The sequence below is a fragment of the Crocuta crocuta genome, unplaced genomic scaffold, assembly GCF_008692635.1.
Source record: "Crocuta crocuta isolate KB4526 unplaced genomic scaffold, BGI_CrCroc_1.0 scaffold115, whole genome shotgun sequence".
Lineage (NCBI taxonomy): Eukaryota > Metazoa > Chordata > Mammalia > Carnivora > Hyaenidae > Crocuta > Crocuta crocuta.
Genome location: NW_027530575.1, coordinates 7,246,993 through 7,357,332, shown reverse-complemented (window position 1 = coordinate 7,357,332; position 110,340 = coordinate 7,246,993). Strand labels below are relative to the sequence as shown.

Below are 110,340 nucleotides of genomic sequence, written 5' to 3'. Positions count from 1 at the left end.
CGCCTCCTCGGCGGGCCGGTCTCCCGGCCCCCAGTCGCCGTGTCCTCCGCGGCAGCAACAATAGCATGGCGTTTGGGGCTTCTCTGCCTACGTTTTAATGGGTTCGACCCGAATGTTGTCGTTTTGGGGAGTTGCCGCCGGGGCTCCGTAGGAAAAAGCCCCAGACGAGTCCAGGGTCGCCTGGAAACGAGCATAAGTAGCCTCTTTGGGTTAACCGACCTAAAATTTTATTTCAAGGAATTACGTACTCTAGATTTTCAAGGAAAAGTAAATAACTCCCCCAATCCCTTGCAAGGGGTGACTTCAAAAATGTTCGCCCTAAAGTGGGGCGTCTAGGCAAGTGGGGAGGACGGTTTGCTCTTGAACGCGTTGTTTTTGTTTTGCAGCCTTTCGCCTTCTTCCCCTTTGATTTTTCAGATTAAGGCTTTTATTTAAATTGTGGGCCTTTAGGAGAGTGTTCTGTGCTGGTCTTGAAGACAAGACACCAGCCCTGTGCCCCCCCTCCCCCTCCCCCATGAATCCTTGGGGGAAAGTAGGGAATACGTGCAAGAGCCACTTACTAGGAAATTGAACCAAGTTTTCAGTTGGAATTGACAGACCCGATTGGAGTTTGATTCCAGGCGCAGCCGGTCACTTAGCTGTGTGATCTTAGATAAATAGCTTAATCTCTCTGAGCCTCTGTTTGTGAAATGGGGATAATGCCACAAATGCAGTTGGTGGAAACCTGTAAAATGGTTCCTGACAAGTGGGAAGTACGGTTGTTACTGTCAGGCTCAATCTCCTCCTTTTTTTTTTTTTAATGTTTATTTATTTTAAGAGAGAAAAAACATGAGTGGGGGAGGGGCGGAGAGAAGGAAAGAGAATCCCAAGCAGGCTCCCGGAGCCTGAAGGGGTGGGGAGAGGGCGTTGATCTTGACCTGAGCCACCTGGGCGCCCCCTCCTCCTTCATGGGTGAGCAGATAGTTGTGGCGTCCCTACTGGGTGTTAGGTGGTTGGTGATTGGATGCCCCGAGGAGCTTCTCCAGTCTTGTGGGAGAAGAGATGGTGAAGGTGGGAACAAGACCCCGTGGCCTATCCTGTAATCCTCACTACCCTTCCTGTGAGAGGAACACAGGGGAGCAGTCGGAGCCAGAGATCAGGGAGGTTGTGTGGAAGGGCCGCCCCGGGGGTGGGGGGTGCGGGGTTTACTCAGAATCAGGGAGGATGCATTTGACCCCCTGGACCGGTCATTGCTTCTCGCTGCTACACTCACACATCACCTCGATCTTTCCTTGCGCCGCAGTTACCCCAGTTTGTAATCACACATTCATTCTTCTCTGAGGGCCATCGGAGCAGGGATCAGGTCCTTTGGGAACATTAGTGGAACGAACGAGGGGAGCCCCGGCGAGGAAGGAGTGAACTTAAGTGTGAAATGCTTGGCGCAGGACTGGGGGGTGGGTTGTAAGTGGTAAGCGTTCGTGGCTCTTCGTGGTTTTTTAACTTTCCAGGCCATTGTCCCCTGGAAATGAGGGTGTGGGGTGGCGGGTGAGGACCTCTGGTTCTGGAATCAGGCCTCCTGGGTTCACACCCAGCTTTCTAAATCCTAGCTTGACCTCGAGCAAGGCAGTTACCAGTAGGTCCCCCCCACTTGTGAAACAGGAATGGCAGCGATCACAACCTCAGACGGTTGTGAGGGTCGGGAACATACCGCGGGGAGCTGCTTCACCCACCGCGGTCGCTGTAGCGAGCACTCAGTTTATTGGAGGTAGTGTTCGTTATGTGTACGTTTTTATGTATATAGAAGTCAACTGAAAAATGAACCACGTAGATTAGAATCATCCTATATCCCAGGAAGCCCAGGTTTGATAAGCTGGTCATATATATATTGTAATGTCTTTAAAATGAATGCATGCATAATCATGACAGTGATAAATGCTCTTGTATGTGCCACACAGCTTTGTCACTCCTTATGGACCCTCAAACACTGACAGGTAGCCCTGGCCCCCCCCCCCCCGCCTTAGCTGTTTACGGCATGCGGGAGGGATGAGGTGTGTTGGGTGAGAACAGCATTCTGCCGGTGAAGGAACTGACCTTAGGGACATTTCTTCACCAAGGGCTCTAGTCAGCCTCCTGCGTTTGACTCCCGGCTTTGCCACTTACCCTCTTGGTGCCTCGGAGAAATGGAGGTGACAGTTCCCGGCACTTAGTGACTCCTCAGATGTGCCAGCCAGCTTTGGCCTCGGTTGTTAAGGCTGCCATCGCACAGAGGGACCCATTCACACTGGCCATAGACGGAACACGACAGGAACGGCGCCTCCTGGAGTTGTGCGAGAAGTGGCCCAACCTCACGTTCCCTATTCGAACAAGCGGGCATTGAGAGCCTGCTGCAAGCCGGGCCCCGCTGGGGGCTGGGGATTCAGCCAGGAGCAGGCAGACCAGGGCCCTGTTCTCATTCAGTCCTATCTGCCTCCTTATTTGCAAAGGGAGACAGTAATAGTAGCTGGCTACGCGGATGGGTGCAAGGACCAAACAGCAATGACAACTGTAAAGTGCTCAGAACAGTGCCTGGCACGTAGTGCTGAGTACTCGGTAGCTGTGGTCCCGTGTTAGGACCCTGGCAGGTTGAGACACAGAGTATATTTTTGCCTTGTTGTGGTAGTTTCTGTATGTTTTCAAAGTGAGTCAAAGGAATCAACTCTTCTGTTTTGTCTTTCATCATTTAAAAATTGTAAGTTTACGATTTCACCATAGTGCACTGGAAAGAGGGAAGTGTGTTCGGTGGCCTCGGTTTTGGAAACTATCAGGCGTTTGTTTCCCATCTCACATATTTCCTCATGACTTGTGACGTTTGATTGGAACACTAAGAGAACTGAAGTTAAAAAAAAAATCAAATCAAAGGGACGTACAAGACCTCCAATAAAGGGCGACAACAGCTGCTGGGGTATTGTGGGGAATGTCTGAGGGGGAACACCTCAGAATCAGGTCTGAGCTGTCGTTGCGGTCACCCTTACGGAGATCATCCCTAAGAAGTGTAAGGCTCGTTAATATGATCGGTAGTATCTTCATTGGAATTTTCTGTTAACTGCATGCCGATGATAGTAACTTCTCAGGACGAGGATTTGATGCGCATGAGAAATTGGACCTCAAATCATCTTCATGTAAGGGAAAGGGCCTCGAGGGCAGTGCCAGGTCCCCAGCGGGGTTGGCTGAGTGGTTGGATCGCACAGGGTGGAGAGAATGGAAGGGAAGCTTCCATTTCCTTACAGCTCCCTCAGAGAAGGGGCTTTCTTTAGAAAAGAGGTAGCTGTTAGCAGGACATAAACCAGCCCAGGCCCCTTCCAAGCCTTTGCTGCTAGATGGGCCTCCAGAGCTTTGCCTGGGGACTGTTACTGTGTTAAGTGAGGCAGGTCTTCATCTTTGCCTGTGGATACTTGTTACTGGCTGGGTTTTGCTCAGTGTGTGATGGACCCCATTTGTAGTAGCAGCGGGCTTTGAAATGGCTCCTCGGGATGGCTTAAGTTCGCTTTTCGCTGCTAAGTCACGCCCCACTGGCTCAGGAAGCAGGTGGCTGCATGGCAGTTTCTGCCTTACCTGTTACAGAGGGGATGTCATTTGATGTGCACCTTGATTTGCACCAAAAGTCCCAGTCGAGGGGCACGGTGGATGGTGTCATTGTCTTGAAGGTGATGATGAGGCACAGGGGTCTACTCGTTGGGCCCTGGGAGCTACATCTGGCCCTGAGGACTGCCGGGGGTGCTTCGGATCACAGCCTGGTCTGCTGTTGTGCCCCCCTCCTGGGAACACAGTGGATATTCAGAGTGCTTCCGTTGCTTGCACTTTGCACCCTTTCGGGCTGTCCCCTGCCTTTTTTTTTTTTTTTTAATGTTTTATTTATTTCTGAGAGAGTGAGAGAGAGAGAGTGTGAGCAGGGAAGGATCAGAGAGAGAGAGGGAGACACAGAATCTGAAACAGGCTCCAGGCTCTGAGCTGGCAGTCAGCTCAGAGCCTGACACAGGGCCCGAACCCATGAACCGTGAGATCATGACCTGAGCTGAAGTCGGATGCTCAACCAACTGAGCCACCCAGGCGCCCCTGTCCTCTGCCTTTTGATACTCAGCCTAAATTCATTACTCAGGCCTTGGAGTCAGATAGACTTGAGGCGGGACTCTCCTTCCTGTGTGATGTTGGACCAATGACTTAACCTCTCTGAGCAGAAAACCCCTTTTCCTCGCATAGTCTCCCTGTTGGCACCTCCAGTCACCAGTACTAAACCAAGGGATGTGAGCCAAACTCCAGCTTGGCTGGGCTTTGCCAAACCTGGCTCCGGAGCTGGTCAACCACAAGGAGGGTAGGGAGAAACACTTTTTATATTTCAAAAGACACCTGCTAGCTAAGGCCCTGTTGGTTACTTTGCTCACCATTGACTCCTTTCACCCATTTACTCTTATGTCTATTCACTGCATCCAGAGAAATCTTCTAAAACCATCAAGAGACCGTGGCCCTGCCCTGCCCAGATCATTCCAGAGGTTTCCCCTTGAACCTATAATAGACTCTTACCTCCTCACTGCTGCCCTTAAGGCCTGCGATCTCCTCTCCCACCCATCTCTGACTTCATCTACTGCCACATCCCCTCTCTGCTCTAATCATCCAGCACAGTCTCACCCCAGGACCTTTGTGCTTGCTGGTCCCTCTGCGCATCCACTGGACGGTTGGGCTTCCATTCCACTTCAGGTGTCTGCCTCGATCTAGCCCCTCACTGAGACCGTCCCTGGCCACTGTGACGGAAGGAGTGATGCCTGTCAGCTTGGTGGTTAACCCTGCTTCTTTTTTTCACGTGGAAGTTCATAGCACTTGCACCCCCTACGTAACATCACGTCATGTTTGTTTGTGTGCTTGCCTTTTGTACTCAGTTGTCAGTTCCACCAGGAACTGTCACTTCCAACCAGGCAGGGATTTTGTCGGCTGCTGGACAAAGTACCTGGTACCTGGTACCTTGCTCAGCACAGAGTTGGTTCTCAGTCAGCATTTGAGGTGCCTTGGCGGGCCTGTCACAGGTGAAACTCCGCGGGTACGGCCACCATGCCTCCCTGGCCAGTCTTGCGTTTTGTGCGCCACTGTTGTGGGGGACTTCTCTCCTGCCCTCTGCACGCATTATGTGTTGTGCTCAGTGTTGAGTATACAGCAGGTACCACAAGAGACCCAGCAGTAGCTCCTGACATCTGTGCAGTGTGGCTTAATCAGCCTTAAAAGGGGAAAAAGAAGAGTCTGTCCATGTTTCACGGGGAACATGGTCAGGACAGATTTGTAAAACTGATGGGATTTACTTGATGTATGTTTTATGTTTGCTGGGTCACGTCGTGACTGCAGATTGTGGTCAAAAGAGTTTGACAGTTACCCGTCTAGTGGATAGATGAGCTAGTGTTTGTTCTCTCCGTGGAGACACTGCATCTCCCTGCCAGATTAGAGCTTCAACTCCACAAGGGCAGAGAACTGGCCAGGGTGTCATCATGTCTTCAGATCTTCCGGTGTGTTTTATTTTTTTAATTTTTAATTTTTTAATAAAAAAATTTCTTTAATGTTTTATTTATTTCTGAGAGAGAGAGAGAGAGAGAGGCACTGTGAGCAGGGGAGGGTCAGGGAGAGAGGGAGACACAGAATCTGAAGCAAGCTCCAGGCTCTGAGCTGTCAGCACAGAGCCCGATGCGGGGCTCGAACCCACCAACCATGAGAACATGATCTGAGCCGAAATCAGACGCTTAACCGACTGAGCCCCCCAGGCACCCCTCTTCTGGTGTGTTTTAGATGAGGAGGTGCTCTTCAGTGGTTTTCAAGTGAATGAAAACCGTTTTTTTAGTGTTTATTTATTTGTGAGAGAGAGTATGTGCACAGGGGAGGTGCAGAGAGAATCCTAAGCAGGCTCCACACTCAGCACGGAGCCCAGCTAGAGGCTCAGTCTCAAGACCATGAGATCACGATGTGAGCCGAAATCAGGAGTCAGATGCTTAACCGACTGAGCTGCCCAGGTGCCCCCTGAGTGAAAATTTTTAAAGGGCAGGAGGTGTGGATTCCAGTGAATAAAATGATATATAATTCCTAGCGCTAAAAATAATACAGTAGACCCCCATATCCGGGGGGCATAGGTTCCAAGACCTCCGCTCCCAGTGGGTGCCTGAAACCGTGGATAGTACTCAGTCCTATCTGTACTGTCTCTCTTTATACATAGGTACCTATAGCAACGTTTAATTTACAGATAAAGCCCAGTAACTGATTAGCAATGTGAAAATTATTTTTTATGGTTTTTTTTTTTAAATTTTTTTAATGTTTTATTTATTTCTAGGAGACAGAGAGAGACAGCGTGAGCAGGGGAGGGTCAGAGAGAGAGGGAGTCACAGACTGAAACAGGCTCCAGGCTCTGAGCTGGCAGTCAGCACACAGCCCGACGCGGGGCTCGAACCCATGAACCGCGAGATCATGACCTAAGTGAAAGTCGGACGCTTAACCGACTAAGCCACCCAGGCGCCCCCTGGTTTTTTTTTTTTAATTTACTTCTGAGAGAGAGAGATCACAAGTGGGAGAAGGGCACAGAGAGAGAGAGAAAATCAGAAGGAGGCTTCTGGTTCTGAGCTGTCAGCACAGAGCCCGATATGGGGCTCGAACTCATGAACCGTGAGATCATGCCCTGAGCTGAAGTCAGACGCTTAACCAACTGAGCCACCCAGGCGCCCCCAACGTGAAAATTATTATACATACATACCTATGACAAAGTTTAATTTACAGGTGAGGCGCAGTAAGTGATTAGCAACATGAAAATTAGTATCAGAAAACCTCATTTAAACTGAATTGGGAGGACAGAAGGGGGAGCTCTCAAAACCTAACCCTTGTCATCAGGAGTGGCAGACCCACCAGGAACACACCTTCCTTGCAAGTCAAACCTTGCAGGTTCTAGAACTTTACTGCCCCAGCTGGGGAGGAAAGCTTCTCTTCTGCCCTAGCAACAGCCCAGCCAATGAGAGACTGTCACAACTCAGCCAATGAAACGCTACCTTGCTTCGACCTCCTCACTTAACTTGTTTATAACAGCCCTCCTGACTGCCCCCATTCCTTGCGTAAAAGAGCATTCTTCTTCTTTGTTCTCTGGACTTGCCTATGGTTTTGCCATAGTTTGCTTGTCCCGGATTGCAATTCTCTGCTGCTCCCGAATAAACCCATTTTTGCTGGGAAGTTAACCGACAGTTTTGTTTTTAAGGTAAACAACAACAACCGATAATTAAATGGAACATTTATGACAACGTGCTGTCAGAAAAGTGTGTGAATGTGCTCTTTCTATCTCAAAGCACCTTGTACTGTACTCCCCCTTTCTGGGACGATGTGAGGTGATAAAATGCCTGTGTGATGAGATGAAGCGAGGTGAGTAATGTGGGCGTTGTGATGCAGTGTTTAGCTACAGCTGATTTTCTGGCAAAGCCCTGTGCGGGGCGTGGGGGGGAGATCATCTGCTTGGGGACCACAGTTGGCCCTGGGTAACTGAAACTGGAAAGTGAAACCTGGATGGGGGAGTGTTGGGGACAGGAACTACTGTACCTAGTTACATACAGACTTGAATTGATAAGACATTGTAACTAATTATCACAACAGAGGTTTTGTTTGTTTCTGAAGTGTATTCCTTTTTTTTTTTAATTTTTAGTGTTTATTTTTGAGAGAGAGAGAAAGTGCTCACATGAGAGAGAGCATGAGCAGGGGAGGGGCAGAGAGAAAGGGAGGCACAGAATCCAAATCAGGCTCAGAGCTGTCAGCACAGAGCCTGACACCGGGCTCGATCATGACCTGAGCTGAAGTTGGACGCTTAACCAACTGAGCCACCCAGGTGCCCCTGTATTCTTTTAAAAAAAATTTTTTTTTAAATGTGTTATTTATTNCCCCCCCCTCCTCCCATATTCCTTTTTTAAGTGTAGGGCAAGGTTTTGCTGCTTAATTCTACTGCAAGGAAAGTGCCCAGTGCCGGCTATGGAACAGCCAGCGTTGGGGAAGCGCCGGCTCGGGAATGAGCTGTTTCCATAGGTTCCCTGGGAATGCAGATGCCTCATCCCATTTGTCACAGACCAGTGTGCCCCATACCACCAGGTCAGGTGTGGACAGTTTTCTTAGTAGAGCCTTGGGGGGAAAACCTCATTTTGTAGTTTTACTGTAACAAATAAAGCTGGGGTCGCCGAAGGCATCCTGCCGGGCATCCTCGATCCATCTGAGTGCCCTGCCATGGCCTGACCACAGTGTGTCTGCTGCTGACATGTGTACGGCAACATTGCCCTGTGCCCCCGAAGCAAAGTAGCAGCTTTCCTGGGGCCAAACTCACGTACAGTGCTGATTTTAAGGCAAGGTGTGGGGGGGGAACCCCACACGCCATAATCCCAGCAGGCAGAGTTTAGAGGGTCCTTATTGCCTGTTAGCAGCTCGTCCTGCTGTAGTGGCCGTCGACCGCCATTCTTTTTATTAATTTTATTTTTTCCATTTTAATTCCAGTATAGTTAACTTACAGTGTTACTTTAGTTTCTGGTGTATGATGTACTGACTGAAGTGGGGCGCCTGGGTGACTCAGTCGGTTAAGTGTCCGACTCTGACTCAGGTCATAATCTCAGTTCGTGGGTTCGAGCCCTACGTCGGGCTCTGCACTGGCAATGCGGGACCTGCTTGGGGTTCTCTCTGCTTCTCCCCAGCTCACGCGTTCTCTTTCTCTCTCAAAATAAATAATAATTTGAAAGAAAGAATTACGAATTACTCAGTGTTCATCAGGGCAAGTATATTAACCCCCTTCACCTATTCCACCCACCCCCTTCCCCCCGGTAACCACCAGTTTGTTTTTTATAGTGAATGAGCCTGTTTTTTGGTGTGTGTCTTTTTTTCTTTGTTCATTTGTTTTGTTTGTTACGTTTCATATACGAGTGCAATCCTATGGTATTTGTCTGTACCTGACTGATTTATTTCACTTAGCGTTATACCCTCCAGATCCGTCCCTGCCGCCGTAGCCATGATTCTTTTTTTATAAGAGGAAAGCAAAGGGCGGTATGAAAGAAGAAGATGTACTTCTCGAGCAGTCTGGTTCCGCATTTGAACGTCAATAGATGTTTCTATTTTAAATGATAGTTTTGATGAAGTTGAAAGTAGAAAGAAAATAATGCAATCCTCAGATCTTTTCATCTTTTTTATTTCCACAAAGGCACTGCCTGGCCATCTTTTCTGGGTTTTTATTTCCCAGGTATTTTGCCCATCGAAGTTGGTTGGTTGGTTTGTTTTGGTGTGTTTTTCGGTTTTGTTTTGTTTTTTAAATATATAGGATTGACAAAGTANAAAAAAAAAAAAAAAACACACACACAAAAAAAACACTCCAACACAAAAAACCCCAGAGATCTGTGATGTGGAAAGTGTCAGTTCCCCATCACACGCCTCCCGAGAGAGCTGCTGGCCGCTGCCACCACAGCTCGGCACGGTTTCTTTGGACCGGTTTCGGCGTGTAGATGAGCTTGCGTGTGTTCTCACTCTTGGCAAAGTGCGGCTCGGGGCAAGCACACCTTCCATTGGTGCCCCCCTTCTTTCCTCTGCTTCATCGTGGACCTTCCTCCACGTCCGCGTGCACGAAGCTCCCTCATTCATGCTGGACAGCGAGCGTCCTGCTTCCGGGGTGTGGATTGTGTGGGGCTTCGGCTTGTTCAGCGGGTGGGGTGCTCCGAGAAACCAAGGTGAAGAGACCACGTCACCCCCAGACCCGTTGGCCCTGGGAACCCACGTTTTCATCCTGCAGCCTGTTGTATGTGTCAGCCTTCAGGGCTTTGATTCTCGCCCCAGGGTGGTTTTGTTTGCCGTCACGTTCCTTTGGGCTCTGCCTGCCCGGACTCTCCGGTGCTGTTCCCTCCGTCCCCGTGGAGCCCTCCCCCCACACACTCGACCCACAGGCCACACGCGCACTTTCCGATTAGGCTCCCAGACACACGTGCTAGGGGTGGCGCTGTTCGTCCCCTCGTCCTTCACCTTCTCCACGGCTTAGGTGTGGCTGACCCGTCCGAGATGGATTTCAGTGTTTGTGTTTAATTGCCTTCTTTTCCCAGCCCAGACACCAAGGGACTCGTCACAGAGGCACTAGTAGGGGTCTGGTCTGAACGATGGAAGCCACCTGAAACCCCCAAGACCATGGGATGACCTTGGAGACCCAAGGAATTTGCTGGAAATACCAAATGCTGGGTTTACTGTATAGGCATTTGGTGATGAGGGAAGGGGGGCGGGTAGCTGTTCTTGCCTTGGGCTCCACCTCACTTCTGAAATTTCTGGCCAAGCTCTCAGGCCCATCTGAGTGGGCATCTCGCTGTATCACGGTAGTGCCCTGCCCTTGAAGGAGGCTTGGCTGGCCACAAGGGCTTTGATGGCGGGTTACAACACTGCGTTTGAGTCAGTGGGATCCAGGAGGGCAAGGGAGGATTCGCAGCAGCTCCCCGGTCCGGCCTGGTGATTGTGCGAGGGCGGGCCTCGTCACTTGGGCCCGGAGGTCCGTGCGCGCCTGGGCTGTGCGGCCCGCGGGCCTGGGTGCAGCCGCTGTTGCCTCTCCGGTCCCGCGGGGCCGCCTTGTGCAGCCCCTGCTTCCTGAGTTGGCTCCTGAGCACTTTGGGCAGGAACATCACTTGAGCTTTGTCCTGCGGGGGAGGGCTAAGTTTGGGAAGCAAATCCTCCGGAGCAGTTACTGCCTGGCTTGGTTGACTTGTGCCTTTGTGAGGAGGAGGATGCTGCTCCCGCATCAGCAGTGACCGGCCGGGAGCAGCCGGGAGCAGCCGCTCCGTGGGCGCCGAGGCTGCGGGTTGCCCCAGCCGTGCGGGGTTACTTCCCGCCTGTCTGCACCTGGCGTGCATTCGCCCATGTGATGGTGGCTGTGAGCCGGGGCGGGGGGAAGGGGGGGTGGTCTCCGCTCCAGCCTACAGAGGCAGAAACAGGCTGGAGAAGGGTAAGTCCCCCATCTAGTATCGTCCAGTCGGCAAGTGGAAAAGTCCACACTCCGAGTCCAGGCTGCACTGCAGTGAGTTACACTGTGGTCTTGGCCTTGTGACCCTAGCAGTTCCACTGGGTGGCCCGTGAGCCTCAGGGACCCCTCTGTCAGCGAGCCCTTGACAGTCCCTCTGGGAGGTGTAGTGGTGTACCCTCTGTCAGTACGCCTGGTCCTTGCCACCAAATGGGCCCGCAGCCCTGCTTCCCCTCTCTGGCTGGGTCATCTTCCCTGTGACTTCTTTGCGACTGATAACATCCTCGGCAGCCGTAAATCCCTAGGAGGCGGGAGCAAGTCACAGTCTCTCTGGATTTTAAAATACCCCTTTCCTTCCTCTATCTCCGTGACCTTGAGTTAGTAAAGGAAAACTGATTTCCTCTGCTCACAGCACTCTGACACCAAATGTGTGGGTTTTCCACACCGAGCAAGTTTCTGCAGACACCAGCCGAGTGTCGTACACTTCACCTCTGACACTGATTACGGAGAGTTAGTGCAGACCCTGGAGGTTAAGGGCTCAGCCCCACAAGACTCCCACTGCTGGCGCCAGTCACAAGGAGTGGGTCCCCAGGTTACCCGCACTTCTGTCCAACTTGGTTATAAATGGGGTTACCATGACGCCCTTCTTAGCTCAGTTATCTGATATAACAGCTGGCAAATCTTGAGAGTTTACGTGTGTCTACCAGTTTATTAAAAAATTTTTTGTAATGTTTTATTTATTTCTGATTGAGAGAGAGAGGCAGTGTGAGCAGGGGAGGATCAGAGAGAGAGGGAGACACAGAATCCGAAACAGGCTCCAGGCTCTGAGCTGTCAGCACAGAGCCCCAACACGCGGGACTCGAACCCGCAAACTGTGAGATCGTGACCTGAGCTGAAGTCAGACACTTAACTGACTGAGCCACCCAGGCGCCCTTCTGCCAGTTTATTTTGAAGGATATTGTAAAGGACAGGGATGAATAGCTGTATGAAGAAGAGGACTAGGAGGATCCTGATGCCAGGAACTTGGCTCCCATGGAGTAGGAACGTGCCACCCTGCTAACACACGGATGTGGGCATCAACCCAGAAAGCTCTTCTGCCCTCTTAGTTGAGAGTTTTTGTGGATGCTTTATGATGTAGACATGTATTCATTCACTTTCCAGTTCCTCTCCCCTCCTTGGAGGATGGGGCTGGAAGTTCCAAGCTTTTAATCACGGCTTGGTCTTTCTGACAACCACCCGCATCCTGAAGCTCTCCAGGAGCCCACCAAGAGTCCTTTCGTTAGAACTAAAGACCCTCCTATCACTGAGGAAATTTCAAGGGTTTTAGTCAAAAACTGAAGGCAGAGGGGCGCCTGGGTGGCTTAGTCGGTTAAGCGTCCGACTTTCGCTTAGGTCATGATCTCGCGGTTCGTGGGTTCGAGCACCGCGTCGGGCTCTGTGCTGACTGCCAGCTCAGAGCCTGGAGCCTGTTTCAGAGTCTGTGACTCCCTCTCTCTCTGACCCTCCCCTGCTCACGCTGTCTCTCTCTCTCTCTCCTGGAAATAGATAAAACATTAAAAAAAAAAAACAAAAAAAACCTGAAGGCAGAGACCAAATACACATTTCTCATGATCTCAGGGAGACACAATTTTCTTGAATAGGGCTCCGAAACCATTAACTACCTAAGGACAAATGTGATACATCAGACACCATTAAAATAAGAACAGCTCTGAGCACCGGGGGTCGTACGTAAGCGCTGAATCTCGGCATCTACCCCCGAAACCAAGAGCACGCTGTATACACTGTGTGTTAGCCAACTTGGCAATAAACTGTATTAAAATAAATAAATAAAAAGGCAATAAATAAAGAAGAACTTCTCTGCATCTTGAGACACCCTTGGAGAACGCAAGGGTGAGCCCCAGCCTGGAAGAGGAACCACGTATCCCCAAGCGAAACATCGTGAAGACAGGCCCTCTGCAGAAGCGAGTATCTCAGTGGCCAGTTAGCATACAGAGAGGCATCCATGCCATTGGTCGCAAGGGAAATACCAAAGAAAATAAGAGACAATTATACACTCACCGGAACGGTCACAAGTCAGAGGGACCGACAGCGCCGAGCGTCAGCGTCGACGGAGAGGAGCTGGACCGCGTCACCCGCTGCTGGGGGCCTGGCGGTGTGTGGGCGCGTAGTCCTGGTGTGGAAAGCTGGCGATACTTACCGGAGCCAGATTTATGCCTTCTTCTGACTAACATTTCCACTCCTGGATCCCCAAGGAAAATGAATGCCTGCGCCCGCCAGATGATATTGTTGGTAGTGGCTTTATTAGCCAGAGCCCAGACCTGCAGCCCCGAGCCCGCGGAGAGGAGGGGAGGCAAATGAAGAACGAGTGCCCACCGCCCCGGCAACGTGGATGCCCCTCGCAGAGGACACTACGCGCGTTTCCCCTAGATGCAGTTCAGTTAGTGAAACCAAGGAGTGATAGAGGCTGAGCCCCCTTTCCCCTGGGACGGTGGTCTTCACGGGACAGGCCAAGAGGCCTTCAGGATTGTTCGAAGTGTTAGGTCTGATCTGGGGCTCATCCAGTCGTACATGTACGATGAAGGCACGTTAGGGACGCTGACACTGAGTGTGTGTAAGTCACATGCCCCCTCTCCAGTCGCACGGCGAGGACCAGAGGGCTGCCCGCGCGTATCCCCGTAGGTACCAGTGCCCCGACAGGGCACGGCAGTGTTTGGGGAGCCAGCCCACTGGGCTGCTTAGGATGCTTTTGCATTGTGTCTGTACGTTCTGGGTCCCTTTTACTGTCACTCCCCCCGTGTGTCTGAGCTTTCAGTCCAGAAATGAGTTTGCTGCCGGCAGCCCCGTGCACCTACCTGTTTCATCGCCACCTAACCCCTTAGAGGTGACGGCTTCTGAAGCAGATGTCATTTTTATTATTTTTACTTATTTGTTTTAAAAGTTGATTGATTTATTTTGAGAGAGAGCATGCGTGCACACAAGCAGGGGAGAGGCAGAGAGAGAGGGAGACAGAATCCAAAGCAGGCTCCAGGCTCCGAGCTGTCAGCACAGAGCCTGATGCGGGGCTCAAACTCACGAACTAGAAGATCATGACCTGAGCCAAAGTTGGACACTTAACTGACTGAGTCACCCAGACGCCCCTATTTTTTTTTTAATTTTTTTTTTTAATTTATTTCTAGGAGAGAGAGAGAGAGACCACGTGATCAGGGGCGGGTCAGAGAGAGAGGGAGTCACAGACTCTGAAACAGGCTCCAGGCTCTGAGCTGGCAGTCAGCACAGAGCCCGACGCGGGGCTCGAACCCATGAACTGCGAGATCATGACCTAAGCGAAAGTCGGATGCTTAACCGACTAAGCCACCCAGGCGCCCCACCCCTATATTTTAAGAATGAAAAAATACAGGGGTATCTGGGTAAATGTCAGTTGAATGTCCGACTTCGGCTTAGGTCACGGTTCGTGGAATTGGCCCCGAGTCGGGCTCTGTGCTGTTAGTGTGGAGGCTGCTTAGGATTCTCACTCTTGCTCTCTCCCCCACTAGCGCGCACGTGCTCGCTCGCTCGCTGCCTCTATCTAATAAAGAAGTAAACTTAAAAAAAAAATACATGAAAAAAAAAGTCTGTTCTGAAACCCAGTAGTTCTCAAAGGTAGATGTTGCCATGTTTTGGCCCCAAATTATTACCTGCTGCTCTCTGGCACCTTCAGCAAGCTTCATGTGTCGTCGATGAAGTCAGTGCTGCCGTGGCTGGAGGTGATGGATTCCTAGAGGTGCCTGCATTTTGATAGGAAGAGGGTCTGACACTAAGTGTGAACTGCGTTTAGAAGGCCCATCATTCCACAGATACAGTGTTTGCTCTTCGGTGCGTGTGCCTTGAGACAAGGAGACGATGTTCCCTAGATGATGTGGATTTTATTTTGCTCTTGGTTTCAATTGGCCTGGCTTAGACTAGAGACCTTCGGCCGAGAAGGACCCGTGAGCCCCCAGATGCCACAGGGTGCCTTGAGTGTTTTCGGGGCCGCTGTCTCTCTGGCTGCCTCACTGCACTCTCTCCGGGCCTGAGCGGGCCTGTGGATGCAAGGGGGCCAGGGGCCGCCCCGAGGAGCCATCCTCCTCGACCCCAGCCACAGCTGTGTTCGTGTCACTCGTCGTCCACCTGTGAAGCGTGACTGCAGGTGTGTCTTGCCCTAGACAAACCCCGGGCCAGGGGTTTCAGACTTCAGAATCTCCATTTTCGAAAAAGATTGGGATACAGCTCGCTCTCCCGGGCAGCGACTGGAGCGGCGTCTGGAGGTAACAGGGTCCTGGTTCTGTAGCAGAAGGTAGAACTGTTTACACACGTCTGAGTCTGGTCCAATTTTGCTTCTAAATGAAGTTGTCTCTTTTTTAAAAGTTCATTCTCCCCGTCCCTGGGATCCTGGACTTTGGATTGGTGAGGAAGGGATCGTGAGCCGACACCAATGCTGCCGCCGTCGCGTGAGGTTTACGGTGCATCACTGAGGCCCCTTGTACTTTGGGGGAAACCCAGACGCCCAGAGGCTAGACGGGCACTTTCTCGAGAGATTGGGTGTGTCCTCGCCAGGCTGGTGCTCTTGTCACTGGCCCGTGCGCTGCCGAAGTCTTTGACCGTCCCTGCTCCGCATGTTTAGCCGTGAAATGGGGACAGAGAAGTTTTGGCTTTTGATCGATTATCCAGGACAATAGGCCCACTTTCAAATGAAAACTTTGCTTTGTTTCAGTTAAGAGAATTAAAAATGTTCTTACACTTCTTAACAAAACCTTTCCTTAGAACCAGAAGTGTCCCGTAAAGTTTGGGGACAAGAGTGTCACTCCCAACACCAACAAAGTCCACGGAGACAAAGCCCTCATTTGTGACCTGCCAAGGTCCTGGGTAGGATTCTATGAAGAAAAGCTTGCCTTGAACGTGCTGAGGAATACTGTTGAGTGTGTGCGCGCCTCTGTGTGTGGAACAGTCTAGAAGGGAGGCAGTGAGTGTGAAGGGAATCCCGGCGGCAACATCCCGAGAGGGCCCACCCTGCCTGGCTCAGCTCCATCCTGGCGGTGGTCTCTGAGGAAGCCTCCAGCCGCTTCCTCCCGCTCCGCCGTCGGCCTGCCTGGCTCGGCTCAAATAAGGACGGCTTGGTTGCTCATTGCTCCCCACAGGGCCGCTAAGCGTATCACCCGTGTCTGGTGGGACGCTGGGTGATTTTAAGTTCCCTCGATCTTCTTGTGTTTTCTACATTTCGGCCCTGAAGATGTATTCCTCCGCCATCACGAAAGAAGTTCTTAAATTGAAGAGAACTGTATTTAAGGCCATATATGACTACACAACAGATGGAGGGTTACCCGGGCCTTGAACCCTTACTGTGGAAAGCACCGATGACATTTATCAGCTTGTGGCCCTATCTTAGCAAGCATAATCCCCTTACCACCATTATTGGGTTTTTTTCTTTGCATCTTTTTGGGTTNATTTATCAGCTTGTGGCCCTATCTTAGCAAGCATAATCCCCTTACCACCATTATTAGGGGTTTTTTTCTTTGCATCTTTTTGGGTCTCATGGTGGCTCTGGGTCATCATAGTTCTGGGCACCAGTTTTCAGGTTTGGGCAACTTTCATTGAACTTTAGACATGTGAATATCACTGGGGAAGTATTTGAGATATCAGAGTGCCGTTATTTGTGTAATGCTTCTCTTTAAATGAACATACATATTAAACGTATATTCGTTTAACATAAAGGGAAGTTGGTCTCCCCTCCTTAAATGGAAAACCGGCATCGCTTGCCATGAATATTTGGTTTTGTTGAGTGTACCGAGGCCTGGGTTGATACTGTCGCCAGCAAAGGCTGTGAGTCTCAGTCTTGCTCTCCCTTCTTGTGAAATTGGAAGATAGCAGTTATCAGGCGGGAAGGGTGTATCAGTGTCTCCCCGAGACATTCTTTTTGTTGTGATCCAAATAATAGGCGGATAATAGGCGGGAAGTGGGTCCCCAGGTGGGGCAGCGGCTGCATACCTCTACCTGCTGAGTCCCATCCCTTCCTTGGGGGAGGCTTCGATCTGATTTTGTATGCCCGATGTATTATCTTCTCTGAGAAGAATGGGGGAGAAAGGCCTGGGTGGTGGGGGTTGCATGTCAAAGGTGCCAGCTCCCTGCCAGGTGGGTGCTGCTTACAGTACTACATGTGGGGCCCCCTTGCCAGCTCTGACTCTCCCTGCTGGTGGCCACGACCCCCAGACTGACCAAGACTTCTTTCTAGCAGGAGACCACTGTCTGCAGCTCCTGTGAAGATGTCCACTCCAGACCCACCCCTGGGCGGAACTCCTCGGCCAGGCCCTTCCCCGGGCCCGGGCCCCTCCCCCGGAGCCATGTTGGGCCCTAGCCCAGGTCCCTCACCAGGCTCTGCCCACAGCATGATGGGGCCTAGTCCGGGGCCTCCCTCGGCAGGACACCCCATCCCGACCCAGGGGCCTGGAGGGTACCCTCAGGACAACATGCATCAGATGCACAAGGTAGGGAGCCGGGCCCACCGCCCTGATTGGCTGGGGCCGCGTGATCAGAGGTGGGAGGATGGGCCGGGCATCCTGGCCTCTGCTGCGAGCCAGTACCTTCCCATCGTGTGTCTCCCACACCCATCAGTCCATGTGGGAAACGTGCTGACATTGCTCCAGGGATGTCTTTTGTTAATAAAAATGCCCAGCTCCTTAAAAGGCAGCGTCACCTGGTTTCCTGCGCTCACCTGTGTAACTTACAAAGCACAGCAGTGGGTGCCCTTTATCCTTCTTGATCCCGCGCTTGGGTGCCACTCGCTGTCATAACCACTTAGTTGAACTGATCTGGGACGCTTTTGCCAATGGGGTGGAAAAGAAGCCTCCGAACACAAACAGTTTTCCTTTCTCCCTGTGTTCCTCGGTGGTGTTGGGGGGAGCGAGGAAACATCCTCTCATCTGTATTCGCATCTAAAGGAAAAGGTGACGTGTTCAAGCCTCAGAGACCACAGGAGACCCTCGTAGAAGATGCAGATTGTGTGGCCTGGAGGTGAGGGGTCTCTGTTGACCCCTATAGCCTCCCTCCCGGGGCCGTCTATGTGTTTGTACCCCATTCCACTTAATCTCCTCCCCCCCACCCATCAGGGGTGGGTGGTTCTTGTGCCCATTTTACAGATAGATGACAAAGTAGGCTGAGAGATGGTCCATCACCATGTCCATGGCAGGGCCATCTTATCCCTCTGGTCCTCCCTGCCCTATGCATCTCCTCCACATTGCTTTTTTATTTTTTTATTTTTATTTTTTATTTTAATGTTTATTTATTTTGAGAGAGAGAGAGACAGCATGAGCAGGGGAGGGGAAGGGAGAGAGGGAGACACAGAGCCCAACACGGGGCTCGAACTCGTGAACTGCGAGATCATGACCTGAGCTGAAGTTGACTGCTCAACTGACTGAGCCCCCCAGGCGTCCCTCCCACACATTTCTGTCAACAGTATCTTTCCTGTCATTTCCTCCCTGGGAAGCTGTTGGTGAACTGACCCCCTCCCTCCCCTCACTAATTTAGTCTGTCTTCTCCAGTACAGCCTCTTTCTCTCTCTGCCCATTTTGGTTTTTTCCCTCTAATCGCTGGCACATACCCCACACCTACCATTTGTCCTGCAGTGTTAGGAGCCAGGGCCCGGGGATAGCGGGACACCCCTTGTCTGCGGAGAAGTCAGTTTCCCAAGTGCTCCACCCTCTTCCTGCGTATGAAGCTGCTCCTCGTGGTCCCAGCCAAGCACTCTCTTCCTCCCATCTTCCTTCTCTCGTGGCACATGCTGAGCTGTATTCAGCTGGGCCACCCATCAGACTGTGCTCCCGGAGACGAGGACATTTGCGCCAATCAGGGCCTAGCAGAGTGCCCTGGAAGGGTCCCGGGAAATGTCCCCTTTACCAGCTATTCCGGTAGGGGAAGTACTCAGTGCTGAGCCTTAGATATACCATATTTTATTTATCCATTTATTAGTTGATGGATATCTGGATTGTTTCCACTTTTTGGGGAGGGAAACTAAGGTGTCATCGCTCCGCAGAGGACTGATGTGCCCATTGGGAGGGACAGAACCATGTCAGCCAGCTGTCCTCCCTACTAGTAGGCAGGAGGCTGAGCTCAGATCAGTGAGGACACCTAACGTAGTGTAACCATACTAATGGGCAGAAATTTCTGTTTGTCCCTCTGATTTACAGTCTCCCAAAGAAGAGGCTTTCTGATTCAAAGACTTGGGGTCACCAGGTCTCCTTGTGACAGTTAGTGGGGAGTTCGGTGGCCCAGTCATAAACAGCTCCTCACCAGGAGCTCATGTCCTTTCCTCGTGGGATTGTGGCCATCTGAAACTGCCTCTGGAGCCCTGACTCACCTGTCCCTCTAGCCGCCTGGGTGGTCAGCCATCACTGTGTGACACTGTTTCATGCATCTATTTGACACTCAGTAGGTATCAGGACCATGGCTTGGACCTCAGCTGCGTGGTCACGTTGGCGATTCAGTATATATTATGGCGATGTTGGGTGGCAATGACGTTTTCAGTGGCAATGAACTTCTCTTGGGTGGCCGTTTTCCCCCTGCCTCTTCCTGTTCTCTCTTGCTGATCTTGCCTTTTCGTCGTCCCCTCTTACAGCCAATGGAGTCCATGCACGAGAAGGGCATGTCGGACGACCCCCGCTACAACCAGATGAAGGGAATGGGGATGCGGTCGGGGGCCCATGCAGGGATGGGCCCCCCACCAAGCCCCATGGACCAGCACTCCCAAGGTACCGTTTCACTACTCTTGCTTCCTTGTGGGTGTTGTCCCTCTGGGTGCCCTCAGGTCGTTTTTCTGGTCGGGTCTCCCGCAGGCACATACGGCCTTCAGCCCTTGGGACACTGTCGAGCTTGGGCTTGGCTGGTGCCCGTTTCAGGCCAGCCTGTCTTCTAGCAGCCCCGGCAGTAGGGACACTGGTGGGGTGGGCCCACACGAGCACGGGGCTCAGCGGGGTGGGCGCCTCGGGTCACAGCTCACAAGCCACCTAGGAGCATGTTAAGAAATATGCATTCGTGGGCTCACTTTATTATTTATTTATTTATTTATTTTAATGTTTATTTTAGAGAGAGAGAGAGAGAGAGAGAGAAAGCAGGGGAGGGGCAGAGAGAGAGGGAGACATAGGAGAGAAGGAGGTTCCAGGCTCTGAGCTGTCAGCACAGAGCTTGACGCAGGGCTCGAACTCACGAACCATAAGATTCTGACCTGAGCCGGAGTTGGACGTGTAACCAACTGAGCCACCCAGGTGCCCCAGCTCACTTTAGACTACTGCGACCATCTTGGGGTGGGGATGGGGCTCTGCTTTAACAAGCCTTCCAGTGGTTTTTCTGAACAGGGCAGTCTGAGAATTGATGGAGTATATGACTTTCTCTTATCAGGGTGGGAAACTCGTTGCGCCGGGGAGCTCAGCACGGGGGTCAGAGGCGCGGCCTGTCCTAGCTGAGGGGTAGGGGGGCCCCAAGGGAGGCCTGGATCTGTGTAACATCCCAGCATTGACCTTGGGAACTTGCCAAAAGTGGAGCCAAAATCAGGCCAGCTGTGCTGGCTGCTAGTCAGGCTGCCACCGTGTGTCCTCTCTCCGGGCACGTCCCGTTTGCATCACTTGAGTAGAGTCCCTTGGCCACCCCTGTCTCGGGTGGGAGCTGGTGTAAGCGCAGTCGGAGGGTTACCGTCTTCGCCTTAGGCACCCTGGATGTGTGTCGCCGGCTGACCACTCGGATCCACATTTCCCCACAGGTTACCCCTCACCCCTGGGCGGCTCCGAGCATGCCTCCAGTCCGGTTCCAGCCAGCGGCCCATCCTCAGGCCCACAGATGTCCTCTGGGCCGGGAGGGGCCCCGCTGGATGGTGCCGACCCCCAAGCCTTGGGACAGCAGAACCGGGGCCCGACTCCGTTTAACCAGAACCAGCTGCATCAGCTCAGAGCTCAGATCATGGCCTACAAGATGCTGGCCCGGGGCCAGCCCCTCCCCGACCACCTGCAGGTGGCGGTGCAGGGAAAGCGGCCGATGCCGGGGCTGCAGCAGCAAATGCCAGCACTACCTCCGCCTTCTGTGTCCGCCACAGGCCCTGGGCCCGGCCCCGGCCCCGGCCCTGGCCCTGGGCCCGGCCCAGCACCTCCAAATTACAGCCGGCCTCACGGTAAGGCCCACCGGCCACAGCGCTCGGGCTGGGGAGGGGACTGTGAGCGAGCTGACCGGGATGGGGCGCCAGTGTCAGCAGACCTGGGCTGTGCTGCCCACGTGCACTCCCCCCTCTGGCAAGGTGGCATAGTGTCGGCACCCAGCGCTCTGGCAGGCAGGGCTGCTAGCGCCATAAACGTTCCTCCACCACCTCTCTGCCTCGTCCACGCCGAGGGGCTTGTTGGCTGTGTCCCCTGGGGCCAGGGCTGCCAGTGGGCATGGATGTAGGCATAAACACAGGATACCTCTGATAATTTCTTGTTTCTCCCTATATGCAGGTATGGGAGGGCCCAACATGCCCCCCCCAGGACCCTCAGGTGTGCCCCCTGGGATGCCAGGTCAGCCTCCCGGAGGGCCTCCCAAGCCTTGGCCTGAAGGTGAGTTCCCTCTGTCTTGGTGACGTCCCTGTTCCCTCCTCTTGTCGCAAGCTTGCGTCATGCAGAGCCTAAGAGAACAAGTCTTTGCTTTTTCCTTTTCCTTTTTCTTTTTTAAAATATTTTCTTATTTATTTTGAGAGCGAGCGAGCACAAGTGGGGGAGGGGCAGAGAGAGAGAGAGAGAGGGAGACAGAATCCCAGGAGGTTCCACGCTGCCAGCGTGGAGCCTGATGCGGGGTTCAAACTCACCGTGAGATCATGACTTGAGCCAAGTCAGACACTTGACTGACTGAGCCACCCAGGCGCCCCAAGTCCTTGCTGCTTTCTGCCTTCTTGGGTTTGTCTGTCCCTGGTCGGTTCCCGGATGCTCAGGTTCAGTTGCCTGGTTCCCACCCACCATGTCCCGTGGGCCGTGGTGATCCCGGCCTCTCGTTACCCGGAAGAGCAGGGTACTGAGAGCGAGTCCCCGTGTGTAGGTGACGAGGCCGCGGAGCAGTGCTGCTGTGGCCACAAATGCCGGCCTTCAGGATCTGGGCCTCTGAGCCTGGCGGCCGTGTGGGACTCCTGCCGTCCTGAAGACACCCCGCAGCCGGGGGGCGGGGCAGGCGGGGTGACGGGGTGGCTCAGGGTTCCATCTCTGCGTTCTGTGTAAAACGTGGTCTGAAGTATTGGAGGGGCGCATCTGTGGGGAGGAGGCTGGGACGGAACAGACTCGTTCCTTGTCCGCTCGGAGCCTGAGGTTTAGTGATGGGTGCTGAGGAGATCGTTGCTTCAATGGGCTTCCTTTGGCACCAGGTGCCAGTCCGGAAACTTCTGGTCCTAGGAGGCCACACGCAGCGAGACCAAACCTGCGAGGGTGCTTGGGCGGGCGTGCCTTCGGGAAGGTGCACATTCGTGGAGATCTCGAGGAGGCGGGAAGGAGGGAGACCCCTGAGCAGGAGTGGCGTGGCGGCCTGCACGGGCCTCGTCCCGCGGGATGTTTGTCCCCCAGGGCAGGGAGCGCCCTGCGGGCTCTGCCTTTACCCCGGAATTGAGCCGGAACTCAGCCGTGCCTATGCCGCTTGACCACTCTCCTCCCACCGCCCCCAGGACCCATGGCGAATGCTGCTGCCCCCACGAGCACCCCTCAGAAGCTGATCCCCCCGCAGCCAACGGGCCGCCCCTCACCAGCGCCCCCCGCCGTCCCGCCTGCCGCCTCCCCTGTGATGCCGCCCCAGACGCAGTCGCCGGGGCAGCCTGCCCAGCCTGCCCCCATGGTGCCCTTGCACCAGAAGCAGAGCCGCATCACCCCCATCCAGAAGCCGCGGGGCCTGGACCCTGTGGAGATCNCCAGAGAGCTGTCACCAGCTGCCTGGTTCTCTGTGTAGGTACGTATCCTTCAGAGAAATCGGGTGAGTGTCTGGGCAGTTGTGTGGTCCCAGATACTACACGGTGTGCGCACTGCTCCTCCGTGGGCCACAGCTTAGAACGTCCTCTGTGTGTGCAGTGAGCTCTTCTTTCTTTCTCTTTTTTTTTAATGTATTTTTTACATTTATCTATTTTTGAGACACAGAGCACAAATGGGGGAGGGGCAGAGAGAAGGGGCGACACCGAATCGGAAGCAGGCTCCGAGTTGTCCACACAGAGCCCGACATGGGGCTCAAACTCAAAAACCATGAGATCATGACCTGAACTGAAGTCGGACGCTTAAGCGACTGAGCCACCCAGGCGCCCCTCTTTTTCTCTTTTTAAGTTTATTTTGAGAGAGAGAGTGAGCATGTGCTTGGGGGTGTGGGGGTAGCAGAGAAAGAGAGTCCCGAGCAGGCTCTGTCCCTGCAGAGCTTGATGTGGAGCTTGAACTCACGAACTGTGAGATCATGACCTGAGCCGAAATCAAGGGTCAGACACTTAACCGACTGAGCCACCCAGGCGCCCCAGTGAGCTTTCCTTTTTTTTGGATGCATGGTTTCTACCTGGTGGCTGTACCATCATTTATTCAGCCAGTACCCTGACTGCAGGGGTGTCAGGTGGGTGCACATGTGTCAGAATAAATCTGACCCGGCCATTGCTTGGGTACGGGACACAGATGCAGAGAAAGTTCCTAGAGTCTGCAAAATGGCGCTCTGTAGAGGCTGTATGGGCAGGTGTGGAATGGAGGTTCCCGTTTTTCCTTGCTCACGCTTGGCTCATGAACACTCCACAAGCATCGGTCGAGCTTTGTGCTGGGCCCTTCTCGAACATCACTAGTAGCCAGCTGCTTTGCCTAGCCTTCTGGGTGCCAGGGGCTGGGTGGGATGCCTGGCACACGGCAGGTCTGAATCACTCTATCTGGGGGTTCCTCAGATTCGGCCCCCCCACTTTTCTCCACTGCATTCATAACTTACTCAGGGCTGGTCTCCCTTGGTGAATGTAAGCCCCGTCGGGGGGAGGGGGGAGCTGTGCATCATTCGCCATAATCCCCAGATGTCTCAGGAAATCTTTGCCCACTGACAGTCTCCAGAGTGCTCCCCTCCTGTGCTCTGGGGCTCCCATGCCTGTACCTGGGCACCTCCCCTCCAACTCCATTTAGACTCCTGTCCCTCCCCGCACCTGGTTTCCCTCCGGTCTCTGTTGCCTGCCCCCGGCAGCAGCACATTGGGCCAGACCCTGCGGCCCCTTGACTCTCACTCACCACCCCCCACGTCCTCATCTCAGCCCTCCTCCCCTTCCCAGGAACTGTTGGCCCTCTCCACACTGTGGACCCAGCCACCCGTTCTACACCACCTGCACACCCTCATTTGTGCAGTTGGTTTGCCACACAGCAGTTTGAAGTCTCTTTTAGAGATCTGTTAGATCTCTTCCCCAGGTTCAGTCCTGCCGCGGGCGTCCCCCTGCCCTTCCAGTAAGCGTCTTGTCTTTTCATTTTTACCCCCCGCCCAAGGCTCTGTCCTTGCCTATCCCACTCTCCCTCTTTCCACTGAGTGAGTTAGACTCATTTCTGCCCCAGGGTCTTTGCAGCGGCTCTGCTTAGTTCCTTGACTAATTAGGCCTAATGGCTGAGATCACCTGCCCATAGCGGCCCTGCCCACCTCCCTCACTTCCAGCCCCTTCTCTGAGTACCTGGTACTCTCTGGAATTAGTGTAGATTAAACATTTTTAGCTGCGTTATGGCCTGTTGTGCTGATAAGCCCGTGAGCTCTATGAGAATAACAAGTAGTCCTGTTATTCTCGTTTAGCACTAACCTGGATCAGTCCCCGGCACACAGTAGGCGCTTAATAAATACGTGAAACACTGAGAAGGGAGATTATCTTGTTCGAACTTTATTAAAACTTTTTTTTTTAATGTTTTATTTATTTCTGAGAGAGAGACAGTGTGAGCAGGGGAGGGTCAGAGAGAGGGAGACACAGAATCCGAAATGGGCTCCAGGCTCTGAGCTGGCTGTCAGCACAGAGCCCAATGTGGGGCTCGAACCCATGAACCGTGAGATCATGACCTGAGCCGAAGTCGGACGCTTAACCGACTGAACCACCCAGGTGCCCCTTGTTCGAACTTTAGACCAAGCCTGTAGGGCCACTGTGTGCTGCCTCCCCAGGCTACTGAGTCCCAGGGCTGCCTCCACGAGCCGCTCATGCTGCCCCCTGTGGCCCGTCAGGTCCTGGTGCCTGTCCTCCTCCTCACGTGTCCTGCTGTGGCTGGTGTCCTTTTCTGTGCCATTTCCTGTCTCTACCCGGATCTGCCTTCCGTGAGGGATGGGCTCTCCTAACGCTCCACCTTTAAAGAGAAGGACAGATGGGCTTCGTGAATAGACCCGACCTCTCATCGCTGCTCCTTTTTTCTGTCTTTGCACCCCAGGCTGCAGGCTCGAATCGCACACCGAATTCAGGAACTTGAAAATCTTCCCGGGTCCCTGGCCGGGGATTTGCGAACCAAAGCAACCATTGAGCTCAAGGCCCTCAGGCTGCTGAACTTCCAGAGGCAGGTGGGCACAGGCGCAGGCGCAGGCCCGCTGCTTGGGGAAAGGGCGTTTGCTGCCACATGCCAGGCGGTTATTAAATGCACCTTGACCGTTGAAAACAGCAGTGTCCATACATCCTCATTAGCTGGTTGTGCGTCTGTCCTCTCTGCGTCATGCACAGCAGGGGGCAGTAGCCGTTCTTCGGGTGAATAGTTGTGGGTCTTCCCTGAGCCCTTACTTACCAGTTTGAAACAGTAGACTTAAATGGGTCTTTTTGAGGGTGCTTTGATTTTGAATGACCCACAAGAAGTATTTTATGTGGGGTGACGAGGCAAAGCTGGAGACCTGAAGGTATGAGACAACCTTCCGCTGGGTGTCCTCACCTGTGCGTTTGCTGCCCACGGGCTCCCTCCAGATGGCATTTATGAAGGATATTTCTGGAAAGAGCAGCTTTTTTTTTTTTTAATGTTTATTTATTTTTGGGAGAGAGAGATAGAGCACGAGTGGGGGAGGAGCAGAGAAAGAGGGAGACACAGAATCCGAAACCGGCTCCAGGCTCCGAGCTGTCAGCACAGAGCCTGACGATGGGCTCAGACTCAGAACTGCGAGGTCATGACCTGAGCCGAAGTCGGCATGCAACCGACTGAGCCACCCAGGCGCCCAAAAGAGCGGCATTCTGTGTGGCTCGGGTTGTGTCGTCAGTCACGTGTGGCCCTGACAGAGTTGTGCGCGTCTTGTCTTCCCTCCTCAAGCTCCGACAGGAGGTGGTGGTGTGCATGAGGAGGGACACGGCCCTCGAGACGGCCCTCAATGCCAAGGCCTACAAGCGCAGCAAGCGCCAGTCCCTGCGCGAGGCCCGCATCACTGAGAAGCTGGAGAAGCAGCAGAAGATCGAGCAGGAGCGCAAGCGCCGCCAGAAGCACCAGGTGCGTCCCCGCCCGGCGCTGCCGAGGCTCGTTTGGTTTGTGTCTGAGCGTGCCGCCTGTTTATGTTTTTTCTGTTCCTTGTAACAGTACGCTTGGCACTGAGAGTGTGTCCGTGGACAAAGCCAAACGGCCCTGTGAGGAGGGGCCGTAATCACATATACCACGTTGGGAGGGACTAGGGCGTGAAGAGACGTAAAGCAGGGGTGGATGGAGGGTGACCGAGGGGCTGTTCACACAGTGTGGATCTGAGCGGAGACCCGAGGGAGGGTAGCCACAGGGACATGTGAGCGAGGAGCTTTGCATTTTGAGGGGAAGGTGCAAAGGCCCTGGGGCTGGAACGTGCCTGTGTTCTATGGGGGGGTGACGGGCAGAGCTTCCGGGCAGTGGGCACAACTTGGGCCTTTGCTCTGAGTGAGGGGGGAGCCATGGAGGGTCCAGAGCAGAGGAGGGCATGATCTGCCTTTGCTTTTACAAGGTCAGTCAGGAAGGCCGAATCTCCCGGGGGTAGGATGTGGGATGATTCTGTTTGTTTGCTCATTTACATTTTTTTGGTAAGTTTATTTTTTTATTTTATTTTGAGAGTGAGAATGGGGGAAGGAAAGAAAGAGGGGGAGAGAATCCCAAGCAAGCTCCACGCTGCCAGCGCAGGGCCCAACGCGGGGCCTGAACCCATGAACCACAAGATCATGACCCGAGCCAAAATCAGGAGTCGGATGCCTAACCGACCGAGCCACCCAGGCGCCCCATTTGCTCATTTACATTTTCGAAATCTCTTCTCTAGTCACTGTGTAGTGACTGTCTAGTACTGGTCACCACTGTTAGCGGGCGTTTCCGTCCCTACCGTTCCAGGTGGCTTTCTTCTGTGTGCACAGTGTAATTGGAAGTTAGGCAGCTACGTGTACACAGATATGTACACGCTTTGGTCTGTCTTTAAGTTATCGTGGAAGCATGATTTTTAACGTCTACGTTGCATTCCTTAGTGTGTCCAGCCTCCGGTAATTTATGTGACCATTTTCCTGTTCGGGCACACGTAGCCTATTTTCAACCTTTCGGTGTTTATCTTTAACACTTAGACTAGGCATTCTTGTACTTGAATTTTTTTGGCCAATATCTGCTTTTTTTCCTTAAAGTAAATTCCTGGCAGTGGGATAACCTCGTTGGAGGCTGAGAGCATTTCGAAGTGGTTAATGTTCAGTGCCAGGTGGCCCCGGCGAGGCGGCCTGCCCTGCTGGGCGTGAGGGAGGGCCCTTCCCACCGGGCACCGGCGCGGAGTGAGTCCTTGCACAGGGAACGGACGGTGTCCTGGCACTTCTTTGATTACGTTCTCTTCGTATTTTTTTTTTTCATGTTTTATTTATTTCTAGGAGAGAGGGAGACAGCGTGAGCAGGGCAGGGTCAAAGAGAGAGGGAGTCACAGACTGAAACAGGCTCCAGGCTCTGAGCCGGCAGTCAGCACAGAGCCCGACGCGGGGCTCGAACCCACGAACCGCGAGATCATGACCTAAGCGAAAGTCGGATGCTTAACCGACTAAGCCACCCAGGCGCCCCGATTACGTTCTCTTCATTTTAAACGAGCCGCCTTTAAAGTTTTGTGTCAGCTGGGGCAGCGCCGTAGCGACTCTGCGGAATAGCCAGTCCTCGTGTGTGTCCCCGGCGGGAGTAGCAGTCCTCTCTCGTGTGTGTCCCTGCAGGAATACCTCAACAGCATCCTGCAGCACGCCAAGGATTTCAAAGAATATCACAGATCGGTCACAGGCAAAATCCAGAAGCTCACCAAGGCGGTGGCCACGTACCACGCCAACACGGAGAGGGAACAGAAGAAGGAAAACGAGAGGATTGAGAAAGAGAGAATGCGGAGGCTCATGGTAAAGTCCTGCCCGCATGACGCGTGTCCCTTGGTGTGTGCTGTGGGTGTGACAGACGGCAGGGACCGATTACTCGGTGCTCTGCTGAGGTGGCTCACTGCCCAGATGTGGAGGCAGGACGGAGAGAAAGAAAGGGCTGCGTTTGGGGTCCGCAGGCCCGGGCCTCTCCGCTCCATCAGTGATCAGAGGACCTCGGGCTGGTTAGCTGGCAGCTGTGGTCTCTCCAGAAGGTGGAGGGGAGCCCACTCCGGGTTGAGAGAGTGACGACACGTGGTCCCCAGCCTCCATCCCGCCTTCTGTGTCTGGCTCTTCAGGGGTGACTGTCTAGTTGGGCGGGTGTCAGCAGGCACTGTGTACACGGCCATGGGAGGAAGGAAAAGCATGCCGTCCCCACCCGCACGGCCACCCCCGCTGGCCCTAGAGAGGCAGATGCCCAGACAGAACCAAGTAGATCGTTTTGGATGGTGTGAAGTACGCTGACGAGACTGAAGCAGGAAAGGGGGGGGCGATGGGGTGTTCTGGGAAGGGGGGCAGGACTCCCTGGGTGTAGTGCCTCCCAGGGACAGAGGGACCCAGGCTGAGAGCCCGAGGTGGCAGAAAGTCACGTGCGGGGCCCAGCACGTAGCCCCTAGGATGGCGTGGTGAGGGCAGGAGGAAGGCTTCAGATTTCATTCTCAATGTGAGTGGGAGCCACAGGAGGCTATAAACTGGGGGTGACCCGATTTGGTTTATTATTAGAAAGCCAGGAGGAGGGGCTTGCTGCACGGGTCTATGGGTCTGTGACAGTAAAATGACCCGGACCAGAGAAGTGTTGGATTTGGGGTGTGTCTGTGGACACGGGGGCTGGGACTTGCTGTGGCCTTTTCAGATGACTTCTGGAGAGGCGTGTCTGTCCCGCAGGCCCCCTCGGGGTCTGGCCTGGGTAGAGATTGAGGAGGTACCGAAGGGAGAGTCGATAGCTATGTGAAGGGCGTGTATACAGCTCCGCCGCGGCAGAAGCGCAGCAGTCATCCCCTCAGTGCGGGGCTGGCTGCTGGGTCAGAGCCCCCAGCGGCCTTTGACCCCAGGTTCCCTGCCGTGGGTGTGAGCAAGCGCCCTAACCTTGCCGTCCTGCAGGCTGAAGATGAGGAGGGGTACCGCAAGCTCATCGACCAGAAGAAGGACAAGCGCTTGGCCTACCTCCTGCAGCAGACGGACGAGTACGTGGCTAACCTCACCGAGCTGGTGCGGCAGCACAAGGCTGCCCAGGTCGCCAAGGAGAAAAAGAAGAAAAAGAAAAAGAAGGTGCACTGGGACCTGGCCCCGTGCCTGCCCCTGGGGGGGACTGGAGCAGCCGACTTGGCGCAGGTGCCTCTGCCTCCCCGGTCAGGGAGTGACCGTGTCTCTCTTTACTTCCAGAAGGCAGAAAACGCGGAAGGACAGACGCCTGCCATCGGACCCGATGGCGAGGTGAGGAATCAGGGGCTTCCTGGAAATGCCTGCCCGGCCCTGGGGACTTCGATCTGTTTCCTCCTTTATGTGTTTATTTCTGTTTAAAACTTACCAGAGCTGTGTATGATGGCGGTAAGAATCCACATCTGCCCCCGTCACGTCCCACCACCTTCTCAGCTCCACTCCCAGCAGGCTACGTGGTAAACTCCGGGGTGTGTTTCCTTCTAGACTTGCTTTTCTTCCTCACATGCCATCCTTTTCCGGTTTTTATCCTCACGTAATTACTGGGCAGAGAGTTCCTGTCTAGGCCTCACCTGGGTTCCCCGTTTCCACACACCACTTTTTCCTAAACCATTTGGGAGGTGCAGACAGGACGACCCTTTATCCCCTGCCTGCACCACCCCCCCCGCCATTTCCTAAAAACAAGGTCTGTCTTGTCCATGGATGCAGTAATACTATGATCAGATCTGCAGCTCTTGTTAAGGTTTGGCCAGCTGTCCCTCTAGGGTCCCTTCAGCACAACTCCGCTACCAGCGTCTCATTCAGTGACAGTCCGTCTCGTCTCCTTTGATCTTGAACAGCCCCTCGCTTTTTCTTAGCCTTTCTGACCTTGACATTTCTAAAGAGAACAAGCCAAGTATTTCCTATAATTTGGGTTTGACTTGCTGTTTCCTTCTGGTTAGATTCAAGTCATATGTTCTTGGCAACAAGACGCGGAAGTGACGGTGTGTGCTTCATGCGTCACATCGAGAGCATAGCGTGGGTGTCTTCAGTCACTGATGACATTGACCATGATCACTTGGTGTCATCTCTGCTGAAAAGTTACTGTTTCTCATTTTGTGATTATTAAGTGTCTTCTGGGGAGATACTGGAGGCTCTTTAAACATATTTTAGCCCCTCAAACTTCCACCCACTGGTTTCTGCATCCACTAATGGCCTCTGCCTGTGTCAGTGTTTGCTACGATGGTTAGGTTACATCATGGTGATTTTCTGCCCTCACTCTCCACCCTGAGTTCTTCTGCATTTTGTAGATGACTTTCTACAGGAAGGAAAACCTTCCTCTCTCCTTCTTTTCCTCTTTGGCTCTTGGAACAGAGTTTGCCAATCCCTGGTACCAACTCCTAGGATTCTCATATAGTTTAATCCTTACAGTCGTTATCTAGAAGTTCAAATTGTTCCAATATGGGCCGGAGGGAGCCCCTTGAAATTGGCTCATGCATCCTTTGAGGGCTTCCTTACTTGTACGCTAGAATGGGCCAAGTTCATCTTCTGCTTTCCCTGCCCAGCCCCTGGAAGTCAGTCATTTCTCCATGGTGCCTTGGTTCTTTTTACCAGAGAAGAATACGTAAAAACCCAAGATCTCTCTCTCTCTCTCTTTGTCTTTCTTTCTCTCTATTTATTTAACACGTAAGTAAGCAAGCTCTACACCCAACGTGTGGCTTGAACTCACAATCCTGAGATCAAGAGTCGTCTGCTCTACTAACTGAGTGAGCCAGGCGGCCACCAAGGTCTCTCTTGAGATGTGATCGTTGGTATAGGTTGTCATTGCTTCTAGGCCCTCTCAGCAAACAGATCCAGCAAATAGGTGTGTGTCTGCGTACAGATCTGCGTTGCTAGTTCTGTATATTCAAAATCTTCAGTTCACACGGATACTTCTGTGTGTGACCCTCTCTCTTTCCATATACTGTAACAGCTGGAAACCTGTCTTCCATTAGCCATGGAATATTTCCTTATTTGTTCAATCTTAGAACATAAAGGAAATAATTCAGAATTGCTAACTTGTACCCCTCTGTAAAGGAAGCTTCTTGGCTAGTTTAATTTGTGTTTGGAGTTATTCAGCCTGAAATCATGTACTCCAAATATTGCATGTGAAAGTTACTTGGAGGGGGCTTCTGGGTGGCTCGGTCACTTGAGCATCAAACTCTTGATACTGGCTCAGGTCATGATCTAGGGTCATGAGATCCAGTCCCACGTTGGGCTCCACGCTGAGCTTGGAGCCTGCTTGAGTCTCTCTCTCTCTCTCTCCACCTCTCTCTCTCTCTCTCTCTCTCTCTCTTTCTCTTCCCCACTCTCCCCCTTCCCCCCTTCTGTGCACCCCTGCTACAAAAAAAAGTTACTTGGATTAGTTTTCCCCTGTGCCCCCATTAGTGTGGTTTCCTCCATCCTTGTTGGTTTTACTTATTTTTTCATCATTATTTTGTACATGAAACTTGACTAGCCTGCTTCTAAAAGTCAGAACTGCGCAAAGTGGCCCACTCAGGGGTTTGCTGTCCCCACGCACCCGTTTTTTCTACCACATTCCTACCCGCCTCCTGAAAGCAGCTGTTCTCACTCGGTACTCTCATTTGGGAGAAGGACGTATAAAAGGAAGAGACGTAAATAAGAAGTGTTTCCTTTCTCACCGCCCCCCCACCCCCTCCTCACTCCGCCTCCCAGAGGAAAAGTGTGAGTACCCGTTGGGGTGTTGGCTCCAGGGCCTTTTCTGTATGTGCCACCAGATGGCTTTCTTTTTCCAGCTTTGCATCGTATCTCTGACGTCCTCCCACATGAGCTCATACACGCCTCCTTGGTCTCTGCGGTGTCGCTGAAATGTAGTATTTCTTGCCGAAAATACCTGAACAGTTGGATGAAAGCGGAAGCCCCCGTGGCACCTGCTCTCTCCCGCGCCTGCGTGCTGGGCCCTGGTTGGTGTCTTCCCTGCACTTCCAGGGTCTTTATGCCTGTGTCCTTTGGGTTGTTCTCAGGCCACTTGGGGCAGCATGGACCTAGCTAGTCTCTTTCCATTTAGCAGAGTGTCTTGGGCCACCGTCCATATCTAGCCGTTAGTTCTGTTTTAATTTTATCTCGTTGACGTATCGGAGCCTCATGCAGCTTTCAGACTAGTAGTTATGTAGTTCGCTTCCCATCCGTGCTGTCTGGAAGGTCCTGCACCGCATGGTCCTGAGGCACCGCAACCTGCTCCTCCCTTTCCCTCGTTTCTTCTGTGGCACACATTGTTGTAGGGAGCCTTCTCGCATGGCACTTGCTGACGCTCCCTCCCGGGCTGCTTGGCCTGCGCTTCCAAAACACCATGGCCTGGGTGCCTTAAACAACAGACTTCTGTTCTCACGGTTCTAGAGGCTGTAAATCCAAGATCAGAGCGCCGCAAGGTCAGCTCCTGGTGGGGGCTCTCTTCCTGGCTTATAGACGGCTGCCTTCTTGCTGTGTCCCCATGCGAGGGGAGAGAGCAGGCTTCTCTTACGGGGGCACCATCCCATCCTTAGGGCCCCACCCTTGTGACCTCAGTGAACCTTCATTACCCCCCAAAGGCCCCATTTCCACGTAGAGCAACACTGGAAAGTTGGGGCTTTGGCATTTGAATTGGGGGGGAGGCACCATTCAGTCCGTTGCAGATACATGCTTTTCCCTGTAGGCCAGAGTCCTGATGAGACTAGCAATGAACTCAAATACGTATTTGTTTCCTGAGACTTTATTTTAAATGCGATATGGAAATGTTGAGACTGGGCTGGCATTTTACTCTGGCAGCGAGCCTTTTGTAAGGCCAAGTGGGGCGCTCAGGGGAAAAGCCCTAGGGCAGGAGAGCACAGTTCAGGGAATTCTTTGGATAATCATGGTTGCTGAGCCTCCTGTTTGCTAATGGTAGCATCGTACTGCGAATTGTGTTTGATCTCAGCCGTGGGTTCTCAGCCTTGGCACATGTGAATCGCCTGGGAGCTTCTTAAAAGGGCCCAGAGCAATTGAGTCAGAATTCGGGGGTGGGGACACGTGCAGGCGTCAGCCCTGTTAGCCACTGCCAGAGAGCACTGGGGGGTGAAAGTCACTGGCTGCGGCTGATACAGGCAGTCTGCAGAGCCTCTTCGTGTGACAGGTGGTCGCTGTCCCCTTCCACGGCAGGCAGCTTTGAGAGGGAGGTTGGTTGCACAGAAGCTAATCTCACCTAGGGTGTGGGCCGCGTTGACGGTGAGTCCTGCACTTTGACGGGCAGAGGAGGTGGTATTAGTTCCTGGAAGATGCAAACAGAGGTTTAAACAAGACCCTCCTCTTCCTTCTCCTGGAGGTTTTCTCCAGTAAATTCGAAGGAGCTAACGGAGGGGGAGGTGTTCTTCTGACGTTGACATCTCAAAATGAGAAATTGAGGAATTCGTATTTGTTGGTAGGAGGAAGTTTAGTTTCATTTTTTCCAATATTCTAGTTAGCTGTTGAACAGAGAAGGGTGAGGACATTGAGGAGGTCTACATGGGAGGCATCAGTGGAAAGAATCGAGGGCCCGAAGATTCTGAATCGTGTAGTCGTTTGTGTGTAAAGTGGAGACCAATCCCTGCTTCTTCTGCTGGAGTTGGTCTGCGAGGATGCGTGTGAAACAGACCCCGGGAGGCGCCTGTGCAGAGAGCTGTCGCATGGGGCCTGGGGCAGGGCGCGCACACACCCCGTCCTCCTGTGGGTTTTAAACTTTGTGAACATTCCGCGTATCTGAAAATGGAATACCTTGAAGAAACAGCAGTTGTCAGGCCATCTTCTGCCATTACTGGATTACGAATGTGTCATTAGTCCGCTCTCACAAACCACAGCCACATTTGGTGCCATTCTGGGGGGCCTGGGGCCAGGAGGGCCCTTCCCACGTTGGCCCTCGTCGGCAGAACCTCCAGTTACACGTGTGACTCTCTTTCAGCCTCTGGATGAAACCAGCCAAATGAGTGACCTCCCGGTGAAGGTCATCCATGTCGAGAGTGGGAAGATCCTCACGGGCACAGATGCCCCCAAGGCGGGGCAGCTGGAGGCCTGGCTCGAGATGAACCCAGGGTGAGTGGGGCCTCGCTTTCAGATGCAGCCAGGGGTCCCGAGCTGCCCTCGTTCCTGGGGCGCTGGCAGCTGGGGGGGTGGTTTTGCTTTCATTCAGGAACATGCCAGTTTGCTGAGGAGAGTAAATCCCGTGGGTGCTGGGGAGAGGCGTATTAAAACGTGACTGTTTTTTCTAGATACGAAGTAGCTCCAAGATCTGATAGTGAAGAAAGTGGCTCAGAAGAAGAAGAGGAGGTAGGGTCCGTTTCCTGGCCGTCAGGGCTCTCGGTGCTCTGTTGGGGTAACTTCCACACCTTGGGCGCCCGGCACCCCTTTGCACCGTGATTGCTCCCGCTCTGCATGAGCACCACGTGGGGCAGGAGGCAGGCCCAGGGCGGGCAGGGCCTCAGGCTTGGCTGAAATTCAGTGCTTTAGAGCTGCACTTCCAATACGGTAGCCTTTAGCCCCATGTGACTCTTTCAGTCTTAAATTAACCAAATTAAATAGAATATAAAACTCCCATCCTCAGCCGTACCAGCCACCTTTCAGGTGCTCCAAATTTGAAGCTCCTCCCTCTGAAAAGATTGTTGTGAAGTGGTGCTCAGTACTTCCTGCATGTTCTAGCCCATTGTAATTCCTTCTTTGGAGACACAAAATGGTTGCATTTATTGTGTAAATTCTCTCAGGCATTTAATTCTGCCGTGTTCAGGCAATATTTCCTGAGTTGCCAAAGCCCTCTCCATTCCAGAGTGCCTCCTTGGGAAGGATGACTGGGAACCTTTTCATAAGGGGGCGTCTCCGTCATCAGCATCCAGACGGTGCTCTGTCACACCCCCTTCAGTTGCTGTAAATATACCTTAAAAAGCTTTGCCACTTCCAAGAATTTGTTCAGAAGGGAATTTTCACAGGCATTTCTTTGATTGCTGTTACAGTGGAGCCTCTTGTTCAAGTGTTCCTAACCGTCTGGTTTCTTCTGTGAACATGTTGCATCATTTGCCATATCTGATGAGTTACAAGTGGTTTTTTACTGATTTTTAAAACACTCTTCGTATATTTTCCCCAACCTAAAATCCGTGTAGTATTCACCTCTGATCTTTTGTTTTGTCCTGCTTTTACTCTCCTTATTGCCACTTCAGCTCATCTGGGATTTATTTGGTGTAGGGCCTGGGGCGGCGCTCTCCCCCCTCCCCCCCAGGAGGAGCGTTGGGATTCACTGAGGTGTAGTGAATTTACAGACTTAGGCATTCTTCCCGCACACTGGTCTCAGAGCGTCCAGCAACCCCCCACACCTCCCTTCCTCCTGGTGAAGTTTGTTCTTACTACTTCCTCCAGCTCCAGGAAACCACTGGATCGGCTTTCTGTCTCTTGTCAATTTTGCCTTTTCTGGGTATTTCACATAAATGGAGTCCAGTAACATGCAGCATTTTATATCTGGCTTCTTTTCTGAGGCTCATCCGCGTTGTTTGTTGTTTATGTATCAAGAGGTCGTTGCTGTTTATTCCTGAGCCCTGTTCCATTGTATTGTGAACCCCACATTTTCCGTTCACTAACTAACGAGCATTTGTGTGGTTTCCGTTTTTTGCTATTCTGAGTAATGTTGCTGCGAACATTCCTATAGGCATCTTTGTGTGGACGTGTTTCCATTTCTCCCGGGTAGACGCCCGGGAGTGGGATTGCTGGGTCATGTGGTAAGTTTATGTTTGCCTTTCTAAGAAACTGCCAGACTGTTTTCTGAAGTGGGTACACCATTTCTCTGGTTCCAGTTTCTCCATATTCTCATCCACACCTGATGTTACCTGTCCTTTTGATTATATCCATCCCGGTGGGCGTATCGTAGTGTCTCACTGTGGCTTTAACTCCCATTTTCCTAGTACCTAATAATGCTCAGTGTGTTTTTTCACGTGTTTATGCAACATTCATTATCTTCTTTGGTGAACATCTCTTTACATTTTTTGCCTGTTATCAATTACACTGTCGTCTCATCATTGAGTTGAATTCTTTATAAGAATTCTTTATAGGGCCTGCCTGGGTGGCTCAGTCGGTTAAGGGTCCAACTTCGGCTCAGGTCATGATCTCACAGTTGTGGGTTCGAGCCCCGTGTCGGGCTCTGTGCTGACGGCTAGCTCAGAGCCTGGAGCCTGTTTTGGATGCTGTGTCTCCCTCTCTCTCTGACCCTCCCCTGCTCATGCTATCTCTCTCTCAGAAATAAATTAAAAAAAAAAAAAAAGAATTCTTCATATGTTCTTGGTACATGTTCCTCATCAAATACCTAATTTACAATGTCTTCTGCTAGTCCTTAGTCAGTTTGCCTTTTTTATTTTTCTAAAGTTTATTTGTTTTGGGAGAGACAGAATGTGAGCAGGGTACTGGCAGAGAGACAGGAGACAGAATCCCAAGCAGGTTATGCACTGTCAGCGTAGAGCCTAACGCAGGGCTCAAAAACTCACGAACCATGAGATCATGACCTGAGCTTAAACCAAGATCAGACGCTTCAGTGACTGAGCCGCCCAGATGCCGCAGTTTGCCTTTCCCCTCCCCACCCAGTATTGTTTCTTCAAATGCAGAATGTTTAAATTTTAATGAAACCCAGTTTATCAAATTATTTTGTTCACGCATTGTGCTTTTCGTGTTATATCTAAGTATGTTTTCTTCTAGAAGTTCTGTAATTATAGCTCTTACATTTAAGGTCATAGTTGAGTTGATTGCCATGTGTGGTCTGAGACATAGGTTTAACTTTTTTTTGGCCTGTGGACATCCATCTTACATAGCATTATTTGATGAAAAGACCACTCTCTTCTTCTTTGGTTAGTGTTAGCACTTCTGTGGGAAATCAGTTGACCATAAATTAAGGGTTTTTTCGGCCTCTCACTTCTTTTCTATTAATCTTCATGTCTATCTTTCTGATACTACCACTTTATCTTATTATCATAACTTATGATAAGTGTTGAAATTAGCTAGTGTTATTCCTTCACTCTTGTGGCTTTTGTTGTCTATTCAGTTTTATTTTAAATTTTTAATGTTTACTTATTTTTGAGAGAGAGAGGGACAGTGTGAGCAAGGGAGGGGCAGAGAGAGAGGGAGACAGAATCCGAAGCAGGCTCCAGGCTCTGAGCTGTCAGCACAGAGCCTGATGAGGGGCTTGAACTCCTGAACGGTGACATCATGGCCTGAGCTGAAGTCAGATGCTTAACTGGCTGAGTCATCTAGGCGCCCCGATTTCATTGTCTATTCTAGATCCTTTGGGTTCCTATGTAAATTATAGGGTCAGCTGATCAGTTACTACAAAAATGCTTGCTGGGATTTTTTTTTTTTTAAATAAGATTATCCTGGAGTTTTTAAGTTTGTTTGTTTATTTATTTAGAGAGAGACAGAGACAGCGCAAGTAGAGGAGGAACTGAGAGAGATGGAGAGAGAATCCTAAGCAGGCCCTGCCCTGCCAGCACAGAGCCTGATGCAGGGATCAGCCATGAAGCTGTGACATCATGACCCTGTGAACTAGGAGGTCATGAGCTGTCAGCACATAGTCTGATGGGTGGGGGGGGGGCTTGAACTTACGAACTATGAGATCATGACCTGAATTCAGACACTTAACAGACTGAGCCAGCCAGGCACCCCATTTTGTCTCATATTTTTTATGTTTTAAGTTGTTTGCTTTTTGTTTCTTATCTATTAATATGATTTATTATATAAATTAACTTGTAGATATTATACCAGCCTTGCATTCCTGAGATAGTCCTGCTTTGTCCTGTTGTCTATTCTTCCCTGTGTATCGCACTGTTGCTACTATCTTGTTGAGGACTTTGGGGTCTTTATTCATGAGATATTAGTCTGTGGTTACTTGTGACATTTTTGTCTGGCTTTGATATGGTTAACATTGACTTCATAGAATGGATTGGAAATGTTCTCTCCTCCTGTATTTTCTGGAAGTGTCTGAAGGATTGGTATCCTTAATCTTAACATATTTGGTAGAATCACTGCTAAAGCCATCTGGACCTGGCCTTTCAGTGTGAGAAGATTTTATTTACTAATTCAGTTAGCTGTTAAATACTTTTTTTTCCAAATTTTTCCATTTTTTGACTCGGTGTTAGAAATTTGTGTCCTTATCGTATTTCTGTGGATTTGGTAATGATTTCTTTTTCGTCACTCATTTTGGTGATTGAGTAGTTTGTTTTTCACTTTTTGGTTGTCAATCTAAGTTTCGTTTATTCATTTGAGACTTTTCTCCTGGTATACTTGTTTAAAAGTTATATATTTCCCTTTAGGCACTACTTAAATTGCAGTCCATAAGTTTTGATATATTGTTTCTGTTTTCATTCAGTTCAAAATATTTTCTAATTTCCCCTATGATTTTTTTTTTTTTTTTGGACCAGTAGGTCATTTAAAGTATGTTAAATTTTGAGCATTTGAGAATTTTCTGGAGTTTTTCTGTTTTTTTTTAATTTTTAATGTTTTTTATTTATTTCTGAGAGAGAGAGAGACAGCATAAGCAGGGGAGGGTCAGAGAGAGAGGGAGACACAGAATCTGAAACAGCCTCCAGGCTCTGAACTAGCTGTCAGCACAGAGCCCGACACAGGGTTCGAACCCATGAACTGTGAGATCATGACCTGAGCCGAAGTCAGACACTTAACCAACTGAGCCACCCAGGCGCCCCTGGTTTTTATTTTTATTTTTTAAACATTTATGTATTTGAGAGAGAGCATGAGCAGAGGAGGGGCAGAGAGAGAGGGTGACACAGAATCCAAAGCAGGCTCCAGGCTCTGAGCTGTCAGCACAGACAGCCCGATGCAGGGCTGGAACTCACGAACTGTGAGATCATGACCTGAGTCGAGGTCGGATCCTTAATGAACTGAGTCACCCACGGGTGCCCCAAGCAGTTTTCAGTTTTTGATTTCTAATTTAATTTTCTCATGTTACAGACGCCTGGGTGGCTCAGTCAGTTGAATGTCTGACTCTTGATTTCGGCTCAGGTCACGATCCCAGGGTTGTGGGATAAACCTCACATCAGACTCTGCTTAGAATTATTTCTGTCTCCCTCTGCTCCTCCCTCCTGCTTGCGTGAATTCATGCGCCCTCCTCCCAAAATAGATAACGTAAATAAATTAATAATAATAATAAAATAATTTTTCATGGTGTGAAATTACTCTGTATGATTTTTAATTCTTTCAAATTTATGGAAACTCATTTTATGGCTCAGCATCCTGTGGAGTGTTTCGTGTTCACTTGAAAAAACGATTCTGCAGGGGCGCCTGGCTGGCTCAGTCGGTTAAGCGTCTGACTTCAGCTCAGGTCACGATCTTACGGTTTGTGGGTTCGAGCTCCGTGTCAGGCCCTGTGCTGACAGCTCAGAGCCCAGAGCCTACTTAGGATTCTTTTGGATTCTTACTCTTCTCTCTGCCCCTCCACTGCTTGTGCTCTGTCTCTGTCTCTCTCTCTCACAAATAAATAAACATTAAAAAAAGAAAAAGGCTTCTGCATTTTGTTGGGTGTAGTGCTCTGTACATGAGAGTTGAGTTGGTGGACAGTGTTCAGGCCACATATATCCTTGCTGACTTCTGTTTAGTTGTTCTGTTGTTGAGGATGAAATAGGAAAATCTATATTTTTGTTGAATTTTTCTCCTTTAAATTTTGTCAGATTCCCTTTATGTATTTTCATGTTCTGTTGATAAATAAGCCTACTTGTTATACCTTCCTGATGTATTTGATATTTTATCATTGCCGACTGTCCTTGTCCCTAGCGATACTTGTTTTGAAGTCTCTTTGTCCAATGTTAGTATAGTCCCTCCAGCTTTCTTATGGTTACTGTTTGCGTGGTCTATAGTTTTCCATTCTTTTTAAGAAATGTTTTTAATGATTTTATTTATTTCTGAGAGAGACAGCATGAGCAGGGGAGGATCAGAGAGAGACAGAGATACAGAATCTGAAGCAGGCCTCAGGCTCTGAGCTGTCAGCACAGAGGCGGATGCAGGGCTCCAACCCACCAACTGCGAGATCATACCTGAGCCAGAGTCGGATGCTTAACCGACTGAGCCACCCAGGCGTCCTTCGTTTTCATTTTTAATCCTGGCTTTCTAGGAATAGGCCATGTTCCTTTGTAACTTAGTAGTTACCCAATGATTAGGCAGTGATTGTGCTCAGACCTTTTGAGCCAATAATAGGGCTTCTGTCTCCAGCGGATGGATAGAATGTAGAAAGGAACATCCAGGTCCGGCCATTTTCAAGTCCGCCCTTGGCTTTTACTTTCTGTGGGGCCCCTTTTGCATTTTCTGTGCACGTGGTCGTGGGCTTAGCCTGTAATTTGCTTTTCCAGTCAAAGCAGAAAAGCTGACAACCCCATTTTATTTCAGCTGTGCCAGTGGCTCGTGTGGCCAGTGCCCGCTGCTGCGAAATGACCGAGTCCCCATCAGACTCAGCTGCCAGTGCTCATGGCCTGGCCTCCCTGGCAGAACCTTCGAGGTGGAGCCAGGGGACGGGAGTGATGGAAGCGGACCCAAGTGAGAACGCTACCATCTCCCACTCTTCTTACCCGGTGTTCGGCGGGTTTTCAAGCATTAATGCTTCTCAGGCCCCCAGAGCTCCAACATGGTTGCTTTTGCCAGTTTTCTTCAGCTTTGAAGCTGTTTTTCCAGGAGCAAATTTGTGGACTCCCTCACTCAAACTTAGCCAGAAGTTCTACCCCTATTTTAATTCCAGACGTAGTAATGTCAGCTAGGAAACACCTGCACCAAGCAAGATTATTTTTTTATTTTACCTAAAATGTTTGTGCAATTACCACCTGTCTGTTTTTCCAAGTGATTTATAAAGTTATTTTGCGTGTTCTAAGGGACACCCCACAGGATTTTGATTGGAATTAATTAGTAGATTCATCACGGATACCTTTTCGGTTTATTGCAGTCCCATTATACATAAAGACGGTGATCTATTGGCACCATGTCTGATTTGCCCGGGAATGCAAGACTGGTTTAACACGGGGAAGTGCATTCGTGTGTGTGCTTTGTCGCCGTGTCACACAAAATCCCTTTCCCATGTGCTCTGGAAAGCCTGAAAAATCCTGGTGATGATGAAGAACTGATTTATTATATTACCTAATCTACAAGTTTATAGAAAACCTCTTGGTAAATTAAGATGCCTGTTATCACCAGTGTTACTTGACCTAGCGCAGACGTTTTAGCCATGTCGATAAAGCCTGAAGTAAATCAGGAGCAGTAATGTCGAAAATTTGCCATAGAGTGTTGAATACTTCGAAAAATTCAAGAGAAGCAAGTCGGAAATGGCTTTGAGTACCAGATTGGGCAGGGCATAAGCTTGGTAGTATGCAGCTTGCGATGGGGAGGCACAGAACATGAGGAATCTACTATACAAGTAACAAGAATCCTGCGTCCCTTGAGGTAGCCTTAAAAAGAAGTGTCTATACTCTGCTAAGAAAACTAAAAATTGTGGCAGTGAGGAGGAGAGGCAAAGACGAGGCATGACGCATCCTGGGATAGTAAGAGGGCGTGAAAACAGTGCTGGCTTCCAAAAGCATTCTCCCCCTGGGAGCCCTCTGCCGGTCCCTGTGGGGTGGCCTGAGGTGACACCAGCTTGTGTCTTGGTAGGAGGAGGAAGAAGAGCAGCCGCAGCCAGCACAGCCTCCTACCCTGCCCGTTGAGGAGAAGAAGAAGATTCCAGATCCAGACAGTGACGATGTCTCGGAGGTGGATGCCCGGCACATCATTGAGTAAGACGTCCTACCATGGCCTCCTCCTCCGCCAGCCCCTGTCACGGTGACAGCAGAGGGTTGTCGGGTCCCCCTCTTCTCTACGCATGGCCCTCACTACTGTCCAGCCCGCAGACATTAGGCACTGCAGGCAGAACAAGTGGATTGACTTCGGGTTTCAGTCATTTTCATAGACCCTGAATAGTCCATCCATTGACATGGTTCATCCTGTGCTTAAGAGGTAGTGCATTGTACAATGGTCGCTTCACGCTTGGTCCCCAGGCCCCCCTCCCACCCCACCCTGTTCCCTCCCTGGAGGAAACTGTTTCCAGCGTCGTGTGTCTTCAGAGATATTTCACGGATCACCAAGCAAAACGTGTGTCTGTTTTTCTTATTAAGGGCACACGTGTATCTTTCCAGGCACACTTTTCTGCCCCTGGCCTTTTTCACCGAAAGCTTCATATCAGAAGTGACGCTGTGTTTGTAGACAGAGTGTCATCAGTATGACGTTATGTGTTACACTGTCACGTGTTATCCTGTCCCTAGTAGCGGGCATTCCCGTTATTTCTCATCTTTTGCTCTTAGGAGCCCAAGTACAGTTACAACATATTAATGTAATTGTTGCTTATGGCACAGTTAACGGATGTTCTGGAAAAGAAACTGAGGACTGAGAGTTGTATACGGTCTAGATATGACAAACAGTCATCATCTCAGTCCTTGAAATCCTCTGAGAAATAAGGAAAAGCCCACTAAGCTCACTGACAGATTCTTAAGGAGGTGAAAAACCAGAAACCACAGCATGGTATGAAACAGTGTGACAGAAGTCGGATCACATGTGTCTGTCACATTCATAAAATGTAACAGTTTAAAGTCGCTTTTTAGGAGCATGTAGGTGGTTCAGTTAGTTACATATCCTGACTCTTGATTTTGGCTCAAGTCACAACCTCACAGTTCGTGAGTTTGAGCCCCGCATTGGGCTCTGTGCTAACCGTGCAGAAACTGCTTGGGATTCTCTTTCTGCCTGTCTCTCTGCCCTTCCCCCACACATACACACGCTTGCATGATCTCTATTGCTCTCTCTGTCTCTCTAAACAAATAAAAAAGGCACTTTTACAAATAATTCCAGGTTAGCTCATAAAACAGCCACAACGTCAATGATTCTGGTTTTCTGTGAGACCATTCGGTGTGCATTTTCGGTGTAGCCCCATGAGTGATCAGCAGAGAGAGTGGGCCGGGGGACGTGCCTCTGGCTGAAAGACGCATTCTTCCTGCAATGTGGCAGTGACCTGATTCCTGTTCCGGGAACATGCGGTCGGGCCCCCTTGCGTTAGTAGTTGCTGCCTGGCCCTCCCTCACACCGTCTGGCTGCACTTCAGCTCACGCTGTGGCCGTCAGACCGTGGGCCATTGGGCAGGAGGGGCTGCCCTGGAGGGGCTCGTGTCGGACTCACGTTGTCACAGGTGGGAACGTGTGGCCTCACACGGTGTTTCCATCTTACTCCCAGGAACGCCAAGCAAGACGTCGATGACGAGTACGGCGTGTCCCAGGCCCTCGCGCGGGGCCTGCAGTCCTATTACGCCGTGGCCCATGCAGTCACCGAGAGGGTGGATAAGCAGTCAGCGCTTATGGTCAACGGTGTCCTTAAACAGTACCAGGTATGGCTAGAGGGTCACACCCACACAGCACTCCCGGGTCCCCACAGTGTGGTGGCTGCCAAGGCCGCGTTCCAGCCTTCGTCTCTGGACACTCCCCCTTCCCCTCTGAACCTCCCTTTCCCCGTCTGGGAGGCAGGGCCCTGATCTTTTCACCTGGCCTCCAGGAGGAGTTGAAATTGTGCAGTAAATCAGTATCTGCTGGGTACTTGCTGTGTGCTGGGCAGAACAGGAGGCTGCTCCCCATTCACTTTATGCCCTAACCAGCCCCAGTTCGTGCGGGCCTCCCTCTCCACGTCTGGTGGACGTGGGGGGTGATTGAAGAACAGAGAGGTGTAGTGCCTCCTCAAAACCCCGCAGCATGGAAGTGGCCAGGATGGGGCGCAGGAGTGGGTGCCCGGGTGCTCGGTGCGCGTCCCACAGAGCCCTGCAGCATGAGGCAGTGGGGTGCGGGACGTCAGGGTCAGGAGCTGGTAGCCCTGCTTTCCGTTGGCTATTCCAGGCAGAAGATGTGGACCAGAACAGGAAATTTTATAGACACTTTTAAAAAATAATTTTTTTTAAATGTTATTTGTTTTTGAGAGAGAGAGACAGAGCGTGAGCAGGGGAGGGGCGGAGAGAGGGAGGCACAGAATCCGAAGCAGGCTCCAGGCTCTGAGCTGCCAGCACAGAGCCCGATGCGGGGCTCGAACCCACAAACTGTGAGATCTTGACCTGAGCCGAAGTCAGGCGCTCAACCGACTGAGCCCCCCCAGGCTCCCTGAGATTTTATAGACCCTTATCGCCAGCCCGGCAACCCTGTGATTTTGCAGGAGCGCTTGCTGAGGATGAGGCCAAATAACCAAGGACTGGGCTGATTGAGAGCCAGATGCCAAAAGTCCCCGATGGCCACGGGTGGTTCGCGGGCAGGGACAGACCCATGCCTGGCCTGTGCCAGGTCTCAGAATTCCGGGGGGTGCTCTCGTACCCGACTGGGGCTTTACTCACGGCCGTTTGCCTCTCTCCGTGCAGATCAAAGGTCTGGAGTGGCTGGTGTCCCTGTACAACAACAATCTGAACGGCATCCTGGCTGACGAGATGGGTCTGGGGAAGACCATCCAGACCATCGCGCTCATCACGTACCTCATGGAGCACAAGCGCATCAACGGGCCCTTTCTCATCATAGTGCCTCTCTCGTAAGTGCCCTCGTCACTGGGGGGCCCGCAGGGTCAGCGGCAAGGCAGCGCTGCTCTTGGGCTTCACTTCCCACCGTTACCTCTTGAAAGACGAAATACACGTCTCCAAATAGAGCCCTTGAGCCCATGTCTCCAAATAGAGTTCTGAGGGAACTTGGAAGGGGACACAACTCAGCGCTCAGCATCCTTCCTCTCGTTTCTGGGGCCAGGGTGTGAGGAGGGAGGGTGAAGGAGTGCCCTCCTGTCATCCCTATTGGGGCCGCTCTCGCAAAATGACCTTCAGGTGCTCCTCAAATCCACCAGCCACCACTTTGCACACAGGGTGTCGCTGGAGCCAGAGCGCCTCCCGCTGGCAGAACGGAGGAGAACCATTGGAGGGAACATCCTGCCTCCTCTCCCCTGGGTCCCTGAGGCCTCCGGTCCACCTCCCTTCCTGGCCCTGGCAGCCCCGGCACCTAGTGTGATGGGCTCTGGGTCCTCCCCTGCGTCCCTAAGGGGCTCCCACTCACCACCTCTTGGCACCGCTAGCCGCCACCTCCTGCCAGGCAGCCCTGCGGGGGCCAAGGGTCACCAGCCGCCCTAGGCGGCCCTCTCCCTAGGTCAGCGCGGCTGCTGTGCAGCTTACCTGCCCCAGAGCTTTTTAGAAGTCCTGTGGTTCTCGTTAACTCCAGCTCCGGCTTCATGTCCTGTGCCAAACCTACCCCAGGCCTGGGGATGGTGCCCCCTGATGCGGCCAGGCCTCCGTGTGCACGTGGCCTGGCCCTGGAGGGAATGCCCCTGACTGCAGCCAGTGCCCCCTAGTGACCGTCATCCTTGAATCAGCTGTCCAGGGTGAGAACAGGAAGCTGAGTGCTCAGGCGCCGATCCCACAGGAAATACCCTCCTGCCTTTAAGGTGGCTGGGCCACCAGAGGCCACGCAGCCACGGCCGGAGGTCCCAGAACTCCCCCAGCATTTACCAGGACAAGTTTATTTCTTCCTTCTGCTTTCCCTTCCTCGTGGTCGTGTGAATTTGCCTGCGCTGCTAGAATCAGATCTGCATAGAAGGAGAACTGTTTGCACAGAGCAGCAGAAGGGCCCAGGCTGAGGACAGATGGCCTCCCCCCCCCCGCCCCCGCCCCGGCCCAAGTCAGACCCAGTTCCTCAGCTTTCTGTTGCACTCCCCCATGCGCCGTCTCCTGACCACCCGTGACTGAGTCCCCTTTTTTGGGCCCTGCACCCCTCTCCCCAGGTGTGAGGTGTGATCTCCTCCACCAGAAAGGTTCAGCCCCGCATGCTGTCCTGCCGCGTGGGTGTTCCATTTGTAAGTCTTCACTTTAAAACAATTTCATATTATAAGTGGTTGCAAATTAGAACAAAGATTTCTTGGGTGCCTTCCACCCAGCTTCCCTGATCTTTCATATCCCCGGGAGGACAGCACTGTTCAGGAATCTAGAGCCCTCATTCACACATTGTCTAACGCCCCCACCGATGGCCCCTCTCTGGTCCAGGCTCTTACTTTTGTCGTCGTGTCTCCGCGACGCATCTGTGACGTTTCTCCAGTCTGTCTTCATCCTCGATGTTGACACTTGAATTTGGCTCGGGCATTGGTAGGCTGTCCCTCGGACTGTGTGTGTTCAGTGCCTGGTCCCGAGAGTCTGGTGAGAATCTTCGAGAAGGGATGCTGTACCTTTCCTGGCGCCTTGGTCAGGAGGCACAAGGGACTGAGAGACCTCAGCATGGGAGAGGATAGCTTTGGTCTCTGTTCTGTGCTGCCTGCTGGTTTCCCCACATAAACCTAGGAGTTTCTGCTTGTAATTCACAAGTCCCTGCTGAGGAGGCTTTTAGAGTCCATGGAAATATCCCATTTGTCATCACACTTTGCCCGAAGATTTCCTCATCCCATCAGAGGAGTCCGGCTTGAGGCACGTTCCCCAGCGGGAAGGGCAGATGGTGGTTTGCTTCTGTCGCCCCTCCCGCACGTGTGCAGTGTTCACCGTGAGGAAGAGCTTTCTACCTTCTCCACGTACTTCCTGATTTGTGTGACTCTTATTTTTTTTTTTAATATTTTAAAATATTTATTTATTTTTGAGACAGAGACAGAGTGTAAGTGGGGAAGGGGCAGAGAGAGAGGGAGACACACAGAATCTGAAGCAGGCTCCAGGCTCTGAGCTGTCAGCACAGAGCCCGATGTGGCTTGAACTCACGAACCACGAGATCATGACCTGAGCCGAATTCAGCCACTTAATGGACTGAGCCCCCCTGCGCCCCTGATTTGTGTAACTCTTACCTGAAAATGGCCGAATGGGGACTTTGTTTACTCTGGGGGTCGGGCTCTTCCAGACGTGGCCTGCAGAGACCCTTCGGGTTGGTTCCGGTTTCCTTTGAACACGTCCTGGTCCCTGTATTATGGTTGGCATTGGCTCGAGAATAGCTTCGGCTTTCTAGAAAAGTTGCAGAGGTACTACTGAGTGCCCTGCGTGCCCTCCCCTAGTTACCCTGTTGTTGCTACCGTCTCACGTGAATGTGATACATTTGTCACAACTCGGGAGCCGGCCCGAGCACGTCACTGCTGACGCCAGCGTTCCAGCCCCTCTCTCTACATTCCTCCCGGCGCCTGGCATCCCTCCCAGGACCCCAGGCTGCCTTCAGCCTTGCCGAAGCCTTGGCCTTCTGTGGCCAGCAAGCGCTCCTCCTTTTCCATGTTTTTGTTCATCTTGACGGTTCCAGGCAGGATGAGGCAGGTGTTTTGTAGGATGGCCCTGAATCTGAGTCTGCCTGGTGATTTTTTTCATGCTTGGACAGGAGGCTAATTTTGAGGGTCGAAGAGCACAGGGGTAAAGGGTCCCTGTCGTGACATTTCAGGGGCAGCTACCTCTGTGTGCGTTGTCACTGGTGATGTTGACCTTGCTCACCAGGTTGAGGTCCTGTTTGTCAGGTGTCTACACTGTGAAGTTTACACTTTCTTTCGCCTCCTGTGCTGTGTTCTGGAAGTCACTGAGCTCTGTGCTCATATAATAAGTGAGCAGGTAAGGTCCACCTCTTTGAAGGAGAAATAGCTCTGTAAATTCCTTAGAATTCTTATGGATAGAAGATGTATGTCTTTTTTCCATTTGTTGGTTTATTTAATCTTTTTAGCCCCTTTTTTTAAAAAAGGTTATTTGTTTCAAGAGAGAGAGCAACAGAAGGGCAGAGAGAGAGAGAGAAAATCCCAAGCAGACTCTGCACTGTTAGCGCCAAGCCCAGCATGGGGCTCAATCTCACAGACTGAGATCATGACCTGAGCAGAGATTGGGTGTCAGATGCCTAATCAACTGAGCCACCCAGCTGCCCCTATTTAATTGTGTCAGTACGGACTCACAGGCACCTATTTTACCTTGCTCTGTACACCAGTACTGGCGTGTCTTGTTGCTCAGATCCTTCCAGCTTGAACCACGGGGAGCTCTCCGTTGGAGCTGCTCTGTCCCATTGATAGGCCCCCATCATTGTGGGGTGTCGTGTTCTCTGGTACTCAGAAGATGTGCCCAGCTCAACATGTACATTTCCTGCCTAAGGCCTAGAATTGGCCCTTTTTCCTAAGAGGCCCCAGTTTCTCAGAGGACGGTATTAGAAACACAGAGCTGGGTGCTAGGCGTGACCCTTGCTTCTGAAGCATCATTACTAGCGGGCCCTGTCAACGGACAGCACTGGGAAATAAATGCATGTGTTCATCTAATGTGATTTCTGTGTCAAGTCACGTACAACAGCTGCCTCTGACTCAGCCACAGAGCTCCTTCTGGCGCTTTCTTATTTGTTCATTTGCAGTACCTGGATGGCTTGCTGTGCACATCCAGCACTTTCCAGGTAGTTAATCTGCGTGAAACAGCGTTACCAATTAGAGCATGCTATTCAGATCAAGTTCCTTCTGTCTCACAGCAGTTTCCCATCAAAATAACTTTTCCTGGGATTCCTTAAGTCAGGGCTTCAGTGACGTTGCACCGTGTGTTGATCTTCAGGCTTTTTACACCCCTATCCCCCCAGACAAGTGTCTGGTCCGTCGCGTGACCTCTCCTCCGGGCCAGGAGAGCTCCTTCTGCCCCAAGGAGCCATTTCAGACATTGAGCGTCCAGCTGTCCCATCTACTCGCTGGGATAAACAGCCGTCCGCCAGGAGTTTGCTGTGTCTCCCAGCCTGCCTCCTGCCCCCAACTCTCTTGGCTTTTCCCTCTCCTACTGCACACGTTCCCCACACCTCAGGTTCTGGCCCTCCGCTTCTTTCTCGCTCCCTTGACTGTATGCCATTGGTCCGTACAATAGAATCCTGACTTGAGGGACTGGACCAGGGCAGCCTTGCTGACCCTCGGGAAGGGGTAGCCCAGAGCCGAGCCATCTGAGGCAGGCCCAGTGGCTCCAAGACGCCGGGACCCACGCTTCGACAGTTTTTTGCTCAGTCCTTCTTAGTGTAGGACTTCGGCTCTTAGCCTCTTTACCTCATGGCTGCAAGATGGCTGCACTGCCTCCATCATTTCTTTCTTTCTTTCTTTTTTTTCTCGTTTACTTAAAAAAATTTTTTTTAATGTTTTTATTTATTTTTGAGAGAGAGAGAGAGAGAGTGTGAGCAAGAGGAGGGTCAGAGAGAGAAGGAGACACAGTATCCAAAGACAGCCTCCAGGCTCTGAGCTAGCTGTCAGCACAGAACCCGACGCAGGGCTNAATGCTTTCCATCAAAGCTTCTTGAACTTCATCTCATCAGCTCCCACTAGGCCCACCTGGTTGGCGCTGGTTGCTGAGGAGTCTGGGAGCTGGGGGTTTGCGGTGAAGACAGTACCACCCTCAGCGGAACTTCTTGCTGAGCCACAAGCAGTCTCTGCCACTCGGCCTCTGAGTCCTGTGTTTACAAACTAACCAGACTAGACTTTTTGAGTGAATTCCTTTTCTCACCAGAAGCTGTATATCCCAGTGTTTCCCAGGGAACCTACCGCCTGTGAACTTGGCTTTAATGTTGTCCTCACCCTCTCGAGTCTGTCTCACAGTCCCGGGTGAATTGTTCCTCCTCATCCACCCTCCACCCACCCCCATGCCTGCTCACGGCCGCTTCCTCTCTCTCCCCGCGCTTCCTGGCCTTGCTTCTCCCATGGAGGGGCAGACGGGGTTCGTGCTACTGCCCCACATGCAGCCCCCCAGCCCTCCACCCGAGGCCGGCACGCTCTCCCCACCTCCGCCGTCTCCCGCGGGGCAGGAGCCTGCAGGGGCCGCCATTTTCATTTCAAGGTGCCACCGAGCACTTGTGTGTCTCCCGTGCTGGCTGGTGTCCCCAGCACACTCTCCACGGCTCTGAGCCTGAGACGAGCCACTGCGGGGCTGCAGTTTTCCTGGGAGCCGGCTCACGAGGTGCGCGTCCTCACGGGGTCCTGGGGCCCCACAGCAGCGACAGGACTGCTTCCATAGCCACCCGCCTCCAGCCCAGGGCCGCTCCAGGCTCCGCCTCCCCAGTGCATCATCCCTCCCTCCCCCATGCACTCGGTTACTCAGCCGGCCCTGAGTGTCATGGCCAAGTTGGCCTCATGCCCCCGTGAACATTAGCTTAGACAGGAGCTGTTGATGAATGAATTAGCACCTGACTGTCCCTTCTTTATTTCTGTCAGCACATTGTCAAACTGGGCATACGAATTTGACAAGTGGGCCCCCTCCGTGGTGAAGGTGTCCTACAAGGTACGTCACAACCTGAAGAGATGGACGGGGGTGGGGGGGTGACAAGTCCGCTTGCGTCACTCGTAGGGTGCACACGCCCACGTTTTCCTGGGCTCTACATGTGGGATTGTGCTATTCGTGAAGGGTTGGGATCATGCTTTTGAGAGTGGTGCTTTTTTAAGTGATGCTGTGGACTCAACTCGTGGCATCTGGTGACGTCAGTGCGTTCACTGGACGATGTTCTTGTCACCCGAGCTTTGGTTACAACCCATTCACGTAGGACGACTTGAGAGTACTGTGATCTGTGGGACGTGGGGCTTGTTCACCCCGTGAGGAAGGGACTCTGTTGTTGTGCCTCTTAGCGGGGCAGCCGAACAGAGAGGACAGCCGTCCCGCAGCCCTGTAGTGGCAGAGCCGCCTGTGGCCCTGGCTGTCGGGCTCCTCACCCTGTGCTGGGAGGCTCTGGGCCGCGTGACGCGGAGGAGGGGTCCTGACACCGAGAGGGAGAATGTGGTGCTTTTAAAGAGCTAAGAATAGTTCTGCTCGCGAGAGCTCATGGGACCCCACAAAGCTCAGTCAGCCTGGACTGTGAGCCTGGAGAACGCACCGTGTCTGCATCCAGGCGCCCAGGACACAAGGGTCAGGAGTTTGGAGCTGGGGAGGGTCAGGGCAGGTTTGCTCACTGCGGACAAGCCGGAACTACACGTGCTCAGGGCACCCGCACAGCCAGGGCAGGCCCGGAGGCCGAGGCCCTGGTTTCCAGCCGGGGGGCCAGGGAAGAGGAGGGGGCTGATCGGCCCTGAGCCAGGAGCAGGTGTAGTGTAGGCGGCAGGTTGGAGGACAGGCCCGGCAGCGCCCCTGGCGCCTCTCCATGGCAGTAGCCCCCCTCCCCTGCAGTGCNGGGCCAGGTGGCAGCCGCCAGGTCCCCAGGAGGCTGAGGTGTGCGTGCCTTCTCTCCCTCACAGGGCTCTCCGGCAGCCAGGCGTGCTTTCGTCCCGCAGCTCCGAAGTGGCAAGTTCAACGTTTTGCTGACGACTTACGAGTACATCATTAAGGACAAGCACATCCTCGCAAAGGTAGTGTCCTTGTGTAAAGCACACCACACCCCAGGCAGCCACGTGATGTCAGGGAGCACCCGATCCAGGGGTGTCACACGTGTGTCATACAGACCGGCTCCAGAGAGCATCTTCCCGTACGGCCCGCCAACCCTGTCTTCAGTGAGCCTGGCAGGGTGATGGTGAGGCCGGCCTTTGTCTCTGCCTGAGTCAGGTGGCCGTGGCCCTCCATCCCTGGTGGCTGTGCCACTCCCACCATGGCATTCAGGGCTGAGGACTCGTGTTCCGTCGGCCTTGGGCTGCTGGGTGGGCACACGTTTGCTGGGGGTTGTTAGGAGCCTCTTGAGGGACCCTGTCGTGACGGCAGCTGTAGGCAGGCCGGCAGTGCGTCACTGAGACCATACCTTGACCCACGTGTGAAGCAGGCATGGTCCCTCGCCTGCAGGGAGCTCATTTTTCCTGGTTTGGAGGAAAGATGATGCGTGTGTTCTGACCACCAGCCATCTAGCACAGGTTAGGTCGAGGGGTCGAGATTTTGACCCAGGGATGGAGGTGTTTCCGAGTCACCTCTAGGGGCTTAGTCATTGTGACGACTCGGGGTGCTTTGTATCCATCCCCGGCGTGTAGACTAGGGAATTGGGGTCCCGTGAGTAGGCTCTTCCCCTTGCACCTGTGGGCAGGCCACCCCTTCCACCTCGGTGCAGAGCCTGGCCCATCCCAGGCCCGAGAACGAGGCTCTGAAAATCCTTACCTGACAGCAGCATTAATGGGTGTCAAGGCCACGTGACGGGGACTCCTCTGGAGGCCTTGCCCGGGTCAGCTCTGCCCTGTGCAGTCGGCGGCTGACACACGCCTCTCTAAGGCGTCACTGTGTCCATGGGAGGGGTCGCTGAAGCAGGGAGCACTTGGGAGACTCATCACGGTGTCCTGCAGACTCATGCTCACCCTGAGGCCGGACATCGAGCCCATGTCTCCTGGGCCCGTGGTCACCAGCAGGCTCTGGGCACAGCCCAGCCCCTCGGAGCCCACATTCTGAACTTATTTGTGCAAGTACCGCCCTGAGAGGCACAGCCTGGTGGTTGGAAAATGTACCAGCTTCTGAGCCACGTCCCTGTCGACCCCCAGCCCAGGGCCCTCTAATCAGCGCGGGGTGTGTTATTTGGAGTAGATTCTGTGCTACATACAAGCATCTGTGATTTGGGGGGAAACCAGAGTACTTTTCTGCAAGGTGCGTTGTGCACCCAGCAGCGGGTCACAGGCACGTCTCCCTGTGTGTCTGTACCGCCTGCTTCGTGAAGGTTGTGTCGTGTGGCTATTGCTTGTCAGGGGACCTGGTTCTGCCCCTGTTCTTCACCTAAACCTGCCGTTCTGGCTGGAGACCTGCCTAAGGGCTGGGGGAGTCGTGCCAGGCTCAGGGCGACCCGGCTGCGGCCCCTACCCCTAACTGCCTGCTCTGGGGCCCGCAGATCCGTTGGAAGTACATGATTGTCGACGAAGGCCACCGCATGAAGAACCACCACTGCAAGCTGACGCAGGTCCTCAACACGCACTACGTGGCCCCGCGCCGCCTGCTGCTGACGGGCACGCCGCTGCAGAACAAGCTGCCCGAGCTCTGGGCGCTCCTCAACTTCCTGCTGCCCACCATCTTCAAGAGCTGCAGCACTTTCGAGCAGTGGTTCAACGCGCCCTTTGCCATGACTGGGGAAAAGGTGTGTGTGCGTGGCCGGCCCCGTGCCGGGTGTGGGTGAGGCGGGGAGGGCGGCCGTGCTCGTGGGCCTTCCGCAGGGGAACTTTGCCCGAGCACATGGTCCCAGGCTCGGCTGGCTTCTCTCAGGGGTCTGCTGAGTGCCCGCCACAGCGGGCCAGGCCTGAGCAGGATGCCAGGGCGGGAGGCCTGTGGAGCAGAGCAGCCCTGGTGCCAAGCCTGAAGGGTGGAGATCGTGCGAGTGAACCCCGGGGAGTCTCTTGGGCTTCCCTGGCCGAGCCTCGGGTCCAGGGAGGGGACAGCGAGTCATAGGGCCGTGATGTAGCTGCGGCGCTGGCAGGTACAGCTGGAGGTCCCGAGGGTCCTCTTGGTCCCTCTAGAGAGTTCAGATTTCACCCCAAGGGTAGCAGCAGGCTCAGAAGATTCTAGTTAGAGAGGCAGCACGGTCAGATTCTGTATATTTTGTTTTTAACAAGTGCTGTGATTAACATCTCTTGACATCCATGTGGCTGGGGATGACATCGTCAACCTGAAAACCAGACCTGGGGCCCAGGGTCCAGGTCTTCACTGCCTGATGAGGCCTCCACGCTGGCTCCCGGGGCAGGCTTCCTGTGCCATTGGGGCCTGAGGGGGCTTACGGGTGGGTCATGTTTTCTGTTGAATGAGGCTGCAGGCTAGACCGTGGGGACCGAGGAATGGGGCACAGTTGCAGAGATTGGACGTTAAGGAGGAGCGTCACTGCCCCGCTGGGGCCAGGCTCCCCCGGGGCCACGGGTGTATGTGGCCCGGCCAGCTAGTTCCCAGTCGTCAGTCATGAGGGTCTCTGTGGGCAGGTCGAGGTCACCTGGGGCCACCTTACTGTCATCCACGAGGCCCCCCTCTCCCAGGTGCCAGTTGAGACAGAAGCCCTTCTGAAGGAGAGAGTGTGGCTTTTCCAGGGCGAGCCCCCAGTTTTCAGACTCCCAGGACCCTCATTCCAAGCATGTGGCTCTTCTTTCATTTATTTTCAAGGTTAGCCAGAGTTCTAGAACTGCACCATGAAGTTATCAGGGGGCCCAAGGAAGATAACGTTAAGCCTGGTCTATTTGACTCTTATTTTTTTTATTTTTAATTTTTTTAACGTTTATTTATTACTTTTGAGAGAGAGTGTGCTCGCGCACAAGTGGGGAAGAGCAGAGAAGGAGACACAGAATCCAAAGCAGGCTCCAGGCTCTGAGCTGTCAGCACAGAGCCCGATGTGGGACTCAAACTCACGAGTTATGAGATCATGAACTAGGTTGAAGTCAGACACTTAACCCACTGAACCACCCAGGTGCGTTTTTAAAAAAATTTTATTTTAACATTTATTTATTTTTGAGAGACAAAGTGAGACAGAGAGCGAGCCAGGTAGGGGGCAGAGAGAGGAGACACAGAATCCGAAACAGGCTCCAGGCTCTGAGCTCTCATTAGATCCTGACGCGGGGCTTGAACTCACAAATCTTGAGATCATGACCTGAGCCAAAGTCAGGCGCTTAACCGACTGAGCCCCCCAGGCACCCCTTAATTTTTAAAAGTTGAACTCGTTAGCAGCATAGCAGACACCGTGGGAGAGCAGCGTTTCTTTCCCCCCGTCCCCGCCAGGCTGAAGTGAGAGAGGATTCAGGGCTCGCAGCGACAGAGCCCTCCATGAGGACCATTCGTTTTACACCAAATGTTCTGTGAACGTGGTTCTGCCCCACTTTCCTGTGGCGGTGTTGGCGGGTCTCCAGACACACGAGTATCTACTGCTTGTGGGGGAGCAGCCTGGTGTGCTGTTTCTTTCCCTAGTAACGTCTGTGGGGTGCGATTTCCTGGAACTTTGGTTTCCACACCCTAAGAACTCCTTGGAAGGTTCCAGGTCCTTTGAGTTTTCTAAAGGAGGGCGGTGCCCCAGCAACCCACCAAAGTGTGAGGCAGCCTGATACAGGCGCTGAGGGCGAGGTGACTCCAGGTGGCCCTGCGCATCCCCCTCCCCCGCGCCGCCCCCCCTCCCCTACGGAGGTAACCTAGGTTTGCTTGTGTCACGGCGGCGCCAGGTGGACCTGAATGAGGAGGAGACCATTCTCATCATCCGCCGCCTCCACAAAGTGCTGCGGCCCTTCCTGCTCCGGCGGCTCAAGAAGGAAGTTGAGGCCCAGCTGCCTGAGAAGGTAACGGATGGTTTTGAGTGGACGAAGCCACGGTGCAGCGTCGTGCCAGGGGCTCTCCGGCCTAGGCCTGGTCGGGTGGCGCTCCGGTGACCATGGCCCTGGTCTGGCTTTGGCATTGTAGTGTCCATGCACTGTGAGGACAGCCATTCACTCACACGCGCTGGGTCTGCCGGGCGGAGGTGGGTGTGGACCAGCGGCCTGGGCGGGTCCTGTCCCATTGGGCTGCTCGTGACCCCGCTCACACCACAGGATGGCTCTGGCTTCTTGCTCGGGGTCCCAGTCCCCCTGCTGCCCCCATAGACCCCCTCCCTTCCCCCCAGCAGGACATGCAGCACTTGCCCTTGGGTTCCTGGTGGGCTGGAGAGAAGCTTCAGGAAAGTGGCCAAGTTGCCCCTTCCGGGCCAGCATGTCCCGTCTGTGTGTCTCTGTCCAGCTGCACCCACCACAGCCTGTCTCTCCTTGTTCCCCAGCTGTGGGGACTCCTCACCATCACCCCTCATGCCCTCATCTGGGCATGTGTCCTGGGGCCCAGGTCATCTCTGAGAGGCTCAGCGGCCAGCGATGGGCTCAGGCTGGGCGTTAGGCTCACACACTCTCAGTCCTGACTGGCGATGTGTGTCCCCTGCAGGTGGAATACGTCATCAAGTGTGACATGTCTGCGCTCCAGCGTGTGCTCTACCGGCACATGCAGGCCAAGGGGGTGCTGCTCACCGATGGCTCCGAGAAGGACAAGAAGGTTAGCCATGGGCCCCTCCCCTTCCCCACCCAGAAGTCCAAGGCAGGTGGGTTGGGGACAAGCCAGGTGTTTGGGGCTTGAGCACACTGTCACCACCTGAGCCTTCAGCTTCCTTGGAGTTTACCGTTGAGATTAAAGGCCCGATCTGGTGGTGATCTGGTGGTGAACTGAAGGGCATCAGATAGCTGCGGTTTAAGTCCTACCTGGTGGGAATGGGCTCACCCAGTAAGGACCGATGGCCCATTTCCAGGGATCCCCCCAAGACCCTCCCAGTGTGTCTCTGCCTGATGTCCTCTGCTTATGAAATGCTAGCCTGCCACCGATGCATCGCTCAACAGGGCGGAGCCTGATGCTACCCCCAGCGGAGTTAGAATTAGTTAGAATTACCCCCGGTGGAGTTAGTTCTGGTGACCCTCCCTTTCCCAGCTGGGAGAGAACTGGCTTAGCAGCCCTGGCCCCTGAGCCCCTCACCTTGTTATTAAGTGCAGGTGCAGTGAAGTTTACACAGGAGGGGCCTGGGCGAGCTGCTGCCTTCTGGAAGCCCACCCGCTCCAGCTCCTCTCACAAGGACAGAAATTCCCTCCTAGGTGCCTTGATTGTGCTCCCGATGCCTCGGGCTTGGCCTCCCTCCCTGTTTCTTCTGCTCCATGTTTTCTTTGGTCCCCTTTTCGCCTGAGCAGTTGGAGCAGACACCCAGTCCCTGCGTCCTTCCTTCTCTCTGTAGCCGGGGACCTACGCACATCATCAGGGCCCGTCTGGCGGCAGTCCCTCAGGGCCTCTCCCCACGGCCCGCAGCCAGGAGGAGTGTTTGTCATTCAGCCTCAGCTCTTTGCCCATCATCCTTCCCTTCTGTCCTGCCAGTCCCAGCCGGTCCCTCCCAGCCCCTGGCAGCCGGCGTGCCGGGTAGTCTCTGTTCCCCCAGCGCTGGCTTGGGGCCTTCCACGCCCCCACAGGAGCCAGCCCCTTGCTCCTGACCGCTGCGCCGCGAGCCATCCCTCCCCGGAGTGTCCCCGTCCTGCCCCCACCCCCGCAGTCCTGCCCCGGGGACAAGACCTAACATGGGAGCCTCTCTTCTGCCTTCCCAGGGCAAAGGTGGCACCAAGACCCTGATGAACACCATCATGCAGCTGCGCAAGATCTGCAACCACCCCTACATGTTCCAGCACATCGAGGTGAGGCCCCGGCCCGGAGCCACGTCTGTCTGCACTGAGGCCGTGCACAGAGCCAGGCCCTTCCTCCCTGGCGGCTTTTTATTTGTTTCTTTAAAAAATTTTTTTAAATGTTTGTTTATTGTTGAGAAAGAGACAGAGTGTGAGCAGGCGAAGGGGCAGAAAGGGAGGGAGACACAGAATCCAAAGCAGGCTCAAGGCTGTCAGCACAGAGCCTGACGCGGGGCTCAAATCACGAACCGGAGGTCATGACCTGAGCAGAAGTTGGACTCTGAACCGACTGAGCCCCCCAGGCGCCCCTCCCTGACAGCTTTTTAAAAGATACTTTATAATACTCAAAGTGGGTAATACCTGTACATTGTCTTGCTATTGATTTTCCGCGTGTGAGTGCTTATTATAAAGATTCCAAACAACGTAGGAAAATCTGTGATAGAAATGAAAGCTCTAGAAAGCCTAACCCCAGATAGCCATGGAAAGCATTCAGAGACTCTTTGTGGTTATTTTCCCAATGAACCCTGGTGGCGTCCCTCGGCCTCTGCTGGGTGACATACTAGCTTCTCCCACCCAGTGACGTGGTCGGGGGCCATTCCTGTCTGGAGCTTCGAGAGCAGCCTCCCTTGTCCTGAAGTCTCTGGGTCAGAACTTTTTTGGGCTACGGTACCCTTTAAAAGTCTGGATTTTTGCTTCTGAATTGCACACGTATATCCATGCTTTTTGGCGTAAAGTCTCGGGGTCTTTGCAAACCCCCTGATGCCCCTGAGATTCCATTTCTCCACTCCGAGGATGGTCCGAGACACCCGTTTTGGTGGTTAACAGTGTTGTCCTGTGACTTGCTTTTCTTTGGAGGAGCTTGAGGGAAGGGATGTTAGTGGGATGGGAAAGCAGCGTGTGCGGCGTCTGTGTGTGGCTTCAGAGCCACTGTGAGAGATGTCTGTGCAATAGTGTGAGGCTCGGTGGTGTCGGGCCATGGGGTCCCTTCCTGCCTGGCCCTCACCTGTCTCTCCTTCTGTTGCAGGAGTCCTTCTCCGAGCACTTGGGGTTTACCGGTGGCATCGTGCAAGGGTGAGAAGCTCCCCAGTGAAGGGGGTGGGCACGCGGGCCTCGTGCATGTCTTTGGCACTTCTGTGGTTGGCTTTATCACTCTCAAGAGCTGTGTCCAATTTCAGAGGCACCCATGTTGGTGGCAGAAAATTTAGAAAGTGTAGACAGACTCGAAGAAGGGACTAGAAGTCCTCCACATCTTGAAAGAAGGCCACCGTTAACCTTATAAGGCAGCCCTGACTTCCAGGGCCCACCGTGACACAGCCGGGCTCTGGGACACCACCCCCAGCAGCCTTCTTAACTACTCAGCCTACGTTCTGTGCGTGAAGAGAGGTGGTGTGTGACCCACCTTGTCACAGGGGTTCTTTCTCCAGCGTTGTTGATAAAGTCCAGCCCAGGCCTTATTAAGGCCCGGCGTGGCCCTGGGTTCTACGTCCAGATCACATCACTGCAAATAGCTTTTCTTTGGAGCTAAAGCCACAGTTGTTTCCCTTGGCGAGTAAACTGCCCTGGAGAACATAGGCCCCAAATAAGAGATCAAAACGTTCTTTTGCTATGTGCCTTTTGTGGCAGATCGCATAATCGGGGTCTCACAGAGTCGGTTTCGAGTCCTGGCCCTGGCATTTCAGCAGCCCTGTCTCACTGTCCCCCCAGCCTCAGTCTGCACAGCTGTAGGCCAGGGGCTTATTGGCTGGGGTGAATGAGAGATGCGGCCCTGGCCCTGAACCTGCATGGGGCGCGGTGTGGGCACTCTCCGGCATGAGCCTTCACTCCCGGAGCTTCTCTCTTGGAATGGGGAGGAGGCTCCGCTTCCTGTGGTCCCGGCATGGTTGCTGGTCGCGTCTCTTCTCGTTCTTAAGTGTCTGAGTTGGATGACGGTCGTGTGCTCATCCTTGACCAAGACTGGCCCGAGCATATTTTAGTTAGGTTGGAATGGCTTTGCAGAAACTCCACCGGGGTGAATGGGTCTGCCTGGGAAGCCACTTCTGTGCCCTTGACCGTGGTGACCAGCCCACCCGGGCACCCAGGTCAGCCTGCAGGTGGACGCCATCTCCTATGCCTGTCGGCAAAGCGCCATCATTAACGGTCTGTGCGTCCTTCCCCCGCTCCCTCCACTGCGCAGGCTGGACCTGTACCGCGCCTCGGGGAAGTTCGAGCTTCTTGATAGGATTCTTCCCAAACTCCGTGCCACCAACCACAAAGTGCTGCTCTTCTGTCAGATGACCTCCCTCATGACGATCATGGAAGATTATTTTGCGTATCGTGGCTTTAAATACCTCAGGCTCGACGGTGAGTGTGACCAAGAGAGTTGGTTTGTGGAGGGGACTCGTTACCCGCACCTTCCAAAGTGTCTGGCCACACCCCGTCCCTCACAAGGCAGGGTAGGGCCCAGAGCCTGGGTCTAGCTTCAGGACCGAGCAGGACTGGCTGGCCTAGGAGATTGGCCAGCCTGGGTCTGACACCCTGGCCTCCTGAGCACGGGTCTCCTGATCCCCACACTAGAAGTCTGGGTTTGGTGGTTACGGGGTGTTACGGCAGCAGCCCTGTTTTGGTTAGAAGTGGCAAAAATCTAGATCCCATGGGCCTGCGGAGGAAGTAAACAAGGCTGAAGCTTGCTGGACCCAGGCATATAGAAGATACTGATGGGCTGTTCTCAGGCTCCTGGCTCCTCAGTCCTCCATCTTGGCTTTACGCTCAGGTGTTCTGGCCGGGCTCCCCAAACGCTCTCTCAGCAAAGTGCTCAGTGGTCCCCAGCAGAGGTCGAGAGGCTGGCTCTCATTAGGTCGCTGCGAGCCACGTGCACCGGGGGTGGTGGGTGACGGAGAGAGGGACACTGGGATGCAGGGTGACAGCAGGCTTTCCTGGGAACAGTGCTTGGCTGTGACCCTCGTGCTCTCATGGCCTTTGTCCCAGCCCACGGGAGCTCCAGAGGGGTGGGTGCTCAGTGAGATGGTCACAGCGTGCTGGGCGTAAGGTCCGACGCTTGTCAGCTGGCCAGGAAGGCCCCGGGCTCCGTGTGACCACATGAGTGCTCGGGCTCCTTAGAACGGTGGGCGTGGGGAGCCGCTGGGGTGAACGCCGTTAGGCAGGCTGCTGCTTTCCCACGGCTGCTCAGAGCTTTGATTGAAGCTCACTGCCAGGTGCGTCTTCCTGACAGCCATGCATCTGGTGGAACTGTGGTTTCCCAGACCGCAGACCTGTGGTCGCTGACATTTCACCTGTGGGTCTCTGTCCTCCCCGCTCCCACGCCTAGCCTGGTCTCGGACTTCCGTCCGGGGCTTTACAAACAAATGACAGCGTGTCTCCCAGTGCCCCTGCCAACGGGCCGGCCGGCCTTTCCAGCCTCCTCTCCCATCCTTCAGGGGCCAGGCCTTTGTGGGTCCTGGTCCCTGTCTGTGTCGCGGTATCAACCCTCAGAGAAGGGCCTGTAGGTACAGAGCATATTCCTACCCGCCACAGCATCTTTCATTTACCCCGTTTCTTTCCTTCCCCATTGGTTAGGAGAGGACTTTTGTCGGCTCAGCCACAACTGCAGAGCACCCACGTGGTCACAGGCAGAAACCCTGGCAAAGAACAGATAAAAGGCAGGGGCTCAGCAACTGTGAGATGGAACCTTCCACCGTCAGCAGTGAGAGCGAGGGTGCAGGGGGGCCCTTGCATGGGGCCTGCCCCTTCCTTGCTCCAGGCTTCGCATGTCCCCGGCAAGGGGGCAGCTGGGGACACGTCTGGAGCCCAGGCTTCTGTGGGCATCGGGCCTCCGTGCCCTGTGTCATGATGTGTAGGCGAGTGGCTGGAAGCCTTGAATTTTCATTTCATCACCAAGAATGACTCCTGATTTTGCCACAGGCACCTTTGCTCTGAGCTGGCAGCAGGCTGGGCAGTTTCGGTGCCCCTCTGATGTTCACGGTGCTGAAGATCGTGTCCTGGCTGGTCACACGGGAGTCCTTGTGACTCTGTGAAGAGGGGAAGCCCTCCCTGCCTGCAGGGAAGAGTCCCTGTTAGAGGCCCCCATGTGCTTGCCTTTAGCAGAGTCTCCTTGTGACCAGAGAAGCCCCCCTTGCAGTGTGACCGAGGCACCAGCCGTTGGCCAATCACACGTTCCAGGCTCTGCTCCAGCACCCGCCCTGTTCAGTGCTCACACTGGGCTCGTTTTACTCCCAGATGACCCAGCAGCCCATTGGGGCTCTCGTTCATCTCCCCAGGTGGGAGGAGTGGCGTTAGCTAGCGTCCCTGTGAACGCGAATTTCTCGCTCATCACAGCTGGCGCATTTGTGATGAGCAATCCTGGTGCTGACCCAGGAGGCCTCTGTGGGACACACGCGGGCACCATCCCCACACTCAGAGGCAGGCGTCTCTCCCTGTCTCCTCCGTCACCCCCTTCCTCGCATGATCCCTCCCCACCACTGACCGCACTCTCCCCACGCCCTGCAGGAACGACGAAAGCGGAGGACCGGGGCATGCTGCTGAAAACCTTCAACGAGCCGGGCTCCGAGTACTTCATCTTCCTGCTCAGCACCCGGGCCGGGGGGCTCGGGCTGAACCTCCAGTCGGCCGACACTGTGATCATTTTTGACAGTGACTGGAACCCTCACCAGGTAAGAGTGGGCTGGTGCCCCAGTGGGGAGGGGACTTGAGCCTGCACAGAGACACTGCCCGGTACGAGTGGCTGCGGCCTCCTTGGGGTTCTTCCAGAGCCAGTGGCATGGCCCCCACGGCTCCTGAGGCCTTTGAACAGAAGCTTAGAGTATTTTGCTCTGTTCCTCAAAACGTAGATATTTCTTTGATTTTTGGAAAAAACATCATTACGATACAAAAAGTTCCCGAATTTATGGAATTATGTAAAGAAAGCAGAAAATGTTCCAATCCTCTCACCTTTTGCTTCTTCAGTGACGTAAGCCTTCCAGGCCACATTCTGTATTCGCTCTCACACAGTTGTGCTTCTAAAAACGCTCGGGGCCCATGTGTACACTGCCGCCCTTCCTTTCCTACCCACCTGCCCTCTCCTGGGCTCCAGGCCACCAGCTACAGAGAAACGGGATGTTACAGATACAGTGGATTTTGCCTTTCCCCAGGGTTTCCTTATAAAATGATCGTTTTTTTTTTTAACGCAGGTGTCGATAACCCGGAGCAGCGTAGCAATCCGATTCCCTCCCACCCACCTCGCTCTCTGAGCATGCGCTGGCACGTGCCCAGGCACACACGCGTGCTCGGTTCTGACCCACGCACAGCGTGTTTGGGCACGTGTTCTCCCCCGTAATATGTAAGGGCTGGTGTGCTGCTCCTCTCTGGCCGGCACACTGGGGGCCACACTGCCGTTTCCGCAGCTGCCGGGTGTCCGGGCAGCCCTGACACTTTACTCAGACTGCACTCCACACGTGTCTGGGGTTTGTTTGTGAGACCACCTAGGGAGCCCTGCTGTCCCTCTCATGGAGTATTTGTACAAAGACTCACTGGGCCGTCCACCCTCAGAGGTGGGATTGCTTGGCCCATGGCCATGACCTCTCTATGTCCTGTTCACCTGTGCCGCAGTGGCTGCCATGGGTCTGTCTCCCCCTAGCAGGGTTATGTCCTTCTCCGCTCCTGGGGCACCAGGCAGCCGTGTGGGAATTATAGCCTCTCTGAGGGGCAGGTGCTCTGGCTGGTTACCCTTCCTATCCACAGCCTGGGGCCTGCTTCTCCCCAAGACCTCCTCAGCGACCAGCCAGTTTCCTGAGAGGTGCCCCATCAGCGGGCAGACAGTGGGCCAAGGTCCCCCTGGAGCCCTGTCCTCTGCCACACTAAGGGCATCAGAAGCCACTAAACTTCCTACGGGGCCTAGGGCACATTATCCAGTGCTTACCCTTCCGGGAAGCATGCCAGCCAAGCCAGGGGCATTCCTGTCCCCGCGCTCCTCCCCCCGCCCCCCTACAGGCATGGCCTCTGCCGACCCCATGGGGTGTGACTCTTGAGCGTAGGCCTACATCGCTCCTGGCCCAGAAGCAGGGCCTCAGGGGCACCCGCCTGATTTGTGGCCGGGGTGATGGTAGAGGTAGTGATGGCAGCCACGGCTGCCACTTGATCAGAGAGAGCTTCACCGTGCAGCACACTCCAGGCCGAGTGCCCAATGCCGTTTAGCCCCTCTCTCCACACGACAGCCAGGAGAAGGGCCCGTGTCCGCACAGTGAATTCCCGAGGCTCAGAGAGACTGGGCCTCGGCCTGGGNTCAGAGAGAGCTTCACCGTGCAGCACACTCCAGGCCGAGTGCCCAATGCCGTTTAGCCCCTCTCCCCACACGACAGCCAGGAGAAGGGCCCGTGTCCGCACAGTGAGTCCCGAGGCTCAGAGAGACTGGGCCTCGGCCTGGACTGCACAAAAAGGAAGTAGTGGGGCCCGTAACCAAACCGGGCACTGCCAAGATGCTGTCCGGCCTCGGCCCCATCCCGTGCACGGTGTCCTTAGCGTATATGGCCACACCATGCACAGGGCCCTCCCGCGCGCGGTAGGTGAGGGGTCCTCTGTCAGCCGTGACATGCGCTGCTTGGGAACGTAACCACCCAGGACTTGTCCTCCAATTTGCACTTTCTGCTCAAAAACCTGTAGAACCCCAGGAAGGTGTGTAGGGACGGTCCCGGGGTGACATCATCCCGGCCCGGCCTCCCAGCTGGCGGAGCCAGTGGGGGGCTGGGGGGGAGGCAGGCGCGCGATAACTAGCACACCTTTCCCGATGCCGCCGTAAGGTTGACTTCCTCTTAAAACCGGGTGCAGCTGCGTTGGGACTGACCTGTGCCTCTCCCTCTAGGACCTGCAAGCCCAGGACCGCGCCCACCGCATTGGGCAGCAGAACGAGGTGCGAGTGCTCCGTCTCTGCACGGTCAACAGCGTGGAGGAGAAGATTCTGGCCGCGGCCAAATACAAGCTCAATGTCGACCAGAAGGTGATCCAGGCCGGCATGTTTGACCAGAAGTCCTCCAGCCACGAGAGGCGCGCCTTCCTGCAGGCCATCCTCGAGCACGAGGAGCAGGACGAGGTGAGGGCAGCGCCGGCCCCGACCCCCTCCCCGGCGTGAGTGGTGGACGCATGAGCGGCTTTCATTTTTGTTTTTTTACCTTTTTTGCACTCTTATTTTTTTTGCATCCCTTTGGAGTAAAGGGAGTGTGGGCTGAAAGGAAAGAGGATGAGTACTTGCTTTTTCTTTGAAGTGGTTTTTTTTTTGAACTACTGGTGAAAGGCGCCGGATTGACAGCCCTGGAGCCTGAAGTCCTCTATCTATCCACAGAGCAGACACTGCAGCACGGGCAGCGGCAGTGCCAGCTTCGCCCACACTGCCCCTCCGCCAGCGGGCGTCAACCCCGACCTGGAGGAGCCACCTCTAAAGGTGAGAGGGGTAGTTCAGTCTCCACGCCCATCCGGTCCTCGGCTTCCCGGCCGAGACGGCCAGCAAGGGCCCTGCCCCCACGGAGCGTGCGTGTGCGTGTGCGTGTGTGCCTCTCGCTGCCGCGTGGGTCCCCATCCACCGCAGCCGGACCGGGACCGCCAGCTCGTTGCCCGTGGCCTGCCGCCGCCCAGCCCGGCCTCTCCGCACTCGAACTAAACGTGTGCCACCTTCTAGGAAGAAGACGAGGTGCCCGACGACGAGACGGTGAACCAGATGATTGCCCGGCACGAGGAGGAGTTTGACCTGTTCATGGTAAGCGCCGTGCAGGGGCCAGAGGGGTGCTCTGCGGCTTCACGCGCCCCACCCTGTCAACATCAGATAGGACACATCACCCCAGCAACAGTGGCGTCCGTGACGGGTGACAGAGCCGGGGGTGTTTCTCGGGGTGGCTCCACACTGCCTCCTGAGTGACCCAGCTTTCTTCCGTGGCCTCTGAGGAGCGTTACAGCAGTGGTGGGACATGCACGCGCGTGCGCGCACACACACACACACACACAGTGTCCTTTTTGTGATCCTCGGTCCTGCAGAGTGCCTGTCCCCCCGAGTCCTTTGTCCTTGAGGTCCCCTTTTAGAGGGAATTGACACTGTCCCCGGCCAGTGGTCGGTCACAGGTACCCCTGAGTCCTGGGTAGAAAGCACTAGTCAGCGCAGAATCAGAATGTGGGCCCTCGGCCTCTCTTCTGCGACCTTGCCGTCTCTTCTGGAATTCTCTGCCCTGAGGGGGAGCTCCCAGCAAGAGCCGCCGGGCCGGCCTGGCCATTGCCAACCCCAGAGCTTGTGTTCAGCTGCCTTGCAGCATCGGCCTCCGAAGCAGAGAGGCCTCCCCTTGCCACATGGCTGTCGTATGTGCCCGGATCTCCCGTGCTCACTCCTCTCTCCTTCTGCCCCCTGCCCCGCTCCCCCCGCAGCGTATGGACCTGGACCGCAGGCGCGAGGAGGCTCGAAACCCCAAGCGGAAGCCGCGCCTGATGGAGGAGGACGAGCTCCCCTCGTGGATCATCAAGGACGATGCCGAGGTGGAGCGGCTGACCTGCGAAGAGGAAGAGGAGAAAATGTTCGGCCGAGGCTCCCGCCACCGCAAGGAGGTGGACTACAGCGACTCGCTGACTGAGAAGCAGTGGCTCAAGGTACATGCCAGAGAGGGCCGGCGGTGGGTAGAGGCCAGCTGGCAGACCCTGGGCCTCATCCGGAACCTGAGTGGGCTCCCTTACGGCCCTTCCTGGTTTTTGTTAGTGACCGTGATACCTCTGACGTGGTGTCAGCTCGTTCGGTTCCTCTGGACCCACACAGTAGACGGTGTCCACGTGGCCCCAGGCAGCTCCAAACTCCCCACTAGGAACACCTGGCCTCAGCGCAGTGTGGTCTCTTGGGCACCTGTCGGGGGGACACAGTGATGAGTTAGTGATCGAATTGCCCCACCACGTGGTAGGGAGTGCCAGCTGGGATCAGACAACCTCATGTCGGGCATGTCGCCTTCCAGAACTAGACTCCACCAGGTGCGGTGTGGGGAGAAAGCAGGTTCCTACCCAGGCCCAGCATTGCAGCTGCTCACGAGTAACACGACCGTGGCTCCCAGCAGACGCACCTGGGCCCTGGCAGCAGCAGGCGTAGGTGGCTGAATCAGGGCCGCAGGGGTTTGGTGGGCCCACCGTGCCAACACAGGTAGCATCTCTGGAGTTGTGACACTTCAAGCCTCTCCCCAGGCTCGGGGCTCTGAGTGCAGAAGTGATGGCTGGGAATCCAGCCAGGGAGTTTGGAAAAAATGTACGTGAAGCAACACCGTCCAGGAAGGCAGGTGGGGGCGTTCCGGGCCGCCCCGCTGATTGGCACAGCCCGGGATGAGCGCTGCTGCCTTCCCAAGCCTCTAGTCACACTCCCCGGGGCTCCTCCTGATGAACTGCGGCCCCAGCACCTCCTCAGCCCATGAGATCTGGCGGCCGTGGCCCCATCCTGGAAGCTCAGAACCGCCCAGACTAGCGAGCTTGCCTACTGAGCTGTGCTCAAGCGGGGCCCCCTGAAACAGGCCGGTGAGCCAGGGGACCCTCGGGGGAGGGGCAGACAGCTTGTTCCGCTCCTCACCCGTCAGCCCCGAGCTTCAGGGACAAGAAGAGAACCCCAGTTGATGGTACATAGGCCTAAACACAGACCTGTACGGCTCCCATGGTCCTGTGCTTTTGAGACATGGGTATCCTTTAAAAAACAGTTGTCTGTATGCTAGTGATGTTCTGGGGGTTTTTTCCCCCCATTTTTTTTTCAACTTTTTTTTTTTTTAATGTTTTTATTTCTGAGTGAGAGACAGCGTGAGCAGGGGAGGGTCAGAGAGAGAGGGAGACACAGAATCTGAAACAGGCTCCAGGCTCTGAGCTGTCAGCACAGAGCCCAACGCAGGGCTCAAACCCATGAACTATGGGATCATGATCTGAGCCGAAGTCGGATGCTTAACCGACTGAGCCATCCAGGCGNAAGCGAAAGTCAGTCGGACGCTTAACCAACTGAGCTACACAGGTGCCCTTTTTTTTTTTTCTTTCTGGGAGTAGAATTCATATACCACTAAGCTCACTCACTCAAGTTGTGCGGTTAAGCAGTTCTGTATATTCAGACTTGCGTAGTGGTCACCACAGGTCAGCTTTAGAGCATTCTTGTCACCTCGGAAAGAAGCCCCATCCTCTCCAGCTGCCCTCCTGTCCCTTTACTCCCACTAGCTCTGGCTCCAGACGTTTCGTATCAATGGAGCGATGTGCTAGCATTTGGCCTCTGGCCTCTTCCTGCCTGCAGACTCTTTCCAAGGTTTATCCGTGTGGCAACAAGTGTCGTTCCTTTCCCAGGCCGACCAGGGTTCTGTTGGACAGACAGACCGCACGCTGGTAACGTCTTTGTTCGTGTAGACACTTGGCCTCTTCCCACCCCTTGGCTACTGTGCCCAGCACTGCTGTGAATGTTGGGTGGACGAGACCTTGTGAGGAAGTATGCTGTGACTTTTCTCACGTGGTGGCCTGGAAATAGGATCGCTGAGTCGCGTGAGGGTGTCGTGTTTCGTCTTTCAAGGAGCCGCCAGACTGTTTTCCAGAGCGGCCGTGCCCTTAACGTTCCCGCGGGCGTCGTGTGACAGTTTCCGTTTCTCCATAACCCCGCCTATACTTGTCACCTGTCCTTTGGATCGCAGCCACGCCGGTGCTCGTGAAATGGTGACTTGGTTGTGGTCTTAGGCGCGTTTTCCTGGTGGCCGACGGGGTGGGACATCTGACGTGCTTGTGGGCCATTTGCAGGTCTTCCAGAGTCTCTTCATCAGATGTGTGGTCGGCAGGCATTTTCCCCTCTTCCGAGGGTTATCACTTCTTCGATGGCGTCCTTTGAAGCACAAACGTCTCTAATTCTTACGACATCCAGCATATCTGGACGCTTGTGCTGCGGGATGGTGTGTGAGGGTCCATTGAGAAATTCAGGAGCGTGTTTTCTTTCAAGGGGTTTTAGAGTTTCAGCTTTTACATGGGGGCCCCTGGTCCTTTCCGAGCAGTTCTTGTTTAGGGTGTGTGGGGGGTCCAACTCCATTTTCTTACAAGAGGCCGGCCAGTTGTTCGGCCCCATTTGTTGGGAAGGTCCTTTCCCTGTAGAGCGTGTGCCTGTTTGTATGTCGTCCCCGTTAAGAATTTGCATGAATGAAACAACAGAAAAGGCATTTGCCCAAAACACGTACTCCCTTTTCTCAGTGCTGGCCCTGTAGCCGGCCCACCTTTCCGGCAGCCGCTCTGGTGCCACGTGCACCAAAACTCTTCAGAATGTTGCTGGCTCGTGCCCTCTGACCTGCGTGTCTGGGCCTCAGGACCAGAGACCCTAGTGTTATCTCCCTAGGGTGGCTGCAACAGTGACCACAAACTGGGTCACTAAAAGCCACGGCAGTTTGTTCTGTCGGTTTCGGAGCTTAGAGTCTGAAGTCAAGGTGTCAGCAAGGCCCTTTATCCTCTAAAGGTTCTAGGGAAAGCTCCTTCCTCGCCTCCTCCAGCGTGTCGTGGCCCCGCTGCTCCAGTCTGCCGCCGTCTTCCGCGGCCCCTCCCCCGTGTGTCTTTGTGTCCTTCCCTGTCTCTCTTGGGGACATGCTCATTGGAGTTGGGGCCCACCCTGGCACAGGATTTCATTGTGCTCTTTAGATAATTATTCCTGTTATTTACTAGATAGGTAAATAATCCTATTTGGACGTAAGGTAATGTTCTGAAGTTCCTGATGGACTTGAGCTTCAGGGAANTCCCCCCCTTCCCGCCCCCCCCGCCTGTCACGCGCTCTTCAAGCTGTTCCTTTGGCCCGGACGCCTTACCCACCCCTGCTCAGAGCTCAGCCTGGTGCTGCCTCCTCTGGGGCGCACCTCTGACCCCCCACCAGGGCACACCTGCCCTCCCTCCACCATCAGAGCACCACTCACCCTCCTTCTTGGTGATCAACACACTTTTAGCCACATTTGCAAGATATTTGCTTATTACCCTTCCCTCCATGAGGGGTTTTTCCCACACTGTGTCCTCAGCGCGTGGCTCAGTGTCCTGCTCACAGTCGCAGCTGATACGTGTGGGACAGATGACCAGCACATCCCTCTGAGTCCCACCGCCGCTCCCTTTTCTGATTCTAGGCTCCCCTGAAAATGTGGCTACTTATTCCTTTATTTGCGAGGATAAAACGCACGAATTAGTTATTGCCATTGAGAATTAGTAAGCTGGTATTGTTTGAAAATTAATATTGTTCACAGACAGGCCCTCTGCTCAGCACTTCCTCTTCCAAGAATCCATGTACAAGTAACACGGCCGTGGGTCATGGCCTTACTTACACTAGCACCCCTCCCCCAGATGGAAACAACCTAAATCCCCAAGAACCCGGAATTTTAAATGAGGTTGCATTGTACAGCGAAACACTAAGCAGACATTCAAAATTTTGTTGCAGAAAAACCCAGAGAATAGTAAGCAAAAGCATGAGTCCCAATGTGATACACGGGTGCGACTGTAGCTCTGTCCTCGGTCCCACACGTGTCGTGTGAAGGACCAGGGGAGTCCCAAAGGCGGTGGGAGGTGATGGCCGTTTGCAACATGAATGTCCCTAACGCCACAGACCCGCACACATAAAAATAGCTACAGCGGTCAGTGTTCTGTATGTTTCACTGGTTTTTTAGAAAAATGTAGAGTTTCTAATGCAGAAGTATTAATAGTGTCACCTACGTGTGGAGGGATTCTGGGGTTAAAGTCTTTGGTCTGCATTCAGTAAAGATATGCCTCTTGAATTGGTAAAGAAACGCGACTGTGTGTCTGTTAAGGACAGGCAGCCACCGGGGCACATGGAGGCGTGGTGGGCCTGCCCCGGTCCCCCAGGGCCCGGCCAGAGCCCCGGTGAGCATCGTGCCCGGCTGGGCCCCGCGGGTCTGTGCCGCGGCCTTTGCCTGTCGACCTCGGTGCTGGCTGTCCTATTTTACCACTATTGACCCTGAAGGCCATCGAGGAGGGCACGCTGGAGGAGATCGAAGAGGAGGTCCGGCAGAAGAAATCCTCTCGGAAGCGAAAGCGGGACGGCGACGCCGGCTCCTCCACCCCGACCACCAGCACCCGCAGCCGTGACAAGGACGACGACAGCAAGAAGCAGAAGAAGCGCGGGCGGCCGCCCGCCGAGAAGCTCTCCCCCAACCCTCCCAACCTCACCAAGAAGATGAAGAAGATTGTGGATGCCGTGATCAAGTACAAGGACAGGTAAGCCAGGGAGCGCGAAGGGCGAGGCGCGGGGGTGACGTTCGAGGGGACCCTGAGGGAGGGGGTGTGGGGACGAGGGCTCCAGCAGAGGCAGGGGTCTGTGCCATGACGGGTGACAGCGAGGAGGCCCCTGGGGCTGGAGCACAGCATGAGCAGCTGTCCCCTCCCCGTGCTGCTCGCATGGCCAGCAAGCCTGGGTCCCTCCCTGGTGTCACCGGGCCATGGCGGGTGGGCCGCGTGTGGCAGCACGTCTTCTCAAGACAAACAGGGCTGGGCTCCGGGGCTCGGGGGCCCTGCCCTCACAGGCACGCCACATAGGAGACCGCAGCCAGGCTGTTCGCGGCTCACAAGCGCCACGTAAACAACCTATTACCGTCCTCCCCGGCCCTCTGGGGGAACACGTGCTCATTCGGCCAGCTGGGGGCAGGTCGCAGGGAGTGACAGGAGGTGACCACGGGCATGAGGCCTGCTCCTTCCTCAGGACTCAGCTCGTTGTGCTCTCCTGTGTGGTCCGTAGCGGCCAGCACGGCCGTCCCAGTAACAGGAGGGTTGTCCTGCTTGATTTTAGAGTAACGCTTGGCACTTCGTCATTAAGCAAAGTGAGGCTTCATTGTCATCTGTAGGAGGGGAAATGTCAGGGTGGAAGCTCTGAGCGCATCATCTGGAGAACTTCTTACCAAGTGTGAGATTTTGGGGGGTGGTGATGAGTAGTACCCAAACAAAGGTTACAAATTGCCCTTTAAAAAAGAATCTTTTAAGGGTGCCTGGGTGGCTCCATCAGTTAAGCGTCCAGCTCTTGATTTCAGCTCAGGTCACGATCTCCCCATTCCATGGGATCGAGCTCCGCACTGAGCTTCGCACTGTCAGTGCAGAGCCTGCTTGGGATGCTCTCTCTCTCCCTCTCTCACTGCCCCTCTCTTGCTGGTACGCATGCACTCTCCCTCAACATAAATGAGATGAACTTTAAGTAAAATAAAAATGAGAAAGACTCTTTTATCGTTAGAAGGGAAACAAATGACTGAGAAAGGCCTATTGAAGCTCAGCCACTCACTCTCAAAGTATAGCTGCGGTATTGAGAAGAAAATACGGAGCTAATTTGCAGACTTCACCTTTGAGGTAAATGCCACACAAAAAGTAGAAGACTCACAATTACTTAAAATACGGAACGTGCGGGGCGCCTGGGTGGCTTAGTCGGTTAAGCGTCCGACTTTCGCTTGGGTCATGATCTCGCGGTTCGTGGGTTCGAGCCCCGCGTCAGGCTCTGTGCTGACTGCCAGCTCAGAGCCTGGAGCCTGTTTCAGTCTGTGACTCCCTCTCTCTCTGACCCTCCCCTGCTCACACTCTCTCTCTCTCCTAGTAATAAATAAAACAAAAAAAAAAAAATTAAAAAAAAAAATACAGAACGTGCAGGGGCCTCCCGGGCTGAGTTGATTCAACGTCCAACTCTTGATTTCCGCTCAGGTCATGATCCCAGGGTGGTGGGATCAAGCCCCGTGTTAAAACCTGGAGTGTGCAAAAGTCCAATGAAAGTAGACCCCAGGGTTTTCTTCTCAATGACCTTCTTGCGAGGGAATCTTAAAACTATCAAAATGAAGAAGACCCTTGAAGGTTAGGGGCCAAGGATGGATGCCTGAAAACATTCTCTGACCTTTTGGATATCCAGATGGAGAAGGTGAACTTTGACCCTGCCCAACAGCTTACATGTATGTTAACTTGAAATGGAGACCAGACCGGAATTGAAAGGGAAAACAGTTCTCGAGGGAGGCACGGATAATCATCTTCCCGGCCTCGAAGCAGGGGTAGACTTCCTGAGCGCCCACAAGCGCTGCTCCCCGAAGAAGACTTGTGAATGAGACTTCACTGAAATTGAGAACAGTGGATTGTCCCAGGCCCTCATGGAGCCAGTGGATGCTACTGCAGACCAAAAATCGTAAATGGGCAAAAGTCACAGACAGACGTCTCCTGGAAGAAGACATCCCAGTGACCAGTGAGCATGTGAAAAGGTGGTCGGGATCAGCGCACCGACCTCACAACGCCAAGGTCACGCACAAGAAATCCAGAGACGCTTCCATAGGCTCACTGGAATGGCCAAAACTCGGTTGAGGGTTGGCAGGGACGTGGGGTAGGTGCACCTCGCGTGCTGCTTTTAGGAGTGGACAGCTGTTTGGCACTGGACCTCCTCACCCAGGGATTGTTGAAGCACGTGTGTTCACCAAAAGACACGTACAGGCACGTGTGCATAGCAGCCTGGATCGTAACGGCCCCAAAGGGAACAGCCTGGTGTCCATCTGTAGGGAAATCGTCTGGTGGCCTCATCGAAGAGCAGAATTCCAACAGCCACGGAACAGACATTCTGCCACTCCCTGGGAGAACCTTCTAGGCATTTTGTTGAGTGAAAGAAGCCAGACACAAACCGGTACCTGCTGTACACTTCCATCATGGGAAGTTCAGCAGCCGGTCTGTGCCGATGGGCGTTGCATGGTGGTTACCTCGACAGGCAAACGTTCGTCAAGATCCACGTTCAGGATACGTGCGCTTTCCTGTGTTGTGTTACACCTCCGTTTAAAAAAAAAAAAGATACTTGGAAGCAGCCAAAAATACGTCCAGTTTTTGAGTCATCCTGTGACTTCCTGAGAAAGCCTTCTGAGCATCATCCTTGGCTGTGTTTCTGTGAGAAGAGAGGAGGTGGTCCCCCGGCTGCCACAGACAGTTGTCTTCCCACATCTGCAAGAGTTTCCCCGACACGTGCAAGACCGGGCGATAAGGCGTCATCAAACTACACCCGGCTCTGTGGCCTAGCGATCCCTAGTTGAGAGTTCTCTTGCAGGAGGCTGAGATCCTGGCGGGGCCTCCAGGATCTGGTTTGATGAAAGGCCCCGGCTCTGGTGTCCCAGAGCTGCCTGCCTGGCCCACCTGAGACCCACAGGGCAGGACGCCCTGGCGGAGGGCTCGATGCCTGGTTCCCGTCCCCCACCCCCACCCCCCCGTTCTCCCGCAGTGGATGGCGTCACGGGACTGGGAGCTCTCTGCCAGAGTGGGAGAGGCGTGGGGACTTGCAAGCAGAGACGGTGCATGGGGGAGGGGGTAAGGGAGTCCCCTCATGCGCTGCCGCTTTGCTGTGGTCACACAGATCATGCAGGCCCCGTAGACTCGGGGAAATAGTCTCGTTTTCCTGCTTGAAAAGTTACCTCATCGCAAATACTTTCAAAGATGACGTTTGGGTAAAAGTCTGACCTATTTAATGGATGCTTTTGACGTTCGTTGGCACATGGAATTTGAAACCGTGGGAGGAAACAACAGTGTGGTTCCCCCTGTTGAGAGATTGGGTGAGAAGCGAGGCCACCCTCGCCCTGAACACCCACCACGGAGCTCAGGGATCCGAGACCACCCGGAGGCTTGCTAATTCTCGTTTGTTACAGTAAACGGACAAAGTGACATGGGGCCAGAATCCCGCAGAGTTCTGTGTATGTGGCTTCTAGCCCCCTCTCCACTGCAAGTTGCTGATGGCAGACGTCTCCTGGTAGCATTAGGTGACGACACACAGGGCACCGCCAGCCGGGGAGCCCTTGATGTTTAGAGTATTTATCGGAACTTGTCTACCCCATGGCCGGCCTCAGGCTTCAGGCCCTCTGTAGGTTGAGCTGACCCCACACGACCCATCGCCCCTACCCTAAATCCCATTCTTAGACTCTGGGCCTGAGGCCCCGGGTTAACCGAGGCAGCCCATCAGGCAGGACATTTCAAGGACTGAGAGTTCACCTCCCGGGAGCCCAGCGCAAAAGCCAGGCCTCCCTTTGGAGCAGGTGAAATTCTTAAGGCCTGCTTGTCAGGCACCTGGAAGGTTCTGAGGACCAGCCACTGCCACACCAAAGAGAACCAGGATGGAATAAACTTGGAAGGAGCTGACATATGCTTTCTTGTTTCAAACTTCTAATATACCTCCTTTCCAGAAGGTACCAGGAAAGATTTGTATTAAAAGTTTTTTGTTGTTTTTTTCACTTCCCAGAACTTTTTTTTTTTAATGTTTTATTTATTTCTGAGAGAGAGAGAGAGAGAGACAGCGTGAGCAGGGTTGGGGCAGAGAGAGAAAGAGACACAGAATCTGAAGCAGGCTTTAGGTTCTGAGCTAGCTGTCAGCACAGAGCCAACGCGGGCTCGAACCCACGACCCATGAGATCATGACCTGAGCCGAAGTAAGATGCTCAGCCGACTGAGCAACCCAAGCGCCCCTTTGCAGAACTTTTTAATTAGCTAAATTCTTTTTTTTTAAATATTTTTATTTATTTCTAGGAGAGAGAGAGAGAAACAGCGTGAGCAGGGGAGGGTCAGAGAGAGAGGGAGTGAGAGCCCGAAGCAGGCTCCAGGCTCTGAGCTGGCAGTCAGCACAGAGCCCGACGCGGGGCTCGAACCCACGAACCACGAGATCATGACCTAAGCGAAAGTCGGACGCTTAACCGACTAAGCCACCCAGGCGCCCCTAATTAGCTAAATTCTGTACTTGATTTAAACATGGGGCCTGAGGAGAGAACACATCGTTAGAGCTTGGTTCCTCCTGGACGCCAAAGAATGGTCACAGGACGCTGTCAGCATTTGGGTTCGCGGTGTCCCGAGTCTGCCTCCCAAGGCCCCTGCGTCCAGGGTGTCCCTGTGTCCCTGTGACTCTGAAGAGNATGCTCCGGTTCCCAGCCCAGCGCCTGTGGGAGGCGGGGCTGCGTCTCCAAGCAGCCATGTGACGTCTCTGGTTCCATTGCGCCTCTGTTGCTGTGTGAGCAGGGCCACCCTTCTGTCCGTTGGCATCACTCCGGATGTTTTTAACTACTTACTTCAGGATCTCCCCCAGGGGTATTTAAATACCAGTGCAGTCACATTTGACAATGTCCTTGTCAACCAAAGGTAGCTTTCTATCCTCATCCACCAAAGGTAACCTCCTGATCTAGAAGCTTTCAGTCCCTTCACACCTGTTCCAATTCAGGGTGGCCAAACCCATCCCTCCCAAGGCCCCTGCGTCCAGGGTGTCCCTGTGTCCCTGTGACTCTGAAGAGGGGTGCCATGAAGCAGAGCCTGAGGATAAGCAGGGGCCTGCCAGGGAAGAGGAAGGAAGCAGTGTCCTAGGCAAAGGGGACAGCGTGCGCAGGGGCTCTGAGGCCCAGGGCTTGGGCGTCCTATGTCCAGGGAACGCCAGGTAAGGCAAGGGGACTACAGAAGGCCGCCCCCTGTGCAGGGCCTCATGGGGTCCCTTCTCCTGGGTGCGTGGAAACCTCTGACTGCATCAGGGAGCCCTGTAACGAACAGCCAGACTTGGAACCAGAATTAAGAAAGTAAGTTCGAGGGGCACCCAGGTGGCTCGGGCTGTGGACTGTCCGACTTCGCCTCAGGTCATGATCTCATGGTTTGTGAGTTCTAGCCCCGCATCCGGCTCCCTGCTGTCAGCGCAGAGCCTACTTCAGATCCTCTGTGCCCTCTCTTTCTCTGCCCCTCGCCCCCCATGCTCTCTCCAAAGTGAATAAACATTAAAAAAAGAAAGAAACTTGGGGGTCGGGACTTTCGCTTTCAAATCTAAACATGCAGGGGCGCCTGGATGGTTCAGTCGGTTAAGAGTCTGACTTCAGCTCAGTTCATGATCTCCTGGTTTTATGAGATCAGGCCCCACGTCGGGCTCTGTTCTGACAGCTCAGAGCCTGGAACCTGCTTCGGATTCTGTGTCTCCCTCTCTGTTGCCCTCCACACTCATGCTGTCTCTTTCTCTCTCAAATAAATAAAAACATTAAGAAAATATTTACAAAAAACAAAATCTGAACACGCCAGTGAGTTAGGCACAGGTTCCCAGTCAGGTCAGGATCTTGTTGTGGGGCTCTGGGCGCTGCCGCTTGATGTCTTCATCCCTCCATCCTTCAGAGGGCGGCAGCAGAAGGGACCAGGGTCCTGGGCACTGTCTCTGGGGCTGGTCGGCAGGCGTGTGCTCTGGAGCCCATACTTGGTGCCTTGGGGGAGGCTTCGGAGAACTGCAGCTGCCGCGAAGAGCCGTTTAAGCAGGTGGGCTGGAGAGGCCCCTCTGTAGAACTGTGCTCCCCATGGGGCCGTGCCACTCGGCCTTTCCTGGCGACAGGGCAGAATCACGGCTGCTGTGAAGACTGCGTGCCCAGCGGTGGAGGTGTCCGTGCTGAGCTTCCAGAACGTGACCACACCGCTGTCACAGAAGAGAACATCTTTGTTCTTAGGAGATTCTTGCGAGTTTCTCGCGGTGGCTCTGAAAGATGGAGGATGTGTAGATGCTGCCCTGGCTGAACCTCCTGTGGCTGAACCCTGCTGAGCAGCCCCTCCGGCCCCCTCCCCTTCCCTTGCTAGGAGGCAGCAACCTTAAAGGGGCCAGAGGGCTGAAGTGTCCCGGTCTGGATTCATCATCCATGACCCTGTCTCCATGTCCAAGTCCGCAGCACAGTAGGGTCCCCTGAGTGGGATTGTAGACACCCCAGGAGAGACACCGTGGGCCAGCCCCGAAGCCGTGCGGAAGATGAAGGGCGCTAGCCAGATCCATAGCGGCGGCCTCCGCCTGGGCCGGGCAGCCGCTGCCTGAGACCTGCAGTCACGTTCCCTGCGCCCTTGTAGGAGCCCTGTGCCNTGAGCAGGGGAGGGTCAGAGAGAGAGGGAGTCACAGACCGAAACAGGCTCCAGGCTCTGAGCTGGCAGTCAGCACAGAGCCCGACGCGGGGCTCGAACCCACGAACCACGAGATCATGACCTAAGCGGAAGTCGGACGCTTAACCGACTAAGCCACCCAGGCGCCCCTAATTAGCTAAATTCTGTACTTGATTTAAACATGGGGCCTGAGGAGAGAACACATCGTTAGAGCTTGGTTCCTCCTGGACGCCAAAGAATGGTCACAGGACGCTGTCAGCATTTGGGTTCGCGGTGTCCCGAGTCCGCCTCGGCGGCCCTGATGCTCCGGTTCCCAGCCCAGCGCCTGTGGGAGGCGGGGCTGCGTCTCCAAGCAGCCATGTGACGTCTCTGGTTCCATTGCGCCTCTGTTGCTGTGTGAGCAGGGCCACCCTTCTGTCCGTTGGCATCACTCCGGATGTTTTTAACTACTTACTTCAGGATCTCCCCCAGGGGTATTTAAATAACAGTGCAGTCACATTTGACAATGTCCTTGTCAACCAAAGGTAGCTTTCTATCCTCATCCACCAAAGGTAACCTCCTGATCTAGAAGCTTTCAGTCCCTTCACACCTGTTCCAATTCAGGGTGGCCAAACCCATCCCTCCCAAGGCCCCTGCGTCCAGGGTGTCCCTGTGTCCCTGTGACTCTGAAGAGGGGTGCCATGAAGCAGAGCCTGAGGATAAGCAGGGGCCTGCCAGGGAAGAGGAAGGAAGCAGTGTCCTAGGCAAAGGGGACAGCGTGCGCAGGGGCTCTGAGGCCCAGGGCTTGGGCGTCCTATGTCCAGGGAACGCCAGGTAAGGCAAGGGGACTACAGAAGGCCGCCCCCTGTGCAGGGCCTCATGGGGTCCCTTCTCCTGGGTGCGTGGAAACCTCTGACTGCATCAGGGAGCCCTGTAACGAACAGCCAGACTTGGAACCAGAATTAAGAAAGTAAGTTCGAGGGGCACCCAGGTGGCTCGGGCTGTGGACTGTCCGACTTCGCCTCAGGTCATGATCTCATGGTTTGTGAGTTCTAGCCCCGCATCCGGCTCCCTGCTGTCAGCGCAGAGCCTACTTCAGATCCTCTGTGCCCTCTCTTTCTCTGCCCCTCGCCCCCCATGCTCTCTCCAAAGTGAATAAACATTAAAAAAAGAAAGAAACTTGGGGGTCGGGACTTTCGCTTTCAAATCTAAACATGCAGGGGCGCCTGGATGGTTCAGTCGGTTAAGAGTCTGACTTCAGCTCAGTTCATGATCTCCTGGTTTTATGAGATCAGGCCCCACGTCGGGCTCTGTTCTGACAGCTCAGAGCCTGGAACCTGCTTCGGATTCTGTGTCTCCCTCTCTGTTGCCCTCCACACTCATGCTGTCTCTTTCTCTCTCAAATAAATAAAAACATTAAGAAAATATTTACAAAAAACAAAATCTGAACACGCCAGTGAGTTAGGCACAGGTTCCCAGTCAGGTCAGGATCTTGTTGTGGGGCTCTGGGCGCTGCCGCTTGATGTCTTCATCCCTCCATCCTTCAGAGGGCGGCAGCAGAAGGGACCAGGGTCCTGGGCACTGTCTCTGGGGCTGGTCGGCAGGCGTGTGCTCTGGAGCCCATACTTGGTGCCTTGGGGGAGGCTTCGGAGAACTGCAGCTGCCGCGAAGAGCCGTTTAAGCAGGTGGGCTGGAGAGGCCCCTCTGTAGAACTGTGCTCCCCATGGGGCCGTGCCACTCGGCCTTTCCTGGCGACAGGGCAGAATCACGGCTGCTGTGAAGACTGCGTGCCCAGCGGTGGAGGTGTCCGTGCTGAGCTTCCAGAACGTGACCACACCGCTGTCACAGAAGAGAACATCTTTGTTCTTAGGAGATTCTTGCGAGTTTCTCGCGGTGGCTCTGAAAGATGGAGGATGTGTAGATGCTGCCCTGGCTGAACCTCCTGTGGCTGAACCCTGCTGAGCAGCCCCTCCGGCCCCCTCCCCTTCCCTTGCTAGGAGGCAGCAACCTTAAAGGGGCCAGAGGGCTGAAGTGTCCCGGTCTGGATTCATCATCCATGACCCTGTCTCCATGTCCAAGTCCGCAGCACAGTAGGGTCCCCTGAGTGGGATTGTAGACACCCCAGGAGAGACACCGTGGGCCAGCCCCGAAGCCGTGCGGAAGATGAAGGGCGCTAGCCAGATCCATAGCGGCGGCCTCCGCCTGGGCCGGGCAGCCGCTGCCTGAGACCTGCAGTCACGTTCCCTGCGCCCTTGTAGGAGCCCTGTGCCTTCCTGATTAGAATCAAAGAAATGTCTTTTTGGAGGTGAAAAGTTTATACCTCTGATTTGCAAGAAACGAGCCCTGGGGAAGGTCTTGCACCCGGAGCGCTCCCCCATAACACGGGGCTGTAGGTGGCCGCCAGCCCCATAGGCTAGTCCCTTGTGGAGGAAGGGTGGAGGGTGGGTTGGCCAGGAGCCCTTTCATGAGGGGCCACAGAGGCCTCTGACTTGTCCAGCCCCGGCCTTTGGAAGGCCAGACAGCCCTTTGTCTGGAGCCTAAGGTCAGAATGGGTGCGCTCCGGGAGAAGCCAGCCCTCTGCCTGTGGCTCCAGGCGTGGGGTCAGCACTTTGTATTTGGCCCAGAGCCTGTCATGACAAACACTGAGGGGAGGTGCGAATCCCCATCATCAATGCCCACGCCAGGCCGAGGCCAAGGGGGCTCTAAGCCACGGGAGGACCTCCCAGGTCGCCATGCCGATTGTGCGGAGTCTGCCGCGGGAAGCTGGTTCCCGCCCAGGCTTCTCTCCCCGCTGGTGATGGATCAGCAGGGAGCACAGCAAAGGAAAGGGGCCACTGTCTTGGAAGGGCCTTAAGCCTAAAATTACAGGGGCGCCTGGGTGGCCCAGTCGGTGAAGCATCCGGCTCTTGATGTCAGCTCAGGCCATGATTTCTCAGTAGTGAGACCCAGCCCCGCGTTGGGCTCTGCGCTGAGCTTGGAGCCTGCTTTGAATTCTCTCTCTCCCTCCCTCTGCCCCTACCTCACTTGCATGTGTACATGCACACTCTTTCTCTCTCAAAATAAACTTTAAAAAAAAGTAGAAAGGCGCCTAGGTGGCTCAGTTGGTTAAGTGTCTGACTCTTCATATCAGCTCAGGTTATGATCTTTGTTTGTGGGATCAAGCCCCACGTCAGGCTTCACTCTGACATTGCAGAGCCTGGTTAGGATACATTTTCTCTCTCTGTCTCTCTCTCTTTCCACCCCCCACCCCGTCTGCCCCTCCCCAACGTGCACACATGTGCTGTCTCTCAAAACAAATAAACATTAAACCATTAAAAAAAAACTAGAATTGTGTATACACTCAACAAAGGACAGGTACAGGCACTGGACTCCAGAAATGAGTAGATTTGGGCGAACTAGTCCTGCCCTCGGCCTCCCTGAGTCCCATGACAGAGCGTTCTTTTCTTTTCTTTTTTTTTTTTAAGTTTATTTATTTAGAACATGCTGAGGAGGGGCAGAGAGAGGGAGTGAGGGAGAATCCCACACAGGCCCCACACTGACAATGTGGAGCCTGTGTGAGATCCTTCTAAAGTGCTCAGGCATTTCAGCAAGGTGCTCCTTCTCTTCACAAGGAAAATAATAAAGAAATGGTCACAGGGCACCTGGGTGACTCAGTCAGTTGAGTATCGTCTTCAGCTCAGGTCATGATCTCGCAGTTTGTGAGTTTGAGCCCCATGTCGGGCTCTGTGCTGACAGCTCAGAGCCTGGAGCCTGCTTCCCTCTCTCTGCCCTTTCCCAGCTCGCACTTTGTCTTTCTTGCTCTAAAAAATAAACAAAAGTAAAAAAGAAGTGGTCATGAAAATGGAAGATAATAAGACAAGAAGTATAAAAAGAAAATTCAAAATAGCTGGAAAAGAAAAATAAAATGAGAGGAAAGCATGAATAGTAAGGTCCAAAGTCAGGGAAATGAGAAATCACAAAAGAACAGGTAAATTTATTTTTTAATTTTTTTTTTTTCTAGGAGAGAGAGAAAGAGCGTGAGAAGGGGAGGGTCAGAGAGAGAGGGAGTCACAGACTGAAACAGGCTCCAGGCTCTGAGCTGGCAGTCAGCACAGAGCCTGACACAGGGGTCGAACCCACGAACCGCGAGATCATGACCGAAGCGAAAGTTGGACACTCAACCGACTAAGCCACCCAGGCGCCCCTAGAACAGGTAAATTTAAAAAAACTAAAGGACAGCCAGCTAAAAGAACTGAAAGGTTAAAGTTCCAAGGTGAAACTAGGTAAAAATGTAAGTTAACTAAGGTTAAAAGTTAGGAGGGAAGAAAGAGTGGGTGTCAGGGCGTCGGGAAGGTCTGGAGGTAGGTCTGTCAGTTCCGGATGGACCGGAGGATCCCCAGCACCCTCGGTTCCAGAGTGGGGGGTACAGAAGGGGCTTTGCGGCCTCCCCAAGGGCCCTTGTTGCATTCACGGCCTGCCTGGGGGCACTGCGTGGATGCACCAAGTTGCCACCACCAGGAGCCTGCCTGGATTGTGATCCGGCATCTGCTGCTTTGTGTCATGCTGGGGGGCGTGCATCTTTTTTCAGAGCTTGGGGTTTCCTTTCCACAATGAAAATGTCAAATCAAGCTCTTTCCCAGCTTGGGTTACTTGAGTGGGGGAGCCCCAGGGTTTCTTTAAAATGAGATATGGGGGGGCACCTAGGTGGTTGGACTGCAATGGAGACATGCACCCCCACGTGTGCCGTTGGCTCATTGGAAACCGTGAGCTCATTAGACACTTAATCAGCAATATACCCTCCAGCCAATCTTGGCCTTGGCACACGCACCACGAAATAAAGCTTCCCCCGGTTTTGGCTGCCGGGAAAGTGCCAAGGGCACAGATTCAATGGCCCGGAGACCGTTATCCTCAGCGGGCTCGCTGTTAACGTTATTTCCTTTCATTTCCTAAGAGCCAGCACTGAGATTACCCTTTGCTCATGGAATACCTTTTTTTTTAATTTTTTTTTAATGCTTTTATTTATTTCTAGGAGAGAGAGAGACAGCGTGAGCAGGGGAGGGTCAGAGAGAGAGGGAGTCACAGACTGAAACAGGCTCCAGGCTCTGAGCTGGCAGTCAGCACAGAGCCCGACGCGGGGCTCGAACCCATGAACCGCGAGGTCATGACCTAAGCGAAAGTCGGACGCTTAACCAACTAAGCCACCCAGGCGCCCCATGGAATACCTTTTTTTAAATGTCTGTTTATTTTTGAGAGAGAGAAAGCAATTGAATCCCAAGCAGGCTCCGTGCTGTCACCACAGAGCCCGATATGGGGCTCAATCCCAAGAATCGTGAGATCATGCATGACCTGAGCCAAAAGCAAGAGTCAGACGCTTAAGCGACTGAGTCACCCAGGCGCCCCTATGGAATACCTTCTGAGATGGTTTCCACTGAATTGTCTGCAGCTAAATCAGTTTTGATTTTTTTTATTAAAAAACATTTTTAAATGTATATTTTGAGAGTGAGAAAGAACACACATGAGCAAGGGAAGAATAGAGACAGAGAATCCCCAGCAGGCCCCGAGCGGTCCACGCAGAGCCCAACATGGGACTTGAACTCACGAACTGGGAGACCATGACCTGAGCCAAAAGCAACAGTCCGACGCTCATTCAGGTAAATCAGCTTTGAAACGCCCGAGCTCCTCTTATCCAGGACTTTGCAGGCTCGGTTGGCTGACTGAGGGTCAAAAGAGAACATGGTCCCAGGACTTGAAGGTGTCGTTGAGAGATGTCACAGGAAGATGGTCTGAACTGGACTCTGGGAAGGCAAATGAGGCTGGGGGACAGAGGGGGAGTCTTTCCTGGCAGATCGGGACCACTTCCGTACTGGGCTAGAAGGATCCGCCTTGGGCACCACCTTCGGTAGATTGCTTGTGGAGTCTGGCCCCCCAGCTGTACGTGTCTCACCTGTGAATTAGGAATGTTTTTTTCTTTTTTTAATGATTTCAGAAAAATGAAAAGAATATGAATATCCCATGACATGAAGTTCTACGAGATTCTCATTTCATCATTCATAAAAGAAGTTGTGTTCGAACACAGCCAAAGCTCATTTGTCTGCGTGTTGCCTGCGACCACTTTTGTGCAACAGCGGCAGAACTGGGTAGTTGTGACAGAGATGGTAGGGCCCATAGAGTCTAAAAGATTTANTCATTTCATCATTCATAAAAGAAGTTGTGTTCGAACACAGCCAAAGCTCATTTGTGTGTTGCCTGCGACCACTTTTGTGCAACAGTGGCAGAACTGGGTAGTTGTGACAGAGATGGTAGGGCCCATAGAGCCTAAAAGATTTGCACCCAGTGGGTTCCAGAAAAGGTGTACTTACCCATGATTTAGAGCGGCACACAGGAACGGGTGGGGGCGTGCCTGACTGAGGCCGGGGGTGATACGTGCTCGAGCCTGCCTGCCACCCACTCTCAGAGCCTCTCTGGTGTCCCCATCTGTTAGAACGGCGTATGGATGGATGATCTCTTTGATGCAAAGAGTTCGGGGTTCTGTCCTGCTGGGGGGAGGTGGCTCTTGGTCTTTTCTGATTCTCTTATCTTCTTCCTTTGCATGTTGTAACTTTAAGGACGTGTCAAAGGGACGTTTGCACCTTTAGGCTCTGCATGCCAGGAAACCAGTTCTAAGACCTCCGTGTCTAGGGATTCCTGTGGCTGGGGGGTCACAGAGGAGCTGGCGAAGCCCAGCTTTGGAGACCCAGAGCTGGCTGCCACAGCTCTGGGCTCCGTCCTGAAGGCTTCACTCCCCACGAGGAAAGCGACCTCTGCTTTCCCAGCTCCAGGTGGAATCACAGGGAAGGCCCTGGTTGGCCAGTTTGCATTCCAGGCCTTTGCCTGGACCAGTTGCTAAGCCCAGGTGGGTGAGGTGCTGTGCTTGGTCCCGCCTGAGTCTTGGGGAGAGGTTGGGGCTCCATGCTGGGCAGCGCCGCCAGAACCCCCTCAGTTGGCATGGGCGAGGGCCCATTTGCATTGGGGCGCAGACCCCATCTGGACCTGTTGAACAGTAAGGCTCCTGACCGGGACCCGACTCTCCGGACTCCAACAAGGGCCTGTAAAACTAGACAGGCCCCTCCCCCAACGTCGTTAGACGTGTTGCCTCAAACCGTTGAGGGAGAAGTGCTCCCCGGGCTAGACTTGGAAGGAACTGGGTCCCGCCTGTGTCTCGTGTCCTGTTGTCATGGGGACAAGGCAGGGAACGAGGTAGAACATCATCCCTGCTCTTGAGAGCCGGGGTGTGCAGGGCAGGAGAATACCCTCATCTTCGTCATTCTCGCCATCACACGCAGCGGTGGCCGTAGCTGCTGTCGCTTTTACTGCCGACCCGGGTGGCAGCCCTGGCGTGTGTCTGAATAGGGTTCCCAGGGCGGGTCCTCACGGTTTCAGGATTTCTCCAAGCTCCTCTGCTCCCATCCCCCTGCCGCCAGGGCAGCCGGACGCCGGGCCAGGCCCGAGATCAAGTTCCAGACAGCTCTGCCTGCAGCAGTGTCTTCAGACACATCTCATAAGACAGGAGGCTGACACGTGACACGGGCACGCCACCATGCACTCAGGGGGCGGTGGGGTTCCCGGCAGTTGCTGCCAGTCTCGTCTGGAACAGGGTGGTGTACAGATGCCCATGCAGCATTGGGGGCGATGGGACACTCTTACTCGGAGAGGACCTTCGTGACAGCCAAGTTTGACCCCTGCTCCGTGGCCCGGAGGCTCTCACCCCGAGCTGTGTCTTCTTTCATTCGGCGGCTGTGTGCCCGGCGCTGTTCCAGGCGCCAGTCGTACAGCAGCGAATGAACCAGGCAAAGTCTCAGCCCTCGTGGTCTGCGTTCTAGTTCGGGGAGGACACAGACACCTAGGATTCGGGGGGGCGGAACGGCAGCTGTGCCTAGGGACCGGCTTCCCATCCAGTACTGTAAAAAGGTTGAATTGTCAACGTTTCTAGAAGAACACGCAAGCTCTGTGTGACAGGCCAGGAGAAACACTGGATGGAAAAGGGAGTATTGGTAAACCGGAATTTGACTGAAAGCAAGATCCATTCACCAAAAGACCCCTCGTGAGGGGAAGAAGACAAGCCGCAGACTGGAAAAGGCGTTGGCGGTGAACCTGGTGGACCAAGGGCCCTCTGAGGGAGGATAAGGGCGTGAGCAGGCAGTGCCGGAGAGCGCCTGCGAGGGGCCCGTCTGCCTGTGAGAGGACGTCCGGCTTCACTGCCCAGCGAGGGGTTGTGAATTCAAACCACAGGGAGGCACCGGTTCACAGCCAGCTTGGAGAACAGCCGCACCAAGAAGGGCTGACCGTGTGCCCAGCGGACAGGGTGAGAATAGCCCATCAGCTGCCGCAGACATGACCAGGGGCCTCTGCCCCGCTGTCCAGCACTTCCGCCCCCAGGGGTGTTCCCCAAAGAAGTGCAAGCCAGACGCCTGGACGTGCGCGTCTACAGCCACTTGCCTCGTGGTGCCCAAAACTGACACGGGCCAGGCCTCGGACAGCAGCAGATGGACAAGCAGACCGTGTGGCACGTGCCTCCAGGGACAGATCTCATGGCGATGAGGGAGACAGCCAGACCTGGGAGCTTACCTTGTGTGACCCGGTAACAGCACATTCAAGAAGAGGTCAAGCCCCTCCAGGCCCCAGAGGTCAGGCAGCCTGGCACAGCTCAGGGAGCTGAGTGCGAGAAGTCTGTGCCTGTCGTAAATTACGTCTTCGTCCCTCTGTTACACTACGTGAGGGGAGCTGGGTGCGGGTCAGAGAACCCAGGCGGAGCTGACATTTGCTGTGAGGTGATGTGAGGGCTGCAGCTGGGTCTCCCCGGGGGCAGTGGCTGTGATGACTCCGAGGAAGGGGACAGAAAGACGCTGATGTCAGGGGCCACGGGCAGCCCACGCTGGTCAAGCTGCCACCAGAACGATTTTGGGTTTTATTCCCAGGGAGGTAGGCAGCTGTGACCTGTCCACCTCTAATGCAGAGGTGAGGAGAGGTGCTGAGTGAGCCTAGAAGGCCCTCCGCCCCAAGCCTGCCACTGGTGGTGGGTGGGGGTCTCCAGGGGACTCCTGGGGGTTAATAATGACATCACAGCACTTTGCGGATTTCCGAGAGGTCTTTGCTGTCGAAGAGAGGGTGGCTTTCAAAGGCCCCCATCGTCCTGGTGCCCTGTCCCTCCGTCACGCACAGCCGGTCCCAGGCCATCCGCACTCAGACCTCATTGCACCGGGGAGATGTCAGGCAGGGTGCCCAACGTGCCATTGTTCCGAAGGTTTGTAAGACGGCCTGTCTCGTGCTGTTCTTTCCTCTCTCCAGCAATTTCTAAGCCCCATGGAGGAGAGGGGGTTTTATTACAGCACTTCACAGTGTATTCCAGCGCTGGAGTCCCGCTTCATGACAAGCTCCTTCAAGGGCCATGCATGTGCCAAGGCTCAGCCACCATCACGGACGCCACCGATGGGCACGTGTGGCCTGCGGAGCCCTGCCCTTGCGCTGTGTGCAGCACCCCCACACCTGTCAGCGCGCTGCAGACTGAATCTGGGAGGCGCACCGGCGTTTCTACAAAGTGAAATGGAGGAGAAAACTTCAGTCCATCTCAGGAAGGAAGTCCCTTGTGCGGGAGAAATTCTCTTACCTTGTGGTTGCAGTTGTGTCTCCTGGAGCAGAGTGAAGAATGTGGCTTTGGCTGTGGGTCGTGGTCCATAATGACCGTGCTGCCAGCAAGAGAAAGGGGAGCTCATGGAAGGTTAAGGGAGCCGCGGGGTGCGTGCAGGTTGGTGGGCCATAGGCTCAGGTCCACTTGGCCCAGGGAGAACGCCCAGCCCTTCTGCTCTCCCTCTTCTCGTTTTTGGAGTTGATGCGAACAAGCTCCCGTTCTCTCTGGCCAGACCACCCACCAGCCTATTCCCAAGAGAAGGGAAGCCTGAGTCTGCAGGGAGAGGCCCACGGCCCGCAGGGGGCTCACCCTCCTCTTTGTGCGACCAGCTGGACCAGCACAGGGATGGAGCTAAAGAAAGAGGGGGGAGGCGGGCACTCGCTGAGTGCAGGCACCCCTCCTTGGCGCAGGGAGCACAGGTCCGAAGGGCCCGGAAGGCAGAAGCCCGAGGTGGGCCACATCCGGGCAGAGCCTGCCGAACCTCCCGCCTCCGCCTCTGAATGACAGTTTGGGGAGGACATGTGTGTCAAGCGCCCAGCCCAGAGCCAGGACCCAGTGGTTGTGCAAAGCATGGAAGGCGCAGGTACTGGATTCCAGCTCCCGCATGTCGGGCCTGCATCTCGGGAGACCCAAGCCATGGGAGGCGGGCCAGGGCTCTGGTGAGGCACAGAGGCCCCAGACGCGCAGATAGCTTCCAGCATCCCAGCCTTGGGGAGGATCCAAAGCAGGCTCCTGGCTCTGAGCTGTCAGCACAGAGCCCGACGCAGAGCTTGAACTCCCGAGCCATGGCATGACCTGAGCTGGAGTCGGACACTTAACGGACTGAGCCCCCGGGCGCCCCAGACAAAGCTGCTGCCTAGCCCAGTTGTGACATTGGGAGCATCCAGCAGCAAAACCCGAAATGCAGTGGTGGGGTTACTACTGGCTTCTGGAACCATAAACAAGAATGAGAACGGTGTGCACTCAGTACGTGCAGACCGCAGGATGGAGAGGGTGGGCTGCTCTGTCCTTCGAGAACTGTCTTGAAGAGAAGAGAAGCGGTGCTCAGGAGGAAGCCACAGTTGCCAGGAGCCAAAGGGCCTCAGCCTGCCAGCCTCACCGAGCCCGTCCTCTGTCTCCGAGGGGACTTTGGGAGAGCCGAGGCCATGGGCCAGACGTTTGGACAATGGGACCCACGTGAGACCACAGCCAGAGCATGTGGGGTCCTGGGTGAAGAGAAAGGACCTACAGAACAGGGCCTCGACCAGGTCACCGGCTCCCTGGGCCCCGCGGGGCGGGGTCTCCATCCTACAAGGCTGACAGGGCAGAAAGAGACTGTCGAGTTGACTTCTCCCGTCTGCCAGTCCTCGAAGGGCCTGCTCCCTCCCTCGCCAGGCAGGCCCAGGAGTCCTGTCCCCAGATGGAGCCAGGCGTGGGTGTGGCACGGCCTGGTGGCCAAGTNAGGGCCGTCCGGGGCGCATCTTTCCTCCGTTTCCCTGTGGAAAACTCACGTTCTCAATAGCCGACACTAGAGAGCTGCTTTTGTCTTCCGCTGGCGTCTTTCCGGGGGGGCACCTTTCTCCTCCGTGTGCTTTTGCCAATCCTCTGAAGGTCGCTGCAACACAGGCAGGCCGATGTTTACCTCGTACGTAAATAATTGTGATTCTGCCTCTTTCGAGTGCCGAGGCTTTTATGGCATTTGGCGACATTCCCTCCAGGGGCAGGGAGGATGGGGTGAGGGCAGAGGCTGGGTTCCCATTCATCCCTGGCCTCTCAAGAATGTTCCAGAACTCACAGGAAATAACTCCTGAACACATCAACTCTCACCCTTTTTGTCCTCACACAATGGGGGCTGTCCCAGTGGGCGGGGCCCGCGAGTGACGCGCACTGTGTCCGCCTTGCAGCAGCAGTGGACGTCAGCTCAGCGAGGTGTTCATCCAGCTGCCGTCCCGCAAGGAGCTGCCCGAGTACTACGAGCTCATCCGCAAGCCCGTGGACTTCAAGAAGATAAAGGTGACCCTGACGTGGATGGCGGGACCTGGGCTTTATCCGCAGGGATGTGCGGATCTGACCCCGTACCTTCCGTGGGCACCCCTCCCCTCTTGGGGAGCTACGGGGACGCACGGGACAGATGGCCGGGAGCAAACGGGGCAGAGCCCGGGCTGTCTGACCAGGGACCCAGGCACAGGCTCGTGGGGTTGCTAGTGGCCCCACAGGCCCTGCAGCACAGGTTGGGGGAGAGGGTCCCGCGGACGTGCTGGTGGGCAGCCAGCGTTCGGGCTCCGTCTGGATCACCCAGGGCCTGGGCTTTGGCCACGCGGCTCTTGTGGGCGTCTGAACAGAGGTGCCCGGAAGACTGGGCCATGACTGCATGAAGCAGAGGGACTCCCGGCCTCGGGGTCCCCCAGGCACCAGGCAGATCCCCAAGGTAAGGCTGCTTCTCGAACCCCGCCCGCAGGAGCGCATCCGTAACCACAAGTACCGCAGCCTCAATGACCTGGAGAAGGACGTCATGCTGCTGTGCCAGAATGCTCAGACCTTCAACCTGGAGGGCTCCCTGGTGAGGAGGCACCTGCAGCCAAGGGCATCCGCTCCTCGCTTCACCCCCCCTTCACAGCTAGGCCCCAGGCTGGCATGCCCCTCCCCACTCCATTTTGAATTGACTGATTAAAAAAAAAAAAAAATTCCCGGGGAGCCTGAGTAGATCAGTTAAGCATCAGACTCTGGATCCAGGCTCAGATCTTGATCTCACAGTTTTGTGAGTTCGAGCCCCACATCGGGCTGTGTGCTGACAGCACAGAGACTGCTTGGGATTCTCCTTCTCCCTCTTTCTCTGCCCTTCAACTCGTGCTCGCAAGCACTCTTTCTTTCTCTCTCTCCCTCTCTCTCTCTCTCAAAATAATTAAAAAAAAAAAATTAAAAATTTGCCTACAACTTTGAATATTTTGCCAATTCTAAAAGCAATGTAGGGGTGCCTGGGTGGCTCAGACACTTAAGCATCCAACTCTGGATTTCGGCTCAGGTCATGATCTCAGTTTGTGAGTTCAAGCCCCAAGTCGGGCTCTGTGCTCATAGTGTAGAGCCTACTTATAACTCTCTCTCTCTCTTTGTCTGCCCCTCTCCTGCTTGTGCTCTCTCTCTCAAAATAAATAAAGGCAATGTATTCATTCCTGAAAGGAGCAAAGAGAGAAACAGGCAGATTGGAAGAAATAAAGTCAGTCCTATCCACCCAGGACAACCCTATGAGCAATCCAATGTGTGTGGGGGGGGATTTTATTTTGAATTCACTAGGGACTCCCTTGAAAGGAATCGTGTAGATATGTCCTTTCCTACAGTGAAATTAATACCCACACACAACTTTGCGTTAGCTAACTTTGCCCGCCTGTGTCTAGGATGGATGTGCCATGGAGAAGGGACTGTACGCTCCTAGCTTTGTCGGAAACAGTGCCTTAAACAAGGGACACACGTTTCCAGAACCTTTAAAAGCAAATGCACAAATTTCGGTTCAGGTCACCATCTCACGGTTTGTGGGTTCGAGCCCTGCATCGGGCTCTGTGCTGACAGCCAGCTTAGAGCCTGGAGCCTGCTTGGGATTCTGTGTCTCCCTCTCTCTCTGCCCCTTACCTGCTCACGCTGTCTCTCTCTCTCAAAAATAAATTACAAAAAAAAAGAAACCATTAAAAATTTTAAATAAATAAATAAAAGCAGATGCTCTCGGATTCTTCGGGGGGAGGGAGGAACCTGTAGCCATTCCTAAACTAACACACCGGCCTTGTCTCCAGGGCCATTTCATCAGCCTCCTGTGCTCTCAGGCGCTGACGGGGGACCAGTTACTGAGATGGCCCTCTGCCTGGTACAGGCTGTCCTTGCCGGAGGGCGGGCCCGGAGGCCTCAGCCCACTCACCCCGCATGTGTCTCCTTCCAGATCTACGAAGACTCCATCGTCCTGCAATCGGTGTTCACCAGCGTGCGGCAGAAAATTGAGAAGGAGGATGACAGTGAGGGCGAGGAGAGTGAGGAGGAGGAGGAGGGCGAGGAGGAAGGCTCTGAGTCTGAGTGTGAGTCCGGACATCGGGTGGCCGGGCAATCTGACATCACAGCCAGGCAGCCGCCCCTGATCGGCCTGCCACTCTCTTCCAAGCTCACGTCTGTCTTTCTTCTTCCCCCTCTTTCTGTTCCCTGCCCCAGCCCGCTCGGTCAAAGTGAAGATCAAGCTCGGCCGGAAGGAGAAGGCACAGGACAGGCTGAAGGGGGGCCGGCGGCGACCGAGCCGCGGATCCCGGGCCAAGCCGGTGGTGAGCGACGACGACAGTGAGGAGGAACAGGAGGAGGTGAGCCCCCGGAGCGCTGGCTGTGCGGAGCAGGTGGCCGGTGGCTAGCTGGGTCTTTGGAGATCTGTCCCCATGCCAGGTCCAAGACCTCCTGGCACGGCCTTGGGAGGGTAAATGCTCTGGCAGCCCACCCCACAGATGGGAAGACTGAGGCTTAGGGTTGTACATGGCACGTAACTCAAGACCAAGTCTGCGAGTGGGGCAGAGTCGCCTATCCAGGACACCAGGGCTGCCATGCTGAGGCCCGTGGGGCCACGTCTTGTCGAGGGCAGGGCCGGGAGGCAGTGGGATTGAAGACGCCCCTAGACCGTCCCCCATCTGTCTTCCCTGAGCAGACACGGCACCCTCGGTAGCTGAGGCTTCCGGGACGCCCTTGCCCCATGTAACATAGGAGGTGCCCCCCAAGGCCTCCCTCTGCTCGTGGCTCTGTTCTGGCCCACGTTAGGAGCATCTCCAAAGAATGGTAGGGGATAAAAACAAAATGCCATGATCTGAAATGACAAGAACAGCGTGGAGCAGGCCCCTGAGCGGTGCTGGGAGTGGCATGTGGGAGCACCGTGCGGTCCCTGCACCCCAGGGAAAAGCAAAGGGAGCACCTAGCCCATGGCGGGCATTGGGGGGGTTGGGTGGCAGACCCACTTGCTGGATTCAGATAAGCTTTGCCCTCTGGCTATGGCCTGGGTATCCGGCCCTTCCCTGCTCTGGGGCCTGGGCGGCTCTGCATTTCCGCCCAGCAGGGAGTGGCCCAGCCCAACTCCCTAAGCACCCTTTGCCCTTTCCTCGTTGCTGTTCTTCTCATACGACCATTTGCCAGGATAGCAGCAGAAACTGGCACCTCGGAGTAAATCTGACTGTAGGCAGAGACAAGGACATCAGCGGTGTCCTGAACCGGGAGGGCCGGCCTGTGTTTCTGGAGACAAGGGTCCGGGCGGTAAAGCTCCCCATCTGCCCAGTCCGGATCCAGCGGAGCTCGTTGTGGCCCTTATCTACACAGAACAAATCTCTTACGTAGTCAGGAGGGACCGAGGTGGTTTTGATGCCCCAGGTCAGGGGCGCAGCTGGGCACATGGTGGTGGGAGGAAGCAGAGAAGGCCCAGCGAGCCTCCCGGATCTCGAGGACGAGTCGGTGTGAGCACAGGGGCCAGTCCTTAGGAGAAAGTGACATTGAGATTTGGCCATGGCAATGGGGGTGAAGCCAGAGTCGCCCGCCCCTGGCCTCACGGCACCTCTCTGCGCTCGCGCACAGCCAGCCAAAGCTGTTCAGGTCCCGAATGTACTGGGGCACAGAGGGGGGCGGGGGGGCGCCCTCCACAGCGGGGCTGACTCGTGCTCTCTCCTCCTGTCCCCCTCCAGGACCGCTCAGGAAGTGGCAGCGAGGAAGACTGAGTCCCAACATTCCACAGTCTCGACCCCGGGCCCCTGGTTCCCGAGCCGAGGCGGCGTAGCCCTTAGCAGTAACGGGTAGCAGCAGATGTAGTTTCAGACTTGGGGGAAACTGTATAAACGAAAATCTTCCATATTTATACGGCAGAGAAGATGTAGGACTGTTTGTGTCTGGCCCCGTCCCGGCATCGGTAGCGTTTGTAACAGCATTAACTGTTTAAAGCCAGAAAGAAAAAAAAAGAATTATGAATTGGGGAACACGCGGCACCTGGCTGTCTCCTTTCCCGGCAGTGCTGTTGCGGCCGCAGTTTGGAATCACTGTAGTTTAAGCCGTGGATGCATGTTTTTGTAGCCGTCCACTCCTCGTACTGTATTTTACCGGACAGGTCAGGCTCGCCGGGGCCGGGGGCCGCAGGCCCGGCGGGAGTATGTCAGTGTCACTGGATGTCAAACAGTAATAAATTAAACAGACGACAAAACTCACAGCCTCGCCTTCCGGTGGATTCACTCCCTGCTCCCTGCGTGGCGGTGAATCCTTGGGGGTGGGAGGGTGGGGGTGCCTCGTCCAGGGCCCTGTGCTCCCATCACCAAATCCCATGGGACCCAGTGGGGCACCAAGGCCCAGCTCGGGCTCCTGGCCCTAATGGGAGCCACTGCCATTCTCCCTCGTCAGGCATGGGGCAGACACCTTGGTCCCTTCCCTCCCCACCTGCAGCCGAGGGGGCCACACAGAGGCCAGGACCGCCACCTGGGGAGCCCAGGGCATCCAAGAGAGCACCCAAGTCCAGAACTTAACCTTGTTCCTTTCGGTACTTTTTCTCTCTTGACTAAGATCTTCTCTTCATGAGTCGCTGCCGTCACATTTGCTTCTCATTCTTCAAACAATGCTCCCCTTAGTTCCTTGAAATTTTTTTTATTGTTTGTTTTTGAGAGACACAGCACACGAGCAGGGGAGGGAAAGAGAGGGGGGGAGACACGGAATGCGAAGCAGGCTCCAGGCTCTGAGCTGTCAGCACAGAGCCCGACGCGGGGCTCGAACCCACCAACCGGGAGATCGTGAGCCTAGCAGAAGTCAGGTGCTTAACCGACTGAGCCCCCCAGGTGCCCCCAAAATGGACATTTTAAATAATAGATTGTAGGAACTCTGCGTCATTCCCTCCTCCCCCTGGAAGAGTTTGGGTGGTGACCGCTCTGCTTTCTTTGTTCAGTAACAAAAAGAAAATGTTAACTAACCGAAAAAGCCCCCTGGAGAGTGTTTCCCCCACAGCCCTTTCCGCTGACCGATCTGCTCAGGTTTTGGTTTTGGTTTTAAGCAGGGTTCCTCTGGGAGGCGCCCCTGGGTCGGCCTCACTTCCACATTGGCCAGCGACAGCCACCGGAGAGTCACTGCGGCTCCGTGCCAGTGGCCCTGTGTTTAGGCAGCTTGCAAGGTGGCCCTGCCTTGGCTTCCTGCCACTCTCGCTTCGGTATTCCCAGCGCATGCGCACGGCCTCCCCCGAAGCCGGTTGTGCCGAGATGCGGGGGCGCTCCCCCTGCCTCCTTCCCGCCCCCCCCCAACCTGTGCACAGCCCCGCGCGCACTCAGCTTTCCGGACCCCTGAGATACGTGGGCCGGCTCCGGCTGCCTCTTTTTCCAGGCCTTTCGACTGCTGACCAATGTGCCAGTCTGTTGCAACCAGGATCCCAGCCTCGGGCTAGTTAGGAGAACTTGGCCTTCCCCGTTCACCGCAGTGAGCATCCCACCTATTTCCAGGCCAGGCGGTGACTCTCAGATCCCAGCCTGGCTGGCAGGAAGCAGCCCCGGGCAAAAAGCGTCAGTCTCCCACCACTCTCCCCTGCCATTCGATTTTCCTGAATAAACGCTTTTTTTAAGTCTATTTATTTTGGGAGAGAGCAAGTGTGAGTGGGGGAGGGGCAGAGAGAAAGGGAGAGAGAATGGGAAGCAGCCTCCTTGCCCTGTCAGCACAAAGCCTGACACAGGGCTCAGTCCCATGACCTGTAAGATCATGACCCGAGCTGAAATCCAAGAGTCCACCGCCCACCCGACTGAGCCACTCAGGCTCCCAATAAACGCTTTTAATTTGTCGAACGCGTTTGATCAATCTCCAGGATCCTGAACTGGTTGTTTCGAGAACTCGGTCTAGTTTCATCGTTGTTTTTAGGGCATGCGTTTGCCAGGACCCTCGCTCCTTCAGGTTGGAAGTCCGGATTTTTTTTTGCTTTTGCTTTAATGACTTTGACTTTTTTTCATAGATTTGAGTTTATTTTAATGTTTGCAGAAAATCTCACCACACTCTTGATTTCAGGATATTCAGGATGAGGCCAGTTTAAAACTGAGGGGAAAATGTGGAACTTTGGTGTGACAGAATGTCATGATGTAGTTTGTTGGTAAATGGCAGCAAGATGGAAAATAATGCTGAATTCCTAGACACAAGTGTCTACATCTTGTGCGGAGTCTCGAGTTGGGGCCTCACGGTGTTGTAAAACACTTCCTTGGACCTACATCCAAGGTCACCTCATGGCCCAGGATGGCTGCTGGTACTCCATCCATCCATCTCACCTTCCAGCCACCAATAAGGAGGCAATGAGGAAGAGAAGGTCCCACCCCGCCCCTTAGAGATCCAATCTGGAAACTGATAGATGCCCCTTGGCCACGACATGTGTAGTCAAGTGGCCTACGTGCCCCGTTAAAGTCAAGGAAACACAGCTTGCTTGCTGCCTGCTTGATGCTGGTTACCCCCCAGGTTGGAGATGAGAAAACCCGGGCAGAGAAGGGAAGTCCGCGTCTGTCCCAAGGCTGCGCTGCCCCTCCTGGAAGGAGTTTCTCAAGCTGCGTGCCCCTGCCTCCCAGGTGCCATGGTTGTGGGTTTGAGTCCTGACCCTGCCCCTTCCGGCCTGTGTGACCTTGGGCAGCATTCGGCACTCTCTGAGCCCACTGGGAGATGAGAAACCAAAAGGAACTAGGGAGGGTTCTACTTCCTTCTTCAGGCATTCCTGTATGTTCTATGGTGAGCACGAAAAGGGAGATAATTTTTATGTGGAAAAAAATGGGGACACCTGGGTGGCTCAGTGGTTATGCGTCCCACTTTAGCTCACGTCATGGTCTCTCAGGTCACGAATTCAAGCCCTGTGTTGGGCTCTGTGCTGACAGCTTAGAGCCTGGAGCCTGCTTCAGATTCTGTGTCTCCCTCTCTCTGCCCGTCCCTGGCTCATGCTCTGTCTCTATCTCTCAAAAATTAAAAAAAAAAATTTATTTTTATTTTTTAGGGGCACCTGGGTGGCTCAGTCAGTTAAGCGTCCAACTTTGGCTCAGATCATGATCTCGCGGTTTGTGGGTTCGAGCCACGCGTTGGGCTCTGTGCTAACAGCTCAGAGCCTGGAGCCTGCTTTGGATTCTGTGTCTCCCTCTCTCTCTGACCCTCCCCTGCTCACACTGTCTCTCTCTCTCAGAAATTAAAAAATAATAATGATAAATAAATATATATATTTTTTTTTAATTTAAGTGAGAAAGATGAAGGTAAAAACAAGCTGCTAATTTGGAAGAGCAGCAGCACATGGTGACACCAGGACACGTGGACTGTGTTGAGGGTGAGCGGTCAGGGCTACAGGCCCCCTGGCCTGGCCCTCGTACGTTGACCTTGGCCTGAAGTCATGGAATCAGCTTGGTTCTCGTGTGGACACTGGCCACGAACCAGGGGCCCGGCCAGCCTGAACTCATGCCCCTCTGAGCTGCCTGCCTGTGCCCCTCCCCCGCAGCCGGCCTTCGCCCTCGGGGCATCCATCCAGACACCCCTCCCCCCTCCATCTCTGCCCTGCTGGCCACTGTCTTCCCATTTTCTCCCAACGTGGCTAAAGGGTAGGGGACTTCATTCTTCAGTCCCATTTCACAGACGACACAGGTCAGGCTCAGAGAGCCTAAGGCACTTGCTCAAGGCCACACAGATTGATCAAGTCCTCAGGGACCAGGACCAGCCCGGGGTATAGAGGAAAGACCCTGGACCCTGGGGTAAAGGTGGCAGTTTGAGCAATGGGGGGCAGGTCTCTGCTCCCAGGGAGACACGGGGGGTTCAGCAAGACATGGCTGACGATGTCCATGGCTGAAGGCTGCAATGTCATATGGTCGATGCATGATGGGTACCCATGAGGTGTCCAGATACAGCCAGGACTGGGAGGGACAGTCAAGAAGAGTATAGACCCAGGGCGCCTGGGTGGCTCAGTCGGTTAAGTGTCCGACTTCTGCTCAGGTCATGATCTCATGGTTCGTGAGTTCAAGCCCCACGTCAGGCTCTCTGCTGTCAGCATGGAGCCTGGTTCGGATCCTCTGTCACTCCTCTCCCTGTCCCTCCCCCACTTGCGCATACTCTCTCAGAAATAAACATTCAAAAGATTTTTTTTAAATGGTGCAGGGAGAGCCCGGGTGGCTCAGTCAGTTGGGCTTCTGATTTTGGCTCAGGTCATGATCTCACGGCTCTCGTGACTTTGAGCCCTGCATCGGGCTCTGTGCTGACAGCTCAAAGCCTGGACCCTGCTTCGGATTCTGTGTCTCCCTCTCTCTGCCCCTCCCCTGCTCACGCTCTGTCTCCCAAATAAATAAACATTTAAAAAAAAATTTTTTTTTTAATTTTTTTAATGTTTTTATTTGTGAGAGAGACAGCGTGAGCAGGAGAGGGTCAGAGAGAGAGGGAGATACAGAATCCGAAACAGGCTCCAGGCTCTGAGCTGTCAGCACAGAGCCCCACGCGGGGCTCAGCGTGAGAAGGAGAGGGTCAGAGAGAGGAGGGAGATACAGAATCCGAAACAGGCTCCAGGCTCTGAGCTGTCAGTACAGAGCCCGACGCGGGGCTCAAACCCACGAACCACGAGATCATGACCTGAGCCGAAGTCGGACACTCAACTGACTGAGCCCTCAGGCGCCCCAATAAAATGTTATTTCAAAAGTGGGGTGTAGACCCTCGTATGTGCCAGATGGCCATGACTGTCTCTCCCATCCCACATGCACTTCTAGGACCTTGCAGCTCCCTTATTCAATGCCATTGGATGTGGAGTCTAATTCTCCTCCCCTGGAGTTTGGCTCAAGACCTGCTGGCAACCAGCAGAGTGCAGTGGAAGTGACACCGTGTGACTGCTGTGTGACACACGTGTGACCCTCAAGGCACCACAGCTCCCGCCTTGTTTGCTGGAAGACTCCCTCCAAGGCCCCCACCTGCTCGGAGGCGGCCATGTTGTGAGGAAGCCAAACCAAGCCGATGCCCAGGGACCCCTAAGATCCGCACAATGAGAAGGAAGAGGTGGCTGGCCAGCCCCCAAGTTCTAGGGCTCCAGCCCCTAGCTGTGTCCACCTGCCCAGCTGAGCCCTTCCCTCACTCCTGGCACATAGAAACCCTGAGACAGAATAAAAAAGGATTGTGTTTTCACGCACTGAGCTGTGGGGAGGTTTCCTACACAGCACCAGTAACTGGACTATCCTAAAGCAAATTTTCAAATTACATGAGTATAACATACCCAGGCAGATCTTTAGAGTTTTGTTAAAGATAGAAGGTTAAAGATAGATAAACGTCCTGTGAGGTGCTATTTGGGACGCACAGGGGATCCTACGATTGCCTCTGACCCGTGTCACTGCCACATGAATGTTAAGAGAAAGGTCTCTCAGGATACACCCCAAGCCCACTATATCCTGAATAGCTGTTAGCTCGGGACGGGGGACAAGTGAATGGCGTAGGGAGCTTCTAAGCTGGTGAGGTCTAGGATAAGAACTGTCCATTATAAAAACCATTTCTTTTGTCTTTTTAATGTTTGATAGAGAGAGCATGAGTGGGGGAGGGGCAGAGAGAGAGACACAATCCAAAGCAGGCTCCAGGCTCTGAGCTATCAGCACAGAGCCCAATGCGGGGCTCGAACCCATGGACTGCAAGATCATGACCTGAGCGAAAGTTGGATGCTTAACCGACCGAGCCACCCAGGCGCCCCCAAGAACCATTTCCTAATTGCTTACCAGTGTCTAACTCCACAGAACGCTTCTAGATTATGTCATGATCTCAAAGATTTCTACTGCAGTGAGGCCAATCTTTTTTTCGGGAACATTAATATTTGTGGAGTGGCTGAGGCCCAAATCACCATGTTCCTCCCACACCTGACTGTGCCTGTGGCTCCCCCTTCATCCCTTTCCCTGAGGCTCCACCATCCAGGCGGTGTCCCAGCTCAGCCTGTTCTAAGTAACTCTTCAATCCGCTCGCCTTGCCCTTCGCCTGCCCCTGGCCCCGACCTTGACCCCACTGACCAGCCCAGCCGCAGCCACCATCATGGGTGGGATCAGTTCCTCCCTGATCCTTGGCTTCCACTCTCTCTCCCTGCCAGGCTGTCCTTCCACACGACCAGAGCCGTCTAAACTCGCAATTCCTCGGTGCATGTGAGGCCCGGATCATCCGAGCCTGGCAATTCTCCAGCCATAAGCACTTTAATCCTCAGCCACACACTCACTGGTGTTGACCCGAGCGCTTCCCTCTTCCCATAATGGCCCACCTGGCAAATGTCCTTCCTCTGAGCCTCATCTCACAGGTTGCTTTTCTGCCCCTTCTTGTTCGTTTGTCTTCGTCTGGGGGAGGAAGCAGATAGAACCCTCCTTAAGACAATCCTAAAAATCTTTTGTTTCACAGGCGCCTGGGTGGCTCGGTCGGTTAAGCATCTGACTTAATTTCCGCTCAAGCCATGATCTCAAGGGCTGTGAGATCCAGCCCTGCATCGGGCTCTACGCTGACATCACAGAGCCTGTTTGGGATTCTCTCTCTGCCCCTGTCTCTCCCTCTCTCAAAATAAATAAATAAACTTAAAAAAAAATTTTTGGGGGCGCCTGGGTGGTTCTGTCGGTTAAGCGTCTGACTTTGGCTCAGGTCATGATCTCACGAACCATGCATGCATGAGTTCAAGCCCCATGCTGGGCTCTGTGCTGACATCTCAGAGCCTGGAGCCTGCTTCAGATTCTGTGTCTCCCTCTCTCTCTGTTCCTACCCTACTTGCACTCTGTCTCTCTCCTCTTCTCAAAAATAAATAAAGATTTTTACAAATTAAAAAAAAAAAGTTTTATTTCCAAAGCATCCCATGAAGGCTTGTTGATGCGTGACAAACGGGAGGGGTGTGACAAAGATCAACGGGTAAAAACTGAAAAAGAAATGCTAGACGGGGCGCCTGGGTGGCTCAGTCGGTTAAGCGTCCGACTTCGGCTCAGGTCATGATCTCACAGTTCGTGGGTTCGAGCCCCGCGTCGGGCTCTGTGCTGACAGATCAAAGCCTGGGGCCTGTTTCGTATTGTGTGTTTCCCTCTCTCTCTGACCCTCCCCTGCTCATGCTGTCTGTCTCTCTCAGAAATAAATAAAATATAAAAAAAAAAAGAAAAGAAAAAGAAATGCTAGAAATGCTAGCTCATTTGCTGAATAAACACTTGAGAAACGGACACCTGGGTGGCTCAGTCGGATAAGCATCTGACTCTTGGTTTCCACTCAGGTCATTATCTCCTGGTTCGTGGGTTCAGCTGTTCATGGGTTCAAACCCTGCGTCTGGCTCTGAGCTGGCAATGTAGACTCTGTTCTTGGGATTCTCTCTCTCCCCCTCACTCTCTGCCCCTCCCTCACTTATGTGTGTGCGTGCGCACACACATGCTCTCTCTCAAAATAAACTTATAAAAATGTCTAAAAAACTAGAAAACTCAGTGACGAAATACTTTCTTATTTTTCTTCTTCTTATTTGGCCTCACCAGTTGGCAAAGATTTGTTAAATGCTAACACACAGCGTCGGCCAGGTGGCAGAAGGCAAGCTAGAGTCAGTGTAATGATACTGGATACGGCTTTGCAAAAAGCAATTAACAAGATGACTCAAAATATTTATGTTTTAATAATAATATATTTTTTATGGTATTGTTCGATAAAATTTGAGTTAGGGGCGCCTGGGTGGTTCAGTCGATTAAGCGTCCAACCCTTGATTTCAGCTCAGGTCATGATCTCAGGGTTCATGAGATCGAGCCCGGTATCGGGCTCTGTGCTAACAGTGGAGGGAACCTGCTTGGGATTCTCTCTCTACTTCTCTCTCTCTCTCTCTCCCCCTCCCCCACTGGTGATATCTCTCTCAGAATAAACTTTTAAAAAATAATAAGTAATAGAAAATAATTCCATTTCCTAAAGAGATGCATTACATATCTATAAAATAGACGACAGGAATAAATGATACAGTGATGATGTTGAATTATTTGCAGATGTCTCTTCTTGGTAATTTCTTTTTTTTTTTTTAATATTTTTTATTTATTTCTAGGAGAGAGAGAGAGACAGCGTGAGCAGGGGAGGGTCAGAGAGAGAGGGAGTCACAGGCTGAAACAGGCTCCAGGCTCTGAGCTGGCAGTCAGCACAGAGCCCGACGCGGGGCTCAAACCCACGAACCGCGAGATCATGACCCAAGCGAAAGTCGGACGCTTAACCGACTAAGCCACCCAGGCGCCCCTCTTCTTGGTAATTTCTATGCTTTTCTATGTTTTCTACTTTCTAAAGTTTTTACCTTTAAGCATGTGCTATAATCCAAGATCGGGATGAGAATAGAATTTAGATCAACCTCAGAGAAATAGTTGAGGAAGTCACACTAGTGGTTTCTCTAGCCCCAGGCATTTGTTACTTCAGTCTTCCTCTCGTAGACATTTTGTCAAGTGGGATTCTTGTTTACAAATACATAAACCAGGCTGAGTGGTTTCTGAATCAAAAGAACAACCGGGGGCTTGATTCCTAGCCTGCCTCTGGAGTCAGTCTTGGGTGTGAGAATATGATTGGCTGATTCCAGGTCACATGCTTGTGTTCCTGTGCAAGGGATGCTGGGAAAGCTAATCGCTTTTTCCAAAATTGGAGGTGGGAGACAGACCCACAAATGCAGGAACGACGTTCAGATGCTGAACTTCAGGGGCAAGGTTGGGGGGTACCATAGCTAGAGAAAAGGGAGATCACCTCTGCCTCCAACTTGCTATGTGACCTTGGGCAACCCCCTTTCCTTCTCTGCGCTTCGGTTTCTTCATCTCTTAAACGGCTGAGTGATTTTGTCTGTAGTCTCCTTATGAACCAGACATTTTATATTTTAACGACTCTTTTAAAGAGGTGATACTTAGGGCGCCTAGTCAGTAGAGCATGCGGCTCTTTTCTTTTTAATATTTTTTAAATGTTTATTTCTTTGAGAGAGAGAGAGATGGGGGAGGGGCAGAGAGAGAGGGAGACACAGAATCCGAAGCAGGCTCCAGGCTCTGAGCTGTCAGTACAGAGCCCGAACCACGAGATCATGACCTGACCCAAAATCGGATGCTTAACCGATTGAGTCACCCACATGCCCGAGAGCGTGCAACTCCTGATCTGATCAGGGTCGTGAGTTTGTGCCCTACTCTGGGTGTAAATAAACTTTAAAAATAAAAATAAAGAAGTTATACCGGAGCTGACCTCTGTTGGGCTTTCTTCTCAACCATTCTCAGTATGTGGCTTTCACCTTCATGCAGGTGAGATAGTGGCTACACTTCCAGGCAGGGCTGTAACATCCAGACAGGAGGAGAGAAAGGCCTCAAGGTCAAGAGTCAAAGGATTTCTCCTTTCGAGGACTGTATTTTTACAGGAGCAGACGTTTCCACCTGCTTCATTGATCAGACCTGGGTCTCAGGGCTGCCGGCAACAGCAAGAGAGTCCAGATCATTACAGCCTGGGCCCATTATCGCCTGAATGGGATTGGGATTGTAGAAATACACAAAGAAAACGAATGCAACATGGCGCAGCCGCTGCAGAAAACGGTATGGAGGTTCCTCGAACAATTAAAAATAGAATAACNTTAAAAAAAAAAAAAATAGAATAACCAGGGTGCCTGGCTGGCTCAGTTGGAAGAACTTGTGACTCTTGATCTCAGGGTTGGGAGTTCGAGCCCCATGTCGGATGTTGAGATTATCTAAATAAAGAGAAGTTTAAAAAAAAAAAAATGAGGGGCGCCTGGGTGGCTCAGTCAGTTAAGCGTCCGACTTCGGCTCAGGTCATGATCTCCCAGTTCATGGGTTCGAGTCCCGCATTGGGCTCTGTGCTGACAGCCATCTCAGAGCCTAGAGTCTGTTTGGGATTCTGTGTCTCCCTCTCTCTCTGACCCTCCCTTGTTAAACATTTAAAAAAAGGAAGGAAGGAAGGAAGGAAGGAAGGAAGGAAGGAAGGAAGGAAGGAAAGAAGAAAGAAAGAAAGAAGGAAAGAAGGAAAGAAAGAAAGAAAGAAAGAAAGAAAGAACGAAAGAAAGAACGAAAGAAAAGAAAAGAAAGAGCATAGTAGTTGCCGGCAGCTAGAAGTATCTGCTCCCTGCAAACCAGGTGTGATGTACCCCCGCCCCTCCCCCACCCCTGTGAGGCAAGACCATAAGTTGCAGCCGGTTCAGCCAAGGAGGGCAGAGCCACAATCCAGGACCCTGATTGTCGAAACATGCAGAATGGAAAGAGCAGGCACAGGTCCGTGGGGCCCCTGAGGGCTTCTCACGGGCTTTTTCTCCCTGGGTTCCCATGGGCTCCCGGCTGCCAGGGTGGGGGCGGCCTGAAAGAAAGGACTGGAAGGCCAAGCAGCCCTTGACTTAGACCCCAAGGCCAACGCTCACCATGGCTGACGCAAGAAGCTGTGGGAGCCAAGGTCTCATATGTGGCTTGGAGGAGATTTTCATAATATGGGGTTTTTTTCTCTCTCTTTTATTTATTTATTCCCCTCCCTCCCTTCCTTTCCTCTTTCCTTTCTATTTTTCGCAAATTTTTCTTTTCCTTTTTTATTTCTAATCATGCAAAATACACATAACGTATCATTTACAACCTTAACCATTTTTTAAAGATTATTTTTTGAGAGAGAGACAGAGAGACAGAGAGAGAGACTGGGAGCAGGGGAGGGGCAGAGAAAGAGGGAGAATCTGAAGCAGGCTCTGTGATGCCCGCACAGCCTATGCAGGGCTTGAACTCAGGAGCCATCACGACCTGAGCTGAAATCAAGAGCCGCTCACTGACTGAGCCACCCCAGCGCCCCCCAACGTAACCGTTTTAAGTGCACGCTTCAGTAGCTTGTGCTGTTCAGCCCTCACCTTAGCCAGCTTCAAAACATTTCCATCTTCCCGGGGCGCTTGCGTGGCTCAGTTCGTTAAGCATCCAACTTCAGCTCAGGTCATGATCTCATGGTTCGTGGGTTCGAGCCCTGTGTCGGGCTCTGTGCTGACAGCCAGCTCAGAGCCTGCAGCCTGTTTCAGATTCTATATCTCCCCCTCTCTCTGACCCTCCCCTGCTCACACTGTCTCTCCCTTCCTCTCCCTCTCTCTCTCTATTAGAAATAAATAAAACATTAAAAATAATTTTTTTGTGAAAACATTTCCATCTTCCCAAACTGAAATGCTGTCCTCAGTAAACACTACTTCCCCCTCCCCCCTCCCCCCCATAACCATCCATTTTCTTTCTGGCTTTATAAATCTGACTCCTCCAGGGACTTCCTCTAGATGGAATTGTCCACTATTTGTCTTTTTGCGAGTGCCTTGTTTTTTCAGTTTTTCCTTGATCGTGTAAGTACTGATACATTAATATGACACATGCTGGTCAGACGTCAAACATGACTGGACACAGCGAAAGACACTTTCCCACTTGCCCCTTCAGATGGGAGCCTGGGCTTCTGTGCCTCCCAAGGTCATAGCCGGCTGCTTTGGACAGTTGGCACGCGGCCTTGACTGGAGTCCGGACCTCTGCCCATTTTCACCCTTGCCCACAACGGTCAAGCCATCTTGGTTCTCCAGGAGTCAAGGACTTGCAGGTAGATAGTCTGGTCTTAGCAATGCACCTGATGTGCCTACCCAGGCAGGGAGCTGTGGGCCCGGCTCTGCCATCCGGGGCTTGTAGAGGTAGGCCTCCCAGAGCAGCCAAGTGTAGGCCAAGAACAGATTACTGGTAAATGAAAGCCTGATCTTGGCCCTTGGGACCCCGCGGCATCTCAGACAAAATGTAAACAGATCTGACAGTTATCTCCTCCAGTGAGTCTGGTCATTGCTCCTCGCTGCGCTTGAGTCTCCTGATTCCTGCTCTGAACCCCTTTAGTCCGTTCCCCCCACAGCAGCCAATGGGCACTGGGAGCACCAAGTCAGGTCCCGCCCCCTCCTCTGCTCAGAACCCTCCGTGGCTCCCACCTTTGGGGTAAATGCCAAGGTCCTCCCCCCTGCCCACAAGGCCTTGCACAACCTGTCTGCATCACCTCTTCTCACTCACTCTACCCCAGCCGCACCGGCCTCCCTTCTGGAATGTTCTAACCTCAGTCCCACCTCAAGTTCCTTCCCCCCGCTGATCCCTCTGCCCACATCGCCCTCCCTTCGGCCAGGTCCTTTATGTTATCCAGGCCTTCGCTTAAATGCCTCCATCCTCAGAGAAGCCTCTTTCCACTTCCCACCTAAGCTCAGCCCATTGGTGTGATGGACACTGCAAATATGATCTATCTTGCTCTAGGTGGCGGTTACACGGATGAGTCCAGATGAAATAAATCTCTGGGTCGAGGCGGGCGCTTGGGTAGCTCTGTCAGTTGAGTGCTGGACTCTTGGTTCAGCTCAGGTCATGATCTCAAGGTCTGTGAGTTCGAGTCCCGCATCAGAGTCCTCTCTGACAGCAAGGATTCTCTCTCTCTCTGCCCCTCTCCCATGCTCTCTTTCTCTCTCTCAGAAATAACTAAAATAAACTTTAAAAAACCCTAAAGCCATGTAGAACTCTAAAAAAAAAAATCTACGGAGCTGGATGCATAAGGTTTGTGAACCGCATGGCACATATGTTAGAACTCCATATAAAAAAGTCATCAAACCGGGCGCCTGGGTGGCTCAGTCGGTTAAGCGTCAGACTTTGGCTCAGGTCACAATCTCGCGGTTTGTGGGTTCAAGCCCTGCAGCTGGTTCTGTGCTGACAGCTCAGAGCCTGGAGCCTGCTTCAGATTCTGTCTCCCTCTCTCTCTGCCCCCCGCCCCCATTCATGCTCTGTCTCTCTCTGCCTCAAAAACAAATAAAAACTATAAAAACATTTTTTTAAAGTCATAAAAATAGGCTCCGCCCACACTGGCTGCTCTTTCTCATATTACCCTTTCATATCTCGAATCTGCTTATCCAAAGCCATCTTGTCGGTTTGTTTCCTGCTGTCGCCTGCCCTGAAACTGAGGCTCCAGGAGGGGTGGGGTCTCTGCCTTGTCCCGTGGTGTCCTTGCCACCTAGAACACAGTGGGAAGTGTAGAGTACTTGCTTTTTCACGCCGCTGGCTTTCACTTGTTAATGTGCGTTCATGATTCCTGCAGGCCTTTGCATGGCTTGAGAGCTCATTTCTTTTTAGTACGGATATTCCACTGGCTGGATATGTCAAGGATGATTTATTCATTTACCTGCTGAAGGACATCTTGGTTGTTTCCAGGTTTGGGCCATTATGAATAAAGCTGCTATAAACATCCGCATGCGGGGTTGTTTGTTTTTATTTTTTTTCTTTTACTTTTTTAATGTTTATTTATTTTTGATACAGAGCTTGAGCAGGAGAAGGGCAGAGAGACAGGGAGACACAGAACCCGAAGCAGAGTCCAGGCTCCGAGCTGCCAGCACAGAGCCCGACTCAGGGCTCGAACCCACAGACTGAGATATCATAACCTGAGCTGAAGTCGGACGCCCAAACGACTGAGCCACCCAGGCGCCCTACCGCATGCAGGTTTTTGTGTCAACTGAAGTTCTCATGTCATTTGGGTACATAGCAAAGAGTGTGATTTCTGGATCGTACGATAAGAGTGTATTTTTTTCGTAAGAATTGCTGAACTGTCTTCCATGCCTTACCACCAGCGACACATGAGGGCTCTCATTTCTCCACATCCTCACCAATGCTTGTGCTTTTCTGTTTTTGGCTTTTTTTTTTTTTAATGTTTATTTATTTTTGAGAAGGAGAGGGAGACATAGGATCCGAAGCAGGTTCTGCGCTGATAGCAGACAGCCCCATTGTGGGGACTCAAACTCACGAACCGTGAGATCATGACCTAAGCCAAAGTCAGACACTTAACTGACTGAGCGACCCAGGTGGCCGTTAAGTCTTTATAATAGCCATCTTAATGGGTGTGAAATATGTCATTTTGATTTGCATTTCCCCAGAGATAAGTAATGAGCGTCTTTTCATGCTCTTATTGGCCATTTTTATATCTTCTTTGGAGAAATGTGTATTCAAGTCCTTTGCTCATTTTTTTCAACCTTTATTTATTTTTGAGAGAGGGAGAGAGGGCACGAGCAAGGGAGGGGCAGAGAGAGTGAGACAGAGGATCCCAAGTGGGCTCTCCGCCGATAGCAGAGAGCCCGATGCAGGGCTCGAACTCACGATCTGTGAGATTGTGAACCAAAGTTAGATGCCTAGCCGACTGAGCCACCCAGTGCCCCCTTTTGCTGATTTTTTAATCGGGCTGTTTTGTTGATGAATTGTAGGGGGTCTTTACATATTTTGGATGCTACACCCTTATCAGATGTAGGACGTGCAAAAGATTTGCTCCCATTCCCTAGGTTGCCTTTTCATTGTTTTGTTGGGAGTGTCCTTGATGCAGGTCGTTTTTTATTTTTCTGCAGCCCGCCTTCCTTATTTCTTCTTTTAATGCCTGTGCTTTTGGTGTTATGACCATGAGCTCATTGCCAAGTCCACTGGCATGAAAGTTTACCCTTATTTTTTTCTTCTCATCGTTTTATAGTTTTAGCTCCTTCTTTTATATCTTTGCTCCAGTTTGAGTTCATTTTTGTATGTGGGGAAAGAAAGAAGTGTCCAGCTTCATTATTAGGCACACGGCTACCCAGTTTTCCCAATACCATTTATTGAAAAGACGGCCTTACCTTATTGAATGGTCTTGGCATCCTTATGAAAAATCGTTTGACCAGACGTGCACGGTTTATTTTGTGCTCTGTGTCTTAGTCCATTGGTCTGTCTTTACACACTGTTTTGTTTTGTTTTTTTTTTTAAGTTTATCTCTTTATTTTGCGATAGAGAGGGCAAGCAAGGGAGAGGCAGAGAGAAACGGAGAGAGAATCTCATACAGGCTCTGCACTGTTAGCGCTGAGCCTGATGCGGGGCTCGANGGGAGGGGAGGGGAGGGGAGGGAAAAAGAGAAGAAGGAAAAATGATGTAGTTACAACATAGTAGGAAAAAAAACAAATCCATATATGGTGCTTATTATGTGCCAAGAGTGGCTCCAATCACTTTGTACATCTATGTATTATTAATTTACTTAATTATCACAACAACGCTATGAGCTAGTTGGGAATGGAGGCTCTGAGAAGTAGAAACAAAGAAGTTAAACAGCATGACTGCATCCCTTTTTTTTTTTTAATTTTTTACATTTATTTATTTTTGAGAGACAGAGCTTGAGCAAGGGAGGGGCAGAGAGAGAGGGAGACAGAGAATCTGGAATAGGCTCCAGGCTCTGAGCTGTCAGCACAGAGCCCGATGCGGGGCTCGAACCCATGAACCATGAGATCATGACCTGAGCTGAAGTCGGACGCTCAACCGGCTGAGCCACCCAGGCCCCCCAGCATGACTGCATCCTTAAGGCAATCTATGACCATGGCCATGTGTGGCAGGGACAGAAAGGGCCTCACGATTTCCACGGGCAGGTTAAAGGGAGACCTTGTCCAGCCTAGGCACCCTGGAAATGTCCTTTATAGAGCTTTTCTGGCCCTTTTCCAGGCCTGACCTTACCACTACGTAGAACTAGCTTTGAAGGTGTCTTAAGCCAAGTCCCTTCCCAGAAGAGAGCTCCTTTCTGGTAAATGTTTCCAGCCCTGCTGGGGAGAAAGGGCCTCCGACCACCCAGATGAATAAGGGAAAGAAAACCTAGTTTTATTTAATTGACAAAAAAAAAAGTAGCACGTGGTCTTAGGAATGGAATTTGATGGTGAAGTTCATAAACGTGACCAAAACTCCCAGAACCTGCCCAGCCGTACAACTTTTCCCAGGTGATTGCTAATTATCTCAATTGTCCCCCCACCCCCACCCGCACGGAACCTGCCACGGAAGGGACCCACGTGCGCTTTCCCCTCCTTTCCACGTTGGAAAAGCTCATTTACTCAGGCAGGGTCTGTCTGATTCCCAAGCTGAGCTCCAAACTGCTCTTTCTTACTCTGGATTAATCACCCCTTTTCCCTCTGAGGGTTCAATCGTCCCCTTTCTGCCGCCTCCCATGGGTTCCCCACAAGCCTGCTGAGAGGTGAGTCCACCCGCCCTCGCAGGCTCAATTTGCAAAACTCCAGAGAATTCTGCTCACTCCCCCTCCAAGACTGCCAGACCCTTAATGGGGTTCAGTCTCACATGCACCTTTTTGGCCAGGGGCTGCTGGCATCTCACGAATCCCAAGAGGGACTCTTGATTCTTTTTATTATTATTATTTTAATGTTTATGAGAGAAACAGAAAGCGAGCAGGGTAGGGCAGAGAGAGGGAGGGAGACACAGAGTCCGAAGCAGGCTCCAGGCTCTGAACTGTCCACACAGAGCTGGACACAGGGCTCGAACCCACAAACCTGGAGATCATGACCTGAGCAGAAGTCGGACACGCAAGGGACTGAGCCACCCAAGCACCCTGAGGCTCTTGATTCTTAAAAGCTGCTCTCCATCAGCCCTCCGTGATTAAGGCAATCAGGCTCAACTCCGCAAGCTGTTTTGTTTTGGGGAGAGGAAGCAGTCTGGTCCAGTCCTTCTCCCAAGAGAATAAATCAATATTCATGTCCAGACTCTGCTTGGATCCATGATTTAAGAGATGTTTTTGCCCATATCGATCCAAACCCTGGATCTCACAAAACAAGATCCGTTGCGGGGCTGTACTTTTGTGAAGATTGTATTTTAAACCCCTCACTAGTTAGTGTTCAGACTGCAGGTTTGAAGACAACTCTGTGAAACTCTATATACGATTCCTAGAAAGGAAAAGGTAAGTGGAGAAAAGCGAGGGTAAAGAAGTCCCGTTTTTTCACTTTGGAGCCACAGAGAGGGATGGTCATCAGCCTATTAGGTGACCCGGGAGCGGGGATTGGAAAAGACTGGAACCCGACTCAGGGCTTCACGGGTTAACAGCCCTGGTGACTTCGGCCATCCGAAACTCCTCCTCTCGAAACTCCTCCTCCCGCAGTGAGGTGTAGTTATTCGAAAATCACCCCACTGCAAACTCCTCCCCCTGCGAGGAAACTCGCATTGAAATGCTGCAAATGACTGGGGCCCCGCAGGCAGTCGCTGTCCGGCCGCGCGGAGCCCGGGTTCCCTGCGCGGACTTTGCGGACCGAGACTCGGGCCGGCGCTTTACGGGCGGAACCTGGGAGCATGAGGCCCGCGGGCTGGGGGCTGAGCTGGGCCGCCGCCCTGTTCCTCGCAGCGGCGGGGACTGCAGGTAAGGCTGGCTCCAGGCGCCCGCGTGCGGTGAGGTGGCCCCTAGAACTTGGGGAGCTCCCTGGTGATTTGGGGGGGAGGATGCGAAAAACTCCCGCGTCCTTTAGGACTTGTGGGGAAATGCCATGAAGTTCATTCCAAGCCTCTGGATGGAGCGCTGAGGGTTGCGAGGGTTTGGGGATGTGGGGGAGTCATGAGAAGCGGGGTGAGCTTTTCCCCACAAGTCTCCGATTGAAGGGAGACCCCCTCCTTGTCTTCCTCAGCCCGGGACATGGGGCTCTCCACCCCTAGGGAGGCAGGCGCCCCCCACCGGGCTGTTCTAGGGCGAGAGCTAGCAGAA

General features: G+C 53.6%; 2 protein-coding genes across 4 annotated transcripts in view; both read left to right on the top strand.

The window, feature by feature from the left end:
- Positions 1 to 17,220: 17,220 nt before the first annotated feature.
- On the top strand, positions 17,221 to 93,082 carry SMARCA4 (SWI/SNF related BAF chromatin remodeling complex subunit ATPase 4). 3 transcript variants are annotated; one of them, XM_077767915.1, is made up of 35 exons: positions 17,221 to 17,472; positions 19,599 to 19,731; positions 20,736 to 21,140; positions 21,460 to 21,558; positions 22,647 to 22,896; positions 24,878 to 24,886; positions 25,369 to 25,495; positions 26,224 to 26,397; positions 28,089 to 28,262; positions 29,379 to 29,546; positions 29,661 to 29,711; positions 34,363 to 34,493; positions 34,670 to 34,727; positions 42,066 to 42,187; positions 43,671 to 43,821; positions 44,830 to 44,993; positions 50,595 to 50,661; positions 51,606 to 51,716; positions 53,162 to 53,404; positions 55,455 to 55,568; positions 56,197 to 56,304; positions 57,390 to 57,476; positions 58,489 to 58,535; positions 59,638 to 59,804; positions 61,947 to 62,110; positions 64,294 to 64,521; positions 64,771 to 64,869; positions 65,104 to 65,181; positions 65,838 to 66,056; positions 70,393 to 70,646; positions 88,788 to 88,896; positions 89,342 to 89,443; positions 90,809 to 90,941; positions 91,072 to 91,214; positions 92,568 to 93,082. In XM_077767915.1, exons 1-35 carry the CDS (start codon positions 17,251 to 17,253, stop codon positions 92,598 to 92,600), a joined length of 4,944 nt encoding a protein of 1,647 aa, XP_077624041.1. In that variant the 5' UTR covers positions 17,221 to 17,250; the 3' UTR covers positions 92,601 to 93,082. The 3 variants fall into 3 exon arrangements, with proteins under 3 accessions (XP_077624041.1, XP_077624043.1, XP_077624042.1); XM_077767917.1 differs by lacking the exon at positions 64,771 to 64,869 and having other exon boundaries at positions 88,791 to 88,896; XM_077767916.1 differs by lacking the exon at positions 64,771 to 64,869.
- A 16,739-nt stretch (positions 93,083 to 109,821) lies between these two features.
- The window catches only part of LDLR (low density lipoprotein receptor), a 36,418-nt gene continuing 35,899 nt past the window's right edge, over positions 109,822 to 110,340 (top strand). The window contains exon 1 of the mRNA XM_077767969.1: positions 109,822 to 110,001. Coding sequence (XP_077624095.1) covers positions 109,935 to 110,001 — 67 coding nt within the window. The 5' untranslated portion in view covers positions 109,822 to 109,934. The remainder of the gene's footprint in view (positions 110,002 to 110,340) is intronic.